This window comes from Barbus barbus (assembly GCF_936440315.1).
Source record: "Barbus barbus genome assembly, chromosome: 15".
Lineage (NCBI taxonomy): Eukaryota > Metazoa > Chordata > Actinopteri > Cypriniformes > Cyprinidae > Barbus > Barbus barbus.
Window position 1 is genome coordinate 4,675,821 of NC_136743.1, and position 142,733 is coordinate 4,818,553.

At 36.5% G+C, this 142,733-nt stretch overlaps 8 protein-coding genes and 1 pseudogene across 14 annotated transcripts; 2 read left to right on the top strand and 7 right to left on the bottom strand.

Moving 5' to 3' along the window:
• Positions 1 to 427: 427 nt before the first annotated feature.
• On the bottom strand, positions 428 to 12,999 carry LOC306881425 (interferon-induced very large GTPase 1-like). The gene is made up of 6 exons (XM_079435525.1): positions 12,808 to 12,999; positions 12,163 to 12,262; positions 11,014 to 11,619; positions 9,918 to 9,994; positions 2,937 to 8,360; positions 428 to 968 (listed from the first exon to the last, which is right to left on the bottom strand). Exons 1-5 carry the CDS (start codon positions 12,991 to 12,993, stop codon positions 3,561 to 3,563), a joined length of 5,769 nt encoding a protein of 1,922 aa, XP_079291651.1. The 5' UTR covers positions 12,994 to 12,999; the 3' UTR covers positions 428 to 968; positions 2,937 to 3,560.
• Positions 13,000 to 24,854: 11,855 nt separating this feature from the next.
• LOC306880939 lies at positions 24,855 to 26,209 on the bottom strand (annotated as a pseudogene). The gene is made up of 3 exons: positions 26,155 to 26,209; positions 25,383 to 25,614; positions 24,855 to 25,126 (listed from the first exon to the last, which is right to left on the bottom strand). The product of its transcript is annotated as an uncharacterized misc_RNA (transcript).
• Positions 26,210 to 27,147: 938 nt separating this feature from the next.
• Positions 27,148 to 29,927, bottom strand: LOC306880941 (CD48 antigen-like; the record flags this gene model as incomplete). Its single annotated transcript, XM_079434743.1, has 5 exons — positions 27,148 to 27,243; positions 27,330 to 27,370; positions 28,315 to 28,572; positions 28,684 to 28,986; positions 29,873 to 29,927. The coding sequence occupies 5 exons, from the start codon at positions 29,925 to 29,927 to the stop codon at positions 27,148 to 27,150; spliced, it is 753 nt and encodes a 250-aa protein (XP_079290869.1).
• A 1,878-nt stretch (positions 29,928 to 31,805) lies between these two features.
• LOC306881655 (splicing factor Cactin-like) lies at positions 31,806 to 40,749 on the top strand. Its single transcript, XM_079435838.1, has 10 exons — positions 31,806 to 32,314; positions 33,157 to 33,706; positions 33,810 to 33,905; positions 34,701 to 34,846; positions 34,928 to 35,090; positions 35,247 to 35,361; positions 37,225 to 37,417; positions 37,507 to 37,629; positions 38,423 to 38,772; positions 39,856 to 40,749. Exons 1-10 carry the CDS (start codon positions 31,998 to 32,000, stop codon positions 40,344 to 40,346), a joined length of 2,544 nt encoding a protein of 847 aa, XP_079291964.1. The 5' UTR covers positions 31,806 to 31,997; the 3' UTR covers positions 40,347 to 40,749.
• Positions 40,750 to 41,063: 314 nt separating this feature from the next.
• LOC306881656 (semaphorin-4E-like) lies at positions 41,064 to 51,947 on the bottom strand. Of its 2 annotated transcripts, XM_079435839.1 has the most exons (15): positions 51,702 to 51,947; positions 48,879 to 49,168; positions 48,218 to 48,363; positions 48,037 to 48,099; positions 47,345 to 47,443; positions 47,159 to 47,258; positions 46,826 to 46,936; positions 45,944 to 46,095; positions 45,665 to 45,837; positions 45,390 to 45,546; positions 45,077 to 45,299; positions 44,838 to 44,953; positions 44,032 to 44,189; positions 43,424 to 43,476; positions 41,064 to 43,341 (listed from the first exon to the last, which is right to left on the bottom strand). In XM_079435839.1, exons 2-15 carry the CDS (start codon positions 48,973 to 48,975, stop codon positions 42,761 to 42,763), a joined length of 2,229 nt encoding a protein of 742 aa, XP_079291965.1. In that variant the 5' UTR covers positions 48,976 to 49,168; positions 51,702 to 51,947; the 3' UTR covers positions 41,064 to 42,760. The 2 variants fall into 2 exon arrangements, with proteins under 2 accessions (XP_079291965.1, XP_079291966.1); XM_079435840.1 differs by lacking the exon at positions 51,702 to 51,947 and having other exon boundaries at positions 48,879 to 49,378.
• A 3,043-nt stretch (positions 51,948 to 54,990) lies between these two features.
• Positions 54,991 to 66,848, bottom strand: LOC306881426 (signal-transducing adaptor protein 2-like). The gene is made up of 11 exons (XM_079435526.1): positions 66,699 to 66,848; positions 65,003 to 65,074; positions 63,815 to 63,934; positions 62,766 to 62,822; positions 60,000 to 60,151; positions 59,232 to 59,363; positions 57,802 to 57,871; positions 57,612 to 57,714; positions 57,402 to 57,497; positions 56,731 to 56,862; positions 54,991 to 56,452 (listed from the first exon to the last, which is right to left on the bottom strand). Exons 1-11 carry the CDS (start codon positions 66,798 to 66,800, stop codon positions 56,397 to 56,399), a joined length of 1,092 nt encoding a protein of 363 aa, XP_079291652.1. The 5' UTR covers positions 66,801 to 66,848; the 3' UTR covers positions 54,991 to 56,396.
• Positions 66,849 to 69,138: 2,290 nt separating this feature from the next.
• Positions 69,139 to 93,133, bottom strand: LOC306881481 (endophilin-A2-like). 5 transcript variants are annotated; one of them, XM_079435606.1, is made up of 11 exons: positions 92,901 to 93,133; positions 84,203 to 84,292; positions 83,315 to 83,387; positions 82,636 to 82,779; positions 82,248 to 82,381; positions 81,418 to 81,576; positions 79,691 to 79,794; positions 79,203 to 79,336; positions 73,369 to 73,413; positions 71,673 to 71,902; positions 69,139 to 70,596 (listed from the first exon to the last, which is right to left on the bottom strand). In XM_079435606.1, exons 1-10 carry the CDS (start codon positions 92,943 to 92,945, stop codon positions 71,709 to 71,711), a joined length of 1,122 nt encoding a protein of 373 aa, XP_079291732.1. In that variant the 5' UTR covers positions 92,946 to 93,133; the 3' UTR covers positions 69,139 to 70,596; positions 71,673 to 71,708. The 5 variants fall into 5 exon arrangements, with proteins under 5 accessions (XP_079291732.1, XP_079291734.1, XP_079291733.1 ...); XM_079435608.1 differs by having other exon boundaries at positions 69,139 to 70,309; positions 84,203 to 84,271; positions 92,901 to 93,117; XM_079435607.1 differs by having other exon boundaries at positions 84,203 to 84,271; positions 92,901 to 93,105.
• Positions 93,134 to 93,594: 461 nt separating this feature from the next.
• Positions 93,595 to 109,752, bottom strand: LOC306881482 (nuclear receptor ROR-beta-like). The gene is made up of 10 exons (XM_079435611.1): positions 109,436 to 109,752; positions 103,498 to 103,583; positions 103,080 to 103,221; positions 101,552 to 102,040; positions 101,176 to 101,297; positions 100,922 to 101,054; positions 99,209 to 99,316; positions 98,185 to 98,295; positions 97,904 to 98,016; positions 93,595 to 97,228 (listed from the first exon to the last, which is right to left on the bottom strand). The coding sequence occupies exons 1-10, from the start codon at positions 109,440 to 109,442 to the stop codon at positions 97,067 to 97,069; spliced, it is 1,473 nt and encodes a 490-aa protein (XP_079291737.1). The 5' UTR covers positions 109,443 to 109,752; the 3' UTR covers positions 93,595 to 97,066.
• Positions 109,753 to 118,637: 8,885 nt separating this feature from the next.
• On the top strand, positions 118,638 to 134,750 carry LOC306880942 (G-protein coupled receptor 55-like; the record flags this gene model as incomplete). The annotated part of the gene is made up of 2 exons (XM_079434744.1): positions 118,638 to 118,736; positions 133,866 to 134,750. 2 exons carry the CDS (start codon positions 118,638 to 118,640, stop codon positions 134,748 to 134,750), a joined length of 984 nt encoding a protein of 327 aa, XP_079290870.1.
• Between the last annotated feature and the right edge of the window lie 7,983 nt (positions 134,751 to 142,733).

Below are 142,733 nucleotides of genomic sequence, written 5' to 3' on the forward strand. Positions count from 1 at the left end.
TTAAAAAAAATAATAAATAATAAAAAAAAGTGTGGGTCTGTTTATCTCTAGAGTTTTCAGCAATGCCTAAAAGAACATCTTTCCACTGTAAAGTAACATTTTCATCAACACTGTCAGCAATAAAATCAAGTACATTTTGACACATAAGGGCAGTGCCAAAATATATGAGCAGCTGTTTCTGGCTTGTTTGCAAAAGCTACATCTTACATCTATATCTTTTTTAAATTTAGTTCAAGTTTAGCAGGGTATATTCTGTGAAGGAGTTTAAACGATATCTCTTTAATCTAGTTTGTTAAGAGACAGCGATTGGGCAGCAGCCAGACATTTTTCCAATCAACATCACTCACAAATTGATTCTAAGCACATGTTCAAATAGCCTACTGTATACATTAAACAATGTGTGTATTATAACCATTTTTTTTTTCTTATAATTCAGTGGTTCTCCTTTGCAGACCTGAAATCCTGCAGGCGTGTCATAGGAGAGACATCAAAAATGTTGCTTTATCAAACCCCAGTAAAAATGCTTAATAAACAACACAGTAACTACATGCACAATATAGCCTAATCATGTGAACAAATCCTATTTAACCCTCCACTTCTATCCTAAATAGCATTTTCTGGTGTTTTTATCATTTGGAATCAATATTAGAAGAAAAAAAGGAAATGTTGCTAAAATGTTATCTTCCTATGCATGAATGTAGACGACTGCTTTAAGCACAGCTGACACGCAGAATGCATACAGAGCAGCAGGCAGCAGATATTTACCTGCTTGCTCTGTTTACATATTGTCTGTCTCTATTAAAGCTAAGGTGAACCCATTCACATTATATAAAAGTCTTCAGATACCTCTGTTATGCATTAGTAGCTATATGTAAGTTACTCACTAAAAAAATATATCAAACTTCAGTTCATTCACTGAGCTTTATTCAGAATTTACATCACACAATTTATTAAAACATGTAGAATATGTGTCACGTTCCCTCTCGGGACACAAGGAGCGAGGAGACGTAGGAGTTCCAACAATCACATTTATTGGAGAGACACACACAATGAGACGAGGAGCTTGGGGAGAGACGAACATCAATGACGTTTAGACCGGACACAGGGGCTAGGAAACACAGGGCTTATAAACACAGGGAAATAAGGAACAGGTGTGGACTAATCAAAACACAGGGCTAGGGACTAATTAAACTAATGAAGACAAACGAGGACAGGAACAGGAAGGCCAAATATGGGCACGGGAGGAGGGGAAACACAAGACAAGGACTGACATTACGCCCCCCTCCGGAAGGCGTGTCCTCACGCCTAACACCATCCAATGGGGAGGGGGGGGAGGGCGCTCTGGAGGCCTCCAGGGCGGTGCCCGTTCCAGGGGCCATGGCGGGTCAGGGGACTCGGGAGGCCAGGGCGGGTCAGGAGACTCGGGAGGCCAGGGCTTTTTTTTCGGGTCGTGTGGCCTTGGCCCTTGGCCCGGCCACACAGGCTGTGACCCTCTTACCCCCCCCCCCCCCCAAAAATTTTCTTGGGGAAGCTCCCCCCTGGGAGCCACAGAGGAGCTCTTGCAGCGCGGACTCTGTCGGGCGCTCTTGCAGCGCGGACTCTGTCGGGCGCTCTTGCAGCGCGGACTCTGTCGGGCGCTCTTGCAGCGCGGACTCTGTCGGGCGCTCTTGCAGCGCGGACTCTGTCGGGCGCTCTTGCAGCGCGGACTCTGTCGGGCGCTCTTGCAGCGCGGACTCTGTCGGGCGCTCTTGCAGCGCGGACTCTGTCGGGCGCTCTTGCAGCGCGGACTCTGTCGGGCGCTCTTGCAGCGCGGACTCTGTCGGGCGCTCTTGCAGCGCGGACTCTGTCGGGCGCTCTTGCAGCGCGGACTCTGTCGGGCGCTCTTGCAGCGCGGACTCTGTCGGGCGCTCTTGCAGCGCGGACTCTGTCGGGCGCTCTTGCAGCGCGGACTCTGTCGGGCGCTCTTGCAGCGCGGACTCTGTCGGGCGCTCTTGCAGCGCGGACTCTGTCGGGCGCTCTTGCAGCGCGGACTCTGTCGGGCGCTCTTGCAGCGCGGACTCTGTCGGGCGCTCTTGCAGCACGGGGCTGGACGGAACCAGCGGGAACTCAGGAGGGCTGGACGGAACCAGCGGGAACTCAGGAGGGCTGGACGGAACCAGCGGGAACTCAGGAGGGCTGGACGGAACCAGCGGGAACTCAGGAGGGCGCTCTTGAAGCGCGGGGTTGCGGGGGTGCTCTGGGCTGAGGACAGCAGCAGTGCTGGGAAGAGTTGGGTGGCCGGAACATTTGGCAGGGCATGTGGAGGGTCCTGGCGAGCGGTGAGCTGGTGAGGCCGGGTTGTTCTCGGGTTGGGTTGGACGAAGATCGGTTTGACATTCTTCGACTTCGAAATCAATGCCATGTACATTGAGGACATAATTTATCAGCCGATAAGGGAAAAACTGGACGTGGGGATATCGCAGCTGATGACATCTTTGTCCAACCCAAACCGAAAACACACACCGAGCGAGGCGTCAATCCAGCTCACCTCGTTGGAAAGCTCAAGAAACTCCTCTACCAACTCCCGACCATCCTGCCGCAGACACCAAAGCCTGTCTTCAGCCATAGTGTTGTTGTAGGTCCGGTCTTCTGTCACGTTCCCTCTCGGGAAACAAGGAGCGAGGAGACGTAGGAGTTCCAACAATCACATTTATTGGAGAGAGACACACAATGAGACGAGGCGCTTGGGGAGAGACGAACATCAATGACGTTTAGACCGGACACAGGGGCTAGGACACACAGGGCTTATAAACACAGGGAAATAAGGAACAGGTGTGGACTAATCAAAACACAGGGCTAGGGACTAATTAAACTAATGAAGACAAACGAGGACAGGAACAGGAAGGCCAAATATGGGCACGGGAGGAGGGGAAACACAAGACAAGGACTGACAATATGTATGTGGTAATCAAATAAAAATATATTTTACTATGTAGGTACTATAAGAGCTTTGTTAAGATTAAAGTAGTTAACAGTTAGGAAATCATAGTGCATTTTCACCTCTGGTAAGTGAAATAATGCAGTTGGCTTTTTTAATAAACCTGTTGATTCTTGGTTTTCATCCAGAGTAAGATACTATATATATAAGATACTAACAAAAAAACTTACAATTAAGTCTAATATGAAATAAAACAACAACAACAATATTGAATACAATTAGGATTGTATATCAGTCTAATTTCTTTATTGAATTCCAGTCAAAACCAGAGCATTACACTGCATCATCACATCTACCAATTTCTTAGAATAAGTCAGAATATCTAATAATCACAGAAAATCTAAAAAATCACAAAAATAAAAATACCTGTTCTCTATTTATTTTTATAAGCTGAGGTTACATTTCAAATGAGTAATTTATTAAACATTTTTAACCTTCACATTTCAGTCAACTCATCTATAGCACATCTAAATGAAAATCTCAGCAGTGTTTATAACAAAACATAACAGTATTCAGAAAAAAAAATCTGGATATCATGATGCACAAATATCATCTGACAGAGTGCCATTTGTTTACTTTCCCATTACAAGTATTTATCCAAACTCTCCAGAGCTTCATTTTTTGTGTACTTTCTCCATTCATCAGGAATCTCACCACTTCCTTGGAATGTCATGCTGTAGCATATTTCCAGATCTTTCTGGAATCTGCACACAAACCACTTCCAGTACGGCAGCTCAGAGTTGTCAGGCGTGATGCTCCAGTTATCATATTCAGGACCTCCTTTTCTGTATTCTTTCCAGGGGACTGTATCATCTGAAGAATTTGGGCAAAAGGATTGATCACTCGCTACTGCTGTTGTACAGATACTAATAGACAAGTTTGTTGTTTCATTGTAAAACCATCCATTCAGTCCAGTATTGCGGTGGAAAGGAACACAGTGATCTCCATGATGGTCTTCCATTGTGTTGGTGCAGATGGCTTTACAGAAAGGACACTGAACCCAACAGCACTGACAGAAGTGCTCAATCAAAATCTCATCTGGTCTTTTCCTGCAGTTTTCCAATTTCATGTCATTAATGTTTTTAAAACTGTTTTGTAGGTTTGTCATCCTCTCTTTTAGATGGCCACTCAAGAAGGTCTCAAGGAAATCCAAGTCTTTAATTTCACTGAGATCACCACATGACTTCTCTGTGAGTTTCAGCTCATCTGTCAGGGCTGTGGTGAAGCATCTGAACCACATGTTGCCGTCTCCACTCTGACTCTTGGCCTCCACTGTAGCTGCTTTCACTGCATTACATACAGTCTGCTCCTTTTGTTTTAGATTTCCTTTGAAAATATTTATAATCATTTTGTTTTGTTTGGTGAAGTATCTGTCCATTTCGTTCTTTATGAATTGTTTGAAGTGATTTCTGGGATTATGAATGTATTGTATGTATTGCTTAAAGTCCTCATTTTCTGCAAGGGATCTCAGAATGTGTTTCTCCAGATTTGGTCTGTTCTCACGTAATGCTATTATGTCAGACCTCATCTGTGTGGCCAAATCATTAGCAGTTTTGTTGTAAACTGCTTGTAGAATAGAGGGTTCAAGTTTGCTGCAGATGAATTCACTCAGTATGGTTGTTGTTGTTGCTCCTTTGTAGTATTTCTCGAAGATGTTCCAATATTGAGTTTTTTGCTTATTAAGATAGAGTCTTGGGTCATTTGCTTCTCTGAATTCTTTGTGGCGTTCAGTAAAAGTCAGTTTTGCAATGTCACACACATGGAGACTGAGATCTATGGTATACTCCCTTTTCAATTTGTATTTTTGGCTCATGGATTGATGTTTCTGTACTGATTTTTTAACACAATCTGTTATTTCCTGAACAAAACTGACATTGTAACCTCGTGTTGCAACTGGTGACTTCTTCATTTTAATTTCAGTTTCCTGAATAATTTTTTGAGTCAGATCCCTTACTGCGGAAAAATATTCAGCATTTGGGCCCATGTTCTCTTGTGGCTTTGGAGTCCCTATAAAATATTCTATGCCTGACATAATTGTTTGACCAAACAGACTAAATATTCCACTATTGCTTTTCTCAGAGCTCTCGGTAGCTTCTGCTGAAGATGCTGTTTCATCAGAATGCTCCAGATGCTTATTTAGTATCACGTAGTCACGATAATTACCCTGGGAGTCTATCAGTTTGAAGTCTTTTTGTTTTAAGCGCTCATTTACAAGAGTAAGTTCATGGTTTTCAGATAATATCCTTGTCACATCCTCCCAAAAGTTAATGTCTGAGACTGGAGGTGTGTCTTTGGTCATTTCAGTGACCCATTTACTCCACATTGTGTCAAACTCTTTCTTAAGCATATGTTCGTCTGTTCCTGTATTTTTCAGGCTTAAAGCTAGTTCCTTGCTCCGACTGAAAAGCTTGTTTTCATATTCTGTCCTTCTTTGATCCAGCTTCTCTCTGGCTTTTTTCTGTTCAATCGCTTCATCCAACTTTCGTTTTGTTCCCTTCACAAGGTCATCATGAAGAGCTATGATTCTGGTTTCAAATCTTCCTCGCCATTGACAAAGAATGTCTTTGTCTTTGTCCTCTTCAAAGTAAGACATGATTGATTTATCTACCTGCTCCTTTGTCATCCTCATGTCAGCCAACAAGTCATTTTCCTGGACCCCAATGTTTCCATTAGCAATTCTGTTGTAGAATTTGTCTTCAGTGCTGATCATGGCACTTCTGAGGCTCCACGTCCAGTCGCTGTACTTAGTTTCCAGTTTTCTGTATACCGCAATCTCAAGTGTGTTTTTGAAGCTGAACACAAAGTTTTCATTCAGCAGTGCATTCCACAGATCATTAATACGCATTCTGAACTGAGACAGCTTAATGCCGTTAGAGTTGGAAGCTTTTAAGAGAATGGTGTCCTTCAGCTCCTGAATATTTCTGCTGTAGTCTGGGTTTGGTGGTGCCATTGGTGGGCTGCCTTCCCAGAGCTGTGCAAAATACTTCACATCTTTCTGAATGTCAAATGCAATGATGTCACTGAAAAACTCTTTATCACAGTCTTCCTCTTTAGCAGCAAGTTTCGTCATCTCATCCAGTTTATCCTGCAGTCTCCGCCTTCCCTCCATGTTTTTCTCTCCGGCTGTAACATCTGAAACATTCTGATGCACAAACATGCAGCTTGGATACAGTTTGATCTTCTTCATCCTCATAAAGGCCTGAACAACAATTTGAAGAATGTCCTGCATCTCTGCTGTGTTTTCTCCAAAGATGTTGATCAATGTCATATTTCCGAGACCAACAACAAATGTGGCCATTTCATTGTCATGATTTCTTGTTGATCTTCCAGCCAGTTCTAGAGCACGAAGTCCTTCAGTATCCACAACTAGAATGTAGTCAAACTTCAGCTGTGCTTTCATCTCCTCTGACACTCTGACCAGCTGCATGAAAGCTCCTCTGGTGCACCTGCCAGCACTGACGGCAAACTGCAGTCCAAACATGGCGTTCAACATGGTGGATTTCCCAGAGCTTTGAATCCCTAAAACTGACAACACATAGACTCTCTTGTCTCCCAGTTTCTGGATGAGTGCATCAAGAACAGAGGTAACCCAGATCAGAGGAACATGGGCAGCATCGCCATCCATCAACTCCAGTGGAAATCCAGAAATCATCATCTCTGCTGCAAGACTTGGAAGAGAGGAGAAGTTAAACTTGAGGTCTTTTTTGTTTTTCTTCACAGATGAACATGATTCATATATCTGACCGATCTCTCTCAGTATGTGCTCCAAGCCAAAGGTTGCAGCTTGTAGTCTTTCAGATACTCTCTCAAGTTCAACTTGTGCAGCAGTCATTTGCCGTGATTTATCATGTTTCTTTTTAAGAGTTAGGACTGTTGACCATTTTTGATCATACTCATGAAGAAGGGCTGAAAGCCTTTCAGTAGTATAATTGTCTAGCAGGATGCCCAGCCATTTCAGAAAATATGCCACCTCATTTCCTACTGGTGAATTCAGTTTTTGGATGAAGATTTGGATAAAGTGACTTTGGACAGATGTTTGCTGCTGTTCACGGATTTTCAGCATTTCTGATTTTTTAGTACTTTTGTTCTTTTCTATGTTGTTTCCCTTATGTAGTTCTCCTAATGTCGGTCGATGAAGTTCTTTATTCTTCTGGCACCACTGATGCCACAGGTTTCCCTGACATGGCAGGAATGATTCTTTGATTTTAGTCAGATCTTTATCCTTTAGTAGACTCATCATCTGCTGTGCTGCCTCTTTTCCACTCCAGCAGTCATCAACTTCGACCTCATCCACTCTTATATCGTTGTCTTTGGACACATCTTCAAGCTTAAATAAGGAACTTGATTGAGTAGACAAGAGCCCATTATTTATAGCTTTTCTGATTTCTTTAAATACAACTGACTGATTTCTGCCTTTCAAACCAATTTTGTATTTCCCTTCCTGCATTTCTGTGAGAGCTGAATCACTGTTAGTAAGAAGGCAGATGAGTGGCTTTGAGTCCTTGTAGAAGGTTTGGATCTTGGTCATGCTTTTGTCTTTCTTGTCAAGTTGTGGTAAAATAGCAACATTTACAGAGGCAATTTCGGTCAGGATATCAAGCTGCTTCTCATGTTCTCCTGCATCACCATGAAGGTTACAGAACGCAACACAATGAGTAAATCTGTCTGTTTTCTCTCCAGATGGACAGTACCAGGCGATCTCCACCACTCCATCCATCAACACTCTGGTTCTGCTGCTGCCTGGGCAGTTCCTGTGGAAGAATGTGTTGTGTTTCTCATTGATCAGGCTGTTCATTAGTTGAGACTTGGATGAGGACACTTGGCCAAACCTGAAGAAAGCCACCATTGGGGTCTCTGCCTTGTAGACTGGTAGGAATTTGCTACAGACTTTACCTGTATCATCAGTTGTCTTCCAGCTCTTGTTGATTTGTCTAAATGTCCAGAGTGGGAACTCAATCTGTTGTGTGGATGGATTTGGTACAAGCAGAGGCAGTGCATACTGACACTGTGAGAGTTTAGTCACCATGAGCTGCTTTAGGAAGCTATCAGCACAATTAAACACAGCCATCTGAACATCCATCATATGGACTGCATCCGTTTCATCAGAGGGTTTAGAAGTTTCTCCAAAAATACTATCAAAGACATCACCATCATCTTCAGATGATTCATTGTTCCTTTTTTGTGAGTGATGTTCTTTATTCTCTATAATCTGAAGGTATCTTGCTCTGTAGTCCATCATCATCAATTTCTGTAGAAAAACTGAAGCCAGCTCCTCTTCTGCACAAGACTCTTGGGACTGTGATTGTACAATTGGCTTAAGGAAATCTACTGTTATCAGTTTGCCTTCAAGATGAAGCCTGGCAATGAGTTGCTCTGCACCTAGCTGAAAAATACAGTACCATAAAATAGTGCAGTTGAGAAGAATGTTAATTTGTACACTTTTAATACATTAAAATCATACAACAAAAACTCATTATTATACGTAACATTTGCGTAGCCTACATATTTGTACATTTAAACAGACGCTGACAGCATCTAAAACAAAAACATTATTATTTAGGCCTACAGTATATACAACTGTAGAAACATAAAATCTATAATATAATAAATATATTTGAGAAATATATTTTCCTAATGACAATTTTATGATTTGTTTATACACTACAAACACTTTTTCCATTTTGATCACAGAATATGGCAGAATAGTTTCTATACTGTAATAAATGCTATGCCAATTAGCACTGCATTATTCATATACTTTATTTATTACCAGGAGATGACTTGAAAAACACATATAAACCATATTGTTGCAATCGTGTGTTTTAATGTCTTCACGTTTCATCAGTCCAAACATTTCTGCTTTTTATTTAGCTTAGCTGCAGCGATTGCTGGATGCTTAGTTATTACTTCTATGGCCCTTGAAAACCTCTATATGAATACACTTGCCTGAAAAAAGTGCGGGGGACAAGTTTATGTGTTATTAAAAGTGTGAATGCATTGCTGTTTCTTCAGCAATACTATGGACATGTTAATTAGGCTATCACTGATTGTACAGTGATACCTGCCTACAGGTGTTGATCTTCCCATTTCCTAGACCTCTGTAAGTCAGGAAAGGGTTGTAACATAATCTCATTGATTATAAATACAACAGAATCAACTGGTTAATTACATTAATTGATAAATATTCAGTATTTATAGATTCAATTCAATTCATTTTTGTTCAAATTGTTTGCAAATATTTTTTTTAGATACTATGTGTCATGTCATGCATTCGTTTGTTATTCGTTTGTCGTGAGCTATTTTCTTAGTGGTTGATTTAGACCATGTTGGGTTAGAGGTTAACCAGGAAATAATCGCAGTGTTCCAGATTCTCTCCATGCGGTTGTCCAAGTTCTTTACTCTGTTTCCTTTGCGTTATGTGCCTTGGAAAGGCTTTGCCTGTAAGTCTATTACTTTTCTTCAGTGTTTGCAAGAATATACAGTATATGCAGGTATAAGTGTGAAATTCATAAGTTAGTTTAAAACTATTACTCTTTGGTGATAATACTAAGCAGAGCACAAATGTAGCCCTTTGTTATGTGTGTTCATTGTAAATAATGTAAATTCATTCACATTTATTTGTGAACTCTCTGTAACAAGACATTTGTAATCTTTGTATGTTTCAGTTTTACAAAAAAGAAAAGAATAAGAAACGGAAGAGGAAAGAACCTAACAGTAAAACATTCAACTTTACTCCTGCATCTGCCCTTTTTCTGAATTCTGACTGTTGGCTATCTGTTAGTGTTGTGTAGATGGAACACGCATCTAGGACGGAATATTATGCAAATTTTTGAAGTCCAACTGCATTCAAAAATAAAAATGCATCGAGTACTTTTGAGATCATGGTGCAACATGAATAATGCTCTGAAAAAATAGGCCTGTTAATATTGCAAGTTCTTACCTTTTCTTTATCTGCTTTATCAGTTTGGACCAGGCTCCCCAAAATCTGTGCATTAGTGTCCCCGGTGTTTACTGCACCTTGATTTTATGAAAACAGAGGAAAACTTTTATTAGCTGTTATTTTAAGAGAATTAACATTATTAGCAGTATGCCCAAATTTTTAAAGTACAAATGCATCTTGTGTGCAGATTCTTTTCAAGTAGGCTAATTCAGAAACATTCAGTGTGACTAACATTTATCAGTTCACTAACAAATGCCATAATAAAACTACGGAATATACTGTACATTCAGTCATGCCTTGCAACTTGACAAATGTGTTAAATATCATTAGGATACATAAAAATAAATAATGATCTTTTTGGGGGATCAAAGATTTCTTTACTGATTCAAATTGATTAAACTCAATTAAAACTAATGACCTTTTATACACTTTTTAATTTTTTTTTGTTTTATTACCAAAATCTATTTGCATGCATGATACCAGGGATAAGCAACTATTTTTCAGAATCAACCTCTGACTCCCTGAACTCAAGCTATCATTACTTCGTGATGTCTGTTTCGTAATTAAGTTTGTGTGTTTAAAGGGGTCATCCAATGCCCATTTTATATAAGTTGATATGATTCTTTAGGGCCTTAATGAAATGTCTATAACATACTTTGAATAAAATTTCTCAATGGTAGTGTAAAAAACACACTTTTTACCCTGTCAAAATCAGCTGTTTTTAGCAAGCCATTTTAGTCCATGTTGCTTTATATGCTAATGACCTCTGCTGACCCTGCCCCTGGTTTGATTTCAAAATTTTTTTTTTTTAACAATATATGAAGAGGGGGCTGGGCAGGATTGTGCATTGAACCACACTTACAAATGCTAATGAGATGAAAGTTAAAGTAAAAGAAAAGATCATGAAAGTGAAAAAATAGGATCATGTTAAAATTTTAAAAAAATGTTGAGGCAAATTTCCACAAACAGCTTTCATAATATTTAAAATATTTTAATCTATTGCAGTATTATTTTTGAATCTTGAATTAAAATTAAAAGTTGAAATGGAGTTGTGGTAAATGTAAGCCAAAAATGAACATACAGGCTGTGTTTCCACTTTGATATTCGCTGTCTTGCAGGTCTCCTAAAGTTGTGTACATCTCTCTGGTGTAGCACCGCTGATTATTGTCTGTGAACAGACGCTTGATTCTGTCCATCAATTCTCTCATCTCTGATTGGTTGTTCATGATCTTGCTGCAGGTGTGATATCTTCCTCCACATTTATTCAGCAGCTGCTCCAGAACAGAGTTGTTCTTCAGGTCATCCATTATAGTATCACACTCTTCCGCTCTCTCATAGGTGAAGACAATAATCACAAATGAAAGAACTCGATCAGAGAATATTCTCTCTAGCCATTCAATACTCATCTTATCAGCATCTGTTAACTGGCCCAATCGCACAACAAAGATGAAGGCATGGATTTCATTTTCATTCACTAGTTGACCAATAACATGATCGAGAGGTTTGAAATCAGTCTCATGTGAGCCAATCATGTTGATCACTGAGACGCAATGTTCTGATATCCTCCTCTCTTGAACGATCATTGGAAATTCTGCACTTTTATGACAGAGTTGTTTCTCTCCGAGTAGAACGTTGTCACATCCAAGCTGGACAGCATCAGAGCTTCCAAACACTGCAACGGTCAAATCAGGATCACCGCGATCTAAAGTAAAACAACACAGAGCTGTTCTCAAACTCAGAGAATATAAGAACACACCACAATGTTAATGAAATAGTGCTTCTTACTGATATATAGTTCTGTCATGGCAACTCTCTGAGAGTTTAGCATGGTAGTATACAAGGCAGTCTTAATGAATAGATCTGCTGCTGCTGCGGCGGCAGAGCAGGTACCGAGACTGGCTACTGCCAATACATCCACAACATGCTGCTGTGAGCATGTAGGAAATACTGCTGCTGCACATATAACATATATGACATAACCCCGCATATATAGCTATGTGAAATGATCCCGTAGCAGATCTAGGTGGAGCTGGGGAAGGTGGAGGGTTTCTGACACACACTGCAACTGCTACAGCAATTACTGGTTGAGTATTTGAATGTTGAGCAGCAAGCTCATTGGCTGCTGATGCAGCTAGAACCAATCAGCTACGCCGTGTGAATAATGATGTGATTATATCAGATTGAGGTATCAACCTGTGCAATCTAGAGTTTCATGACAGAACTTTGTACTAGTTGCATTTCTCACCCGTGTTGTTGTGAGATGAATCATTAAAGCCTGAACACACAGTTTTTGCATTACCATCAGGTTTCGGGTTACTCCTTTCCTCTACTGGTTTCACATTATCCTGGAGAGATAACAAGAAATGATCTGTTTCTTATTACCATGATTTTTAAAGTTTGTTAAATTGTGCGAGTGTAAAAGTGTGTATGCATGGATCTCTGAAGTATGAGGACATCTGAACATCACACTCCTATGTTTATTCTGCATCTCTACTTGTTACTACAAAGACTATGTGAAACAGCCAAACCTTTGAATTAGAAGGACAATTTCTAGAATATACATTGGACTATATATAGCGTATGTTAAAAATAAAGGTTATTTAAAGGCATTGACATCCATAGAATCTTTCCATTCCACAAAAGCTTCTTTATAGTCCAAAAAGGTTAAAGTAATCAAATATTCTTCACACTGAGAAAAATAGTTCTTCTATTGCATCACTGCAAAAAAACCTTTTTGGAACCTTTCTATTTAGAGATCTTCACACTAAGAAAATTAATGGTTATTTCAAGGACTGAAAGGTGTTTTTGAAGAGCTCAAAGTGGTGGTTCTATGCGATCACGGCGAAAACTTCCTTTTAAATCCTATTTTTAAGTGTATTATCACATTTACCTTGTATTCTCCATGTGGTTTATTTGAGGTTTCAAGAGTCTTAACACCTGCTTCTTGATCTGTTTCATGAGGTTTGTTCATGATGTCATCTGTATATTGATGTGTAACTGGAGGATTGACATCATTCGGATTTCTGTATGACACTGGAGAAGTATCCATGACATCATCATCTGTAACTTGATCCATAATTATATGACTGGAAAGAAAAATAAACGTTACCCAGGTTTGGTGGATCTGATACACCCCAGACAATAAATATCAAAAAGTATTTGATTACTTTTTCACACTTAAAAATTGCTTTCATTATATTAGATACAAAATATTTGCATGCAAATATCAATTATTATCAATCAAATATCAATTGCATGCAAATGATGCTTGGTGGGAAATAAAAATAGGCAGCGGCTATTTGAACTATAGCGATAGATGCTATTTACATTCAGTGCAAATAAAACAGCAAGATTTTATGCTACTTATTGCAAATAGTGGCAATTATCTGCACCTCATATTGTAGTACATACAAACAGTACGCAATAATAACGCATTGAGTGTAAATTATAGTTTTAATTCAAATGATTAAATGGATGCCACTTTATTGGGACAATAAAGCCCTCCCTACACCTATCCTAACCCTACCGGATATTTTTGTTTTCAACTTTTTGATTATTTCATTAATTTTTATTGATGCAATATGAGATTTGAAAAGGAAGAAAAAAAAGTTGGGCAAAAGGCTGACTCAAACTTAGGTCATCGCGTAAAATAAATCATGCACATTATTATCTGTGCCACTAAAACTGATGCTCAAGCAGCCTCTTTTATTAGTGTTGACTAACCCAATCACACGTTAGTGAGCAAAGTTATTGTAAATAGCCTTTACCAACAAGGCGGGCTATTTGCACTTAGTGTAAATAGACACTGCGATAAAAATATGACTTTTAAATGATGTTTGCATTAGTAAATAGCAGTTAATACACTAGAAACAAAATGGCTCCAACTCCACCTCCTAATATGCAACGTTATATATTTCATAGCTCTGACCCCCATGCAGGGAAATAGACTGTTTATTGACCAACTTTGCATAAAAGTTTGATTGGTTATTTGATGAAGTAAATAAAGATGAAAGATTACATTTTATGTGACATAAGCAAAAAACAAAAGGATATATCATGTGGATGCACATGATTCAATGTAAATCATCTAATAAAATGACTAAGGACATTATCAATATTATATACAACCCTTGCATCATGTCATTTAATACAACTATCAAAATAATTAAAATTAATAATAATAAATGAAAATCACCTGTTGATCAGCGACAGGAATCCAAGCTTGAAAGTCAAAAGGATTAAAAATACTGAAACAACTCTAAGACGAGAATCTCAGACAACTTTATATATCACACAGCTTCACTCTCTCGACTATAAAGCTCATACTGATTATCTCATTCTCAAAAGTTACTTGCTTTATATACTGATGGTCATTGGCCCGGATCAATTACAAATGAAAGTGTGAGCCATAGAGCATACAGGTTTCTTGGTCAGATAAGTCACATGATTTCTGGTCAAACGAAACTCAATAATGCACCAGTTTAGTCATGGTCGTTGGCCCGGATCAATTACAAATGAAAGTGTGAGCCAGAGCATACAGGTTTCTTAGTCAGATAAGTCACATGATTTCTGGTCAAGCTAAACTCAATACTGCACCAGTTTAGTCATGGTCATTGGCCCGGATCAATTACAAATGAAAGTGTGAGCCAGAGCATACAGGTTTCTTGGTCAGACAAGTCACATGATTTCTGGTCAAACTAAACTCAATACTGAGTATGCTGGCCATGCAAGAACTTGGATGTTTTCAGCTTCCAGGAATTGTGTACAGATCCTTGCAACATGGGTCCGTGCATTTTCATGCTGCAACATGAGGTGATGGTCGTGGATGAATGGCACAACAATGGGCCTCAGGATCTTGTCACGGTATCTCTGTGCATTCAAAATGGCATCAATAAAATGCACATTTTTTCGTTGTCCATAACATACGCCTGCCCATACCATAACCCCACCACCACCATGAGCCACTCGATCCACAACATTGACATCAGCAAACCACTCACCCAAACGACACCATACACGCTGTCTGCCATCTGCCCTGTATAGTGAAAACTGGGATTCATCCTTGAAAAGAACACCTCTCCAAAGTGCCAGACGCCATCGAATGTAAGCATTTGCCCACTCAAATCGGTTACGACAACGAACTGCAGTCAGGTCGAGACCCCGATGAGGACGACGAGCAGGTGAGCTTCCCTGAGACGGTTTCTGACAGTTTGTGCAGAAATTCTTTGGTTATGCAAACCGATTGTTGCAGCAGCTATCCGGGTGGCTGGTCTCAGACGATCTTGGAGGTGAAGATGCTGGATGTGGAGGTCCTGGGCTGATGTGGTTACACGTGGTCTGCGGTTGTGAGGCTGGATGGATGTACTGCCAAATTCTCTGAAACGCCTTTGGAGACGGCTTATGGTAGAGAAATGAACATTAAATTCCAGGACGCTACGCTCCATCTGACTAGAAAGCCAATTCTCAAATAACTACTATGATAACTTTTGTTCTACCCACTTAAAAGATAGAAGTACTTGCGTTGTCCAATCTATACAGACAGACTGTGTCTGTTCCTCGAATAGCGAGGTCAACATATAAATTTAATGCAGGATCTAGAAAAATCTGATCCTGATTAAACCAGAAAAACGCAAAATAAATGAACAAAAACAATTTTTAAAGCTTGGGCTCCTAAACATTAGATCACTCGCACCCAAAGCAGCTATTGTAAATGAAATGATCACAGATAATAATTTTGATGTACTCTGCCTGACTGAAACCTGACTTAAACCAAATGAATATTTTGGTCTAAATGAGTCTACTCCACCAAGCTACTGTTATAAACATGAGCCCCGTCAGACTGGTCGTGGCGGCGGTGTTGCAACAATATAGTGATATTCTCAATGTTACTCATGAAACAGGATACAGGAGGTTTAACTCATTCGAAATACTTCTGCTTAATGTTATACTGTTAGATATGCAAAATAAATCTCTCCTATCTTTTGCTCTGCTACTGTGTATAGACCGCCAGGGCCATATACAGATTTCCTAAAAGAATTAGCAGATTTCCTCTCAGATCTACTAGTTAATGTTGATAAACTGCTAATTGTTGGAGATTTTAACATTCACGTTGATAATACAAATGATGCGTTAGGACTTGCGTTTACTGACCTAATAAACTCTTTTGGAGTCAAGCAAAACGTCACCGGGCCCACTCATCGTTTTAATCATACGCTAGATTTAATTATATCGCCTGGAGTTGATCTTACTGATATAGATATCGTACCTCAAAGTGATGATGTTACTGATCATTTCCTTGTATCGTGCATGCTGCGTATTACTGATATTAGTTATATGGCTCCGCGTTATCGTCCAGGCAGAGCAATTGTTCCAGCCACCAAAGACAGATTCACAAATAGCCTGCCTGATTTATCTCAACTGCTCTGTGTACCCATAAATACACATGAACTAGACGAAATGACTAGCAACATGGGCACTATCTTCTCTAATACATTAGAAGCTGTTGCCCCCCTCAAATTGAAAAAGGTTAGAGAAAAACGTACTGCGCCATGGTACAACAGTGATACCCATTCTTTCAAGAAAGAAACTCGTATTCTTGAGCGCAAATGGAGAAAAACTAAATTAGAAGTTTTTAGAATTGCGTGGAAAAACAGTATGTCCAGCTATAGACAGGCTCTAAAAGCTGCCAGGGCAGAGCATATCTGCAAAATCATAAAACAATCCAAGGTTCTTATTTAGCACTGTGGCTAGATTAACAAATAAACAGACGCCACACGATCTAAATATAACCTCACAGTTTAATAGTAATGACTTTATGAATTTCTTTACTGATAAAATAGATAACATCAGAAATACAATATCAAATGTAGATTCTACTGCGTCTAATATTTCAGCTTCATTCATCGCACCCAAAGAAAAACTGCAGTGCTTTACAACTATAGGACAGGAAGAGCTAAATAAACTTATCACTGCATCTAAACCAACAACGTGTTTATTAGATCCTGTATCCTGTAAAGGGTCGTTACCTATAGCAGAAGAACCGCTTCTCAATATTATTAACTCATCGTTATCTTTAGGTCACGTCCCAAAACCATTCAAGGTGGCGGTTATTAAGCCTCTTATTAAGAAACCACAAATAGATTCAAATGAACTGGCAAATTACAGACCCATTTCAAATCTTCTGTTTATGTCTAAAATTTTAGAAAAAGTTGTGTCTGCTCAATTGTGCTCCTTCTTGCAAAAACAATTTCAGGTTTCAGGCCTCACCATAGCACAGAAACTGCACTTGTTAAAATTACAAATGACTTGCTTCTTGCTTCAGACCAAGGCTGCATCTCATTGCTAGTATTACTTGATCTTTGTGCTGCGTTCAACACTATAGACCATAGCACACTCATAGATCGATTACAAAACTATACTGGTATTCAAGGGCAGGCTTTAAGATGGTTTAGATCCTACCTGTCCGATCGCTACCACTTTGTTCATTTAAATGGGGAGTCATCTCAATTATCACCAGTAAAGTATGGAGTACCACAAGGATCTGTCCTAGGTCCTCTGCTATTTTCAATATACATGTTGCCCCTTGGTAATATTATTAGAAAATACGGGACTAGTTTGCATTGTTATGCTGATGATATATATGAGAACTATATACCTCAACAAGACCAGATTAAACTTCTCAACTATCTAAGCTAATAGATTGTGTAAAAAATGTAAAAGATTGGATGACCAATAATTTCCTCCTACTAAATTCAGATAAGACAGAGATATTACTTATTGGACCAAAAACAGTACACAGAATCTCTTGGATTACAATTTGCAACTAGACGGATGTACTGTTACGTCCTCTAAAGTCAAAAATCTGGGTGTTATATTAGACAGCAACTTGTCCTTTGAAATCATATTTCCCATGTTACAAAAATAGCATTCTTCAATCTTATAAACATTGCCAAGCTTCGAAACATGCTACCTGTTTCTGATATAGAAAACCTAGTTCATGCATTCATGACCTCTAGACTGGACTATTGTAATGCACTGCTAGCTGGTTGTCCTGCATCTTCAATAAACAAGCTACAGATAGTCCAAAATGCAGCGGCTAGAGTTCTTACCAGGTCAAGAAAATATGATCATATAACCCCAATTTTACAGTCTCTGCAATGGCTAACTATTAAGTTCTGTATCATTTACAAAATATTATTACTTGCCTATAAGGCCCTAAATGGTTTAGCTCCTGCGTACCTAACTCGTCTTCTACCACGCTACAATCCAACCCGCTCTCTAAGGTCGCAAAACTCTGGACTTTTGGTAGTACCTAGGATAGCAAAGTCCACTAAAGTAGGTAGAGCTTTTTCATATTTGGCTCCCAAACTCTGGAATAGCCTTCCTGATAACTTTCGGGGTTCAGACACATTCTCTCTGTTTAAATCTAGATTAAAGACATCTCTTTAGCCAAGCATTCACATAATGCATTTTATAATCTTGTACTGCAGTTATATCTGATCAAATGTACATTATTATTATTCTTTAGCTTGGGTTGAACAAATCATTTTTGCTTAGATGGAACAGCAGCTACGCTAATTATGTCTCTATTTGTTTCTCTATTTCTGATTAACATCCCGTGGTAACTAGGAATTACAGAAGCTTCGGTCTGGATCCAACCCTTAAATGATCTGAGATGACCGAACACCTGAGAAAAGATAATGCCAACCCCTCAGAGGACCTCAGAGGATACCAATGCTCAGACAACATACAGAATTCCCAAATTTTGCCAGAAGTTAAATATATTAAGGTTCTGCTATATATAAATATATTGTGGAAACTTAATTTCCTTTAGAGCTGCTTTGCAACGATTTGTATTGTAAAAAGCGCTATACAAATAAACTTGAACAGCTCTGGTGGACATCCCTGCAGTCAGCATGCCAATTGCACGCTCCCTCAAAACTTGCGACATCTGTGGCATTGTGCTGTGTGATAAAACTGCACATTTTAGAGTGGCCTTTTCTTGTGGCCAGCCTAAGGCACACCTGTGCAATAATCATGCTGTCTAATCAGCATCTTGATATGCCACACCTGTGAGGTGGATGGATAATCACGGCAAAGGAGAAGTGCTCACTAACACAGATTTAGACAGATTTGGGAACAATATTTGAGAGAAATAGGCCTTCTGTGTACATAGAAAAAGTCTTAGATCTTTGAGTTCAGCTCATGAAAAATGGGGGTAAAAACAAAAGTGTTGCGTTTATAATTTTGTTCAGTTTATCTCCCAGTCTTAATGCTGTAAAGCTGATATAAAGCCACTCAGCTTTATATCAAGCCGATGTAAAGCTGCTTTGACACAATTTGCATTGTTAAAAGTGCTATACAAATAATATTGACTTTACTTTTTTTCGCCGAGACACGTTTTTGGCACATTTCTTCATGTTGTCTTCATGAATGAAAAGTGAACCTTTTTACAGAAAACATCTTCTGACGCACGACTTCGGACACATCATCAGTGTTGTTTCCAGGAGTCACTGGGTGTTTCTGGTCTTACAACAGACACCCTCGTCTTGGCGATCCGACTGAGGCTGATCAGACCCCGGGCCTGTGTCCAAGTGGCATTCTACTGCCCCCACTGCTCTCCCCTCTTCAACCAGAGCCATCTGGAAGCTTTTTCTGCTGCCTCCACATTGTTACCTATGGCTCTTCTTCGGTTAGCACCTGTGGGGAAGTCGTGGTCTAATGGTTAGAGAGTCAGACTCGTAATCCAAAGGTTGCGCGTTCGAGTCTCAGGCCGTCAGGGATTGTAGGTGGGGGGAGTGAATGTCCGGCGCTCTCTCCACCCTCAATACCAGGACTGAGGTGCCCTTGAGCAAGGCACCGAACCCCCAACTGCTCCCAGGGCGCTGCAGCATAATTGGCTGCCCACTGCTCTGTGTGTGTGTTCACTGCTGTGTGTGTGTGCACGTTGGATGGGTTAAATGCAGAGCACGAATTCCGAGTATGGGTCACCATACTTGGCAGTACTTCACTTATGCCCAGCGTACCGTAGGCCTTGCTCAGGGAGTGGCTAGTAATATGAATTACACTGCACAGAGTTGAGAAATAATAAAGGCTATAAGATTTTAAAAATGTGTTCATGGCTCTGAAGGTAAGATATTGATTATCGAGAATACCATTACGACGTCATTTAAGAGATTAGCCTGACTGCCTAAACAGTTACGATAGTGTTTATTTGTCAGCATTTAAATGTACAGTTATGGGTTTTGGATTACAAGACTCTGCATATAAAATTATATGAAACTGTATGTTAATGCCGCTGTCATTATTTACGGTGTTGCAATTATTTTTTTTCTCGGATTCTGATAAGAATGAGGCAGGAGAGTTTCTATCTATATGTAGCACTGTGCTACTAGCACATATAAAATGAGCTTCACCGGAAGATCATGAGCTGGCTTATCTTTATTCGGAAGTTCTAAAAAGCGCTCTGTGCATATTACTACGGCTACAGGCAGGTGAGGTTTTTTTCAGGGTCAGAGCTAAACGCTGCAGGACATCTGCATTCCAGGACCGACGTTGCCTACCCCTGATGTAAACCAAGAACAGAGATTTGATTTGTGAGATAAAGACTAGTTATTGATGTTATTGATGACACTTTAACACCTCAACAAACTCCCGGCAGGTGTGGGATGGAATTAGGGCAATATCGGACTACAAGGGAAAAACATCTGCTTCTGTAAGTAGGGCTGCTACGCTATCAGAGGAATTAAATCTGTTTTATGCCCGTTTTGAGAGGGAGAACAAGGACACTTTGTTGCCCCAGCTGCCCTCCAACAACAACACTGCACCTGTCCTGAGGCTTCATGAATTGAGACTCTGCCTTAGTAACATCAACCCCACACTCTAAAAAAAAATCTGTCAAATTCACGGTAAAATACTGGCAGCTGTGGTTGCCAGAATTCTACCGTATAAAATACAGTAGCAACGTTTTAGGTTTTACGGTTTTAACTTATATTTACAGTTAAATACCGTAATTTCTTTAACTGATATAATATTAATATACCAACCTATTAAAGTACTGAAATCTGTTTTGTTCTTTTGAAATACACTGATAACCTCCAAATGCAGGTGATGATGAGAAACAGTTTTTTTTGAAAAACAAGAACAGTTTTTTCCCCCAGGCCGTATCCCACCTGAACAACACATAACACACCCCGGTACTGTACATCTGTAAATAACGCATCAAACCTTCATCTGTACATAGGACACATGCACATTCACAGTTCTGTCTATGGTCATGTCTCTTTTCTGTATATTTTTATTTTTATTACTATTGTTATCCTTAATTATTGTATATTCTCTTCATTAGTGTTCTTTATCACCTTAATTATATGTTGTCTGCAATATGTTTGTACTTTCTGTACTGGAAGCTCATAACACCAAGACAAATTCCTTGTGTGTGCAAACACACTTGGCAATAAAGCTCTTTCTGATTCTGATTCTGATTCTGAAAGTCACATGATGAACCAAAGCCCATCACAAGCAATTTTTAAACAATAGCATTTACAGAAAGTGCAGATGCAGTGTCATTCATACAAGCACTAAACACCATCATGGTGAGACTCCTTAAAATGAAATATGCTATAAACATTAATTTAACAACATTAGATGTAACATACAACCCTAATAAACATAACTGATAAGAAAAAACTAAGAAGAAACATAGTTATTTCAAAGAAAAAACGTCAAATTCAAACAGAATTTGAAATGGAACGCAGGGAATTCTGGGAACATCAGTTTACGGTTTTTCCCTGTACATTTTACAGGAAGTTTCCGTTAACCATGTAACAGGTTTTTACCGTAGCATTTTCACAGTTTTTTACCATTAAATCACGATCATTTTTTACAGTGCAGGAAGGCATCTGGTCCAGACGGAGTGCTGGGCCGGGTGCTAAAGGACTGTGCGGCCGAGCTGGCAGAGGTCTTCACAACCATATTCAACATGTTGCTGTCCAAGTCATGGGTCCCATGTCATGTTTCAAAGCAGCCACAATCGTTCCTATCCCCAAAATAGCTAATGTCACATGCTTAAATGACTACAGGCCTGTGGCACTCACACCTATCCCTGCCAAGTGTCTGGGACGGCAGGTCATGAAACACATAAAAAAGGCTTTACCACCTGCTCTAGGCCAGTACCAGTTTGCATACCGCGAGAGCAGATCAGCGGAGGATGCCATTGCTATTGTGCTTCACATACTTCTGGAACACCTGGAGCACAAAAACACCTACGCTAGGCTGCTTTTCATTGACTTCAAAGAATCAATAGAAGAAAATGCACTCTACAAAACTCATTTTAAAAACTATAGAATTAAAGAAATGAAGAAGATTATTATTTGTTTGAAAAAAAAAAAAAGTTTGTAGTTTTTTTTTTCTTTTTGACATCAGACACAAACCTATAGGAAATGCATGGTCATAACAGGTCACTAAAAACAGAAAAATCTTTTCAAAGATATATTTTTTTCTATTATTATTATTAATTGTATATATTGAACAATTAACATTCAAAAGTATAACAAAATGTTACAAAAGTGTATCACAATTTTTTTTTTTTTTTACAAACAAAAAATAAACAGATACAGATCAAAACAGATTATAACAACAAAACTAGATATAGCTTTGATATAAACAATATACAAAGATCTTGGAAAAATAACCAAAAAACTAAACATTAAGCCAGGGGAAATATATAAATTACAATAAATTAAATTTGAGAAAAAAAAAAAAAAAAAAACTAAATCCCACCTTCCCAACAGCTATTATAAAGAAGAATAAATATTATAATTTGAGCACAGCGTATGAGATTTTAAGGCTTTGACATTGCTGGAAGAGGAAATAGTATCCAGATAACATTTCAGGTCTTTACAAAAAATAGAAAATAGAGGTTTAACAAACAAAAATTGACATTTATGTATAAAAAATTTTGCTAGGAAAATAAATAGATTTATTAAAAAATATTTGTCTTTTACATTCTTAAAAGAATGTAAAAGACAAATATTGACATACAGACTCATCTTCCACTCCTCAAGGAGCAGAGGGGATCCATCGCAGGAAACATTTTTTTAAGATAAAGTTTTACAGGGTAAAAGATATCTCTTTAACTCTTTAATAATTAAATATTTGGACCACACTTACTTCATCTTCTTCTTCTTCTTTCTGGGGGTAGTCGTGGTCTAATGGATAGAGAGTCAGACTGGCTGCCCACTGCTCCGAGTGTGTGTTCACTGCTGTGTGTATGTTCATGGTGTGTGTGTGTTCACTACTGTTTGTGTGTGTGTGTGTGTGTGTGTTCACTGCTGTGTGTATGTTCATGGTGTGTGTGTGTTCACTACTGTTTGTGTGTGTGTGTGTGTGTGTGTGTTCACTGCTGTGTGTTTGTATGTTCACGGTGTGTGTGTTCACTGCTGTGTATGTGTGTGCTCATGGTGTGTGTGTGTTCAGTATTGTTTGTGTGTGTGTTCACGGTGTGTGTGTGTTCATGGTGTGTGTGTGTTCACTACTGTTTGTGTGTGTGTGTGTGTGTGTTCACGGTGTGTGTGTGTTCACTGCTGTGTGTGTGTTCACGGTGTGTGTGTTCACTGCTGTCTGTGTGTGTGTTCACGGTGTGTGTGTGTTCACTACTGTTTGTGTGTGTGTTCACGGTGTGTGTGTGTTCACTGCTGTCTGTGTGTGTGTTCACGGTGTGTGTGTGTTCACTACTGTTTGTGTGTGTGTTCACGGTGTGTGTGTGTTCACGGTGTGTGTGTGTTCACGGTGTGTGTGTGTTCACTGCTGTCTTTCCATTCCTGAGAGAGGGACTGGACAAAAAGCAAATATTTCCTATTGCTTTTTCACAGGGATGTGTTCAAGAAATACAAAAAGTTAAGTTAAATACAAGAATTAACTGAGTTTTTTAAAAAGTGCAATTACTCCACCGGGGACGGCATCAAATCACTTTGGCAAAGTCAGGAGGGGTGACATGTATACCATATTTAGTTAAGAATAGGAAAGCAAGAGACCATTTGAATTTAGAAGTTGAGAAACCAAAAGAATATTATTATTAAACCAATCTGAAAAAAATAAGTTTTATTTTTGTATCGAATGTCTTGATTATTCCAAATAAAATACCTGTGGGGACTAAAATTGTTTGTAAATTAAGTGCCAGGCCAAAAGCAAGTTTGATAATTTGATGGGCAATTTAGAAAAATTATAATTACATACCAACAGAAAGGGGAGACCACCAACTTTAGAAAAAATATAACTGGGAATAATGTTCAATATGGATTCAGAATCATTCAAAAATTGCCTCAACCAATTTATCTTAAATGTATTATTTAAAAAAGCAAAATGTAGAAAAATAAGACCCCCCAAGTGCATCATAATTTTAACAAAAGTTCAAATTAAAAAGACGAAGAAACAAGGCGTCAACATTTCGCCTCAAAAATACCCCCCCCCCCCCCCCCCCCCCATATAAATAATTATGGATTACAAAATTATAATAGCCTATTTAAAAAAAAAAAAGTTAGCTAATGCTTACTGGCTAGCTAACTAGCTACCTGATGCTAACTTAAAGTAATTTTTAAATATAAAGTCAAATATCAAATATTTTGATTCAACCAACTAGGTAGAATATGTCTGTTGGAAAAACAAAGGATTTGATGTTCAGAACAAAATAACTACAGTAATTGACCATTGCCCTCTGGGGGCGTTTTACTCCACCTGGCTGGGGGTGTTTTAATGTCATTCTGAAAATATTATCATATTTTTATTAAATAACACGTACTCCCTATCTACAGGAATTCTGCAGGAATTGCAGTAATAAGAGGAATCATAACACTTAGTCTAGTAAGTTTACAATCTCTTAATAAGTCATCAGAAAATGCAGCCTGTGTAAACCAAGAAGATAAAGTCTAGTTATTGATTTTAAAACAGATATTTACTGTCACAGAACTGTTTGATGTTTATTCTGTCTTGTTTCCAGCTGATATTGTTGCTATGGTTACAGATGATGGATTCCTCACTGCAGTCCAGTATGAGAGTGTTGATCTGTGATGTCACTTCCTCTGGAGAACATCTGTTGTTCTGATAGGTGGAGTTAATCATGAGCTCATGAGCTCTGCATGTGAAGTTCACAGTACAGGAGTCACTGCTGAACCAGTTTGAGTTCACAGTCAGGACAGGAGCCTCCACAGCATCTGAAACACACATTTACTCCAAGATCACAATCACATTCACAGCAGTGATACAGTAGACATTCACATCTACAGTAAACACAACAATTATGAACATACAGGAATATTAAATGAGCAACATTTTTGGGGGGCAGTTTTTGCAGAAGCGGATCCTGAAAATTAAGACAATGTTTTTAAATGTGCACATTATAAGTAAATCAAACAAACAAACAACAACAAAAAAAAAACATAAATCATGCTTATGTATTGTCTTTAATACAGGTCTTCTGCATGTTCTTCAGTGTCAGAGAGAAGGTTGCATCATTGAAATCCACTCTGTCCTTGTAGGAAGAGTGAAGTCTTACTTCTTTAGTTATATGAAAACATTTAACTATATTCTCTGATTTATCATTTCTCCAGGATAAAAGATCAAACTGGTAGTTGTTGTGTCTGTATATCCAGTTGAAGAGAAGCTCGTGTCTGAACAAACACAGAGATCTCAGCACTGAACCCTGAGGAGAGAGAAACACACAGTCAGTTCAGAACATTTTACACCTCAATCTTACTTTAGTTCATGTTAAGTAGACATGTTGAATAAGATACATAACTACAGCAGACTAAATGTTATGGCTTTTTACAAACGTCATAATAGATAAAACATTAGAAAATGACAAAACAGCATTACAAAATGTCAATTATTGTTTTTTTGTTTTTAACTGTGTTAGTGATAAGGAGAAGAATAAAGGATGCAAGCATATCTACTTCCATTGCAGCAAACATCAATACAGCTGATGTTGTATTTTTGAAACAGGAAGTTGAATATCTGTGCAAAGACATTCAAGTCTCTTCGTAAATGTCACAGAGTCAGAGGAGAATCACGGTTTCACTCTGACAAAGATTTCTCTGTTTCACTCTGACTCTATTTCTGTCAGAGCAAAAGCTTCCTGGACAGAATTCTTTTGCAGCCAGGCTTTATACAAACCTCATTATAGATAAAGCACTAGAAATGAACAAAACATAGGCTTAGAATTCAGAATTTCAATTTTCATTACTTTTGTTAATGATGAGGAGCAGAATGAATGATGCAAGATGATGATCTACTGCCATTTTAACAAACATCAAGATGGCTGATGTTGTATTCTTAAAACAGGAAGTTAAATATCTGTGTAATGACACTCAGACAGCCTCTTTATAGCTCTCCCACCACAACAAGCTCAGTTTAGTGTTCATCATGATCCTCTTCTGGACAATTATTAGTTTTCATGCTAACAAAACCATACATAATAAACAGGCGAATAAGTGAATGTGGTGTTTAGTGCTTCATATTAACAAGTTACATTGAGAAAGTCTTTTTATAACGATCAGATGAGAAAAATCACATGGTTCTTTGAGAAACTGCTCCTGCAGATAAGACTAGAAACAAAAAATAAAATAAAAAATACATTATTTGAAACAGTCAAAGAAAACATTCCAGCATCCAACAATAAACCAAACAGACTGGACAAACACAACATACAAGCATACTGTGAAAAGTACTGGTTATAGTAATGCTTGTAAAATAAAGATTTAGCACAGATGGGATTCATTTATTAAGGTCCACACCAATGGCTCTATAGCGTGACCTTGTTAGCCCCTGCTAGTAGATGTTGTAACTACACCATATAACTGCAAAAAAAAAAAAAAAAAAGTTGACGGCCATTCAAAGAGACCGGTTAACAAGAGAGTAAAGATTGCATGAATTCTTCAGGTATTATAGAGCTAATAAGAGAACAAGTTTATTAAAGTATTACAAAATATAACGTACTTATCCATGGGGGATAAGTTTTTAATAATACATTTAAGAAACACCTGGCCGAGTAAGGCAAATTCAAACATCATAAAAACAGTAGGATTACATAACAAAAGCAGTCTGCAGTAACTGACTGAAGAGTGCTTGTATATTTTTCAAAAGTGCCATAAAGACAGCTAGTTAAATTAAGACTGGGAGCTCTGTTGGTGAGTCCAGTTAATCATCAAGGTGTTTTTAACTTGGTTAAGTCTGATCTTCAGCAGTGATGGGCAGATGAAAGTGTTTGGTTTCGTCCTACTGTACAGTAAGTAACGGTGGTCCATGTATCTCCTGTCATCTTCTGAATCAGAGTCTGAAGAGAAATAAAACAAACCATCACAGAATGTCAAGTTATCTGATGTCTGCTGGAATAGAGATGAACGGTCATTTGAATCTCACCTCAACATCATCATAGTCTGTATCATCAGCCTGTTTGACATCTGAGAGATCAGAATATTAGTTTACTACCGGTCGTGTGGAAATGTGTTTGTTTGCATTTGATTCTTGTCAGATTTTAGGCTTAAAATGGGGAGATTTCTCTCATGTAACACAGAATGACAGCCTATAATTTTAATATTGATCAGTATTCTGGATGCACTAGACTGCTCTTACTAGTATAAACAAACAAATTAGACTGTGTTGATTTTGTTTTATCTGTAGAATTTCATATAGAGTTTAAAAAACCTATTTCTCTCAACATAAAGCATGTTATAAATAAAATATCTCTGAAATTTGAAGTAATGAGTTGAGTATTTATTGCTAACAACTAAGATTTATTGCAGTCAGAACAAGCAAATATTTGACAATAAATCTTTTTTAAAACAAGAATTTTGTGCTTTTTGTAGAATTGGAAGGAGTCTTTATGTTGTGCTCAGAAAGAAAATAGACATAATGATGTATCTGTATTTAATATCCCATTGACCAAACAAATTTAGGATGTGTTTTGTTATTGTTTATTCCTCAAAATAAACCTTGTAGCTAATTGTACCCTATAGTTTCATATTCCTACATCCTTTTGGCACCAAAGAAACTATTTCAGGTATAAATATGAGATCAGTTTTTCAGTATTTGTGAGATGGACATACCTGTTTTATTTTTACAGCAACAGTAAAGGATTAAACCAGCAAACACCATCACTCCCACAACAACACACACAATAAGAAGCACAAACATGTAGGAGTCTGCCGTTTGTTGGCTGACATTCTCTGGAAAGTAAAAGATAAATAACTCCAATAATCAAGTTTATTCATATTTAACTTTACAGTCACTATTACAAAAGTTAAACAATTATCATTAAAAAAATCATTAGAGAAAATGCAGCTTGTAATGTGTAAACTAAGAACAGATCTAAAGACTAGTTATTGATGTTGAAACAGACATTTACCTTCACAGAGCTGTGTGATGTTTATTCTGTCTTGTTTCCAGCTGACAGGGTTGCTATGGTTACAGATGATGGATTCCTCACTGCAGTCCAGGATGAGATTGTGGATCTCAAGTGATGCCACTTCCTCTGGAGAACATCTGTTGTTCTGATAGGTGGAGTTAATCATGAGCTCATGAGCTCTGCATGTGAAGTTCACAGTACAGGAGTCACTGCTGAACCAGTTTGAGTTCACAGTCAGGACAGGAGCCTCCACAGCATCTGAAACACACATTTACTCCAAGATCACAATCACATGCACATCTAAGCACAACACAAATGATAAACTTTTATGCAGGAACACATTCAATTTCACAAAGAAATCAGACTCACCTATAACAGATACTCTGTATGTGACAAAATCTTTGTTCGTTAATCCACTTATTCTTGCTGTGTAGAGTCCACTGTCTGTCTTCTGCATGTTCTTCAGTGTCAGAGAGAAGGTTTTAGCATTGAAATCCACTCTGTCCTTGTAGGAAGGGTGAAGTCTTACTTCTTTAGTTATATGAAAATATTTAACTATATTCTCTGACTTATCATTACTCCAGGATAAATCGTCAAACTCTGGTACTTGTTGTGTCTGTAGTTGAAGAGAAGCTCCTGTCTGAACAAACACAGAGATCTCAGCACTGAACCCTGAGGAGAGAGAAACACACAGTCAGTTCAGAACATTTTACACCTCCATCTTACTTACTTCATGTCATAAAACTTACCTGTATACACACCATTTGGAAAAAGTAAATAAATCATAGGGGTTCATAAGTAATAAAATCATTTTTCCTCTTAATAATCCTGGTGATATGTGAAAAATAATGTTCCCTTTTTCAGAAAAGCATGAAACTTGGTGCACTTGTATAGTTTGCGGCCCTACATATTTCAGAAATGGAACTGTTTAATGTTCTGCCATAACCAAATTATGTATTTTGCATAATTTCTCCTGAACATGATAAGACAGAAAAGGTGATGTCTAAACCTATGTTTTGATGGTCAAGGATTGCAATGATACAACAAGATAAACAGTGAACAGCTAATGGTGAAATCGGCAATGTGAGAAGGAAATCACAGCATCTCACAGTATCACAGCATTTACAATAGTCCATATTATGGCTATTCATTTTTTCTTTCTTTGATTACTATTTTATTCAATAATACAGTAAAATATTGTTTTCAAGAATACAATCATGTATTTCAGAGATATATAAAAAAGTCTCGGGTAAATGTATTTTTCCTTACCTCTCAGGCAGTCAGCTATAGGCGGTAGTATGTTTCCAAATACATTCTTGCTCTTTCTCAACAAGGCCCTAATATGCTGTGATAACACACTCTGATTTTCTTCTCACATTGCTGATTTCAACCATTAACTGTTCACCTGAACAGTTTATGTTGTTTTATATATCGTATCATTGTAATCCCTGACCTAATTGCTTTTTTCAGATATAACACAAATTATACATCACTAGAAAATGACAAAACATAATATTAGAAATTTCAATTATTGTGTAAATAGTTATTAATTTATTACCTGTGCTAGAGATAAGGAAAAGGATGAAGGATGCAAACAGATGATCTACATCCATCGTAGCAAACATCAAGATGGCAGATGCTGGATTCTTAAAACAGTCAAGTCACCTTTTTTTATATAGCGCTTTTTACAATGCAAATTGTGTCAAAGCACTGCACAATATCAAAAAAAGGAAAATAATGTTTAAATAAGTTTAAATAGTGTCTTTGCAATCAGGTCGACGATATCGCTGGAAATGAAGCGTCCCAAACTAAACAAGCCAGAGGCGACAGCGGCAAGGAACCAAAACTCCTTCGGTGACAGAATGGAGAAAAAAAACAACACAAAAACCAACAGGAAGTTGAATATGTGTGCAATAAAACAGAGGAGCCTCTTTATAACTCTCCCACCACTGAGAGCTCAGTTCAACATTTGTTTAACAGTAAGAAAAGGAGAGTCGCTGTTTTACTCTGTCCCTTGACAAACCTCATAAAATGTAATCCAGAAAACAGACCCTCAGAAGTATATAAACTTCCATTGGTTTATATGAAGCTAATTACTAAATATATTTTAATTGTTTATCCAAATTAGGACACACACACACACACACACACACAATGGTGTGTAATGACTGCTGACAAGACTGAAAGCAAATGAAAACAGAAGGGAGAACTGATCACCATGCAGTCTCATCACGTGTTTGTGGTTTGAAGTGCTGCAGTACGTCAAACATTATTTGCACACATCACCAAAGACATTATTTATGGGGAGGGATTTGTCTCAACAAAGTAATAGCATTAAAAGTACTATGGAAAAAAGTCACAATCATTCTTATACAGAGTTCTTTTGCAACAGTGAGTGATAATGAAGTAGCCTTCATAGAATATATTATAAAAACATTGTGTCAATCAATAAAAAAAAACTGTTAAAATATACAAAACTAAATAATAATAATAAAAAGTTAAATAAATAAATTATAACAAAACAAATCAATTACTATTTTGGCACGGCCATTACCCTAAATTATTGTGGAAAAATCTTTCCTTATTTGTTATTGAGAATATTGATAAAGATTTTTCTTTACTTTGGAAAAATATTTTCTTTGGTTTTATTAATTCAAAAAAAGTGCATTTACAGAAAAACTAATTGTACTTAATCTCCTTATTTTGTTAACAATATTTTATATACATAAGTGCATCATAATATTTTTTGTTTTCTTTTTTTATTAAAAAAAAAAAAAAAACACATTTACAGCTCAAAACAGATTATAACAAAACTAGATATAGCTTTGATATAAACAATACACAAAGATCTTGAAAAATAACCAAATAACAAAACATTAAGCCAGGGGAAGTATATAAATTAAATTTGAGAAAAAAACAAAACTAAATCCCACCTTCCCAACAGCTATTATAAAGAAGAATAAATATTATAATTTGAGCACAGCGTATGAGATTTTAAGGCTTTGACATTGCTGGAAGAGGAAATAATATCCAGATAACATTTCAGGTCTTTACAAAAAATAGAAAATAGAGGTTTAACAAACAAAAATTTACATTTATGTATAAACAATTTAGCTAGGAAAATAAATATATCGTGATTATTGCAAATAAAATACCTGCGGGGATTCAAATGTGTGTAAATTAAGCACCTGCTTAAGCAAGTTTGATAATTTGATGGGCAATTTAGAAAAATTATAATTACATACCAACAGAAAGAGGAGACCACCAACTTTAGAAAAAATATAACTGGGGATAATGTTAAATATGGATTCAGAATCATTCAAAAATTGCCTCAACCAATTTATCTTAAATGTATTATTTAAAAAAGCAAAATCTAGAAAAATAAGACCCCCCAAGTGCAATTTTGTATAATTTTACCAAAAGTTCAAATTAAAAAGACGAACATTTCGCCTCAAAAAGGACCTCAATGTGAAGCCCTATATTTTGCCTGTTAGAAATGATACGAATATTTGTGTAAAGCTCGAATACTAATGAACTGTGTATTTTCTCAATATAAATTTAAAATAGCCATATTTCTTCATCTTAAGTATCATCATATTTATGGCATGATGTGAGAGACGTAAATATTGCACACATTGTAAACTACCTATTTACGCGACGCAGCGCAGTCAGGACCTGAAAACATGGGATCGAAGAAGCATCGTAGGAGCCGATCGCGGTCCCCCTCTCCAGAAAGATCCCGTAGATTTGTCCGTTTGGGCTCGCCCGAGGACAGACACGGTCGGAACCGCTCGCCCGAGGACAGACACTGTCGGAACCGCTCTCCCGTGAAAGGTTCTCGCAGACGAGGGCGGTCTGACAGCGACGGCTCCAGGAGCAGCGGAGGATCCGCAGGCCCGAGCCGACACCGAGGGAGAGAGTCCGGCCACTCCAGCGACTCTGACCGCGACCACAGAGACAGAGGAGCACGATCACACCGAAGATCGAAAGACAGAGACAGGTACTTAAAACAACAATCTACTAAAAACCAGACAATCCTGTAGGAGGGGATCAGTGGGAAAGTTTAGAGAAAAACAGTAAAAAAAAAAAAAGGCCTATGTATGAACGACTGAATCAGATTGAAATCAATGATTGAATAAAAGTTATATTAAAATAAACAGGCAAATAGGTTTGTTGTTCTGTTTTACATAATCTGAACTGTACAATGCTTTATATTTGCCTTGTTCTGTTCGCACTGTATTTGACTTTGATTTAACTACAATAAATATAATAATTGATTTTAAATACAGTAGTACAATATAGTACTATAGTAAAAAATAATGTAATTTAATAAGCAACAGTGCAAGTTTATTTATGAGGTACATTTCATACACAGTGGTATTTCTAGTGCTTTACAGAAAAAAGTTTCATAATAATAAAAATTAATAATAAAACATTTAAGAATAGAATAAATTATTAATTGTTGACGGCTCATTTCTTCATTTTAATACTAATACGCTTATTAATTTGAATACACCTAGTATAATTTAAGAAATACCAAATAGTTCATTTATTAATATGGTTGTTAATTAAAAAATAAATATTTTTTAAATAATATTTTACTTTAATATTTTCAAAGTGTAAATTAAGCCTTTATATAAGAAACTATATATATATATATATATATATATATATATATATATATATATATATATATATATATATATATATATATATCTTTTACATTTTAGGATGGAGGTCATTTGCATAAGGATGATCATATTTGGGAATCTGTGGCATCTAAAAGATTGAAAACGGCTGATTGTAAAAAATAACTTTAAAAAAATGTCTTTGTTGCTTAAGCTCTTCAGGTGATAACCACAACAATCAGAAGAAACATAAGACAAAGAAGAAACACAAGGATGAAAAGGGCAGCAGAAGGAGGAGTAGAAGTTCCTCACGTTCCAGCTCAGAGTCCAGCGTGGAGCGAAACAGAGCCAGAGATGGCAGGAGCAGCGAGAGAGAGCTCAGGAGACGACAGAGCAGGAGCTCCAGCCGAGAGACACAGAGGGAGAAAGACCGAGAGGGGAGGAGCAGAGAGAGGGATCAAGACAGACATAGACGCTCTGAATCCAGATCCTCCAGTTCCTCGAGCTCCTCCGCTGACTCTGATCAGGGAGGCAAGACGACACAGGGATCCTCCTCCCCCAAAGAAGACAAGAAGAAACAGAAGGAGATGTTGAAGGCCCTGGAGACCCCGGAAGAGAAGAGAACCAGACGTCTGGCTAAGAAAGAGGCCAAAGAGAGGAAGAAGAGGGAGAAGATGGGCTGGAGTGAAGAGTATATGGGCTACACCAATGCCGACAATCCGTTTGGAGATAACAACCTGCTTGGCACCTTCAAATGGCAGAAGGTGAGAGGGATGTTTTGGAGAGCAGAGTTCAAATAAGTGTTGATGTTTGATGGCAAATTCTGGTTAGTATTTCTCTTACTGTGAGTGTTTGTGTGTTTCTCAGGCTCTGCAGAAGAAGGGCATCGGGCACTTGTCAGAAAAAAATCTGAAGGAGAGAAATAAACACATCCAGGTGGAAAACCGCAGGGAATTGCAAAAGGTACCGAACATTTTTGAATCATGAGATGTTTTACAATTAGGAATTTAAGTGGATTTTGAAATTTAATTAAGAATCACTACAGAAAGAGATATTATATTTTTGAATCGTCAAGTGTTATGTCTTAATATTTTTCATGTATCAAGTATATATTTTCTAAAATAAAAATAATCCCTTCAACATACAAATCCCCTTAAAAATGTCATATTCTATAAAGTTCTTAACTAGTTTCAAGTTTTAATAACTAGTGAAATATATTTTTAAATATTATAACTTTTACTGTGTGTTTTTAGTGATAATATTTAAAATAGTTTGAATAGTCATTATTTATACTAATTTACACCAAAACATTATTGAATTGGGAATTTTTAAGGGGATTGTGAAATTAAATTACGAAATACTACAAAATTCAGAAAAATAGTGTTGAGAATTTGTTTTTGTTTTTTTTAAGGATTTTTAAATTAAGAATAGCTAAATAACTTAATAAATTACAAAATAAAAAAAATCTTTAGTTAACAGGAGGCACCATAAACTAATGTGATATTTTAAAGAATTTAATTTGTCATTAAACATACAGTGATGCTTATAAGGTCAGTAGTTCATGAACTTTGACAAGAACAAGAATATGACAAGATATGATTCAAACTTTCATTCATAACTGTTGATTAGGTTCTCTAATCAAATGTTCTCTCATACTGTAAATTGTACTATTTAAAATGTTTTTATGTCTAAATGCTGCAAACAAATTGCTTTTGGACAAACTGAAGTGAAGTAAAGGTGTGAGATGTGTGTGTTCAGGTGAAGCAGCTGCGTCTGGAGCGAGAGCGGGAGAAGTCCATGCGCGAGCAGGAGCTGGAGATGCTGCAGAGAGAGAAAGAGGCTGAACATTTCAAAACATGGGCAGAACAGGAGGACAACTTTCACCTGCATCAGGCCAAACTGAGGTCACGCTCTTCAGATGTGTAGTGTTTTCATACATGCATGTGATTGGACCATTTGTAACGTGTTTCTGTGATATGATGCAGGTCTAAGATCCGGATCCGTGACGGCCGAGCGAAGCCCATCGACCTGCTGGCTAAATACATCAGCGCTGAAGACGACGATCTGTCTGTGGAGATGCATGAACCGTACACCTTCCTCAACGGACTCACCGCCACAGACATGGACGACCTGCTGGAGGACATCAAGGTGTGCGATGAGAGAGAGATGAAAAATCATTTTACCACTCGATTGGGCTGCCAGTTCAGACATTTGTACACTAAATCGGATTAAAATATGAAGTAACAGTCATTTTTGCACAAGTTCAATGATGATTTTGATCTGGTTGTTTGTTTCTGGCTGCAGGTGTACATGGAGCTGGAGCAGGGCAAGAATGTGGATTTCTGGAGGGATATGACCACCATTACTGAGGATGAAATCAGTAAATTGCGCAAACTGGAGGCGTCAGGCAAAGGACCAGGTGACGTGATGACCTGCACTAATACAGTTACACTATCTATAGTTTACAGTTGAATCATTTCAGAGTAAATATTAAATGTTTAATTTGTTATTTTAAATTGTTTAAGATTATATATACAGTGCTATACAAACATTTTAGATAATTTATTTAAAGAAATCAATACCTATTTTCAGAATAGATGCATTAAATTGACAAAATAAATAAATACGTTTATAATCTCACATAAGATTTCTATTTCAAATAAATGCAGTTCTTTCGAACTTTATACTGATCAAAGAATCCTGAAAAAAAAGATCAGTTTCCACAAAAATATTAAGCAGGACAACGGTTTTCAACATTGATATTAATAATTACTTTTTTGAGCAGCAACTTAAAATGATTTCTGAAGTAACATGCGTAATGATGCTGAAAATTCAGCTTTGCATCACAGGAATAAATTATATTTTACACTATATTCACATAGAAAACAGTTATTTTAAATTGTAATAATATTTCACAATATTACTGTTTTTACTTTATTTTTGATCAAATAAATGCAGCCATAAGGCTTTTTAACTGTGGTGTATATTTTTATTTATTATACAGCAGTTTATGTATTATTGTTAGATTCAATGCAAATGTAATCTCTGAAAATGTTATATGGGGAATATATGAATATTATGCAACCCTAATGCATTATGCTATTTAGTATATTGTTGTATTTGATATACCGGATTAAAGGGCTAAAGCCTCTGATTCCCATCTATCACACTCATGAATGGTTCATAATCAGCAGATATATAGTTACCTTTCAGCTGAGTAGATATTAGCAGGAGCTTCCCCTCCTGGCTCAGCCGAGTTCGGACCTCTTGGGGCTCGAAACAATGTTTTATTCAGGTTCTGATAACTAGTTATTATTTATCACTCAGAGACTTGTTTAAAAAGGTTAACGAATCACCAATATAATGGCTTCGTTTGATTAAAAAACAACTCGTAAGCAAATAAAGAATCTTCACCATGAACGCCGGCCCCTTACATCCGTTGTATCAGCATTTTATAGCCTTGCATATCATTTGCATTAATCACATAAAACCTCCCATCATTTTCTCCTCTTCTCCCCCTGTCTGTGTTTGCCTCCTCTGCTCGTGCAGGCAGGAAATGTAACCTTTGCCATAGAAGCTACACAAGACAGCAAGCGTGCCTATGAAGGAAAATTGCAACACCTTATAAAAGATATGTGAATCTTCTATACACTTGTCTGAACCACCATATCACACCTCTAGCAGGTGCGATTAACACCTTAAGTCTCAGCTTCGACTAGAAATTCCATTCTGCACACAGGTTGCCAAATGCATCTCCTAGTTTCGACCGCTCTTTTACAAAGTAAGCAAAATAACCACAAAGCAATACCCGAGCTCTTAAAATATACAGCACATACTTTTAATATAGCATTTGACATTTATATGTCTATGATGGGAGTTTGAAGTTCTATCGTTTCCAAATCATTTGTAATTCAGCTGAAAAATCATACAACTTAAGTATTTCCCTCATTAACTTCATTCTTTTATTCATCAATTCTGGTTTCCTCATTAACCTCAGGATTGCTCTCATTTTGAAGAAGATCTTTTGGTCCTCCAGTTCTCTTCTAGGTCCATTTCCTTCGTTCCTTCTCCTGCATCTTGGCCTTCTTATCCTGGAGTCGCTGAAGTCCCTGTGCTAAAAGATCATTAAAATCAATTTCTATCTTACCTGACCGTTTCTTACTGCTCCCGGCAGGGGATTGATCAGGAAATCGCGTATCAGTTATGGCAGGAAACACTTCAGTATTTAAAGAAAGTCTAGTGCACAATCCCTCATCCATCTCTGTTTTTGGTGTCATGTCAGGTGACCGTCGTGAGGGCATAAACACATCCGTCAGCACAGATGTGCAGAGCGTGTTTAAAGGGAAGACGTACAGTCAGCTTCAGGCTCTTTATATGAACATCGAGAATAAGATCCAGGCCGGAGGCTCCAATCTGGACATCGGTTACTGGGAGAGTCTCCTGCAGCAGGTGCGGGTCTACATGGCACGAGCCAGGTGCGTATCAGACCACAACTGTCACGGGACTCTGGGGGTTTTTAGAGTTCAGTGATGTCTTACCTTATGGGTCTGTGTGTGTTGTGAAGGCTGAGAGAGCGGCATCAGGACGTCCTGCGGCAGAAGCTGTATAAACTCAAGCAGGAACAGGGTGTGGAGAGTGAACCGCTTTTCCCCATCATCAAAGAAGAGCCGGAGAATGAGCGGCCCATGTGAGTGACTTCACTTCCATCTGACCATTCACTTATTTTTTCCATTTATTTATTTTTATAACTATAAATAACTATTTTTTTCTAAGATGGAAAAACAATTAACTGCACAGTCTAAATATAATTTAAATTAAATTTTAATATTTAATTTGAATTTATTTTTTTTTGTTCTAAAAGGTCTCAAATTCCTAGTTATTCTTGAAATGTAACTAAAATATTTTTTTACAAAATTAAATAAATTATAATTATAACTTTATAATTTCCGAATCTAAATGATAACTATCACTTCCGTTCCGAATCGAAATGTTGATTTAGCTCATAAATGCTAAATTACTATATTTCTGTGATCTAAATTAACTGAACACAACCTTAAACATGCAACTTGGTGTGGTTTTGTAACAAAGTAGTATACAACCATTTGAAATGATAATTGTTGCATTCAGGTTTTTTTTGTTTAAAGCATGCATATACAATACATATTTCCTACTAAGCAGTAATGCTAATATTTGAGTGATTCCATGGTGATAGGAAATCTGCAAGTATCAGAATATTTTATTATAGTATTTTTAATATGTATTTAGGCCTGGAAGCATCATGGAAATTTGATAATTGTATCTAGATACTCAGCTCTAATAACTCAAGACTTCTAAACTAATTATAAAATAGATTATTGCCTAAAACTGCACTATAAAATATATAATATTTCAAAATGACCTGATCACAAATTACTTGATTCAATTAAAAGAATTACATTTGAAACATGCCCAATTTGTGATTTGTCCATTTTGTTTTCCAGTATCCCTACAGATGAGGAGCCGGGCAGCTCTCAGCAAGGTGACGTTAGAGACAGACGGACCAAGAGGCTGGATGGAGAAGAGGGTGAGCGGTCTGGAAGGAGCAGTCCTCAGGAGAGGAAGGGAGGAGAGGGAGATGAAGGAGGAGGAGAGGAGGGAGGGAAAGATGAAGCACCGGAGGCCGTGTTAACAGAGGAGGATTTGATCCAGCAGAGTCAGGCGGAGTACGACTCCGGCCGCTACAGTCCCACGCTCCTCCAGCCCTCAGAGTTACCTCTGGACGCGCACCTCATCAACGTGGAGGAGGACCTGCAGAGACTCCTGCTGGCCCGGAGACAGCTGCAGGTGACCGGTGCGTATCGCTCTGCTGCTTCATATACCATAGTCAAATTACACACACCACATGCTTCAAGATTTCAGTAACAGAAGTGCAGCAGGAAAAAAGGTCAAATATGAACTTGGAAAGTTGAAAAGAATGTGCACTTTTCATTGTTTTAAATTTTTATAATGTATAGAAATATTTAGTTTTTAAATTGCCACCCTGTTCTGTCTCTATACTCCATTTCCTACTTGTGTACCAAAAAAAAAATTAATTAGTTTACCAATTTTTTTTTTTTTTACAATTTTCCTGCATACTTGGTGCAAATAAGGCAAAAATAGAATGTAATTTCAACATTGGCCATAGGGAGGCGCAATCATTTTTTCCCTCCCTTTTGTAACTCACCATGCTGCATCAAGGGGATGAAAGCTTAGGAAATAGACTCAGGCATGCACTTAAATTCATCTAAAGGGTAAAAGAGTTTGTGGATAGAAAAATGTTGAAAATGCGGGGGTTACAAACAGCAGAAATACAGGAAATTGACTCAAGGAGGCACTGAAATTCACCTTAAACACATTTAATGCTTCCATTCTAATGGACTGATGGTTACAAAATAACGTTTAACTTGAGATATTTTCAGGTTTCCATCTAAAGTTGTGAATTTAACTTGGAATATCGCAGAAAACATTTGCGAATAAAGCACTGTTTCCATCCCATGCAATATGATTGGTTCACTGGTTAGTCCAGTTATCCAATCACATAATCTATTGAGGCAAAATCAAGTCTTTTGTTGCGTATCAAGAACGTTTCCATTGTAGTTTATGCACTATAATTTAAATTCAATCCATCCATACATAGATGAAAACCAAGTTTTAAAAAATGCGGCAAAGTGAATATGTTCAACACCCCTAAAGTTGTTTCATAGACCTGTAATTACAGAAAACCAATCAACATCATGTCAGCCAACTGGAAATTAAGAATTCAGTAATCTTGAAGTATGTCAACTGTAAAAATTCTTTAGTGTTAGGAACATAAAACTATTTTATCGTTCACATTTGTAAACATCTGTAAAGTTTCACTCATGCTAATGCTAACTTGTACTGTCTTTTTGAACAGGTGATGCAAATGAAAGCGCTGAAGATGCATTCGTGCGTCTCGCTAAAGAGGGCATGGGCAACGACGAGGCCCAGTTTAGCGTTGAAATGCCTTTGACTGGAAAAATGTACCTGTGGGCCGACAAATACCGTCCACGTAAGCCACGCTTCTTCAACCGCGTCCACACCGGCTTCGAGTGGAACAAATACAACCAGACGCATTATGACTTCGACAACCCGCCGCCCAAAATCGTCCAGGGCTACAAGTTCAACATCTTCTACCCTGATCTCATCGACAAGCGCTCGACTCCGCAGTACTTCCTCGAGCCCTGTCCCGACAACAAAGACTTTGGAATACTGCGCTTCCACGCCGGCCCGCCGTACGAGGACATCGCATTTAAGATCGTGAACCGTGAATGGGAGTATTCCCATCGCCATGGCTTCCGCTGCCAGTTCGCCAATGGAATCTTTCAGCTGTGGTTCCACTTTAAACGATATCGATACAGGCGATGAAGAGGATGAGGTTTGTATTAGCAAAGTGTTGATTACCGGGAACACTGAACGTTTGTCTTCAAATGCTGTAAAATTGGTGTAAATCTAGAAAACGTAATACGATCTGTTTATTGATGACATTAGCGTCTTCCGTTAGTGGAAAAACAGGTTTTCAACAGAATAGACCAAAATATGTGATTTTGTCCTTGTTGAAAATCCTGTTTTGTACATTTTCCGATTTGCAGGCACTTGGCTTGCATTCGATTCCCTTTTTTTTTTTTTTTTTTTTACATGTTTGTTGGTTGAGCTTGAAAATGCTATTCTTGTACTATTTGTTTTTGAGATGATACATTAAAGGTTTACTCATTTTTAATTGTTTAACGTCGTCATTCGTGCAAATTAAAAAAATAAATTTTGCACCTTGACGTTTAGTTTGTTGTTCATTGGAAGAAGCTATTTAAAAAAGACAGCATTTTAGGTGCATTGATAGCATTACATTTAAAAAACACGTAACAAGCTGCATTAAACTTTGAGTCTAAGATGCAGTCATTCGACACTTGTCTTGGCATCCTGAAGATACAGGAAGTTCATTCTTGTCCATGTGGAATTGCCTTTAAAGGCAACATACTTGGATTGAAGCAACAACCACTGCAGGTTTTAACAAGACAGCACGTCTCATATTTGCCCCTAAACAGGAACACAACCATTGCAAATGTCCAAAGAAAGACTAAATAGTCTCTGCTTCAAACTTCAGGGCTCAGTTTTTTTTCTTTTTATTAGTCCAAGAAACAAAATCATGTTTACAGGATGCCAGGTTCATAAAATAATAACTTTTGAGCATGAACTTAAAACTGGTTTTGAGTCCGAGTTTGTTTGTGGAAAGAGTTTGTTTTGCAGCAAGTAAATGACATATTTACAAGGAAAACTGTATTTTCAGGCCATTCACCCCAAGGACGCTGTCTATAACTAAAGTTGTAATCATTCTAAGAGAAGAGGAAGTCACACCACAGCTATAAGGATAACACCAGAGAGGAATGATATTGTTAGAATCGTATTGTTGCCAATGAGAATCAACCTGAATTTAACGAGTGAGCCTTTAAAGCGCCAGATAATATAAATGCAATAATAAACAGAATATTACGCCTATTGCTGTGGACACTAACATGGATATTATTGTTATAGTTCTTGTTCTAGGTGTGAATATGACTTTAGGCCTATTCATATGGTGTAATGCATTTCATATGAACCACATAAAAACAAAATATGTGGTAAGTAACTTATATTGGTACATGATCAGACAGCCATTTCCTCTGTAAGTGGGTGGTTCTATAGAAGACTATATTGGGCCTTTCCTAATACCCACACTTGCGGTCTTTGCATTGAACCAGTTGCCTACTTCGATTATGATTACATTCTTATTTCCTGGAGTTTTCATAACCAGATTGAACACACGACTTAGCACTGTAAAACTGCAGTTGACATTTAAATTTCAATACTTTATTTAAAATAAACTTCTAAATGTGTAGTAGGTCCTATGTAACAGGTGACACGATTTAGTAATTGTGATGCTGCTAATTAAGTGATAAAAGGCAGTGATAAATAAATACACACTTATTTCAGCACCAAAAAATGTGCATCACTATGTTTTACCGCTAAAATTATTTGAACTTTTCAACCTCAAAATATAGGGCACATGAGTTCCTGAACATGATGAACGATGGGATACACCTCAAATACTGCTCCGAAGAGCTATTGGCACTGAACTTTGGCATTTTTCAGACCTGGGACAGTCTTGCCAACCTGTCATGTGCATCCACTCTCAAGTAGTCAGGATGGCAAGAAGAAGGCGCAAAACGCAATATGACGACACTAGTAAGTCATGGCTTATAAATAAAACAGCCAATTGCCAATTTTTTAAGTGGTTACATTAGAATGAAGAAACAGAATGAGAACACTCAGGGTTCTAAAACTCTCACATAGTATGTATGAAACAACATTTATGAGGCAGTTCATGTTAGAATGTTGAAATATTGCCAAGCAGTTTTTAAGATTCACTACTTCCCCATTCAAGTAGATAGGAGTTGGTTTTGCGTGACTGAAATAGCTGCCCGTTGACATTGCAAATATGACCACCAAGTGATTTGACTGTCCTTGAAAAGTACTTTTGCTATTCTTGGCCAAAGTAACCTGCAATGTAGACAGACCTTATGCAAAAAAGTCTGAATCAGTGTCTTTTTTTGGTCCACCGGACATGGAGTAGGATGGTTGAACGATGGCATTTAGAAGTGCAGGTATGGATTCATCAAGAACAAAACGAAGGTCAAAACAGCAGTTTAGTCAAGAGTTAACAGCTGCAAAAGAGGAGCCGGCCTCAGAGAGCTTGGTCTGGATGTAAATGACGATTAGCCGCATTAGCAAGTCTGTGCATAAAAATCTCAAATCTCAGATTCATCATCTATATATTTCAATGTGATCTGACCTGAAGAACCAACAGTAGTTGAGAGTCTGCCCGTTTCTCTAGAGCTGGAGTACCTCTGGTTGTTCACATGGTTGTTGTTGCTGTTTATGTTCACCGTTGATGATGCTATTTTATGTTCTGGAGGCTGGGTCTCATACAGACTTTGTTCGCCCCGGTTCTCCGTGTCCTTTACTCTCCTGTGGCAAAACTGCAAAGGAAAATGCCCTTTGTACACGTTCCAAATTACTAGCATAGCTAGAATTAGTGACAACACCACCACCGTGGTCACAAGTGTGTTTGCGGACCACATTTTTAGATCATATGCTACGTGCTGGGTTTTGTAATTCCCCTCTACAGAACTGCAGGCGTAGTGGCCGTTGGCGTCTGCGGAGGCGTTGAAGATCATCAGGCTGTCGGAGAGGATCTGGAAAGTGTTTGACGCTTTGATGGGTTGTCCATTTAGATGCCACTGAACCTGTGCCAGGTTGGAATAAGGCTGGCACCACAGCTTCACTGTATTGCCGTGCAAAAACGAGATGCTCACTGACTTACTGTTATCTGTAACACAAGTTCTAGATGTTACTTTTAGTGTTCCTACCAGAACATACAGTTTGAAGACTCTGGGATATAATACAAGTACCTGTTTTTGGACATTGGCTGGCATTACCATAACTCAAACTCTGAATCACAATGCTGTGGAATAAATAATATTACAGCAATCAGCAAAATGCCAATATCAATATTTATAATGGTGTGTGCAAACAATCAAAGTTTGAATTATAAACACATTTTTCCATTTTGCATATTTTCCTGTAAAATGTCCATTAATGTAACGTGTAATCATTTTATTTTTGACAATAAGATGAATTATAAAAAACTCATTATTATGCATGACCATATTTTAGATCCCTTAATCCTACCCCGTACCTAAACTTAACAACTACCTTACTAATTATTAATAAGCAGCAAATTAAGAGTTTACCAAGGAAAAAGTTGCAGTTTATGGTTAGTTAATACTGAAAAGTGGTCCTCAAATTAAAGTGTGACTGGTAATTCTCACTAATTTATGCTGTAAAGCTTGAGACATTGAGAATTTTACTGTATTACAGTAAAACAATGCTATTTTTTTGCATGATAATATTAATGGTCCCCAAACAAGGCTTAATTTTCTTCAAGCAAAATATAATTTCTCCTGAATTTGAGGTTTTATATTTATTTATTTGTAAATAGGTTTATTTGACTTTTTACCTGGTTCTGTGTGTGCTGGTTATGGTAGAGCATTGGTCAGCATTGAGGTCCCAGCCACAGTACGGATCCCTGGCCAGAACACAGTCCAGACACGTGTGGTACCGCCCACATTCATTGATGGACAGCTGAACCACGGCCACATCCGAACCCACGTACAGCTGTTGTTGGGATGACATCACAACATAATATAGCATCTCTATAGACAATAATAGAAATTACAATAATTTCAGTTGAACATAAACTGAACAGTGAAGATAAACTACTGTTACAAGCTTGGGTTAGGTTAGGGTTCAGTTTTTTCAAAGAAATTAATACTTTGATTAAGCAAAGATTCAAAAGATTAATTAAATTGAATACTTTAACTTTCTATGTATCAAACCACGACCACCAAAAAAAAAAAAAAAAAGGAATAGCATTTTCATGAAAATATTAAGCAGCACACCTGTTTTCAACATTAATAAGAAATGTTTCTTGAGCAGCAAAGCATATTGGAATGATTTCTGAAGGATTGTGTGACACTGAAGACTGGAGTAATGATGCTGAACATTCAGCTTGGATTTGATCACAGGAATAAAATACATTTTAAAATATATTCAAATAGAACACAGTTCCTTGAATGGTAATGTATGCAGAAAATTAATGTTAGCTGCTGTTTAAGCTTTGACCTATAAAGCCATTCACCATAACTTTGTTGTACCTGTTAAGTTATAGGAAAAAAAATAGCTTTGCTGAAAAGAAACAGACACACACAGCTCACGATGTTGCTAAGTGAGCAATAAACATCAATAAATGCATCTGCTTATTACTTTGGTGTTGGAAAGTCGCAGTATCTTCACTGGCTCTGAGGGTCCAAACAGCTGAATCTCTTCCATAATGACCATCTCGCCGTCATAATTCACAGCTTTCAGCACTGAACCGCTCTCTGAAACATAACGGAACACAACACAATGCAGAAGACAACTATTTTTTCAGGAAGAAAAAGTTGGATACTTTTGGAGGGTTTACTGATTATAAACACTACAGATTTGCATAAAGGCATCTTTACTTGTGCCAATGAACATGACTTGATGGCTGGTCCCGTCCAAGGCCGTGGCTGTGGCCACCACAATTCTAGTGAAAGCAGCGCCTCTCTTCACCAGCAGGGGTTTCTCTCCACTGGCCGTGACGGCCTGGTCCATCAGATGCTTGTCTTTAATAAACTGCAAGGTTTTATCTGGCAGCTCCAGAGATTTGTTGAAACCCATTTCTCTGGCATGATTATCAATGCACTATAATTGAAAACAAAGTGAAGGTTAGTGACCTCTGGCAATCAGTGTTATAGAACAAGTGCTGAACAGAGTTATTAACAGAAGACTTACTGCTCCGGGTCGGGGATCGGGGACATCACCTGAGTACTTCACCCACTTCACAAACGACGTCTCGACGGTAACAGGAGCCTTAAACTTGCCCTTTGAGAACACAGTCTTGATGTCTTCAATTTTGTATGCACATACCGCGGAGTACTGTGAGGAGTCTCTGTGGATCAGAAATAATGTTTCATAATTAATGAATTGTACAACATTGACACTATTATTGAACTGAATGGAATCAACAATGAACTGTCTTAGAAGAAACAAAAAGATCTCATACTTACAATTGTGGGGTAAAGACAGCGTAAAACACGCAGGTGGTCCAGTCACCGGGGCACAAGTGGAAAACATCCTGGACCAGAAGAGGCAGTTTGTTGTTTGGAACGGGACAGTCGAGCCTTGCTTTTAGAAAAGAAGTCCACTTCCTCTGCAGCGTCCTCTGCCCACCCACGTCTCCCTGAGAGAAGTTACATTTTGCATAGATGTAATATGTCTTATAGACAGAAAATGCTGTAATGTTTCTCAATGCGGCTCATATGACAAAATACACCAAGGGAGTTTACCTTGCACACGCGAGCTACTCGAGAGACGTCCATCTTGGCATAGGAGTCATATTCCTCTGCTGTCTCACTGAAGAACAGATAGACCTTGTCATCGTCCCCCTCTGGGTTCGAATCTCCCTCCCGTATGTGGGCCATGTGGATAAATTTTGGTTCTTAAATGACAAACAAAACCACATATTTCAGTTACTATCACCTTCCTGTCACTTCCTGTGTTAAGGAAACCCACAGTCACTGCTGTTTTTTTGTGTTTTTACACCATTCTTGGTAAATGACGGTCACACTCAAAACCACCCTGTCTAGCACAAACAATCACTCCGCAGTGAAAGTATGTTAGATTATACACTTGTTTTAATGACAACCGAACCGCTGTTATACACTGGCTTCCCATCAAATGATTGGTTGGTTAGATGGCATTAGCAAGCATTTGGACTTAAGTACTTAAGTAGTGATTAGTTAGCTAAGGTTAATCCCTGCTAGTAGGTGGCATAAATACACCATTATGTGTGAGTTTTACATTGGCTGGTCAATGAAAAGTACAATTCAAAAATCAATTTCTTTGCAAACAGCATATGATTAATTGCATGGCAAGCTGCAATTGAAATAAAACTGCAATTGAAACTAATGGAAATGCTACAAATAGTATATTAGTACTCCTTGGCTTACCTAAAAATAGTCATTACGTGCACAAAAATAAATAAATAGATAAAAATATATGAAAATAAAATAATTTCTTATAGTCATGTACTGAAAAATCCTTTGCCTGAGAAAAACAGTTGTGTTTCGTTTTAAGGGTACTACAATGAGTTTGCTAATACGTTCTGGCTGTTTTTAACCATATTGTGGTTGGAGGTTTGGTTAGGTATCACGATTCTTGTATCTCACCATTGAGCCAGTTGCTTGAAACCTCTGTCCGTATGGATTCCTCTGAGCTGCGCATCATAACCGGTTCTGAACCCCGAAAGTTCACTGAAGTGGCAGAGTACAATACTCCATCTGCAAGAGAGAAAAAACAAGAGAGCGATGATGTTGAAAACTACTGCTACTAAAGTAACACTCCATTATATGTTACGATTATACTTTTGAAACAGTGTGATTCAATATGACTGTCAATCCATTTACAATTATGCATTTTTGGCAGATGCTTTTATCCAAAGTGACACTGCAAAGTACACAAGTACTTATACTCAGCATCATAAATAAACAGTCAGTACATACCAACCATCTCTGATGTGTATCGGTGAGAAGGATCAAAGGGACATTTCCCCTTGCCATCTTCTTGTTTGCCCTCTAAAGTCAGACTGCCATCTGTATAGAACTAAAAGAATGACATGCAACAAACACATAAAGCACTATATACTGGACATTTTATGTTTGTGGCCACTAATACTTAATGAGACTCACCATATAGTCACAGGTTGGGATGAATGCTTTGGTTCCACAGACATACATTCTGTCATCGTTTCTTTTATGAAGAATTCTGATATAATTTTTGCAGTCATTCTAAAGAAAAAGCAAACAATGCATCCAAGGGGAACTAATAAGTGACGTGATGTGAAAAAAACCCCTCAGTTCTGACCAAGCAGAACCAAACACGTCCGTTTCCTGCATATTTGTAAAATCTTAATTTTTATTGGTATGTTTGACTTAGAATTTGATTTATATCTGTTGATATCTGCTGTAATTATAAATATGAAGAGACACTGTCTTGCATGTTACTTCGGTTAGAAAATTTTAAAACATCCTTAAACATCTAGTTACCTAGATATTTGAATAAAATATGAAATTCATGCATAACATTTTCTATGTAAAAAATAAATATAGTCCCATGAAGAGAGTGCATTTCCTATTTTGAAAAGATAATTTTTTAAGTACATTTTGCCAAGATCTTCAACATTTTATGTCTTAAAGCTTTAATTAACTGCATTCTGCCCACTCATGATAAATGAATACACTTATCAAAGTTATCAAAGTGTGCATATCTGCTAATAAAGCAAGACAAATGTCTATAATAAAAAACATTAAATGCTGGTGCCAGGAATGCATGGTTTAAAAGCATTAAACAATTAATGAGCACAAAAGATGTGAAAACTCACTGTAGCATCTTTTCCCTTACCGGAGCAGTCTGTTTGCTCCTTATCTGTGACTGCCCATTTCACCTGTGGAGAATCAATACAATTTACCATCATCCATATATACAAAAAACTCTTTGTGCAGAATAATATTAAATGGATTAGCAAACAATACGTTTTTGTAAATATGCATTTAAGACCTCACCATGGCCTTTTTGACTGTAATGTCATCAAGGTCAAGGGCAAAAATGGCCTCCCTGGCACCCAGGATGAGCATGTTGAGATCTTCCCTCAGAAGCATAGTGGTGTAGTTCCAAACACCCTCCTCACGAAACAAACGTCCCCCATTACCTAGCAACAAATGAAGGCCACAGTCAAGGGCAGGAGTAGCTAACGTTTGCCAAAAATGGAAAAGTCACACACAGAACAACTAAACATTTTTCGAAGAAAGAATTTTGGTCCATATCTTCTCTAAGTGATCAAAACACATTTAAACATAAAATAAATAAATATACAAAAATAAACTAAACTTATCTAATTATTCCTTTTTTATTAATGTTATTACCATGGATACTGGCCAAACCCCCCAAAAAACTTACTTTGGACACTAGCATGGTAGTGATACCATAATAGTCTTTAAAACACCTTTATATATGAATATGTAAATCAAACACCAAGCACCATGGCATACAGTGGCTTTAACACAAATTGTTTGCAGATTCCACCTGTTGATTTGATATTTTGTATCTAATACACATAATTCAAATATGTTTAGGTGCCCAAATATTTTCAGAGCCCACTTTACATCAAAGTACATTGGTATTTTGTAATGACGTCCAAACATAATTATCATAAATTCAACTTACCACTAATTGGCACTGTTTTGCGAGGTATGGTATTCGCTGTCGATCCCAATCCGCCGGTCCAGATGTAAAACACACAGAGCACAGCCAGCAGAAACATCTTTCAGCGCTCCAGTAAAAAAAAAAAAAATCAGTCAGTGATTTTGGTCTAAAGACGGTGCGAGTGCTAGATTCCTGTGTCTTCTGTCTGTCAGAGTTTCCTCATCTTTGCTTCAGTCCGGAACGCTTCCATACTGAGATATATGACTTTAGCAGCAAAGAACGCTCTTCAGCAAAGAACCCTGTGAGGCCATCTGAAAGAGAGAGAGAGAGAGAGAGAGAGAGAGAGAGAGAGAGAGAGAGAGAGAGAGAGAGAGTGAACAGGCAGGGGTGCTGGCAGCAGTATTTCTGTCACTGCTATAGTGATGCTAATGCAGAGGATGAAAGCTTTTACTCTAGGACCTTGACAGAGACACACGGTTCTGCTTTTTGAGCCGCAGAACAACACAAAGCCAGAATAGCTCAAAAAAAAAAAACCCTACCACATCCTGAGATGTCTTAGAAACCTGAAGAACAATTTTAACAAGTGACACGCAAAATCGGATGTAGAATCTGAAAAGTTAAACAGTTTTTAAAAAGTAATCTCTCCTTCCCATCTTGTTACGACAGGCTGATAAAAACTCCCAGGAAATATTTATTGTCCGAAAGCTGGTGTTACCTAACAGGCATGATGAAGAAACAGGAAGAACAAACATACCATCATTTTGTAACCTGTGTTTGCAAGGTGGTTGCTTTAAGTCTACTTCCATCCATTTAAGAAATTCCAAATACACACAAAAAAAAAAAAAAAAAAAAAATGCACAAACAAAATTATGGGTTTAAGATTAATACTTGCAACGTGCAACACTGTAATGAGAGAGAGAGGAACTGTTAATGCATGACAAATTGTGTTCAACCAGTCATATAAACCATATCCTGTCCTACTGAAACCAGTAACACTATCAGTAAAGTGCTGCTAATTTTGACAGAATTGCTGCTTTGCAACCAATGTACGAATGCACAGTCAATGCATGGCCTTTGGAAGCCTCCAACATATGGAAACAAGTTCTCAATGGTGCATTTATTATCTGTTTGCAGTGGCATATTTTTACAACATTGCTGCCTAAGAGTGTGATTATAGCATGTCAAGAGAGATGGGCTGTAGCATGAGCGTAGATCTGATCAGATACCACTCATATTTCACCAGTCACACACTTGCACGCACATGCTTACTTTTAAATCATCATGGGGGTTTTTTACCCTACTAGCTGCTAATATAGGCCAATTATAATAACCACAGCTTGACACACTGCTAGCCCTAAATGACACATTTTGGGATTTTTATACAGAATGAGTCAAACATTATTTAATCCCTTAAATTAATTATGCTATATTTGAGGACATATAAGGATGTCATTTTCAGAAATTGTGCAATTGTGTTAATTCAATCTACCCCCAAACAGGTGAAAACATTATGAGAATGCACATATGTAAATATACATACAAACAGATAATGATAATGTAAATTTTAATCTACATTATATATACCTATACAATGTGTTTTATCTATTTGACAAGTTGAAATATGACAAGTGACTAGAATTCTGAACAGCTTACTAGAAATACCATAAATAATAAGAGTAATAATGCTAGTATTAGTTGCTTATTCTGAAAAGAGTGCTGCAGGAATGAGTCCTAAAATCTGGAAACTGGATTTCTTTTTGACCGCCAGTTCCATCGTGTTTTTTGTTAAATGCCCGAAATAACGCAAGCAGAAGATACTTTCATGTTTCATTCCACGCTGTAAAATAAATCAGTAATACCCCTTTTGTGATTTTATTTTAAGCTTTTATATGTCTTGAAAAAGGCGGCTGCTGACAAGTGGCTAAATGGGACTGCAGAGGTTGTTGGGACTTTAAACGTAATTATGCTGAACAGGTAAACTCATTAGTCCACATTTACAACCTCTCTTTTTATACAATTATGCTTTTGCAAACTATTTTAGCTCAAACTTCACAACTTTAGCTTTTTACTGCGATTAGACTTGGCAATAAAAGTTGTGCTCATCTGTGGAGATTATCTTGATAAACAAAATGTTTAAGAATCATATAATTTTGGTTGTCACAGAACTTATTTTCTGCAATAAACTTGGCAAAACCCACTATGTTATTACAGTACAAATATAGCATTTTTGGACAATACATGATGGTAATCTTTAAAGTACTATACAGTGTTATTTACAATGTTGTTATTGATAATTAAAACTAGAAAATAAAAATTTACATAGATGTAAAACTTAAAAATGAAAATTTAAATGAAACTAAAATGACTATGAAAATAAAGCTAAATTTAATTACGAAAATAAAGCTAAATAGAAGAATATATATTTAAAAATAATACTGGCAAAAGTACATTATAACAAACTTCAATTCAAACTACATTTGAAAGAATAATAAAAAAAATCTAATTCAAAATAAATAAAAAAATGCTATAACAGTATATGCATAATACTAGAATAACGCTGGTGTTTAAGCACCTTAAGCATGAGTATCATAATCAGACAGGTTAAGGACATCGCAAATATCGATACCAAAATCTCATTTTCAATAAGTGATGTATAAGTCAACAAGTAAAATGCAATAAAAGAAAAGTACAGTGTGCGATCAGTGAACGCCCCTGTAAACCTCACACAAATGAAAACAGATCAGCTGTTTCCACAGAATGCATTTCAGTACTGGTCTCAGTTCCTTTGAAAATACGTTTTAAATGCAGCAATGGCTGAAAAATGTGGGTCAAGCAGCAACTCACCATGCAACCAAATTCTCAGTTAGTCTCTCAGTTCTCCTGTGCTTGCATGAGTGGTTCCTCTTTAAACACACACACACACACACACACACGCACGCACGCGCGCGCGCACGCACTGTTCCAGCCCTCCAGTGCAAAACAAATCAAAAGTGGTGTCTTTAAGGCAGCAGAGTGTATTGAGAGTCGTGCCTCTGCAGTGAATGGAGCTCATGGTGTCTTCTGCTTTGTGTGAGAGCGCATTAAACAAGAGGAAAAAAAGAGAGGGAAAAAAACATGCTTTTAGAAGCTCCTCAATCTCAAACAAGTCACTACAAGTGTCAGCAAGAGAGTGTGTGTTGAGGAGTGTGGGAGAGGCTGCATTGCATTTTCTGATCTGATTTCCAAGAAAGCCAAGTTTGCAGCTGTAGTAAACAAAAGAGAAAACTGATGTTGATTTTCTCTGTTACAACAGTTTCAAATCAAATTTTGCATTCACATTGAAGAAGAAGAAAAAAAAAAAGTGTTCTCACCTCAGCGTCTTTGCGAGGGTCATTGATACATTAATCAACATCATGTATCAAAGTCGAATGAATCACTGCTAAAGTTTGTTTTTTACTTTGCAAATCTTATCTATGTTGATAGTGAACAATAGGGTACAAAGAGGCTAAAAGCGCCCCGGGGTAAAAGGCGCCATCGATATTATTTTCATCTAAACCACTAGATGGCACAAAAACGTGGCGTAGCACTTTGCAAAACATTCGCTTTTCAACATGCACGTGTTTATTTGTCTGATCTTTGACGCGATCGCGAGCAGCAGTGCAAAGTTCATTCTGTGCTTACTTGATCTAATATTCTAGGTTTTTTAAAATGTTGTAGATTTAAGTAGCAAATGAGAATCGCTCAAATTAATGCATATATTTTGAGACAAATGTCTTCTTCATGATTTTCATCATGATAATTTTAGTTTTAAATTTTTAAATTTAGTTTTGCTTAAGATAATTAAAGCAACGTAAGACTATGTAAAAGTATTTGGGGTAAAAAGCGTCCCTGCTGTTGGGGCTAAACGCGCACAGTAATTAACATGATAATTAATTGACTTTTCCATTTGATCACATGACAGATTCAGATGTAAATATCGTCAGGGCCGTCGCTAGGAATTCTGGGCCCTGAGCACTGCATTTCCTATGGGGCCCCCTCTATGGGGTGTGTGTGTGTGTGTGTGTGTGTGTGGGGGGGGGGGGGGGGGGGGGGGGGGGGGGTCGTAAAATATCAAATAACATTCTGTTGGACTGGGGTTGCAATTTGGACCTAGACAAATCGAGTCCATCCGGCTCACAAATTCCACCTTGAATGCTTTGATGGGTCATAGGGCCTTCAATTGGAGTAAATAAATGAATAAATAAAACAGGACAGAAACCAATAGCCTACTGATAGATATTACTGAATTCATGACAAGTGCAACAGAAAATCACTTGACAGTAAAGCATTGATTTTTGAGCTAGACTGGAAAGTTACTGCTAATAAAAATCTGTCATAATTTCCTCACCCTCATGTCGTTCCAAACAACTTTCTTCCGTTGAACACAAAACAAGATTTTGTAAACCAAAACATTTTGGTTAAACTTGATTTCTACTGTATGGACAAAATTCTTGAATTTCTCAAATTATGTTCCACAGAAGAAAGAAATTCACACAGGTTTGGAATGACATGTTGAATAAATGATGCCAATTTTCATATTTGGGCAAATCTCCCTTCAAGAACTTTAGGTTTTTTTTTTTTTAGAAGACACTGATATTTATCTTTAAGATAAAGAAAGAAGTTCTTGCTTAGAATCCAGAGTTTAGTATTAGTAGGATAGTGGTCACAAGAAGTAAAACCAATACATATAGTACCATGGTTATATGGTTTTTAAAATAAATAAGTAATAATAAACTATCAAATTTGTAGTCAAAAAAACTAAACGTGAAGAAACTACAAAACATTTTCTAAAATTAAAATATTCCCCAATATGTACTAACAGTAACATCTATAATAAACCCATTTCTGCCAACACTTTGGCTATTTGTACAGTGTTAACTTCAAGTTAAATGAATATGGTGCTGAACTGACAAGCCTATTGTCGTGGCTGTTTTCATCCAGCATCACTACAGAACCTTTAATGTTCTCATATCACAGGACTGTATAATAATTCTGTGTCACATTTGAATGGCGCTGCTTCACACTGAGTATTTCCTTGTAATTTAAATACAGAGCTTAATATCGGGGAGGTCTCCCTTGTTTCAGCGAATGGCCCACTACTCGAATGGAATATCCTGGTGCTCCTGATGCCCAGGCGATCGCGGGCCTCCCAAGACCTATATGCACTCATTTACCCTTTTCCCCCCACTAGCGACGCCCCTGAATATCATATATTATGTTGTTATAAATATCATATATATTATGTATGTGTCCATATTAGAGATAATCACCATGTTTAGAATGAAACCATCATATTATATAATAAAATATAATTTGTTGTTACTACTGTAAATATATTTTCAATTATTAGTCGATCTCCTTCAATACTTTCAGAATCTTTACTTATTAAAAATATTTTATTTCTGTATTTTAAAATGTATTTTTTTTACATTAACATATTGTAATGACAGTAGGCCTATATTTATTGAAAAAAATTAAGCAGAAAACAGTAAAAACTTTACTAAAGTGATAGTTTTTAGTATTGACTTGGACAATGTTAAACAAAACGGAAGATACCCCATGCTGGTGGGCTCCTTGCATTTTTAAACAAAATAAACAACTTGATTTTCACACAAAATCTGTTGCTCCATGCACTGCCCGCTGGGTAGGCTCTAGGCATTTTAAAGTTAAATATAGACCTAGACTGTGTTTTATGAATCAAAATAACAATGAAATGTTGAAGTAAACGTTGAAGGTTACTGACACCCCCTGGTGGTCAATGTAAACACTGACAGGATTCCGATTCGCCTCTTGAAGGGGTTTATTTTGAATAAATAGTTAAAAATAAAATAAAGGTTTTGAGTGTTACTTGTATATTAGCTAAACCTCCTCTAAAACGGTCCAAAAAAAAAACATTCGTCCCCGCAAAAACGAGTCCCTTCTTTTTCAAATATTTTCTTCTTCTTTAACTTCTACACTCTCCTGAAATTCTTATCAAAAGGTTTATACTCACCACAAAATGGTGAAGATCTCTGGGTTTTAGTTACGTTTTCAGTCGCAAAATGGCAGCGATGAGCTGTTAGCATGAAAACAAGACAAACACTCAGTTCACAACAATAAAACTAGAAAACCGGGTGAATTCTACAAAATTTTCCCTTTAATTCCCATAAATATCACAGTTATAAATAACAAGAAATTATTTTTACATCACATGAAGACATACCTACAAAGTCACAGTAGCACCATGCATGTTCATAAAACTGATAAATGACAGCTGGTCGACCAGAAACACAAATGCAACCGTCTCTCAACCTAAACGCTTACAAATCTGAGAAAAACTCACCTCTAGAAGGCTGAATTCTCCTTTATGTTCAAATACCATTTTTATGAGCGCAAAACTTGCTTCATAAACATTTCTCCTGCAAATGTGTCCAAAAGCATCATACAAATTTTAAAACACAACAGATCTACTGAGATACTAGGAAGCAGGGTCAAAAATTAACTTTTGCCACACCTCTCAGTTTATGGCCACAAATAATTCCTAATGGTCATGAACTGCTTTAAAATTATTTGATCCAGTCATGAAAAAACCCCAGCTGAAACCAGCCTAAGATGGTTGGCTCATTTTAGCTAGTCTTCCAGCCTGTAATAGCTGGTTTAGAGGGGTTTTAATCTTTTCTTTAGCTGGTCAGGTTGGGAGACCAGCGTGACCAGTTTAGCCAGGATGGGAGAGCAGCTACGACCAGCCAACCTTGCTGGTTTTATAACCTTTTTATAGCAGGCTTGGTAGATGGTTTGTCTTTACAGCATGTCACTTTCAGCAGTGAGAGTCAACAATTCAATTTAAATCATGTATTAATTTCACGTTCCTAATAAAGTTACTGTTTTTATTCGCAATCATGTGGATCAAACAGCAGAGCATTGCCAAGGTCATGGGTTCGATTCCCAGGGAACGCACTGACCGATTAAAATACAATCAAAGTCACTTTGGATAAAAGTGTCTGCAAAATGTATTTGCTTTTTATCAACCCAATTTATATGCACATTTGGCGCTTGGCGAGTGTTAACTTTGGACCCTACCTTGAACCATACCAGATTCACAATCATCTGAACATTTAGATCACTTCTCTCCAGTTCACAGTTAGTGTTTGATTAAAACCAGTAATACAAGTCCTTCATTTTAAGACAAGTTTGATGTGCTTCTTTCTTAAATGTGTGGAAATGTCCTCTCGACTCATGCTTTGACAATAGAAACCTGAGTGTTAAGGTCTCATTAGTAGAAAAGAGAGATTTTTCCCATTTAAATTTCAATCTCAACAGAAACGGTATCATTCTGTGACGGTATTATTATGAGGCAGGATAAGCTGGTGGACCTCGGCTCTCATGTTATTAATAAAGCCAAATAAAGTGGCATTGTTTAAGTCACACCGAGGGAAGAATGTGGATTACAGGGAGTCCTTGTCCGTTTAACAGGACATCAGTCTTTATTGGAAGGCACTGGAAGAATGAGACGACGAAGGGTGGGCAGAAACGAGGAGGAAATCACTCTTGACTGGTCCGTCTCTTCTCCAGTTTCTGTTTGAGCTCGTCTGTGAGGCCTGATGGGAAGAAAACTTAGTCTTATAGTCATATTTAAATACACAGTCATATTTTCACCCTCGTGTTCTGTTAATATTGATTTTACTTTCAGTATGTCTGGGGTTTGTGAAAATGTAAAATTTAATAAATGCTTTTCAAAAGAAGTGTCTTCTGCTTACCAATGCTGCATTTATTTGATAAAGAACATTGTAAAAACAGTAATATTAAATATTACTACATTTTAAAATTACGGTGAAATTTTATAAAGAGTTTTGGAGCTGGAGCCCTGGGGTCTTACTCTGAGAGAGCGGTGAGGGAGACAGAACCAGCCTTCTCATGGAGTTGGATGGAGAGCCAGACGGGGAAAAGGATCTTGGTGAGGAACTGGGAGATCTCGTCTGTGACCGCAGCGACCATCTGTCTGTACCTACTGAACACACACATACAAACTCAGTCAGTCAGTCTAGAGAATCTGGGGTGAACAAAGCCTGTACTGTATATTGATCTGGATAAAAGCATTCACTAGTTCACATTGACAGTGTACAGCCCTACATCTGATGTTCACACATCGCCAGCATTTTCTCAGTGTTATGCAATTCCTACAAGCCACAAATTGCTCAAACACACAGACTGAGACTTGTTTCATACTTTTGCAACAAGAGTCATAACAGCATCCAAGTGCAACTGTTCCTGCATGTTGTTTAGTCGGAGCAGTGAAACTAGCATAACAGACTATTCATAAGTCAAATTTGTGCAAAAAAAAAAAAAAAAAGCATAAAAACCTGTGGGGTTTGAACCTTCGACCTTTCAGTCAGCAGCTCTTTTCTAGTACCATTTTAACCACTAGACTACACTATCATAGGAAGCTGCAGCAATACTGATATATTTTCTGGCATTTATCTCTCAGGATATAAACTAATGGCAGCAGATGTAGTTGTGTTGAGCTGTGGAGCATGAGATGTGCGGTACCTTGTTTAGGTGGCAGTGATGGAGCTCGAGAAAGAGGTCCAGTGGGAGCACAGTGCAAGGTTCGCTCTCCATTCTCATCATTGGATGACACAAACGCTACAGGAAAAGGACATTTAGATGCTGAATTCAGATTGTGTTCATTTATAGTCAAATTTAATGTAGATGTACAGATTGTGAGCATATTTGTGTATGAACGTGTTTTTTGCATACTGATGTTCTCCTCATAAGGTTCTTCTAGTATAAAGGGCTGAAGAGTCCCAGCGGTCTTCTCCACCAGTGCGTTGATAACGTCGTGCAGTGTGGGACAGGGGATCTGCAGGAAGGGACAAAATTAAAAGGAGGACTGAGATTTCCCCACGGTTGGGGTTTTCACGCAGATTCTATTTATTTAGAAACATACTGGGTTTTCCACGTCGATGATGTAACCACCCTGCTGCTTCTGTGTCACTCTGTAATGCCTGAACACTGATCTGAAACAGCAAAAAAAGAGATTGTTTATATATAAAGACACCAACATGACTCTATTCTGATCCAGTGCAGTACTGTTACGGTCAATTGAATCTTAAACGATTACAATTTTTTTCCGTTAGTTGAAATAAAATAGAAATAAAACAGAAATATTGCCCTGGCAATTATCAGAAATAAAATGTTTAATTTGTACTAAATTCACTGCAAAAAATGCTTTTCTTACTTAGATTTTATGTCTTGTTTCCAGCCAAAATATTGAAAAATTCTTACATCAAGAAAGATTTTCTAGACGAGTAAAAATGAACGTCTTGTTTTCAGAAAAAACATGTCAAAATTAAGCGCGCAAAATAATCTGCCAATGGGGTAAGATAAATATGATTGTTTTCTGTTTGAAATAAGATTCTTTTGTTTACCCCCATTAGCAAATTATTTAGCTTGTTCTAAGAAAAAACTAAATTTTAATTTGTTTTAAATTAAACTAAAAAAAATCTAAGAAAAGCATTTTTTGTGCAGTCTATAAAATAAAAAGAAATTAAGCTAAATAATAATAAATAAAAAAAAGACAAAAGCACACAAAATTACTTAAATCTAAACTAAGATTCAAATAATAATGTCATTATACAAGCTGATTTAAAAATAATACTGTAGTACTGCACCGATCCAGTAAAGACATCATAGTGAACTAATCCAGTGAAAGTATAAATCCAGTTCACTTCGAAATCTACTGATTATCACAATAGACTTATTATGACATCATAAAATCCAAAGATGATATAATAATGTATAAACCCAGGGAAAATTCAGTAACAATGTCCATTTATACGTTCACGTTGGAATCCGGTGATTGGATTTTATGATGTCATCATAAAGCCATTATGACAGTGAAATCCAATATGATGTCACAATGGGAACTTATATTTCATAGTGAATTAGTCTTAAGAATGAATTGCACAAAGCCCAGTGGAAGAAATTTAAAGATGCCAGATCAGTAAAACAAACAACGAAAAAAAGTCAACTATAATTATATTTAATAAAGATTATTATTTTCCACTAATATCTTTGCATGCTTTGTAAATGTTATGCTCTATATTGGTCTCCTGTGCACTACATTTCATGAGTATTATTTTATATAGTGTGCAGAGTTGGCATCTTTTACAAGCGTCTAATTAGTCATGAGGTTCAATGAAACCAATGAGGTTCTATTTGGTTTAGGATGCTGTTTTAGAAGTCAGCTGTCTAGGTACACAGTAGACAGCAAGGCATCTTACTAGGCTTTAGAACAGCTAAAGTGTATTGTTGGCAGTTAATGGAATGCTCTCAATGATAAATCACACAGAGAGAGAGATGTTTGCGTGTTTTTACCCGTTTAGGTCTTGTCGTGTTGTGACGGCGAGTGAAGTTCCATCCCGGCCTGGTCTGAGCAGCATGTTCCCGCAGTCTGGATGTCTTTCTAACAACACCTCGGCTTCAGTACGAGAGACAGGCCTGAAACACCTGCCAAATAACAGACAGAAGCACAACTACATAAACATTTGCCTCAAGCATCAACTAAGAATGAGATTATACACACCAGTTAAGCATGTAGTAGACTTTGGTAAAGAGAGCCTAAAAATGACTAGGATAATCTACAAAGAGAACAAAATAAAATGACCTAATCCCAGCCGAACACTGTTTTTATTGAGTAACGAGAAGTAAAACCTTAGTAAGGAGTGTCATTTTAACAAGAAAAAACGTGATAACAGTAGCAAATAGTGTGTCAATAGATAAGAAGTTATAAATAACACATCAACCACAGCGCATATACCTCATAAAACATACACCTTCGAAAAAAATCCAAATAAAGATATCATATATTCGAGTTTGGCTCCATTTTGTAGTTCTGCGAATTGACATGAAATTACATCTATATGGAAGAGGCTGTTTTTATTGATTATTTTTATTGCTGTGCAGGACGCAGAGTAAATCCATGAAATTTTTCATGCGTTTTATCAAGTAGGCAGAAATCCTTTAGAAAAGTAAATGCCCTACTCCTCGTATTAGATTACAAGTGATGCTTTAGCTATGTATAAACACTCAGAGGCTCAAGAATGTCTCCCACAAACACACTCGCTCACATAAACAGATACTCACGCAGGTATTTCCCCCACCAGCGGGAGCGAGAGGGGGGACGAGGGCGCTCTGGAAGAGGAACGTGCCTTTCGACGCATTTTTTCTTTCTCCACGACTTCCTTCAGCATGTGCAGCTGCCCGGGCAGGAGGGTGAGAGTCGTGGGCACAGCCAGCTGGAATCAAACGCAAAGCATGTGTCTTTCTGATTTGCACGGTTAAATATACAGTCCACAGTGAGGCTTTATGCACAGGGACTCTGATCTCTTTATCTATAAAAACATGAGCAAAATCAGAAGCGTGTGGGAGGGGTTTTGGAGGTGTTGAACTCCAGCCAGTGGATATGATGGTGATATGTTGTTTTTATAACACTTGCTCATGTATTATGATGGACGGGAAATTTACTTTACTACACGTCTAAAGTCCAACAAAAACATTCATATAAACTGATTTGATTATAAAATAGATTAAAAAAAGTTAATTAAATTTCTTGAGAAATCAAAAAAAAAAAAAAACATCTACAATATTATCAACAATAAGATTTAACAAAGTCTGCAATAGTCTAAAAAATAAAAAACAAGTAAATAATCTAAAATAATCCCACGTCCTGTTTTCCCAAAAAGCTTTTCTTACATTCACTCCATTGCATTTCAATTGTATTTCAAGTCCCAAAAAGCATCCATATAAAGTAATCAAATTATTAAACGCTTATAAAAACAGTGTGAAAGAACAATATATCAAGACAATCGATATTTGATTTAATTCAGCTGATAATGGTATCTGATAAAGAGAAAACTAATTTATCTAGTGTCAATTGCAAAGTCTACCATCAGAAGTGTCAATAAATGGTGCAACCGCAGTGTCATTTGGATATATTTAAGTAAATATTATGTACACAACAATTTAAATGTGTGTATACCTAATTTAATGTCATACAATTTTCAGAACAGTCATTTTTGGATATACACTAAACTGTCTGACATCAGCAAGATTTTTTGAATGTTTCTGAAAGTCCCTTATGCTCACCAAGACTGCATTTATTTGCAAAAATGCATTAAAAACAGTATTATTGCTAAATATTATAATTTCAAAACCACCATTTTCTATTAAAATACATTTTAAAATGTAATTTATGGAAGCAGAATAATGACAATAGTTTTTGAAACGAAGCATGCTGAATTCCACAAATCGAAAAAAAAGATGCATTGCAATTAACAGTGCTTGCATTTTAATGCCTTGTATTTCCAGGGCTTGCATTTTTAGGTCCTGAAATTTAACATAGTTGTTTTTTTTAAGCTGTGAATATTTCAATTCAAAATATTTCACACACATTTTCATAATTAAATATTCAATAATTCATATTCACCTTACAGAATTCACTTCCAAAATATTCAATAACACCTCAAGCTGAAGCGAACTTGAGTTCTGCAGCAGGACAATGATCCAAAACACACCAGCAAATCCACCTCTGAATGGCTGAAGAAAAACAAAATGAAGACTTTGGAGTGGCCTAGTCAAAGTCCTGACCTGAATCCTATTGAGATGCTGTGGCGTGACCTTAAAAAGGCGGTTCATGCTCGAAAACCCTCCAATGTGGCTGAATTACAACAATTCTGCCAAGATGAGTGGGCCAAAATTCCTCCACAGCGCTGTAACAGACTCATTGCAAGTTATCTCAAACGCTTGATTGCAATTGTTGCTGCTAAGGGTGGCCCAAGCAGTTATTAGGTTTAGGGGGCAAGCACTTTTTCACACAGAGCCATGTGGGTTTGGATTTTGTTTTCTTCAAAAACGGCATGTTGTGTTTACTTGTGTTATCTTTGATTAATATTTACATTTGTTTGATGATCTGAAATAGTAAAGTGTGACAAACATGCAAAAACATCAGGAAGGGGGCCAACACTTTTTCACACCACTATGTGTTAAATTTAGGGACCTAAAAATGCAAGCCCTGGAAATACAAGGTATTAAAATGCAAGCACTGTTAAATGCAATGCATTTTTTTTTCTCGATTTGTGGAATTCAGCATGCTTTGTTTCAAAAACTATTGTCATTATTCTGCTTCCATATAATTCATTCCTGTGATGCAAAGCTGATTTTTCAGCATCATTACTCTAGTCTTCAGTGTCACATGATCCTTCAGAAATCATTCTAATATGCAGAAGAAACATTTCATATATATATATATATATATATATATATATATATATACACACACATACACAATATATGTTCTTTTTTTCCAAGATATTTTTAAATTTCTTGTAAGATAAATGTCTTGATTGTCAAAATGGAACGTGTTCTTGTGGAATAAAAGAATTTACTTTTATTAACCAAAAAAAAAAATCATACTGATGCCATACATTTAACCAGTAGTGTATATCAAAATAATATCAGCTACCTTGCTCTCTAGATAAACATATCAGTCTCAAACAAATCATAAGTCGAACTAATTTTTTCTAAACCAAAAGAAACAAAGGTCTCTGCTGCATTGTTTGAACATGGTCATAAAACGCAAACTCTGCAGTTCAAAGGTCTCAGATCTCATTAACAAACACAGAACAACATTATTCAAGATGATATAAAGAATAAGCCTGACTGGACTTCATTGCTCTGTAAGCGTTTACTGACATACAGAACTTGATCTAGAGTTTCTAGGGTACAATAACAAAATTATAGCATTAAAGTAAGCTTTTACACAGTTTTTATTATCAGAGCATAAACTCATCTGTGAGACTAAAGAATGTGTCAACTTCTGTTAAAAGCATTTCCTCATTTGTTTGAACTTACATCTACGACAGAGTAGAGAAAACCTTTCCACAGCTCACGCCCCTCCAGATTTGGAGCCTGAGAAGAAAGAGAGAGACATTGACGTTAATTATATAACTAATAACTATAATTCAATGCAATATTTCCTTACACTACTGCATGACATTAGAGATATTTAGTATCTCACAGTCAATTAGATCTCCATTTACATTTATTGATTCAATCAATGCTTTTATTCAGCAAGGACGTATTAAATTGATCAAAAGCCACAGTAAAGAACTTACAATGTTACAAAATACTCCTATTTCAAATAAATGCTGTTCTTTTAAACTTTCTATTCAACAAAGAATCCTGAAAAAATGCATCCGTAGCATGCATTTAGATAGAAAAGGATGGGGATTACAGAAAAACGCATGTGAAAATTTCGGAGTCAACGTCATTGCGACTGAGTCCGAAATTTTTGCATGCGTTTTTTCGTAATCCCCATCCTTTCCTATCAAAATGCATGCTACGGATGCGAGGTATGGAAGGGCTGCTTATGGGGTTCATAAGGGGAAGTATTGTATAGTACAGTGTTTTTGTACCTCTTTGTGAAGGAAATATCTATACAATCTCTCTAGCAGACCTCCGATCGGCCCTAATTCTGAATGCAGAATAACCCAAGGGTTTCCTGAGCAATGTCTACAGCATATTCAACGGCTGCACTGTTTAGTCTTGACCTGACCATAATATGACCTGGAGTTGTCTGGAAATGTTCCTACTGGCATCAGATGTGGTGAGAATAAACAGGAGTAAAATAATGGCCTGTGAAAGCGAAACTCTCTACAGTGTGTCGAAGGTAAATTCCATTTGAAGAAGTTTGTGAAGACATGGATTTGCTCATACAGAAGTGAGTGAAGGTTGAGATGCACAATTGGACTGAACAAGCATACAAACTGGAGCTTATTGTTTCAAGAAAGCTCTTGCCATTTCGTGTGCCAAGCACATCAGATGGTCTGTGGGTGTGAGGCTGAGATGAAGGGCATGAGGGGAATGAGATGTATGCATACTGACAGATATCTGATACTCACAGTGAGTTTGATTTCTCCATCCTTCATGCGGAGGTTCAGTCTGGCTGCCTCCAGATTCCTATCACGACTTGGGTCATCGATCAAAGACACAAACCCACTCAGATCCAACTTCTCTACATACTAATCAGAAAACACATGCAGAGCAACATTTAAAGGAACAGGCTACCCCAAAACGCCTTTCTAATCATGACTGATTTTTCTGAAACACAAAAATGCTTTGGGCAGAATTTCTAATGCCTATCATTTCATTTTTTATTTTTTTGAAAAAACAAGTCCTATTAATAAATAATAATTAATAATAACGTACAAAAAATGAGTATATAAATATAAAAACAATACAATTATTATTATTATTATTAATACAGATCACAGTAAAATTACAATGCTTATATTTATGGCTGTCTTAATTTCTTTGCTTTCATATGTTACACCATAAGACCTTGTGCTTTGGAGGAAATTTCCATAAACCATTTAAATAATATTTTTCTCCATATCTCCAATTTCCATAATTCACATGGTTAATACTTTTTCTGGTTGGAAAAATTCAGAAATATATAGAAATATGAGAGAGAAAAAACAAACACATTTTTGTTTTTGTTCAGTGGAAAACCGTAGCTTGGAAATTCTGCCCAAGGTCTCATTTTGTGTTTCCAGGAAGAATGATAATCCAGGTTTGGAACAGCATGAAGGTGAGTAAAATGATAATACATTTTTTTTTTTTTTTTTTTTTTTTTGAGGTAAACTATTCTTGTAATAATTAAAAAAAAATAACTGAATAGCCACAACTCAGAATAACACACCAGAATAAACACTTTATAAGTGATCACATTCCGTGAATATCTATGTAAATATTAAGCTCCCACACAGTGTGATTTTCCAGCAAACTTTGCATGTTACTACTAATAGATAAACCTATCCATCCACAGCTGAGGTTATAGAGGTTGAAACGGCTATATCCATGGGTTCAGAATGAAAATCAACACTGAAAACACAATTAAGTAGAGTCTGATAAAACTCCTCTTTGCCATCTGCTCTCTCATGGCTAACTGCGTTTAATGAGTCGATAAGGTTACGATGGACTTCAGACTTGAAGGGGATTTGCAGAAGAATGTCCTTCTAGATCCTAATGCTCCTGATAGAGGATTGTATGTGGCAAACATCTGTACAGTCCCTGAATATATCACTTACATTTGTGTCCTTAGGGTTGTTGAAGAAGTACAGCGTGTTTCCACATAAACAGGTCCATAAACGCCGAGCTACCTGCATCCAAAGAGAACAAAAGCCAAAATTCCCATGTCTGGTCTTTAAGTAAATATAAGTTATGCATGTTATAACTCAATTTGCATAGTTGGACATTATTGGGGTATATAAAGACATTAAAGTGATAATAAATCATCTCTTTCTGAAGTCAGGGTGCTTAAATGTGTGTTCAGGGCTCTAACACATAATTTTGACATGCTAATGCGCTGCCAGTGCAGTAAATGGTAGTCGTCTCTGCATAGATTACGCCTCTTCTGTCTGTAATTCTCTGCTCTGTCTGGCTCAATCCTGATCTCAGTGGCAGCTCATGGCTCCCCGGGGCACAGCTTACACACACACACACACTGACCCGGAGCACAGCTGTCCTAAATCTGAGACCCACCCCCCTACACACCCCCATCACACACGGTGCACCTGAACCCCTCTCACTATTCCCTCCTGAATATGCAATCTGGGATTCATTTGTGTAAATGGTGCTTAGTCAACACCATTTTTTCTTTAGTTTTGAACTAAATATAATGTTTGTCTGTACATTGCATTGTTTAATAGCTATTGCATATTAAGAGTTTTACATACTAAAGAGTATAATACATATAAAATAGAAAATATAATGTAATATAATAAAACAATTAATATGGTCACTTAAAGGGAAGATTACATTTTATTCATTACTCACAAAAAGTAAGTAATAAAACATTTGTATATACATTGTATTGATTTGTAAATATTATTGTATATTACATTTTATAAAGTGTGTGTTTATATACTTAATATTTATGCATTATGGATCAAATATATATATAATTTAGTGACACCAAAAAAAAAAAAACCCACAAAATAGATATTACATGGGTCCAATAATATCTAGAAAGCATATTTTTATGGATGATATAATGCTGAAATAAAGTCAATGAAATTAAACACTTATTTTGCGTAGTATGTCAGTGCATAAAATGTGCATTATGCACTGACAGTAAGGTCGGTATAAATGATTTCTAAACTGCAGTATTTATTAACCAGATTAATAAATCCAAAAGGTCTCAAAGTTACATGAAAACAGAATTTGCAAATGTGCACTTTGGTAAAAGTCATGCACTACTTAAGACTTTCAAAAGCATGCAATATTCAGTCCTAATCTATCAATTGACATGATGCCACTGTCTGCAGCAAGAGATGCATCTCACTCTCGCGTCTATCAATGAATGCCTGATGATTAAAACACGTGATGGATCATATTAATCACACACTTCGGACTGCATGTGGTCTGCATTAAGGCGTGTCCACTACTAGAGCAGCTGAGAAGCAGCAGAGAATTTAAAACACCAAAAGACAAAAATAAGAGCTCACATATGAGTTATGGCATTTAAAGAGCTGTCAGACAGCTTCATAAGACATGGCACAGAGAAACGCCGGCTCATTCATCCATTTACGTTATAATAGAAATGCACAATCAATATTTGAGTGGTCACTTGGCAAACGAAATAACATTCAGACAGCTGATCCATGCAAACCTCGCCCATATCCACACAATGCGCGCGTGCGGCATATGCCATGCGTACCAGACGCCGCTGCGCGTATTGATATAATCAGATCAAGTGTTTGACATGTCATAATGTCCGCTTACCTTCTCTTTCGCTCCTCTTTTCTCCAGGTAGCCCTCGTAATAACAGGGCGGCAGCTGCGCTCTAGTGCTCCCGGTGCGAGGATTCGCGGGCGCTGCCGCCATGACTCGAGCAGCTCTGCTCGGTACTGACACACACACACACACGGACAAAGAGCCGCTGGATGATGCTACTATCCGGGAGGCGACACGCCTTCTTTGGGCGAGAGATGGATGGCACTGGGTCTGCCCGATTAATCTCCTCACTGACACGCATTCAGCTGCACAGCACGAGACTCAGTATGGCATCTGATTACATTATGACCCGCAGGCGCACGCACTCCGTTATTTGGTGGAAAGTTGTTTATAAGGTTATAATACTGCTCATTTATTAATGCCCATTTCGAAAATAACAGTTAATTTTACTGTAATTCAGTTAGAGCTGAAGATTATATTATAAACAATTACATAATATTAGAAATTATAATAAATAGCTATAATTAAAAAACTCTTATGATAAAACATTACGTAAATTATTTTTATTTTATGAATAACATAGTATTAATAACAAAATGTTTAAATGGATACACACAAAATTCTAAAATTTATAAATTATTAAAATAGTAGTATAAAATAGTGGTCCTGATATTATTAAAAACTATTATTAAAATATACTCTTTATTATTATATTTTAGTGTATATAATTTATACACCACTTTGGAAAGTATAATTGTAAGGTTATAATACTGCTCGTTTATTAATGCCTATTTCGAAAATAATAGTTCAGTCTACTGTAATTCAGTTAGAGCTGAAGGTTTTTAATGTATATTGTATTAAACAATATTATATTTATAAAACTCTTATGATAAAACATTACGTAAACAACTTATTTTTATATTATGAATAACATATTAATAAAATGTTTAAATGGATGCACACAAAATTCTAAAATATATAAAATACTATTAAAGCATTTTATTAAATAGTGATTTGTTATTTTAATATAATTATTAGGCCTGAATGTTTGAGTAAATCCTTTATAAGCTGTACCATTTTATAGCCCAAAGTCTCTCATATTCTATTATTTAACAATTCCATAAGAGTTCAGTAATTATTTTAATTGTTTTTTTTTATTAAAAAGGAAAATTGTGGAAATTTTTCTTGCCAAATTTCTCCGAAAAATGGTAAATGAGGCCACAAATAGTGCGATTATGAATGTAATATTGCTTTTACACAGTTCTATAAATAAGTAATATCAAATAATAGACATTTTAGATGAAAGGGGCATTTACAAAACTTAAAAATTAAAAACTTTTAAGGCATTTTGACTGTTCATTTACACGACAACAGTGTTTTGTAGGCCTGAGAATGCAAACTTTTGAAAACGAGTTTCTGCAAACCACATTGTCTCCGTGTAAACGCCAAACATGCATGCATATACGGCCGTTTCTCAAACGGAAGGCTCCATCCTCCGGAGGTCACATTTGTAGGCTGCATACACCATAAAGATCATCTTATTTTAGAATATTAACAGTTATAAATTTGACCATTATTCTTGTTGTTGTAATATGCTTTTGACTCGTGAATGTAATGCTCAGTTAACTGAAATAAACCAGGCTTGATGACGTATGCAGCCTACAAATGCGACCTCCGGAGGATGCAGCCTTGCATTTGAGAAATGGCCTATATGTTTAGTCCAGTTGTTCCTAACCCTGGTCCTGGAGGCACCCCAACACAGCATGTTTTGCATGTCTCCAGACACACCTGATTCAGCTCAGCTCATTGGTAGACTCCAAGACAGGGCTGTCCAAACTCGGTCCTGGAGGCCCGTGTCCTGCAGAGTTTAGCTCCAACCCTAATTAAACACACCTGAAGCAGCTAATCAAGCTCTAGGCATACTGGAAACTTCCATGCAGGTGTGTTGAGGCAAGTTGGAGCTAAACGCTGCAGGACACCGGCCCTCCAGGACTGAGTTTGTTGTGTCAGAGAAAGGAAAATGTGCAGTGTTGGGGTACCCAGAGATCGTTTTGACAACGTTGTCATACATGCAAAACTTTTCAAAAATGCAAAGGAAAAACGTAAATGTTTAGTACAACGTTGATGTGCAAATAAACCCTCAGTTTGTAAATTTATTAACCGCCGATTAAGTTTAACATGCCATCCAGCGACACAAAACCCCTGCTGAAAAAACAAACAAATAGCTGGTCATAGCTGGTCAGTAGGCTGGTTTTAGAGGGGCTTTGACCACTTAACTGGGAGTCCAGGTGGCCAACCAAATAAAAACAGCTTGGCCAGGCTAGGAGACCAGCTAAAACCAGCAAGTTCTATCTTAAAACAGCTAAGACCAGCCAACCAGTTTAGGCTGGTTTTAGCCGTTCTGTAATCACTCCACTCCAGTCCATGCTTTTCATTTCACATTCACACAACCGCTGACCAAGAGAAAACACAGACAGCTATTATTTTTCACCTTTATTTAAAATGAAAATATACAATGTTCTCTTAACCCTACACATTTTTATAATAAAATATAAAATCACAACTGGATTAGGCAGGAAATACTGATTCAAACAAGCATTCGTTCTAAAACACTTTCTGATTGTCATAAATCTCGATTTGAGGTCTAATAATATTTACCAGGGACAATAACAGGCACAAACAAAGTCTTCCATTACATATAATACATTATACCCATAATAAAATATTATTAGCCTACTGTTAAGTGTAGTGTAAGCAACATCAGAAGGCATGTAGGATGTTGAGAGTACAGTAGCTACTACACTAGGAAGCAGCTTAGAGGAAACAGCGCAAGGTAAAAAAAAAAGGTTACCAGAGCAAGACCTGAACCTGAAACCTTGAACCAGCATCCCTCACCCGAAACACAATGGCATAAACATTTATACTTTACAAAAGCTGGTCACACCGGTCCCTTTTGGGATTAAACAACTGAATTACATACAAATCTGTTGACTAATGTAAATGTAAAGACAAAAGGCACATCGAAAGAGGTGATGGCAGGATCTTAATTGCCGAAATCTCATTTTGGACATGCTGTGGTATATCATTACCTACATTGACCTAGTAGTGCTGACTATGATGCACAACACTGAACATTACACTTTCCGACAGCTCCGATTTTCTACTTTTACTACAGTACCTGATCCCAGTTTTCAAGATTTCCTTGTCAACATTCCAGGAACAGTTTGGGGTGAAAAAAAATCTGAAATATAATCCGATCCAAAACGCTAGATAATCTAAACCAGTCCAATCTCTCCTTTTGACATTTTGTTCAAAATACAATCTAAAACTACTGAGCACGACTATCTATCATGTGGAGGTATGTAATAGCATATGGAAGAGCTGCTGTTGACTTTTGTCATTTAACTATATTTGCAGTGATTCTAGACTGTATCTTCAAAATCAAAAAAGTACAAAGTGTTGAATAATATCATTATTGCAATGAAAAGACACACATACAAAAGAATAGGAACCATGTAAACATTTGTTTGGTACAGTTTATGCAACAAATTTCAATTGTCAGCACAAGGCAAAATTGTCTTTTTGTTGTTGTCCTGAATACGTTAGATATTACCAATGAGACTCTCTGTACAGTAGGACTACAGCAGACATACCTTTCCCTGAGAAATAGAAACCAAACCAGAATCAGTGATAGAGGAACTTCTGATTTCCCTTTTTTAGAAAGTCAAACAGATTAAAGCCGTAATAATCAAGACGACAAAAAAATCTGGGCTTAAAACAGAATCACAACAGTGGTTCACACACTTCATTTCCCTTTTCAAGAACTCAACATCCACGCGGAGCTCGAATATCTGTACGCTGAGGTTTTTAAATTGTGTGAGTTCCACTATACTTCTCAGAAACACAGGTACAGTGCCAGAAGTGGGTTTATAAAGGTTCCCTTTTCCTGAAAAGAGAACAAAGGATGGTATCATGTGGAAAAAGAAAAGTAATAATGACTGTTGTGCAAACTGGTACTTTCTGGTTCATCAAACAGCTGGATTTAACTCATTTACATGCTCATTTAAAAACAGAATTTGCAAGCAGGAAGTGATCATTTAAAGAAATAGTTTTATTTACTCACCCTCGTGTCATTCAAAACCATGACTCTTCAATATAATGAAACTGGATGAGTTTGGAACAACATGAGGGTGAGAAAATAAAACTTAATTTCTATTTTTGAGTATATTATCCCTGTTGATGCTCATGTAAAGACAGTTTATTTATCTGTTGACCTCCCTTTTTGTTTTGTTGCTAAAGTCAACACTTCACCTAATTATTAATGCAGCGCTAAAGTGCATTTAAAGAGATAGTTCACCCACATTTGTCATCATTTACTCACCCTCCACTTGCCCCAAACCTGTATGAGTTTCTTCTGTTCAAACACAAAAGATATTGTGAAGAATGATGGTAACCAAACAACTGCCGGTACCCATTGACTCCCACAGTATTTGTTTCCATAATATGGAATTAAATGGCTACTGTTACCAACATTCAAAATATCTAAAATAATTTCATAGATTTGAAACCATGTAAGGGTGAGTAAATGACGACTACATTTTTTGGGTGCATATCTCTTTAAGGAAAATGAAACAAACCCAATACAACTAAAGCTAATGGGAAAGGGTTAGTTAAACAGTCATGGGATTCAAATGAACAACTGCATTATGAAGTAAAATAAGTTATATTCAAACACATTGAGCTTTGCGCCATTCAGAAAGAGCTGAGCCACTAGGCAGCATTTTTAACTGTAAAACACAAATGCGGCCTTTAGAGGTCAGTATCTACCAACAGAAGACGCTTCTTGAACAGTAGTAATTTGTAAGCAAGTAACATCATTATAGGAAACTCATAGGAAAATAAAATCCATTTGACTCTAGAATGAACACTCTCAAAGCTGATTTATCCTTGACATACTTCTCAATGATGTTTATTGTACTTTGGGGAATGCTAGTGTTTCCTAAGATAACTAAAACACTGTACCTGCCATTGCACTTCCTCTTCCTGTTTTGTGTGGGATCAGTGCCGCAGCGGCACCATCACCTCTACGTAGTTACAGGGGAACAATCCGGTCTGGCCGTGCACGGTTCCCTCGAACCAGTTCTCGTCTATCTGATTGGTCAGCGTGATGACGTCGCCCTCGTTGAAGCAAAGCTCTCCGTCGTTCTCCGGTTCAAAGTCGTACAGAGCCTTGCAGCAGGGCTGATCTGTCGCTATGGAGACCAAAGAATGAATGAGAATAGAGCGGAGAAAAGGTGAAGATGCACAGAGAGAAAAAAAACTATTAGAAGAAAGAATATTAAAGTTCACATGAGGAACATCAAATGAAAAGGGGTTTTATTTAATGGCTACTTTGAACATATGGTAAAAAAAAAAAAAAAAAATTAAATACTAATAAAAAGTAATAACGTATGTCACCATATAAATTAAATAATACATGAAAATTATTTTTTTTAATAAATAATAAAAAACATTTTTAAAATGCTGATTTGTGTTGTTTTGATATTTCTAGCAGTGAACTGCCATAATTTCTGGAAGAAAAAAGGTTAAAAAAAAAGATAGGTTGTATTAAGAAAATAAATTTATCATATAAATTAAATAGTAATTTCATAAAATTCAAAATTATTAAAATAAATATTTTTGTCATTAATTTTTAAATGTATAAATAATATATTTTTATACATTTATTTTAAACTATTATATTTCATAATTATTTATACTAAAATAAAAATAAACTACAATGGGTAACAAGGTGTTAAGGTGTTGGTTTATAAAACATGAATTCTGGATTATTTTTCCTAAATAATCTTGGCAGTGGAGTTGAATGCCTGTTCAATGTAGTCGACACTAAAATTTGTGTAAAAATGGCATTTAAAACTAGCTTCTTTCCATACTTTTAGGTTAGACAATAGTTTAACATATCTGATACATCTCTTTCCAAACATCCTGGGATTGGTGCCTTTATTGAAGAAGAAAAAAGAGAGACAGCCATTTGTACTCAATATGTGGGAAGCGCTAATGAAATGAACATGCACTACAGCTTTCATGCAAAAGACATCAACCAAAGTAGGATTTACCAAAGAAAATGGACAGTTCTGCCACCTCCAAACATACAGGTCCCAAAACCATCTATATTAGCTTTTAAGCAATCCAAACTCTCCACACGCTAGACAACACTCACTGAACACTTCAAATCAAACCACATTAATGCTAGCAGAAATCATAACGTAACGTATATGCTGCCTATGTAGTGCGTTCCAAATCAGTCACTTAGAAAGTTGCATTTAAGTTAGGATGCTGTCTTAAAAGATACTCTATGTAGACAGCAGACAGCGACGCAGATCATTGGGTTTGAAAACAGCTTGTTTGTGTATGTGTGAGATGAGATGTTCTTAAACCGTTCATGCAGGGTTTAATAAATAACTAATTTTTGAGCTAAACGAGCTCCCCGGTGGATAATTGAACACGTGGCAGATCGAGCACGTGTTTGATTAATCTTATGAAGAGAAACTAAACGGGTCACACTCACAAAGCATCTCATACACGAGTGATCTGTCTGTGCTCATCATGGGTTTGTTAAATGTGTGAATGTATTTAGTGTTTTCAGTACGATTTGAAGCTGGAAATAATCAGGCGTAGAATAAAAGCCCTTCAGAGTGTCTGTGTGTGTGTGACTCACAATTGCGTTTTTGGCGTGAAGATGTCCTGTTAAAGGAGGGGGCCGCTGATGTAAAAGAAAGAAAAACAATAGTCAGTCTTTGCGTGGCTCCACACAGTCTTTCACAGTGAAAACCAGCTGGAACAGCCTTCAAAAGCACACATCCATCCACACAAACGTGCATGACAAGCTCATCTTCACACATACTATGCACATTTAGGAAAATGAATGAGCTATACACAACAAAGCACACAGCAACAGATACTATATCCCACAATGCAATGCACCAGTGTTGTTATTGTTAACTGGAGCAAATAAAAAAAATTAGAGCAAATTAGAAATGTTACCTTGGCAACTAACTGAAATAAATACAACTAAGATAAAGTGCTAAATTACAAAAATGACAAATTACAAAAGCAAAAGCATGTAACTAAAAAATAAAATGATTCAGAACTTGAATAAATACTATAATAGTGTATAACACTCAATTTAACCTATTAAAATGGAAATAAATAAAATAAGGTAGATTAAAAGCTTAAACCTAAAGAAACAAACTAAATTGAGTAATGCTGCCTTGGACAATAACTGAAATAAGTTGAGAAGCACTACAATTACTAAAACTATAAATAAATGAAAGCTAAGCAGAATAAAAAAAAAATAATGAAAAAGCCCACAAATTCTAAAACTTAAATTAAAAATCCAAATAATATTAATAGATATTATTATAATAGCATATAAATAACTCCTTCCTTTTTCAGCGATGCATGCATGATTTTAAACATCATTTATTCGACTCAATAATTGATCTGATTCCCAAAAGTGGGAAGATTTCTACACAAAATTTGCATTTTAATACAATTTTATTTCCAAAATGTTAACCAGATGCCACCTGAGATAATGTAGTTTCAAATGTTTAATGGTGCGCATTGCGTACAGAGTAGTGTCTGAGCTTGAAAACTGAAAAATGCTGAATGTAAGAAATATAAAAAGGCCATCCATGTTTGTCTGAATAACCCACAATTCAATGTGTGAATCAGCGAATGGCTGAATGAATCAAAATGCTGTCTGATTGAGCACTTGAAAGTAGTTCATTATCTTTTCAGCATATGAATGAACTTTTACGAGAAATAAGCATTGTAGTCAGTAAATATTGGCTTTGCTATGTCTAAAGCTCACTTCAATTTGTTCTAGATTATTAGACATGACTTTATTGTGCCTTGGAAGGCAGTTCGAAACCTCAGACAGTCTGTTTCCATTATACACCAAATCAAAACTCTGTTTAGTAAGTAGCTGAGTGTCTAGCCAGCCAGACTGGCATAGGTTTTGGAAAACCAATGTTTTAAAATACTAAGTATTATACAGTATACACCCTGTACAACATGCAGCGTTTCATTCGGAACACGTTTGTTAATCAAATGCGTTGTCTTGTCTCGTCTCTGTGGAAACTAGGGACTGTATGAGAATAAACTCTCAGTCTGTGGAAATCTGCGGAGCTTCTCATTACGTAAATCGGTGAATATGACCTATTAGACTGATTTCCGTTAACCCTTGCTTTTGATTAAAAAGATTTTCAGAAGAAAAAGCTGTAATGTGTGAGTCAAAGCATTATTCAGGAAGACTATTATATTAAATTGCATGATTAATCTTTCCTTAAGGTAGGTCTGTCATTTGCACACGTAATGGCTTTTGTGGTTTCATATCTTCCATTACCATTCAGATTGTGATTCCCTGATGAAATCAAATTACAATCACATCTAGGCCACCTCAAAAATGTTAAGTTACAGTAAAGTCTGCAGTAAAACACATTGTCTCTGCTGTTGATTCATTTTCACCTAGATGTCACACTATAGAGACTGTGTCTGTTCCCTGAACTAGAAAATACAGAAAACATCCAAACCAAATTAAGAGTAACAATCTAATTGATGTCCAACAAATAAAAAATTAAACAATTGATAAAGCTTGGCTTACTGAATATCGGGTCCCTTTCTACAAAAGCACTTTTTGTAAATGATTTGATCAATGATCATAACCTAGATTTGCTCTGTTTGACAGAAACATGGCTAAAATCAGATGAATACATTACTTTAAATGAGTCCACCCCCCCCCCCCCCCCCCCCCCCAAGATTACTGCTATAAAAATGAGCCACGTGACCCACGTCCAAAAGGTAAAGGGGGAGGTGTTGCTACAATTTATAGCAATATTCTCAGTATTTCTCAGAGGGCAGGCTTTAAGTATAACTAATTTGAAGTTATGGTGCTGCGTATAACATTATTTAGAGAAACACGTGTTAGTGATAAATCCCCTGTGATGTTTGTACTGGCTACTGTATACAGGCCACCAGGGCACCACACAGACTTTATTAAAGAATTTGCTGATTTTCAATCTGAGTTAGTACTGGCTGCAGATAAAGTCTTAATTGTTGGCGATTTTAATATCCATGTCGATAATGAAAAAGATGCATTAGGATCAGCATTCATAGACATTCTGAACTCTGAATTGGGGTCAGGACCTACTCATTGTCGAAATCATACTCTAGATGTAATACTCTCACATGGAATTGATGTTAGTGGTGTTGAAATTCTGCAGCAAAGCGATGATATCTCAGATCATTATCTAGTCTTGTGTAAACTCCATATAGCTAAAACTGTAAATTCTACTCCTTGTTACAAATATGGTAGAACCATCACTTCTACCACAAAAGACTGCTTTGTAAGTAATCTTCCTGATTTATCTCAATTCCTCAGCAGATCCAATAACTCAGAACAACTTGATGATGTAACAGAAACTATGGACTCTCTTTTCTAGCACTTTAGATACAGTTGCTTCTTTACGCTTAAGGAAGATCAAAGAAAACAGTCTGACTCCGTGGTATAATGAGCACACTCGCACCTTAAAGAGAGCAGCCCGGAAAATGGAGCACAGCTGGATGAAAACAAAACTAGAGGTATTTCGTATAGCCTGGCAGGAAATTACCCTATCCTACAGAAAAGCATTAAAAACTGCTAGATCTGATTACTTTTCGTCTCTTCTAGAAGAAAACAAACATAACCCACGGTATTTATTCAATATAGTGGCTAAATTAACAAAAAATAAAGCAACAGGTGTTGGCATTCCCCAAGAGCACAGCAGTAATGACTTTATGAACTACTTTACTTCCAAGATCGATACTATCAGAGATAAAATTGTAACCATGCAGCCGTCAGCTACAGTATCGCATCAGATGTGCACTATAGATCCCCTGAGGAACAATTCCACTCATTCTCTACTATAGGAGAGGAAGAATTGCATAAACTTGTTAAATCATCTAAACCAACAACATGTATGTTAGACCCTATTCCATCTAAACTACTAAAAGAGCTGCTTCCAGAAGTCATAGATCCTCTTTTGGCTATTATTAATTAGTCATTGTCATTAGGATATGTCCCCAAAACCTTCAAATTGGCTGTAATTAAGCCTCTCATTAAAAAACCACAACTTGACCCCAAAGATCTAGTTAATTACAGGCCGATCTCAAATCTCCCTTTTCTGTCAAAGATACTAGAATATATAACTAGTATATTCCTTCTTAGAGAAAAATGGTATCTGTGAGGAATTCCAGTCAGGATTTAGACAGTATCATAGTACTGAGATTGCGCTCATTAGAGTTACAAATGACCTGCCTCTATCATCTGATCGTGGTTGTATCGCTTTAGTAGTGCTACTGGATCTTAGCGCTGCGTTCGACACTATCGACCACAACATTCTTTTGAATATACTAGAACACTTTGTTGGCATTAGTGGAAGTGCCTTAGCATGGTTCAAATCGTACTTATCTGAATGCCATCAATTCGTAGCAGTGAATGAAGAGGTATCATATCGATCACAAGTGCAGTACGGAGTACCTCAAGGCTCAGTACTAGGGCCGTTAGGAGATATTATCAGGAGACATGGTGTTAGCTTTTACTGTTATGCTGATGATACTCAGCTCTATATTTCTTCGCGGCCCAGTGAAACACACCAAATTGAGAAACTAACGGAATGCATAGTCGATATAAAAAACTGGATGACGAGTAATTTCTTACTGCTAAATTCTGAAAAAACAGAAGTGTTAATTATCGGACCTAAAAACCCCACATGTAATAACCTAGAACACTATCTAACACTTGACGGCTGCTCTGTCGATTCTTCGTCATCAGTTAGGAACCTAGGTGTGCTGTTGGATAGCAATCTTTCATTTGAAAGCCATGTTTCTAGCATCTGTAAAACTGCATTTTTCCATCTCGAAAACATATCTAAATTGCGACCTATGCTCTCAACGTCAAATGCAGAAATGCTAATTCATGCGTTTATGACCTCAAGGTTAGACTATTGTAATGCTTTATTGGGTGGTTGTTCTGCACGCTTGATCAATAAACTACAGCTGGTCCAAAATGCAGCAGCTAGAGTTCTTACTAGAACCAGGAAGTACGACCATATTAGCCCGGTTCTGTCAACACTGCACTGGCTCCCTATCAAACATCGTATAGATTTTAAAATCTTGTTAATTACTTATAAAGCCCTGAATGGCTTAGCTCCTCAGTACCTGAGCGAGATCTTATCACATTATAGTCCTTCACGTCTGCTGCGATCTCAAAACTCTGGCCGTTTGATAATACCTAGAATATCAAAATCGACTGCGGGCAGCAGATCCTTTTCCTATTTAGCGCCCAAACTCTTGAACAATCTACCTAATACTGTTCGGGAGGCAGACACACTCTGTCAGTTAAAATCTAGATTAAAAGACACATTTCTTTAACCTGGCTTACACATAACACACTAATACGCTTCTATTATTCAAATCCATTAAAGGATTGTTAGGCTGCATTAATTAGATCAACCGGAACCGGAAACACTCCCCATAACATACGATGTACTCGTTACATTGTAAGAAGAATGGCATCTACGCTAATATTTGTCTGTTTCTTTCTTATTCTGTTTCTCAGTCCGTGTCCGGATCAGATGGTGGATCGGCGCCAGGAGATGATGTCTCCCTGATCGTCGGCGGAGGCCGGGACACCTGGATGAGCCCCGGGGACATATCCCCAGTGAAGACCTCGACTTAAATGCAGTAAAACTAAAACTAAAAATAAAAGAAAGATAACTAAAAATATAATAAAAATACCTTACTACATAATACTATTATTGTTAGAAATTGCAACAATATAAAATATAAATAAATACATTTATACATTTAAATAAATAAATGAAATAATTTAAACAATAAATAAACAATTATCTCCTGGCCAGAGGAGAACTGGCCCCCTGAGCCTGGTCTCTCCCAAGGTTTTTTTTTTCTCCATTCTGTCACAGAGGGAGTTTTGGTTCCTTGCCGCTGTCGCCTCTGGCTTGCTCAGTTGGGGACACTTAATTTCTAGTGATTATCGTCAATTTGATTTAGCAGATACTATTTGAACTAAACTGATCTAGACAATGACACCTCTGAACTCAATAATGAAATGCCTTAACTGAAAATTGAGTGTTCAATCTTATTTTTATACATTACTGACACTCTATCCTCCAATTTAATACTGTTAAGTGCTTTGACACAATCTGTATTGTTAAAAGCGCTATATAAATAAAGGTGACTTGACTTGACTTGTGGATTATTGTGATGTTTTTATCAGCCGTTTAGACTCTCATTCTGACGGCACACATTCTCTGCAGAGGATCCATTGGTGAGCAAGTGATGTAATGCTAAATTTCTCAAAATCTGTTCCAATGAAGAAACAAACTCTACATTTTGGATGGCCTGAGAGGGAGTAAAATTTCAGCACATTTTTTATTTTTGGGTGAACTGCTACTTGTAGCCTTATCTAAATGAACAGGGTGAGCTCACCTGTAGATGGATACGAGGTTGGTGCAGCTGACGGATTCCAGCCTCCGTCAGAGTCTTCCGGCTCTGAGCAATCAAAACTCGGTCTGGACACAGGCATCCGTTTCTGGCGCGGCTGAGACTGGGCCTTGTTTACTCTGTAGAGCACATACGCAAACATGAACACAAATGCATGTAAACACAAACAGGTAAACCATCTATCAGGAGAAAGAGCCTGAAAAAATGTTACCAAAAATGAATTTATTATATACAGAGCACTTGAAGAAAGTGCAGTGGCCATATAGACTTCTGTAATATTGTTGTTACGATGCTTTCGCATTCTACTTGTAGCGTGAAAGCTTTAGTCCACGTTCATTGTAACCACATGGAAAAAAAAAAGACCATCAATATCAATCAAAATTTCTCCTTATGTGTTCCAGAGAAGAATGTCAAACAGGTTTGGAATGACATGACAAATATTTATTTACAGACAATGGACTTTCATCTCTAACCTTTCTCTCATTCTCTGTGCTAGCTCCTCCAGGACCTCCATAGACTGTTTATGAAACTGCAGCTGAGATTCGACCAAAGCTGCGAGCTGACTCACCTGCTCCACCTACAAAGCATGCATAAACGCACAACCACACACACGTACAGAGCAGGAAAACATGTTATTGTCTCGGAATAAAGAGCTATAATCTGTAAGCTTCTTTTACGCTTCACTGTGCCTGATTTTGCATCTGTATTTCTGCTACATCACGAGGACTTTGGCATTCAGGAAACACATTTTCAGTAAGTAAACAGTTTTTTCTTGTTTTTAGCATAAACCTTATTATAAACCTTAAAACCCATTTATGAAATGACATACGGGACACACTACACTCCTGTGGCTTTCTACTAGGTTTATTATAGTAAACTAAAACTAAAATTTAACTAGTTTCAAGTTTTGTTATTTGAAATAAAATAAATGTTAAATGAAATAAAATAAAATAATAAAACTAACATTTTTTAAAATTCAGCTAGTTGCCAAGTCAACATTTTCATTTAATAAATAAATAAACTAGAACTTCAATAATAATGAATAGAAATTATAAAAAATAACAAAAATGCACAACAAAATTACTAAAACTTTAAAATGATAAATGGAAAAATAAAAACTGATTCAAAACAATATTAAAAGCTACTATAGTATCTCGATATTTAAACAGCACTGCTTTCCACAGCATAAACATCACAACCCAATTTTAAAACTAACATTGCATCAATAAATTAAAACTAGGGCTTAACCCTTTGATGAGTTTAAAATATGCTTCTCCTGAAAACAGCTGGAAGGAGTTTTATATCCAAATCATAAATCATAACACTAAGTTTTATAAAATGAAGTGACAGTGAATATTCCGATATTGACACAAAAGAGTCATACTTCAGTTTAATGTCATACATCATGTGCATTTTCGCAATATGCAAAATGCAGTAAATGTTTATGTAAATCCAAGGTACAGTCACACCATGTTACTTTGATATATACTGAACTGAAAGACTACTACAGTCTTGGCTTGTACCATGGTATTTGCAAGGTACATGCATAGCAAATTGAGGAACTTTTTGTTAGTATACATTAATGTGTTTAAGTTTAAGCCTGTGTTTAAGATCAATGTAGCAAATAATCTGAAACATCCCGAAGTTTTCACAGTCTCTGGCCTGCAGTTCAGCGTCGATAAAACAGACTGATAAATGGGTCGACTCCAGCAGACTGTCTGGAAAATATCCAGCCCTCACTGATGTGGATCACTGTAGCAACAGTACAGTTATATGACTCTCCCTGATCCTGAACTATAAAAACTTTCCAACAGGGGGCCATTTGATTTTAGTGCTGTTCTCTCAAGCAAGCATCACTGTTTCTATAGCTCATTACTTTAAGCAACCTGAAAGAATCTAAGCAATCTAAATAATTATACAGTATAATTTATTGTATTTTGTAATTGTAATTTTATTTTGATCGTTTTGATATTTTCAAGGTTTGTAATTGTAGTTAAATGGCAACCCCTCAACATTTTCATTGCTGTTTTGGCAGGTACTTTTTGCAAAAGCAATTTGTGACAAAGTCTGATTACCATTAAAAACAAACCACATCCTAAGTGTCAAGAATGAGACCAAAGCTCAAGATCCATATATCAATGCCTTTCAGCATCTTAAAAAGGAGGTGCACAGAGACACTAATAGGATGAAGCGAGCTTACGTCAGTATCCAGAAGGTTCTGCATGCTGGTTTCAGCTGTTTCTCTGGACTCTTCGAACTTCTCTGCTGCTTGCCTGAGCTCCTCATCTGGAATCTTCCCCTGGCGCTTCTTCTTGTAGTCGTAATCCAGTCGGCGGCCCTCCAGTTTCTTCAGATGATGCTGAGGAAGAACCAGAGCATATTATTATTATTAACAGCCCATGATTACATTATGAAACAAATGAGCCTACATTTAGCCCATGACATATTTAAAGAGGACATTGGATGCAAATATCACTTTTACATGGTGTTTGCATATAAATGTGTGCACACCTCCACCCTACAATGATAAAAACCCATTCACTCCTTTTTATGTAATCCCCAAAAAACGTAAACATTCTCAGTTATCAAGCCGTTTTGATTTTCTGAACAGTATGACGTCATACTGCTCAGGCCCCGCCCACGACCACTGACGAACTGTCCCATATTAGCATATTTCCGCCCCTCAGAAAGTTGTATGCTGTATGCTGAGGATGCAGTGGATTAATTGTGTTTTTGATGGTAACACACCATTGAATAAACAAAAAAACGAAAGAGAGGGGCGGGGTGAGCAGTAGCTCATTATCATTTAAAGAAACATGCACCGAAACGGCTCGCTGTGAACAGGGCTGTTTTTGACAAGGTAAAAATGGTGTTGTTTTTCACAACCATTGAGGAATTTTAACCAAAATGTGTTGTAAATATTTCAAGACGACGCTAAAAAATCATAACTTGTGGAAAATGGGCATCTCATGTCTTTAATGAATACATTTTTAGAGTGCAACTGATTGTAGTTTGATAGCAGTTTTCCACCTGTATGTCTTTCAGGTCCTTGTCGACTATAGTTTGGAAAGGGTCGATGAAGTTCTGTTTGACGTCAATGTCTAGACAGTCTTTAACCTCTGCCAGTCTCTTCATGGCCTCTCCCATCTCCAGTAAAGCACCACCTACAGATTGGGTGGAGAACATGCACACAAATCTTATGTAAAAAACAAATAAAAAGATCTTAGATTTGCCGTTTAAACAAAGAAAATATAATACACTTATATTATAAAGATTAATCACAGATATTAGACAGGTCTCTAATAATGAGATGCTGAGAATCTGAAGAATGATTTTTATACTTAGGGCAAATAAAATGAATGAAATAGTTTCCAATTACAGTTTTTGTAATTGCTTGTAAGAAAAACACTCCTCTCACCAAAGTTGGTGTCCTCTCCCATGTCTCGGCTGTATTTGAGCATACACTCTCCCAGAAGGCCTTCTGCCTGTGGGTAACCTGGGCTCTTCACCTGCCCGCGCATTTTAGACATGGTGTTCACCATGGTCAGCCTCGCTCTTGATGCTGCAGTACAAAACAGACAGACAGACAGATGAATAAAAAGAAATATACAATACAAAAAAATTATTCCTTATTCTTAATGCTTCTGTCTTGTTTTCCAGAATAAATCTCTAAACATAATTAAATCAAGATATATTCACTTAAGAAACAAAATGACTAAAATATTAAAGTCTACATTTTACAACTACAGTAATAGTTCATGAAAAAAAAATAATAATAATCACCCCATCCAAGATGTAGAGGAGTTTGAGAAATTTTGTATTGTATAACATGCTCAGCAATGAATCCTCTGCAATGAATGGGTGCCATCAGAAAACAATGGTTTAAAGTCAAAAACATCTTAATGATCGATTTTTTTACTTACAAACAGTTTTTCACTTAAGATGTTAATTGATGGACTGGAGTGGTGTGGATTACTGTGATGTTTTTATCAGCTGTTTGGACTCTTATTCTGACGGCACCCATTCACTGCAGAGGATCCATTGGTGAGCAAGTGATGTGATGCAATTATTTTTATTAATTTAGTCCCTGTTTTCACCTGGGTTAGGCTGCAGGTATTCGGTAGTTTTGCAGAGCACATCGGATATGGCTTTGCTGGTGACGTCAGCCTTCTGTGAAGCACAAAAGTCAGAGAACAGGTGTGTGTCTTTACATCACACTGTCAACAGAGGCGGCTCATTAATTGTTCATTTAAAGCTCTCACAGGCAGATCTGGAACAATCCGCACCGGTCACACCTACTAAAACAACAGCCATTCAGGAGGCTGACTGATACAAGTTAAAGTAATATTCTGGGTTCTTTACAACACACTCAAGAGACTGTGACCTGCTGTGGTTTACCACAGAAAATAATGCAAATAATAAACCAGAAATGTGAAGCTTGTATTAATGCAAAAGCTCTTACTGGAATTATGTAGAAAAATGTCAGTTATGAGCTGTAAAGTTTTATGACTAGTCATTCTGAGGTGGGGCTACTTCTCTACGTGGAGGAACTTCCAGTTATGCATAGCTGACGTACTTTGGGTGGAAGTGGTTTTAACCACTTTTTTATTCCAATCTATTCTCAAGAACTACTAAAGCCAGTCTTGTCAATATGACACAGCAAATAAACAAAAAAAAGATTGAATTAAAATGGGTTTTAATGGGCTTTTAACATTATATTTAAAAGGACATCATCAAAAAACATAACAAAAAAACTAATTATAAAGCCTTTGTGTTTGCTTATGATTTGTTCATTTATTACCGCCAATTATCTGAACATGAATGAGCGATTTTGTGACTGCATTTCAGTTTGTGCTAAGCAGACGCAGATATATTTCATATCCTACGCAATTATTTCTTTCAGTAAGTAGAAGAAAGGAAATTCAGATTGTATTTCGGAGAACTTGAACATTGACATTGGAAAATGAATGTTAAAAATGTGTTACCCTCTCAAGGTCTTTGAAGTCCTCATCCAGTTTGGTTCCTTCTGCGCCTCCCACCTTCTCACTCATCATCTGAAACACACACATATACTTCTATCAGTACAAGGACTTTCAATAGGCATAATGTTGTGATTTTTTTATTTTATTTTATTTGTTTTTAACAGAGCTAATCCCCAACCCTTACAGAAAACATTTTGCAACTTTCTTTAAGAACTGAAAGTCAATAAGAGTGATTGACACTCTTATTGACGCATGTGTAACAAGACTTATAAAAAATATTTTTGACACATTAGCGAATTTACATGATAAAGTACTAAAATACAAGAAACATTCACTGGTTTGCAAATGTAAAGTCAAAGAGACAGGCATCAGCTTTCATCATCTCTTCTGTTGAAGCCTCAGGCTTTTCATCTAATCACCTGCTGCATTTTCAGTTCACGTTAAAGAGCGAGCGGGAAAAAGCAATAGTGTTTGGCATGTAAAGAACTTAAAATGTGTTTTAATTTGTTGACTTTTGTGAGTGTGTTCACATAAGAATCATCTTTGTGCATTAAAATTTTACTTCTGTCAGGACCACTTTCGTCAAACATGATTGACAATTAGCATACAGTTTGGATTGGCGGTATGGTTCTGCTCTAGGCAAGAACTCCCTGCATCCATGCAGGCTAGCATGGATGAGAGAAGGCACAGCAGCGATAAGGGTAAACAGAATAAAACAACATTAATGCATTGCAGATATAATTAATGTTCAATAATTTAATGTACACATTTTTAGAAATTAGTCTGATTCAAAGGAGAATCAGAATGACAAATCCTGACTGGACGAGAGGAGGAGCTGGGGATGGAGGAGGGTCAGGAAGAGAGTCAGCTGATGCGAGCTTGACTGATGTGACCTGCCAGAACTAATGCTATGCTTGATTTTGTCACTCAAAAAAAAAAAAAAAAAACTACAAAAATGTTTAGAATGAAACCACATTCTCCTGTTATTGTTGTTTTAGTATCGTTGATATACTACTATAGGTTTTGTTAATATACTGAATTTGACTTTTTATATTTTCTGTTTTAATTTTAATTTTGTAGTGCTATTAATTGTATTAGTTTTTTTAAACTGTATTTTATTGATAGTTTTTAAAGCAGTTTTAATTTATTTACAGTTATTTTTGTACTTCAATTTTTTTTTTACTAAACTTGGTAACTAGGATAATTTTTTTAATATATAATTTTTCCGGTTAATGTTGTTTTAAGTGTATTTATTTTATTTTTTATTATTTTAGTTATATTGAATAACCCTGATATATTGTGAGACTTTGGTGCTCATGTGGGTGTTACAGATTCGTGCCTGTGCAACATTTCCCAAGTTAATTCCCCTTCTATTATTTCATTCACTCTCCACTATATTTGTTAATAAATAACATCTCTCCTCTTCTCCACAGATGTATCACATCCTACACTTCATCATCTGCAGAAAAAAATCGCCACTTAATCACACCAAAATGATGGACTTAAAGGCATCATAGAGGATTGTGATTGTTTCGCTTATGTTTTAATTTGTTATGTATTTATTCATGTTCAATGTCAATTGTCATTCATTAATCTATTCAGCTAATACATGTTATTAAAAGAGCAATGACAGTTTTGCATGTCAATAAAACATTCTTAATTCACACAATGAACATGCTGTTGTTGTTGTTTTAATGTAAAACCTTAACGGAGGCTGCACTCTAAGATGTCTCATTACTGATTTTCTGGAGCTCAGTCAAAACACTCTCAACAGGTAAATCATTTCTTTCTAAAAACGTCTATAAATTATAACTTTCAAATGCTAATTGGTTTTTCTATCTCTTTTCTATTTTTAGTTTAAGAAAACATATTCCAGCTCTATTCAGTTAAGGATACTACTCTCCTCTTCTTCACTAAGTAACAAAGATATTGAATTTCTGGTCCATTTTATTAGATTTGTTTATTACTAGGATTTATGCGTAAACATACCCAGCTATCCCATGACTTTCTTCCTTTTAACATTGTGAAGTGCTCACGGTTTTGGCATAAACGAATGAAAGGAGACACATATCTAAACTCAATTGTGCATTTCACATCCTACAACCTCATCATCTGCACAGAGAAACTGCCATTCAATCACAACAAAATACAGATAATAATTCACTTAAAGGCATCATAGAGGATTGTGAAGATATTTCACTGGAGCTTGGTCTTCAATACACTATTTTATGTTATATTTTGTTTTATTCTTTAAGCATTTATGTTCAAAGTCCATTGTCATTCATTAATATATTCTGCTAATAACTGTTGTTAGAACACTGTCATTTTTGCTACAATTTCACATGTCATTAAAAGTACCTAATTGACACTTGTGGTTGATTTTATGTACAACCCTAATAAACACTTCAAGATATTATAAGACTAGGCAGATAGAGGGGTAAAAAAACCCCAACATTAATAAACAATATTTACAAATAATACTAATATTAATGAAAAACTATCATTAAAAAGGTTATTTATAACACCATTAAGGTCCTATATAGCATTTTCAAAGCATGGTTCTATACAGAACCCTATAAAAAAGGTTATATTTAGCACTAAAAAGGTTCTGGCACTGTTTGGAACCATTTTTCTTAAGAGTGGTTGGCAAGGTGATTTTAACTCATTTCTTAGTGGTTGCTTCTTAGGCCACATCAAAAGAGTTTTATTGACCACCAGGTGAAAGTCCAATCACTTAGAGACCAAAAAGCACACTTCTCCTTAGCCCTAGCAATCACTACTCACAACCCTTGTGTGTAGATTAGAAAAAAAGAAATGAGAACAGCAAAGGAAAGAAATTCAGTCAGGAATGAACTCTAAGAGCCCCTGTAGAGTTCCCCATCAGAGCTCTTCCTGTTTTTCGTCAATGATACTTCCTGTATGGGCGGCACAAATGCTATTACTCAGTTTCACACAAAAGCATTCCTCCTTTATGAGCTGAACTCTCTTCAAACAAACACAGACAGCATGTATGGGGTATTGTATTCCAGTAAACAGGAAGCCTTTTGTGCATCAAGATCATCCCAAAGGAAAATATTCAAACAAACCACACAGCACAGCCTGGGTGGCACGATACATCAAGCTTATGATGACACTAAAATGTCTTAGGTCATCATTATCGTGGATTATTGTTACTGTTTAGTGTTAAAGGGGTCATATGATGCTATTTTAAAGATAATTATTTTGTGTATTTGGTGTAACAGAATATGTTGACATGCTCATAATGTTCAAAAAACATTATTTTTCAAATACTGTGCATTATTGTAGTTCCTCTATGCCCCGCCTCTCGTCGTTTTCTACAAAGCCAACAAGTGCAGTCTGCTCTGATTGGCCAGCTGAAACAGTGCATTGTGATTGGCCGAACACCACAAGCATGTGTCGGAAATATAACGCCCCTTACCATAATCACAAGCTTCAGCTTTCTAAGTAAATATAAACAGTTAATAATGTCCTTAGTTTTACCATAAGTGGCTAGATTGGGCTGGGTGATGGGTTTGGTCCCCCTCGGATATAGGGGTGGGCGGTATAGCAAAAATATATCACAATTTTTTTTTTTAGAAATATCACGATTTTATCACGATTCTTTATCATGTTGGTTTTTCTATTTTGCAAGCTGTTTGAGCATTACAGCCGAACTAATTTCCCTATTATAAAGCCATTTAAGGTAACAAAATATAAAAAAGGATGGTGGATATTTAGGCCAAGGTGGGTGAAGATAAAAATCTTTGTCATTATTTTATCTTTGTTATTAAAAAATGATACACATTACAAATACACACAATATACAAATAAAATAAACAGTGTTTTATTTTCAGGTAGGCTACAATAGGTGTCTTTAGCAGGAGCATTCAAGAAATTGAATGAACAAATATAAAAATAAAACACTATATAGACTGATTCCTATTAAAGCAACTGTATTTCTCTTTGTGTTTGGTGTTTTATTAACATTAAATGAATAATTCACCTAAAAATAAACATAGCATTAATTTTATACCATCATTTACTCACTCAAAAGTAGTTTTAAACCTCAATGAGTTTCATTCTTCTGCTGAATTTAAATGCTCTTTTGAAGAATGTGGAAAACCAAACAGGTGCTGGTCCACAGTGACATCATAGCATTTTTTAGCTACTGTCAAAGTCAATGTGGACTAGCAACTGTTTGGTTACCCAGATTCTCCAAAATATATTATTTTGTGTTCAGCACAAGAAAGAAATTAATACAGGTTTGGGACAACATGTGAGTGAGTAAATAATGACAGAAATACAATTTTAGGGTGAACTGTCCCTTTAATTTTCTCAACTTGTTGTTTTAAGTTTATACAACAAGTTGAGAATCTCATACAAAAATAAGTTGAGAGAACTCAAAAATCTGCTGAAGCTGGTTGCCTTAAAATTTTAAGTTGAGTTTTATAAAATTTTACAGTGTACTGCCCCTTTAAGACTTGCTTCCATCAAATATACAGGCACACATCCGTTTCTCTCAGCTGTTTACTTTCATTTTAGACATAACCAACTGAGTCTATACATAAACCTTGTGTGTTTTGACAGAATTAGCACAAAATATAACTTAGTTCAGTAATCAGGCACTGTTTGACGGGATTTTTCGTTCGCGCGCTTTGGGTGTATGTGCTCAGAAAAAAGCGCATGTCTGACCACTGCGTGAATGAAATATTTAACCGGCAAGGCTTTAAAGCAGATAATGTACTTTTGTGATTGTGAACAAGTGCAGTGTCCCGTGAGAGTAACTCTAATGCTGAGTTAACACTGTTGTGAATGAATGTCGCGTTGTACAGTAACGTTACATAGAGACGGCGGCGCCAGAACTGCAGCTGACAGAATGTGCGCTGTAGCACGATACTAAAAAAAAGCAGATCTTGGAGACATTTTTATCGTCCACGATCAAAAATAGTCATATCGAACACAAAACACACTAAAGAAAAGGAAAACAAGATATCGCATCATATGACCCCTTTAACTTTTAATGTATCGGGATGCGTTTATGTTTTCCGTGTCATACTGGTCATGCGTAAGCAGCAAAAACAACAAGTTGTGTTTGTGAGTTAATTTTAGCAGACAGCATTGGAAGCAAGATTACAAGTACTACGACTAAAAGCCGAGAGATAGCTAGAACAGTAAAACGTTCAAACTGTCAATTGCCGCTCTACAGATTTTCACAGCTCTCAGACTTTCACTCGTACTATCCATTCCGTTTGTGAAACACACACCCAATCTTCAGAGGAACACATGTACATGAGTGTTTGACTGACAGCACTTCATACAGTGGCTCTATTGTACTGCCCCAAGTCGCTAGCACACTAATATGATTCAGATGGAGGTGTGGACATAGATACTGATCACACAGATCACGTTTCTATCTGAGAAGTGAAATACAGTTACAGAAAGCAGTCCATCTCATTTGATGGCTCTCATCTTAAAACTGCATTCAAAGTAATCAGAAGTGAGATGTTTTTTGTCAAACACATTATAAATATACAAATTATAATAGTCAATTTTTGACCAATCCTGATTAATTACAATAATTCCATTTTTTTTTAATAATGGCTGGTAACTGATATTATAACAATATATATAGGATTCCAAACATACTACATTTTTCTGTGTTCTGTAGAATTTGTTTAATATCTGATTTTACTGATTTTGACATTTCAGAGCTTTAACGTGGACTTTGTTTTGTTTTAAATTTAAAACGACAAAAAATAACCAAAAAAGTCAGCATGCTGCACGATTCGATAAGAAAGGGAAGTCATATGCTTTTCAATTTGCATAATTATCTCTGCCCTACAGCAAATCTGACAACTTTGTTTCTGATGTACAGGAACAAAGGCATCACTTTTACACAATACGTAATACACAATATAAGAGCCTGCATAGAATCACAGTTCAGTCCAAAGATATTGTGATAGAATATGCAAGAGATATCGGGTACAGTATAACTTCTCAAAAAAGAAAACCTGCTTGTCAGCCCATAAGTGTAATTGCCACCTAAAGCCAAAAAAACAAAAGAGCAGGTGATAAGTAAAATAAGGCGAATCCAGGAATCCAGTCTGACGACTAAACAAACAGTGAATTCTTTACACACCTGTAAATCTTTTTGAGTGTTAACACACATACAAAGTTGGCCTTTGACAAGGCTAGCAGATGAACTCAAAGCAGGGATCTCTATTGCACAGATAATGCGATGACCAGATTGCTTCTAAAAACAGTTAGAAAGCGGGACAAATAGCTGTGCTCGTATTAGCAACAGGAGCAGCAAACACAAAGGACTGTCCAGTTTGTAAATATCTGTTGACGACGTCTTTGGCTGCTGCCTTGTATCTTGCCGTTATATATTTAAAGTAATATTTCACGCAAAAATGGATATGTTCTCACCCTCAGGACATCTAAATAGTAGATGAGTTTGTTTCTTCATCAAAACCGGTTCAGATCCTCTGCAGTGAATGGGTGCCGTCAGAATAAGAGTCAAAACATCACAATAATCCACAAGTAACCCACACCACTCCGGTCCATCAATTAACATCATGTGAAGTGAAAAGCTGTGTGTTTTTAAGTAAAAATTTAAAAAACTTTAAGCTGTTGCTTCTGGTCAAAACACGAGACAAATCCATAATAATGCTTCCTCCAGTGTTGTCCTCTCACATCAATATCCACTAACATATGTTTAGAACTGTTTTGGATGGTTTTCACTTGTAAATGGTGGTTGATCTTGATATTTCTTAATGATGGACTTGTTTCTCATAAATACGCAGCTTTTCACTTCACAAGACTGACTGGAGTCATGTGAATTTTTTTTTAATGTTTTTATCAACTGTTTGGACTCTCATTCTGACGGCACCCATTCACTGCTGAGGATCCATTAGCGAGGAAGTAATGGAATGCTAAATTTTTTTCCAAATCTGTTTTAAGAAACAAACTCATCTACATTGACCTAAGGGCGAGTAAATGTTCATCAAATTAACATTTTTGGGTGAACTATCTAAATGCTTTATAACTTTAAGTAAATAGACAATATAATCCTATTCAACTTCAAACAATGACATGAGATCAAGATGAAACATGCTCTCTGTAAAGACAGGCACAAGCCAAAAAGGAAAAATAGTTAACTAATGATTGTGCATTTTGACCCTGCAGGCTTTGGTTGTTTTTATTTTCTTTTTGTAATGAAGCTCATGGACTATAAGACCTCCCGTCTGACATTAAGATGCTTGGCCTGATTCTTCTGCAACATGTCCGTGCACGTCAAACTTGTTTTGCTTCAGCAGGTAAAGGAATTTTAGACTGGCTGTCTGATGCCAAAACCTTCCATTGAATGTCTGAAATTGCATGTGCAAAAGTCGATCTGTGCTGTGTTTGATAAACACGTCTCTTTCTGATTCAATGCATGACTATGTTGGAGTAGAAAACATGGATTAAAAACATAATCCATCTGAAAAAAAACATACCATCTAAGAATCTCATTATAAATCACTTTCTTGAGATTAAACCACTACACATGTCTATACATGACCACTACACATTGTTTATCAACAACACAATGAAATACAGCAGCATTATTCAGACTGTATAGAAAGTAACTCAACTTTCTACAACTCATTACATATTGCTTGCTAATGTTCAATAAAATTAAAAGGTAAAAATAATAATATTATTGTAAAATTAAGCATTATTAAGTATGAATGTTAAGTATAATTAAGTAAATCATTGTATTACAGTAATTTGTAACAAAAAAAACAAAAAGATGTCATGATGGAAATGAGATTTTTGCATTACAGTCAAGAGAATTTGAGAGGGAAATGTGCACAATCATCATGATAACAATATCACATTGCAAAACAATGCCCAAAAAAGTTTGTTTATGCAAAATAAAAATTCTTGACTGTGACCTGGACATGTTTTCTCCGCACATTACAAATAAACACCATGCATCATCTGCTGAATAAAGTGAGTATTCTGCCTTATATACTGTGGGTTTTGAGCAGGAAGCACCTACACATACATATAAGTTTAAATTTCATCTGTTAACCGCATTTTGGTCAGTGTGGTGTAAGCAATGTGTTGCTATGTTTAAGTCATGATTCTGCATTAAACAACCAGTTAACTCCTTGATAGTGTCATATGTGTACTTGACTATAAAATATTTACAGGAAACATTTATAGCTCTAACTTTACAGACTTAACTTCATTAGGAAATGCACGAGCTTGGTTTACTCAAAGTTCTTGTATTGATGCTCTAATGCAGCTCTATGGCTGGCAAAACAAACTACTGGGTGACACATCTGTGTTTTTATGCTGCAAAACAAAGCTTTCACTCTTATACATTAGATATAGATTTTAAATGTAAAAATATTGAACATAAACCAAATTTACAGGGATTGTGTCTCAAAATCTAATGAGATGCCTGCTTAAACGCGTTAAAAACGTGATGGCCGCATATGCTGTCTAGGTAGGGTGCTCACTACATTTTGAAACACAGCCATGTAAGTTATCAACTTTTACTTTATCAGAGCAGAGGAGACCCCGGATGAAATAAATCAAAACAAGTTGAACTGAGAAAATAAATGTGTATTTGTAACTTACGGTATATTATTTGTTTATTGTTGCATGTAAGTTTAGCTCGTGTACCAGCTGACGTGGAAACACTCACCTGGCTCGCTTTATAAAACTGTTTCTTTAATCCGGCAACAGACATCTTTGCGTCGGATCCTTCCGCTTTAACAAATTTAGATTTTATTTAATTCACCCAGTTTAAAAAAAAACCAAAACTATAGGCTTCCACGGAGCTGTGAAAAAGAAAAAAACTCTCGCAATTTCGTCTTCCTGATCGGCCAGAGTTTGAACCTGCAGTGCGCACGTCACACTGCGACGCGACGCGACTACAACGCTCCCATACACGCGTCGCGTATAATAAGAGAGTTCTGATTGGTCGACTGCTTGCCGACGTCAGGATTCCATCACTCGCATTGTAGCATGTTTCAAAAGCTTCCAGAACTGAACATGTGACGTTCTTTTAAGTTATTTTTGTAATGTATTTATGTTACGTAATTGACATTGTTGTAGGTATTTTGTTATGTATCTCTGGCGATATAATAAATAATAATGAGGCGTAACTATCGGATCTGATTGGCAGATTGAGTTGCTTTCAGAGATACACTCTCCAGCTTCCGGGTTAATCTTTAATCTATCTGTGTGTTAAGAACAGTTGCACTAAAAACAGCAGTCAGACAGCATTAATTCACTGAAATCCATACATTTCTTTAAAAATATATTTAAATATATATATACACATAAAAAATAAAAATAAATAAACATAAGCAAATCACAAGCGACAACATTTGTTTCAAGAATAAAATCCATCTTTACTTTTTGTTTATTTTATTTCATTTTCTTTCATTTAGTCATATTCTGTGTCTTATAACTCAGGCTAAAAGAACCTGTAATAGTACATTAGCAGGAGGAAAAGTCTTTGACACTTTGTGATTGACATTCACAAAAATATATATTTAAATATAGCTACAGGACACAGTGATCAAGAATACGGGTCTCCTATTCGGTGCAAAGTGTGTGTGTAGTCGGCAGAGGATACTGGTGAGACAGAGACCAGCCATCTCCCTGAGAATAAATCTTTTTTTTGTGTAAAACACACAAAGCAGAAACATTTCTTCTACAAAAACGAAATAAACATGAAACCACAGAAATTGCTTTACAGGGTGACTGAATGAGACCAACACAATTTCATCTTTACAGGAAGGCATGCATCAAAGGCCTAGAGGTGGGGATTGTCAAAACAACACATTTAAAAATACATTACACAGACAGACCTCCCATACTTCTCATTCTTAAACAAGGACAGGCTACACTCCTTGATGCGAGATGTTGTAATGTTGGGCACACAAAAAGACGACAGATTTTCTCTTGTTCGTTAAAAATCGAGATACACCACCACATTTGATCTCACATACAGAATACAAGTTCATTCATTCATCTGAATCGCTTTAACCAGTTGTGTAGTATATATAGTATAGTAGTACTATAAACAATACATTGAACCTTGATAGCGGAGAACTCTGTCAAATCTGTGTTTTGGTGCAAGAGTATGGAAAAATAGGATGGAAGGATGCGATCTGGGCCACAGAAATGGACAAAAGGAGATGCAATCAACAATTTACAAAATAATATAACAGAAACAACACTGGCCACAAGATGCATGTGGCGTATCTGTACCCGAAACCTGCTGGACTGAGCTTTTCAATCGGTTTCTCACATTCTTTTCTTCCGGTTTGTGAAAACCATGATTTATCATGTGAAGCCCACCAGACAGGTGATCCTATAGGAGGAAGGGTCTTATAACATCAGGCTGGGTCATCAGGATCGCCCCAGCTCTGTGTGCGTCCCAGAGAACAATGTGGAAAAGCCATCCAGCTTGGCTCGGAATAACGGTCCATCTCCTGTAAGTGTTCCGTCTGGATCACTCATAGAAGGCAGTTCCGGAACAAAATCCATGTCAGTTCATCTTTTGGGTTCGGTATTCCCATGCGCATGCTGGAGGAACTCAAAAGCCGGCTGAAGAAAGTCCTGGCTCTTTTGTTTTTTAAACATTTCTCTTCCTGCTCCACCTTTCTGTCTTTCTCTTTCTTGACTAAATATACTCATTTATTTACATTCCTATTCAAAATAATCTCTTAGAAATGTCCATATAAATTAAATGAACATTTAACTTTTTGAATTCTAAAGTGGCATTTACAAGGGAAGGGGATGTGGGACTGAGGTTTCTCATTGCATTAAAATGACAACAAAAAAAATAAGGTGCAGCACCAAACACTGTCAAAATGTGCCTGAGCAAACAAGAGCATGTGTGGGTGGAACAACGGTGTCAAATGTTGCATTTGCCTTTAGAGTGCAACAGTCTGGTTCCGGAAGTACAAACTTTGTTTTCTTTCTTCTTTAATAACATATGTTCAAACTGTTCTGAGGTTGTTAACTGATGATTTATACTTTGGTAAAGCAATTTTTTTCACATTGTGTTTACAATAATATTTAACAGTGGAACTTGTCATGAAAAACTACATTACCCATGATCCTGTGAGGACAATCTCACCAATCAGAGAGTTGCAAAGGCAAATCTCAGCAAAACAGCATGCAGGGAACGCAAATGACATAAGTCAGCCAAAGTACTTTTTATATTTGTATATATGTGCATACTTTGAAATATACTTAAAATGTATTGTTTGTTTTTTTTTAAATCCAAAACTTTTCAATACATTTCTGCTTCAACAAAAAATTTCTTCTTGCAGCAGGTTAGTCTGGTTCATGGCTGGTAAGGCTTTCACAAAACCTTTTTTAAAAACCCTATGGGGAAAAAACACTTCCGAAACCAACACTGCTGGAAAAGTGGACAGGCACTAATGCACTCTGTTCTTTACAGTCATGCCAAAGTTTGCAAACCCCTTAAGACCGTATTGAATATCTCTTTTGCATATAATAATGTCCTGTTAAGCGCTGTTGCACTCAGATGTTGTTTACTAGAGTTTAATACAGTACTAAATGTGTCAAATTCTGCTGAATATGAGGCATGCGATCATGTAAATAACTGTTAAAGTGAGAATTTTGTGGTTGCCGTTGCGTTATTGTAACAAAAGGAGTTCACAAACGTTTGGCCATGACTGCACACTTGTAGTGAAAAAAACTTGACTTCTATTGCACATTAGAAAAGAGTTTAGCACACTTATGATTTCTGGTTTGTTTAAATAGCTTTAAAGGAATATTCAAGGTTAAATACACAAACTAAAAATGCTTTTAGATACAGTTAAGCATTGTAAGGGCTAATTGTTTTAGAACTGTACAGCTGCCCCATAGACTTCCACTATAAGTGCATTTATGTAAATACTTAAACAGTTTGTGTTTGTTTTCACAAACTGAGATGATTTAAAATGATAATGTTTTCTAAAATGATTATTTTTTATTATTTTAAACTTAGAAATGAGCTTGACTTGTATTTAATGTGGAACGTTCCTTTAACGTAGCCCTGGTAGCATTGGTCCCATCATTTTTAACAAACAATCTGGGCACATCAGTTTTTTTTGTTGTTGTTCTTTTTGAGTGGATTGTCAAAGTCTCATAAAGCATAACGCAAGACCCAAAGTGCATTGTGTACATTCGGTCTCAAATCAAAATAAGTGCTTTTGGGATACATTCATGATTCGTCCGAGGGTGAAAAAACGAGGGGAGAGGGAGGAAAAAAGCCATAGTAATGCTTAAAGAGTGATTCAGCGCCAAAGGACGGGTGACATCATCTAGTTTGTTGTATTCGCTTCATTAAAAAGTGTTGTGCTCTCCTGAATGTTCATGAGGAAGAGAGTTTGATCCTGTAAAATTATTAAAAATGATAAAACTCCTTTAAATATCTCTGTGTACAGATGCAGAAGGAACAGTGGCATACTTGGATATCTGTTGGGACAAAGGGCCTTTGCAAGCATGCATCTGTACATAAAAGATCATTTCGGAGTGTTTCCATAAAATAAAAACCGATTTGAGAGCACAACTCCAGGAATAATCCCTATATGAGTATGTTTTGTGTGTTGTCGAATCTTGGCCTCTGTGTATGAACGTGTTTGCAGCAGGTTAAGTGTGTATGTTTGTAGTGTATTGTGTGCGTGTATGCTCAAAGTGCTGCAATAGACTGAGGATTCTCCCTGGAGGTTTTTAAAACGTGTTAGTTTGAAATGCTGTTTTGACACATAATGGCCTCTCTTGCTGTAACACTCACTCGTGATTTCATTCTCTCCCTCACTATCTCCCTCTTTCTCCCGCTCTCTAACTGTTGGTGGAGTCAGGGAAGTTGATCTCGCTGCCAAACACTTCCCTGTACAGAGGCGGGAAGCTGTAGGCTGTTTCCGGGTGAACCAGGCGGAAGAACTCCAGCTTGTCAACATGCAGGTTACAGATGGACTTCATCTGTGGTAGTTTGGACACCATCTGCAAACACAATAGATCAGATACTTCAGAACAACAAACTAAAACTACTGGATAATCTAAGCCTGACCTTTGCATTAGTGCACAAACGTGCTTTTTGCATGTTGTAACATAAGTTATACTACTGTTCAAAAGTTTGGGGTCAGTAAGAGAGTAAACAGTGATATTGGAAATATTATTACAAAGTATTTTAAAATGTAATTTATTCCTGTGAAGAAATAATAATTTTCTAATCTACAGTGTCACATGATCCTTCAGAAATCATTCTATTATGCTGATATTTTGACTGATTATACTGTCATTTTGTATCAATTTAATGTAACCTTGCTGAATAAAAGCATTCATTTCTTTAAAAGAGTATGTGTATTTTGCCAGTTGTGACAATTTGAATTCAATAGTTAATGTATAGATCCTCAATTATTTTCAGTTGTGTTAAATCCATTTGACCCTTAAATGATGAAAGAACTTTAATAAAAAATAAATTCAAATAAAATATACTGTAACTTGCTCATCTATGTAGTCTTAACCATTAAAATATGCAAATTATGATTTTTTTTTATGTATACATAACCTAATACGTATAATATTTTTCACTTTTCACTTTTTTTGTGTGTTTTCTCCGTCATAAGTTTGCGCAGAACCAGTTGTTGTAAAGATTCGGTCAAATAGATTCCTCACCTTGTCCAGTTTCTCAGTAGTGGCTCTGTTCATGTGCAGGCTGTGCTGAAGAGCCACGTAAACTTTCTCCTGGAGCTTCTGCACCTGCTGAGACGCTGTCAACCACGGCCGATCTGAACAAACCAGAGTAGAGGTTTCAAACTGTGAGAATGTCTCTCATTTTATTCTTGTGTGCAAGTCTGACCATGGCACATATTTCTTTTTTTCCAGCGCACATAAACCCAGCCTTATAAACCTTTGCTTCAGGAACTTGGCAGCAGACATGCGTGCAAGAGTCTCACCTGGAGCCAGCAGGACCGCGGCGCTGAATAAAGCCATTTCCTCATCACTCAGTTGAAGACGACTCAGACTTTTAGCCAATTCAAAGACTGCGTTCACCAGGTCATCACACCCTAGAAACACAGAAACATACAGTACACATGCTGGTTACCATGCTGAAGAAACAAATTACATTTCCGTTGAGAGCCATAATTTGCCCAGAACCAATCTCTTTTGATTTAGGATGAAATGCTTTAATGAATAATAATTCTAAAGGAAATTATAAGATGTTCTGGGTACAAAGCTTTAGGTTATTTGTGAGAATAATAGAGATTTAAGCAATAAAGCACAACAAGCTTTGCTTTATCATGAATATCACAGTTGACCGCTATGCTTGAATTGTGCATTTTATCATAACAGGAAAGCTGCATTTAAAGTTTTACAGATATTTTCTGCCATTATATTCCTTACGAATATACTGGATTATCAAAAAATAAAAACGGCAGGCACTTGATTCAGTGTATTGGCTGTTGATTGGATATTGAGATGCGTGTTGCATTAAAAAATGAAGGCAGATGACTGCAGAAGTCCTGCTAACATCAAAAGTTGTCTGTCATTTTCAGAAGACGCAGCAATGATATTTTAATTAAACATTAAACAAGTCTTTTAAATTTTTTTAATTAAATTAAACATGCATGGGTTAATTATTCACAATAAGAGCTGTAACGTGCATTCTGAAAACAGATAGTATGAATTTCATTTCATGCTTTAAAGCATACTCAATTAAAAAAAAAAAAAAATAGAAGTGGTACAATATGCAAATAATTCTACAAACTGATTCCAAGAACTTTATTTGATATATTATGTGCAAAGAGAGCTTTCCGCAATGCTTCCATTTAACTTTGATGAGCTATTACTCACCGAGCATCACTTGTATTCACTAACTGGGTTAAAAACCCATTAGCTTTTGCGGCTTATTGATTCATCACGCCTCTGCTCTTGCTCTTAAGAGACTACTGGTGTTTTGCATTATATTCAGGCACTCACCGAGAGCTTTGAAGAGCTGAGGACTGGCAAACTTTCCGTCAAAAAACATAGTATTGTTTGAAGAGTTGTAAGCACGGCACATTCGGATCAGCAGGATTTCTAGACAACCTGGAACAGCAATAGAGAAAGAGAGCGGCACAAAAACGTGATGGGGAGAAAAGCAGAAAAGACAGAGGACAGAGACAAAAATAAAGACAAACAAAGAAAGATAGAGAAAAAAAAGAGTGCAGGGGAGGGGGAAGGAAAAGAGGGAATATGCTCCACCGTGCAAAAATACAGACAGAAAATAAAAAAAAGGTTTAATAATTTTTCTCCAAATATGGGAACAACAAACACCATAAAAATGAAAATTCATTGTGTTTGTGATCATTTTAAATGACATTCAGAAAAAATTATTTAGGGAAGGTTTTTTTTTTTTTTTTCATACGGTAAGCACAAAGAGTAGTAGAATGTTGGAGAAATAAACACAAGAGGAGACAAACGTTAGTGCAAGTTTCAAGTTTAAGATTGAACACAGCAATAAATATGAACTGAATCCAGTGGGGCGGATTCACAAAACAGTTGCGCCCCTTTTGCACGTAATTTCTGACACAAAACCTCTTTATGTAACCACTCACAATCCAGTTTAACAAGCCACTAAATGTGCTGAAATATCACTTCTACATGAGCATTAAGTTGTTGTATTGTGTCTGTGTATATTTTTATTAACCCTGGAATCAGAAAATCATTGATTGATGGTAAAATAATGGAGAAAAAGATTCTATCTAGGCATATCTCCCAACACCGTGCAGTCAAGCACACAGGTATTTTAAAAAGAAGAATTTCAGGTCTTTGGTATATGGAAACTTATTTCCACAATGGAATGTAAAAAAAAAGAAAAGAAAAGAAAAAAGCTATTTTTATCTCAAAATTCTTACTTTTTCAAAATTCTTACTTTTACTTTCTTGATGTTAATTTACAATTCTGAGAAGAAAGTCTTAATTTGAGTTTACATCATGTATATAAACTATATACATGTTATATATATATATATATAAAAAAAAAGTAAAAAAAAAAATTGCAATTACCTTTACCTTTACCTTAACAGAAACAAGGTTGTTCTGAATTTTTTCTCCACAAATGAGTTCAATTCTGAATAAAGAAGTCAGGTTTGTGAGAAATAATCTCAGAATTTTAAGGAAAAATTTAGAATTGTGAGAAAAGTTGCAATTCTCTTTTTAACTTCCTTAGCAGAAATAGGCTTGTTCTTCATTTTTTTCTTGTTCTCGCAATTAAGAGTCCTTATTCCTTAGAGGAAAAAAAGCTTGTTCTTATTTGTTTTCTGCAATTGTGAGTTTACATCTCACAATTCTGAGTTTATATCCTGCAAATCTGAAAATGTTAGAAGGACTAAAAACTGCCCTGTGCAAATTGCACTCAACACTAAATTTGTGGGTGTGTTTGCGTTTGCCATTATCTGAACTGCCATTATCTGCTCTGAGTATTCTAGATGTAATATGAAAGACAACACTAAAGAAACCAAGTGTGTTCTGGAATGGTGTTAGGACATTACCAAATGTGATTAAACTAATAAAGAGATTGAACGGGCGCCCAGGGTCACATCAGAAATGCCACATCACGGCAGTGAGTGGATAAGGTGATGTGAGTGAGAAATCTGTTGTATAATCTGGGATTACTCATCTGTAATCCGTGTGAGACAAAGGTAGCACTGACCTGCTTTGAGCAGGATGATCTGGTCATTCTGGCAGAGGTCCATGAATCCAGAGATGCGCTTGGCGAACTCCACAACGTACTGGATGGCGTTTGTAATGTGCAGGGCGCACTGCTGCCACATCCATTCTGCAGACTGAATGCACAGAGATTGTTAATACATTCGTTGACAAAGAGACAAATCTGCAAGCACAGTCACATGATTGACCATCTATTTATGTATTTGTCATATGTCATGTGATATGATATTGTTGTACCTTGAGCTGAAAGCTGCGGGTTTCTTCAGGGGTGTAGATGTTCCAGGTAAATTTCTTCAGCTCCTCTGAGCTGTACTGACACGTCTCCATGTGAGACTTCACGACGTTTTGAGTGATTCGCTCTGAACAGAAATTCAACACATTTTCCCTTAGAATTTGCCTATTTAGACGCAAATAAATCCTTAGATAAATGGACTAATTATATGGACAAATTATAATTAAACAAACACCTACAGTATGATAGTTAAATTTAATTATGCATATTTGTATGAATAAATAATTCGACATATACTAAGCATAATGAAATAGATTTTATAGAAATTATTTATAAAAATTTTACATGTATTATACATGTAAAAATCTTCTGACAGCTCACCTATGTCGTGTTGAGAGCAGTTGTCCGGTAGAGATCCCAGGAAAAAGTGCGTAAGAAGACTGTTTTCAGGCAGGATATACTCATGCTTCACCCTCGCTGCTTCCGTCAAATCTACAACGCTGGGTTCTGGAGAGCTCTGATTGGACGAACTTCCGCTTCCGGCACTCCCGGACCCTCCGCCGCCCCCGAGCATCTCCAGAGTGCAGTACTCGCTCGCCTCCTCTGGGGTGAGCGGCAGGTCAAACAGCAAACCGTCGGGCAGCGTGGCGATGTCTTCCAGGTCGCTGAGGGTAGAGCTGGAGCTGGAGCTGGAGCCTCCGCTGCTGTATGGCCGGCTGTGCACGCTGTCTTCACCCGTCTCTTGACGGTCACGTGGTGCCAGACCTCCACCCAAACCCGCCAAGCATTCCTGAGACAGCTGCTGGTGCCGCTGCACCTCCGCGTACAGGCTGTCCCGCTGTTTCTTTGACATTCGGCCAAACTTCACCGCTACAGAAAGAAAAAGTGTTATATATTCACTTAGTGTTACATGTCATTTATATAATTTATTTATAGTATTTATTTACAGACGTTTGAGCTCAGATTTTTATTATTACTTTTATTCAGCAAGGATGCAAAAACGGATAAAAAAAGTAGCAGCAAAGGCATTTATGATTTTCATTCATAAAAAATTATATTTCAAATACAAGCTGTTTTTTTTATTTCTATTCATTAAATAATCATGAAAAATTGCATCCATAAAATTAAGCAGCACAACTGTTTTGAAAATATTTCTTGATCAGCAAATCAGCATATTAGAATGACTGCATATTAATAATGACTGCTGAAAATTCAGTTTTGCGTCACAGGAATAAATGACATTTTAAAATACAAAACATTTTAAATTGTATTAATTTTTGCAATATACATTTCACGGCATTTTTGATTAAATAAACAGCAGTAAAAATAGTAAATAGTAGTAATATTTATTACTGCATAAATGACTGTTTAATTATATGTATAAGAATATAATTTTTTTGTATTTGCAAAATTTTAATGCTATACATTAAAATGATATTTCATTTATATAAAAAAACTAAACAAATCACTTAAAAAAAATCATATAGCCCTAACTGCTTCTCCTGTTTTGTGCAAATTATAATTTCTAGAATAAATATCTAAGATTAATAGTAAACGTTTTTTTTTTTTTAAATGGTAAAAATAACTAGCTCTTAATTTATCTTTAAAATATAGGGTCTTAAATTCACTTCTAATTCAGGCTCATAAAAACAGGCTCATATGGTTCTAACGCAGGTATTTGAATTTGATGAAATCATGCACAAATTCTTCACATTTTCACATCACGATCATCCAATCAATTTAACTGTGACTGAATAAAACCAAATAGTTGCAAAAATCATATTTGTTGGCATGAAGTCTCCCTAAGCTGCCCTTTGACCCTGCCTCTCCCCATGTGTAGGACTTTTTTTTGAGTCCTGGTTTCTAAAATTCAGTTTTCTGTCAGCTGGTGGGCAAGACTTGCACTCACCATCACGGCTCATGCCGAGCGCCAGGCACTTCTGCAGGCGACAGTGTTGGCAGCGGTTCCTGTTGGTTCGGTCGATCAGGCAGTTCCTCTGCCGCGAACACGAGTACATGGCATTGTTCTGCTGGCTGCGTCGGAAAAAACCCTGCAAAACAGAAACATGGTTACATCAGCGTACAGGATGGCTAAGATCAGGTGCGGCTTTCATAGGTGTGCCCTGCCACCGCATGATGAACAGAGTAATATAACTGACCCAGAAAACAGAACAAAAACATCGGGATAAAAGATAAGGAGGGATAGAGCACAAAAGGATCATTTTGCTTGCGTGGGTTGAAATGAACTATACAAAGTGCACATCTAAGGTAAGAAAAGAAGAAAATATAATATAAAAATCAATAGGGTATTACACCAGAATCTTTACCTTGCACCCTTCACATGTTATAACGCCATAGTGAATCCCGGAGGATTTGTCGCCACAGATCTTGCATGGTATAACCTCAATTTGAGCTGGAATAAAAAAAATGATATATATATAGTTTTTAAGCATTAAAAGCACCACAAATAATATCTACCAATGAAGATCACAGTCAGATAGAGAGATCTCTCTCGCTCTGCATGGAATGAGGGACAGAAATAGCCAGAGGATTGATTTTCCAACTGAAGGGTGTATTATGTCTCAGATTTATGAGAGGCCTTGATACGACTCATGTGATCAGTGGAACAGTGTAGGCACTTTTAGAAACTAGACGCCTGGATTCCATATACAGACACACATTAAACTGATATTTCCTAATTAACAGTAAACATTATGTCAATAAGTATTAAATTATTGACAAAAATTAAATAAATAAATGAAAGGATGAATGAAAACAATTTGCTTTGAGAACAATTATTATGCAATAAAACACTTTCATATTTATATGCAAACAATTTATTAGTGAAAAACTAAATTACAAATAATGAATTTATTAAATAAAAGAACTAAATTATAAATAATACACAATAATTACACTATGCAATAAAATATATTTTAATATTTATATTTAATTATAGAAAAGTTTTCATATGTAAACAAGTTTTCAATTATTGACTAAAACACTAAATAAATAATAAGTGAATGCATTAATACATGAACGAACTAAATAAAAAATGTGTTTTTATATATTTAATTATGACTGTTTGATCAAAAATCTTCGACAGACAGACATAGATAGATAGAGTGCCTTGAATGTATTCATACCCCTTCATTTTTTCACATTTTGATGTTGCTGCCTTGTTAAACTGCTTTAAATAATTTTTTTCCCCCACATCAGTCTACACTCCATACACCATATTGACAAAGCAAAAACAGAATTGTCACAACGTAAATTTATTAAAAATAAAAAAACTCAAATAAGTACATTGCATAAGTATTCATACCCTTAACTAAATATTTAGCTGAAGCATGTTTACAGCCTCAAGTCTTTTTTGTTTGATGCGACAAGCTTTGCTCATCAACATTTGGCAATTATCTGCCATTCTTCTCCTCATCTCTTCACCTCTCAAGCTCTGTCAGGTTGTATGGGGGCAGATGCATATTTTTTGGTTTCTCCAGAAATATATGATTGGGTTTAATCCCAGGCTGTGGCTGGGCCACTCAAGGACATTCACAGAGTTGTCTATAAGCCACTCTTGCAGTGTGCTTAAGGTCACTGTCCTGTCGGAAGGTAAACATTCTGCCGCAAACCTGTTTCTGAGCTCCACAGACAGTTCTTTTGACTCCAGGGCTTGGTTTTTGCTCTGATATGCATTATCAACTATTGGACCTTTTATTAAGACGTGTGTGCCTTTTCAAATCATACCCATTCAATTGAATTTGCCACAGGTTACTTTCACTCAAAGTCTAGTAACACCTACAAGCAATGTGAATGCTCATGAGCTAAATTCCAACTGTCCCAGATAAGGGTATGATTACTTATGCAATGCAGTCATTTAAGTTTTTTATTTTTAATAAATTTGCACAGATGTTAAAAAAACACTTCTTTTTTTTTTTGCTTTACCATTATAGTGTATGAAATGCAGATTGATGTGGAAAAAAGTCATTTAAAGCAGTTTAACATAAGGCAGCAACATAAAACGTGAAAAAAATGAAGGGGTACGAATACTTTTGCAAGGCACTGTAGATAGATGACAGACAGACAGACAGATAGAATGAAATAAATGAAAAAAATAAATGTTTTGTGATAGTTACATTTATTATGCAATCATTTTCTTTATTTCATATTTGCCATATAGTGGTGGAATGGAAAAAACTAAGCTTGCAAAAACATCCTCAGTACATATAAAAACATCCTCCATTTTGTCTTCCTAGCGCTGTCAACTGAAAGCAATGACCAAGATACACTGTGGCATGCAATGGAAAAATCTGTGAGCCCTTTTGGGTGCCCCTCCCGTCCCGCTCTCTGTGTCGAGTTATATAACCTTCGTCTGCAAGCATTCCACAAACACGCCATTCAGGGCTGCTCAGTCTAATAATGCTGATGTTCCGCCTCCCTGCCACTTCTGACAGCCTATTGGTTAACATTTGGGCAGATGTGTCTGTGATTGGCCAGCTCTGAGTGTCGCTCTATTCGGCCTGGCTGTAAGCCCATGTGGACTCGCTGTCCTACTGACATACTTTCTCAGTGAAAAGGGGAGGGTGGCTGTGGGCGGATCCTCGGTGCAAGTCATTTGAATAGGCCTTTCCCTTCTCTCTGTTAAGGTGGAACTGGTCTCGATGGGAATTTTGACATGCAAGAACAGGGGCAAGACAAAAGAAATATACTGTATACATTTGTGTCTAGGTAATACTCTAGATATACTGTATAATCAATAAAATATTATATGAATATTGTGATTACTGTTATTACATTATTTTATATATTAAATAATAAATTTAACCTGAAATGTTGACAAAAAAGTGCATTAACACAATGTGCAAGTACTCTGTGTGTGTGTGTGTGTGTGTGTGTGTGTGTGTGTGTGTGTATGTATGTATGTATGTATGTATGTATATATATATATATATATATATATATATATATACACATACATACACACACACATATAATAGCATTTAATATTATTAAATATTTACAATTATAATATCTTATAAAATATATAGTTAAATTAAAAATTTAATTGCATCTATCTATCCATCTATTTGTCTAATACAAATTATCTATTAAAAAGGGCAATTCTTTCTTTTTTAACAGCTTTTATATTTAAACCTAAAATTAAAATAACATATATTTTGAACATATATTTTGAATTTTATAAATTCAATTAAAATATATATTTTTTTCTTTTCAATGGCCTATTTAAACCTTTAAAATAAACTTGCATATAAATCAATGTAATAATTTTGTTTGTATACAATAATTCTATAAATTAAATAATAAAAAAAAAAAGATTAAGAGGCCAGTCTTTTCTTTTTCTAATTGGCTTTTTTATTTAAACCTGATTTGCTGTTTAAAATAACAGTTAAACGTTTAAAAAACATTTAAAAGTGTTTCTAATGCATTTCATGAGGAATCCTGACCTAAAAACACCTAATGTACTCATGTGTTTCATATTAGCATCACTGTGGGACCATGATCCTTTAGTTTCCACAGTCTCTTGCGTTCTAAATGCCATGTGTGTGATATAATGGAGAATGAACAAAAAAAAATAAGGACAGACGAAGAATGGAATTATTTACGTGCATGGTGATTCAGGAAAATGGCTCAAATCTACTTTGAGTTGCAGCCGCTGTTATCTGCGTTTGCGTGCAGGTGCCGTAATGCAATCAGCTTTGAGCAGACAACACGGTGTTAACCAGTAAAGTCTAACTTGGTGACATCACACAAGATTGCAGATTAGATTAAGCAGAAGAGCACAATGGATTTTAACCATAAGCATTCAGGATAATGCTAAAGGATCCACTGACCCAACAAATATCACAAGAACAGCCTCAAAGTTCTATTTAAAAGCCTTGCAATGACAACGCATAAGCTTGAAAGTATAAACAATCATTTAAATGTAGGCAATTATGTATAATTTTTCAGTTTTGATTAAAGTGTGTGTAATGAGGTGTAGTCTTGTTTCTATTCGCAAATGAATTATCCCATAATGATGCGTCTGTCTTGTCACAGTGATGAGCAGAAGGTCTTCTGGTCACAAGGTTGGCATATGCAGGCCAGCGTAAAGAACAATGATTTAACACCTCGCCTATTTTACATAACACATTCCCTGGGTCTCACCCAAGCAAAGTGAAATCCTGACGCTTCATGCAGATAGAACAGAATTATGCCGTAGTTTCTGATAAGACAGACGGTCAGGGTGTCAGTAAGTCACTATTGGTTTCTGCTGTCTGGTCATCAAGAAACCAAGGTCATTCATGCCATGTTCACTGCAAAGACTGCACTGATGCCAACCAAACATAAAATAAGATCCAATCATCTAATGGCTCTAAATGGAAAAACAGCTGCTTTTATGCATGCAAAAAGTCCAGGATTTACATAAAAAAAAAAAAGAATTCCTGCAGATCTGCTGTTTTTCAATAGAGTATATATCACCCGCTACAGCCTTCCTGTCCTTAGATGCCCTGTGAACATGAGCCACGCTGTGTATATTTAAACACAGCCCCACCTCACGACAGTATGTCCAGACACGTACGCCTGCAACTGCCAACATTTGTCCAAAGAGCAAACAAAACGGGAGAGACAAAATCCTCACTTTGAGCTTACAGAGAAAGAGTCTGGACCACTAGCTGAATTAAAAAGTAAAATTATTATGATTTAATATTTGCTCAAACCAAGGTAAAGGGTAAGAAGAAGCCAAGAGGCCAAAGATAAAGAATTCTCTATTTCACTCTGTGTGAGGAAAGAAAGTACAGAGTGGAAATTGTTAGGAAAAGCCATGTATTTTGAATTGTATTATCATTATACATAATATCTGCTGCTGAGAAATATTCGGTCAGTTTTGGGGCTCTCACTAGTTATATTATATGTTTATTAAAAAATATTATACAATAGAATAAATGTTTCCATATCCAGTGGTGTGAAAAAGTGTTGGCCCCCTTCCTGATGTTGTTGTGTTTTTTTTGCATGTTTGTCACACTTTAATGTTTCAGATCATCAAACTAATTTAAATATTAATCACAGGGCCATATGGGTTTGGATTTAGTTTTCCCTTCATAAAAAACCCTCCATTTAAAAACTGCATGTTGTGTTTACTTGTGTTATCTTTGATTAATATTTAAATCTGTTTGATGATCTGAAACATTAACGTGTGACAAACATGCAAAAAAAATCAGGAAGGGGGCCAACACTTTTTCACACCACTGTAACAACTAAAAATGTAATAATTAATAACGTGATATTTTGGTATCATATATATATATATATACACACACATACAATTAAATTTCACAACAATGCGGGTTTTTTAAAATATATATATATATATTTTTTTTTTTTTTGCGCATAATTAAAACTCAGGTTTCTCGACAAAACTAATAGTAAGTCACCGTTACGCAAGTATTTGTTACATAAATAAGTAGGACTGTTGTAATAAACGCCGTTTCTTGTCTATCTCAAGATCGAAGTTCAAGTTCAAACTCAAGTTCATGATGGAAGGTAAAGACACGGCGGTGTCAATCATCACCAGCAGACCGCATGGGTCTGCACGACTCCAGCGACGCGCCTCCCTCGCTCGCGCTCTCTCTCTCTCCTTCATTCCCTCCTGTGATTGTGAATGCTGTGTAATACTCAAGTGACATAACTAGGTCAGTAGACCATAAGGTTTGAGCGCTGCTCACACAGCCGGCCATGCTGCCCTCAGAAAACAACAACACGCCACAAAGACAAACCTCCATCTCAACAAAATCACCAGGATTTAACTCACAACAAGTCTCGTTTAGAGAAATATATAGCTTTAGGAGACTGTACCGCGTCACCACAGAGACATTTTAATCCACCAAATACATGAATATCTATATTTCCAGGGAACATGTTATTGCTTGAAACAGAAAACACTCCATTACGTAATAAAACAAACCTGTCAAACATGCCAAAATCACGACCTGCGGCTTCTGTGTCAGAATTCCATGAATTTGATACATTTTAACATCTTACTATGAATCACTGTAACATTTGAGAAAGAATGGAACGCCAAGCAACATTAAAACGCGTTACAAAGTAACAAGTGGCCGCGCTGCAAATGTGACAGGAAAGCTGTGAGAAAACAGACGTGCAGACGGTTCTACAGCTAAATGTTTAAAAACTGTTTAAAGAGCTTGTTAAAAGCAACATGCAACTTCTGCGTAAGTTACATGCCATGCACTGCTCCAAACATCTTACCTCTCATTTTGATGGCTGTTTCTTGATTCTCCAAAGTTCACTGGGTGCGGAGCAATATTGTTTGGACTAAGTAGCTAACATAAGACAGCTACCCGAATGAAACTTTTCAGCTCCGACTGTGAGCATTATTAGGAAAATAAAATAGAAGAAAGATCCTCAAAGTAAATTCGCGTCTCTAAAGGTCTTCTGTTGCGCTTCGGCTACACAAAAATGAAAGTCGCTTCCGTCGAGTGTTATGGCGCGGAACGAAACGTCGTCGTCCTCCCTCTCCTCTCACTCTACCCTGCTAACCTACTTTCAGACGCGTGGACTCTCACATGATCTCACTGCCGCGCACTGCTCACGGGGACGCGCATCCAGTCAGCGCTTAAGGTGGGACTACAATTCAGTCATTCAGAATGCTTTTCATTGGAACACAGTCAAATCAATTAAATTAATTAAAAGTAAATAAGGATACACTAGAGGACAACGTAAAAAAAAAAAACTACAAAAAAAGCCACATTTGAGTCATTTTTAATTTTTCAAATCAAAAGTGTTGATAAAAAGATCATAAATTCATTAGGCCTACAGTTTTTCAACTACTACTTTGAAAAGCATCTAAAGGGTTAGTTCATCCAAAATGGAAATTCTGTCATTAATTCAATGTCCGTCAACACTATGGTTCAGAATATCTTCTTTTATGTTCATATAGAAGAAAGAAATTCATACAAGTTTGGAACAAATAAAGGGTGGATAAATTATGTCAAGTCATCATTGATTCTGTTACGTTTCTGTTTAATACTGTGAAGCTGCTTTGAAACAATCTCTATTGCATAAAGCAAGCGCTACAAAAATAAAGGTGACTTGGCTTGACTACACTCGGCTAACTCACTGAGTCATTTTACAGTGTCCAGCTCACTGGAAACATTCAAAATGCCACATAAATATAATCAATGCCAGTTCTTTCCTATGTGCACACCACCAGACAGCCATTAACGAAACATTCAAGGATTGCTCTGCAAAATGGTTCTTTTATTAATCAAACCAGGCAGAAGAAATCCCTCAGTCATAAAGCATAAATAAGAGCTGGTCCTATAATAGTTATGGCAGATGGTTACATAATCCTTGGAGGCCTGCTGGAGGCTTGAACAGGCTAATTATTCATTATTCATTTAATTTTGAGAGAGCCATCAACCCTTAAATGAGTCTATATTAGGAGAGCTTCTTAAATGACAATTGTCAATCTATTATGTAGTTGAAAATGAGATGTATTAATCACATTGTACCATTTCAGACAACCAAAAAAAACATGTTTCACATTTCATCAACACAATCCAAGCACATGGGCACCAAATGATAAGCCAATATGGGAGCCAAAAACACAAATCCGCATGTGCATTTGATTTGTGCAAATCCTAAATGGCAATGACGAGAAGAGCAGCGACTGTGTGTGGAAAAGCTTGATGATGCAATTCCATGGCAGGGGCTCTTATGAAACACAGAGAGAAGATTACAGTAAGTAGGTTAGTGGAACAAGCAGAGAGCACACAGAGTGGTGTGCTCAAAGCGGCTCCCTGTTCGACCCCCCCCCCCCCCCCCCCCCTCCCTCCATCCATAGCTCCATCACCGTTTCATCCCTGTCCGCTTCTCATGTCCTTCTCGTCTCCAGGTTTGAGGTCCTGGGGCATCTGCTTTTTTTCTTGTTGCCTCTTTTCTGATTCAGTCTGTTTATTTCTATTCGTTTAGCAGACTGGCCTGCTGCGCCCCCCGCTACTCTCTGTCTTTCATCTCTCCTCTCATCCGCTCATCTGTCTGTCTCTCTCTCTCTCATACAATAAACATCACGGCTTCAGAAGAAAGTAATCCACCCATCACATAACAGAGTTTTATTCCTGATTACACACGTATGAATGATAACAGCGATATAAAAGAGGTCTATTGCTACATCTTTTGCCTTCTTGTTAAGTTCTTTTGATTTTCTACATTCAACCTTTTCTGTGTTCCCTCATGCGTGTTCGGTAACTAACGGCAACAGCCGTGACATTCTGACCCTAAACTACACAAATACAGTTAGCGAAGGGGTGGGGGCAGGGCTGAGCGAATCCAATCGCTACAACAGGTTTGAGCTGTAGAAACAGTCAGAGAGAATATAAAAGAACACTTATGATTCATGATAGGTGGATGTGTAAAATAATAAAATATGTATAGAATGGCATCTACAACTGACATGTTACAAAAACAGATGTGAGGCTGCGAATAAATGATGCATTAAGATATATTTCAGGTACAAAAGGTCAATGAACGCAGGAGTTGCACAGTTGGACGCCTTACAGAAATAGAGTACTGTATGTTTATTTTGAAGATATAGTTAGTGGTGTTTAAACAAATCCTTAGTTAAAGTATTAAACTAAAAACTTAGTGTAAGTTATTTTTCAGCTCTTCAATACAAGGATAAGGTACATGAGACATGAGAAAAAAATCACGCTGGAAATCACACAATAGATAACCCTGTAGAGCCTGACATATGAAATAATAGTCTGAAAAATGTATTTTTTCCCCCTATTTTTCTGTCTTTCTTTGAAATGGAGCAGTTTATTGAATTTTAGAAAAAAAAAAAAATCGAAAACTTTCTAAAAACAAAAAAGCTCAACTTTTTGTTGTTTATCGTAATTGATACATCAGGCTTCAATGGCTCATATAGTATTTATATAGCCAAAAAGTAAGATCAGTAAATCAGTAAGATCTTTAGAACTTTATAGCAGACAACTTGCATAAAATGCATATAAATATCAGTCATCACTCTCTGTCAACAATCTCCTAATAATATGTCTTAGTAAGATGACATTTGTTTTATTGTTTTTTTTTTAACTTTCTTTATTGGAACAGATTTGGACAAATTTAGCATTACAGTGCTGGGTATAAATTGTAGTCTGTTTTTTTTTTTTATTTAATTTTTTTTTTATTATGCAAGTAAAGAATGTGACAATGTTTACATGTACCAAATACAGAACCCCATATGATCAAACATATAAGAGAAGAAAAAACAAAACAAAACACTAAGTAAAGAAGGTGACAATATTTACATGTGCCAAAATGCAGAAACACAGACAAATAAGCATATACACTGATGGCCAACATGACAAGTCCATTCTGATTAACTCCTGTATTTGCATTCATATGTCTGTGAGCATACGTGTGTGTGTGTGTGTGTGTGTGTGTGCGCGCGCGTGCGTGCGTGTGTGTGTGTGTGTGTGTGTGTCTAGGGTTGGGGAAGGAAGCATACAACTGAAATAGCATCATAATAGATTGATAACAGATATAAATAGTGTAAAAAAATAAATAAATAAATAAATATGAATAATAATAACAATAGTAATAATAAAGACAACAAATGTTATTAGCAACAATAATAACCATAATAATATTAATCATAATGACAATAATAATAATTTTAATAATAATAATAATAATGATGATTTCATCAACACTGGGTGAGGGTGGAGGACAATGAAGAGGGCAAGTAAAAATAATAATATTAGTTGTGAATTATAAATTGATGTTTAATAATCGTGGGGGGCCCCCCGTGGCTACGACATATCAGAACTTAACGCCCCGTGTCACGGGCCAGGGAAGGATGCTGCTGGGCAACAGGGTGATTTTTGTCATGTTTGTCACACTTTAATGTTTCAGTTCATCAAACAAATTTAATTATTAATCAAAGATAACACAAGTAAACACAACATGCAGTTTTTGAATGAAGTTTATTATGAAGGGAAAACAAAATCCAAACCCACATGGGTCTGTGTGAAAAAGTGATTGCCCTCTAAACCTAATAACTGCTTGGGCCACCCTTAGCAGCAACAACTGCAATCAAGCGTTTGCGATAACTTGCAATGAGTCTGTTACAGCGCTGTGGAGGAATTTTGGCCCACTCATCTTGGCAGAATTGTTGTAATTCAGCCACATTGGAGGGTTTTCGAGTATGAACCGCATTTTTAAGGTCATGCCACAGCATCTCAATAGGATTCAGGTCAGGACTTTGACTAGGCCAATCCAAAGTCTTCATTTTGTTTTTCTTCAGCCATTCAGAGGTGGATTTGCTGGTGTGTTTTGGATCATTGTCCTGCTGCAGAACCCAAGTTCGCTTCAGCCTGAGGTCACGAGCAGATGGCCGGACATTGTCCTTCAGGATTTTTTGCTAGACAGCTGAATTCATGATTCCATTTATCACACCGTTCATTTAAAAGTTGCATGTTGTGTTTTTATCTTTGATTAATATTTAAATTTGTTTGATAACTCATCAAACCTTCATCTGTACATAGGACACATGCACATTCACAGTGCTGTCTATGGTCATGTCTCTTTTCTGTATATTTTTATTTTTTTATTACTATTGTTATTCTTAATTATTGTCTATTCTCTTCATTATTAGTGTTCTTTATCACCTTAATTATATGTTGTCTGCATTATGTTTGTACTTTCTGTACTGGAAGCTCCTAACACCAAGACAAATTCCTTGTGTGTGCAAACACACTTGGCAATAAAGCTCTTTCTGATTCTGAAACATTAAAGTGTGACAAACATGCAAAAAAATAAAAAATCAGGAAGGGGGCCAACACTTTTTCACACCACTGTATATACACATGCACAGGTTCGTAACAGGTGTGCATGTATTTCAGCTGATATGTGATGCATTAAAAAAAAAGTGAGGCATGCAAGTCAGAACCAGCCTGAGCAAGTGGCAGTGGAAGCGATAGCTCAGGGAGACGGTGGGGACACAAGCCACACCTCACAGACACCCACCCATATTGCAACTCCACCACACACATACAGATCTGGATGTCATAGCCTACTGGGGACCGGAGGCCAAACAAAAAAGATGATGAAGAAGAAGAGGAGAAAAGAAAAAAATAAATCTTATCGATGTTATCCTCCACCCCTTCCCAAAACTCAAAGATTAATATTCAAATTAAATTCAAATAGTAGTTTAGGTGGGGATGTGTTGTTGTGATTGGTCTCAGACAAAGAAGGTCAACAGATTTATGACATTTATTCTACATTTATTCATTTAGCTGACGCTTTTATCCAAAGCGACTTACAATTGCTATATATGTCAGAGGTCGCACGCCTCTGGAGCAACTAGGGGTTAAGTGTCTTGCTCAGGGACACATTGGTGTCTCACAGTGGATTCGAACCCGGGTCTCTCACACCAAAGGCATGTGTCTTATCCACTGCGCCATCACCACCCCCTCATGAACTGCTGGAGGGTAATGAGAGCTGACCAGAAGGGGTGTAATTCTACTGTATTATGAGATGAACTGGATAGATTTTCCATTGAGATATAATCAATTAGTAGGTTTTTCCAGGATGCAATATGTATGGATTTTCTTGATTTCCAGTTCATGAGGATAGTTTTCTTGGCGATAGCTAGCGCTACCAGGAGTAACTGACTGTTTGTATTGTCTAAATTGATTATAGATATATCGCCTAGTAAACAAACTGATGGAGAATTTGGGATGTGACATCCCATAGTGACGGATAAGGATTCAGTGACTTTTTCCCAAAAAGGTGTAATTGGGGTACAATACCAAAGGGCGTTAACATAAGTATCTGTTTCATTTTGGGTGCAATGTGAACATGTTTCTTGAATCCCATTTTAAACAATTTCTGTCCGGTTAAGTGAATTCTGTGAAGTACCTTATACTGTATAAATTGGCATTTTTTGTCATAAAGTAGATATTTTTGCAGATTTGTGTCCAGAAAACGGCATCCGGAGCAATAGATAGGTCTGATTCCCATTTTGCATGTGGTAAACTTAATGTGTTGTCTGATTTTAATATTATTCTGTATATTTTGGAGAGTAGTTTTTTTGAGGACATATATTAATACTTTGAGATTAAAGGTGAAAGTTCTAGATTAACGGTTCGAATGTTGCATTTTGAATTTAGATGATTTGATTTGTAAATATTCCGAAAAACTATTACTCCCGATGCCGTATTACTGGACCAAATATGAAAATGAGGCCAGATTATTCCTATGAAAGATGTGTTGGAGTTGTATTATGTCCTTTTCTGCCCATGTGTGTAAATTAAGTGTCTTTTTATTAACTGTATAATATGGATTATTCCAAATGGAGGTGTGTTTAGATGGTACAAGAGGAGTGATTGTGATTTGGTGAAATTTCCACCAGGCTGTCAGAGCTGCTGCTATAGTTGGTGCTTTAAAACAGGAGTGTTTTTTGATTGTCTGACTATAGAATGGTAAATCTGAAATTAGAATATCCTTACAAATTGTTTACTCAATATCTAGCCATATGTTTTCTGATGAGTTTGGGTGAATCCATTTGTATATCTGTTGAAGCTGATTAGCCAGAGAGTAGTGGTAGAAATGTGGTGCTTCCAATCCTCCTTGTGTTTTTGGTTTCTGTAACCAGCTAGTTTAATTCTTGGGGTCTAGTAAAATTTGATAATAATTGAGTCTAAAGATTTAAACCAGGTGAGGGTGGGTTGTGTTGGGATCATTGAGAATAAATAGTTTAGTTTAGGGAGTATAGTCATTTTGATTACTGATAGCCTGCCCATAATGGATAATGGTAAATTCATCCAGCGTTGGAGATCATCATTTATTGTTTTGAGTAATGGGGTAAAATTAAGACTAACCAGCTCTGACAGCCTGGGGGAAATATTAATGCCTAAATATGTGATGTGATTGGTGCATAGAGGGATAGGTGATGTCTGGGATGTCACATCCAAGCTATTGTGATTTAATGAAAGAATGGAAGATTTACTCCAGTTGACTTAGTATTCAGAAATGTTTGAAAGTTGAAGTTTAATTGTTTAATGTAATGATGATGAGGGATCTTGTAAATATAGTAATATGTCATCTGCGGAAAAAGACAGATTTTGTGCTGTATGTTTAATGTTTAAACTCCTTTAATGTAGCTGTTTTGGCGGATGGCTGCTGCTAACGGTTGGATAAAAATGGTGAATAATGAGGGAGAGAGTGGGCATCCTTGTCTAGTCCCACGGTGCAGTGTGAAGCTAGTCCATTAGTGATGACAGTGGCTGAAGGTGATGTATATAGAATTTTAGTCCAATTAATGAATGACTCCCCAAAACCAAACCTCTCTAATGTGGAAAACAGGAATTTCCAGCTGACCCTGTCAAAAGCTTTTTCTGCATCCAGAGTGACTATGATGGCTTTTGCTTTTTGAATAGAAAAATAGTACATTAAGTTGAATAGTCTGCGTGTATTGGTGGATGCTAGTCTACCTTTAATGAAACCGGTTTGATCTGGGTGTATTATAGATGGTGTGACCTTTTCTATTCTATGGGATAATACTTTGGTGATGATTTTAATGTCAGCATTGTTTAGAGAAATGGGATGGTAGCTTGTTGGTAATTTTGGATCTTTATTGGGTTTGAAAAGAAGTGAAATTGTGGCAGTATTCATATTAGCAGGGAGTTTTAATTTTTGTTGTGACTCACTTAACATTCTGATGAAGAGTGGTGATAGAGTGGACCAAAAGTGTTTGTAGAACTTAGCGGGGAATCCATCAGGACCTGGTGCTTTATTATTAGGCATGTGTTGTAGTGCTGTAAGAAGTTCGGGTTGTGTGATGGGTGATTCTAGGCTATTTCTTTGGAGTTCAATCAGTTGTGGCAGATTGATACTGTTAAGAAATGAGTTGATGTCATTTTGATTTGGGTCTTTTTCTGATGAGTATAATTTGCTATAGAAATTGTGAAAAATTTGGTTAATTTCTTCCGGTGAGTTGGTAGATTTTCCTTCTGGGTCTGTAATAACTGAAATTGTTGCTTTTTCCTTGTTTCGTTTGATTTGATTTGCCAAGTATTTACCAGATTTATTACTATGATGAAATTATTCTTGTATGAGCCTATGAATCAGGAATTGAGTATGTTTATTGATTATTGTATTTAATTGAAATTTATATTCTCTTAATTTATGTTGTGTTTCTTCTGTTGGGTTATTTATATTGATGTCTTGAAGTTGTTTAATTTTCTGCATATGTCCGATTGTAGTTTATTTAAATGGTTCAAGACTTTGACCTTCTTTGCATGAGAACCAATTCCAGGAACATTCCAGGTTAGAAAATTGATAGAAGACATGTTATGGAAAGGAAATTAATATTACTGTATGAATGTATGAGTGCCGTGCATGTATAGGTGTGAGTGTATATATTTATGGAGTTATGACTGTATGTACATGTGTGTGCATAACATGTTAATGTTGTTGGCAGACGAACAAAACTGAAGAAACAAAAATGACAGTGTGTATGAAGCAAAACAACAATAACAACAGCAGCAACAACAGCAATACAAGGAACATTAAATACTGACATAGTGTGAAACAATGATATTATGTTGGGGGGGGGGGGGGGGGGCAAGACCAAGGTGCAACATGAGAGCTAATTTCATGACTTAAAATGTGGTAAAGAGAGAGAGAGAGAGAGAGAGAGAGAGAGAGAGACTGGTAGCAAGGTAAAGGTGATCTATTTTTAAATTCATGAACAACAGGAATTGAGAGTGAAGAGTTCAGAAGAACCAGGGGGTAATGTCTTTATCACTGTATAACTGTCCTTTTATGTAAAGTTTGTCCACAGAGATAGTTGCCTTTTTTCCTTCATTCATCATTTTTTTTTCGGATTGGAAAGAGATGTTTTCCACTCTCGAGAATGTGCTTTGGATATTGATCGTGGAGTCCGTAGCTTGTGCCTTTGAGTTGTCTGCCTTGCCTCTGAACCAGTTCTTTTTGTTTATAATGTTCGAATTTTGTGATGATTGGACGTAGGCGATTGCTGTTGTTTTGGGATCTGATCCGATGCACGTGGTGGAAAGTGATATCCTGTACAGTTTCAGATGGTAATTTCAGCTGTTTTTTCATGAAGTCCTTAAGTGATTTTTTGGGGTCGTCTGGGGTTTGTTCCAGAATGCCTGTGAAGACTAGATTGTCCCTCATGATTCGCGATTGTAAGTCCAGAATGCTCTATTTCATGGTTTTGTTTTGTGTGACAACGGAGGTGAGTTGAGCAGTAAGAGAGTGAACGGAGTCCTTTAAAAAATTATTTTCTTTGGTGAGAGTGTCTATCTGTTCTTGACTGAATTCTAAGCTGTGCTGTAGTTCTTGAATGTCCTTGTGTATTACTTCTATTAGCACGATCCTTGCATCCAGTCCGGACAGTTTGTTTTCAATGGAGAGTAGAATGTCGCTTATCTCTGTGCAGCATGGCGGTTTAGGTGATGTGGATGGTGTTGTACCTGTGCTGGATAGTGAGTCTGGAGGGGGTCTTTTGGAGCTTGGAGTGAGATTGCATTTACTTTTTTTGTAGTTGTCTGGTTTGTCCTTGTTCATGGTGCTGTAGAGTCTGTTGTAATGTGTGTCGATGTATTCCTCAAGGTAATCCAGGTTGCAAAGCGTTATAGTCTAGTTTTGAAACGGAAGAAAAAATGCAAAACAAGAGAGAAGAAAAAGAGATAGAGAAAAAATAAATAAATAAATAAATGAATGAAGTTGTTTAAGGTTGTAGTCTAGCAGTGGGGAGCCGCCATCTTAGATCATGCACCTGATCTCGCCCGAGCTCTCGCGCTACGCAGCTAAGATGATATTTTAATACTTAGTTTTATGATCAAGGCTCTTTAGTTTTTATTATGGGGAAAAACATAATGCAGTGCATCACAATGATCAAAAGATGAACAAATAAGCGTTGCTTAAAAGCCTTATGGATCATATTTGATACCCATATTACGACAATCTTTCCTAAAAATCATGTACGTTAAGTTTCTTGATTCCAGTATGTTTTCATCTTGAAATATTACTAACAATATAAAAGTTATAATAAAAATAAGTACAGATTTCACAGCAAAAGACACATGAACCACAAGCTGAAGGTGGACATTTGTACAATTATACAACCTGAATTCCGGAAATGTTGGGACGTTTTTTAAATTTGAATAAAATGAAGCCAATGTTATAGTCACAATAGAACATAGAGAACATAACAAATGTTTAAACGGAGAAATGTTACACTTTTATCCACTAAATGAGCTAATTTCAAATTTGATGCCTGCTACAGGTCTCAAAAAAGTTGCCACGGGGGCAAGTAAGGGCTGAAAAAGCAAGACATTTTGAAAAGATTCAACTGGGAGAACATCAAGCAACTAATTAAGTTAATTGACATCAGGTCTGTAACACGATTAGCTATAAAAGGGATGTCTTGGAGAGGCAGAGTCTCTCAGAAATAAAGATGGGTAGAGGCTCTCCAATCTGTGAAAGAGTGTGTAAAAAGATTGTGGAATACTTTTAAAACAACTTTCCTCAATGTCAAATTGCAAAGGCTTTGCAAATCTCATCATCTACAGTGCATAACATCATCAAAAGATTCAGAGAAACTGGAGAAATCTCTGTGAGTAAGGGACAAGGCCGAAGACCTTTGTTGGATGCCCGTTGTCTTCGGGTCCTCAGATGACACTGCATCACTCATCGGCATGATTCTGTCATTGACATTACTAAAGAGGAGAGAGACCTTACACCGTGTTATTACCGTTCAGTTCAAAAGCCAGCATCTCTGATGGTATGGGGGTGCATAAGTGCATTCGGTATGGGCAGCTTGCATGTTTTGGAAGGCACTATAAATGCTGAAAGGTATATAAAGGTTTTAGAGCAACATATGCTCCCCTCCAGACGACGTGTATTTCAGCAGGACAATGCAAAACCACATACTGCAGCTATTACAACAGCGTGGCTTCGTAGTAGAAGAGTCCAGGTGCTGAACTGGCCTGCCTGCTGTCCAGATCTTTCACCTATAGAGAACATTTGGCACATCATTAAACGAAAAATACGTCAAAGACGACCACAAACTCTTCAGCAGCTGGAAACCTATATCAGGCAAGAATGGGACTAAATTCCAACACCAAAACTCCAGAAACTCACAACCTCGATGACAAGACGTCTTCAAACTGTTTTGAAAAGAAGAGGAGATGCTACACCATGGTAAACATGCCCCCATCCCAACTATTTTGAGACCTGTAGCGGGCATCAAATTTGAAATGAGCTTATTTTGTGCATAAAATTGTACAATTTCTCAGTTTAAACATGTTTGTCCCCTATGTTCTATTGTGAATAAAATATTGGCTCATGTGATTTGAAATTTTCATTTTATTCAAATAAAAAAAAAAAACATCCCAACATTTCCGGAATTGGGGTTATACTATAAGGCCTGAAAAACTAAAAAAATTAACTATCAATCGGAAAACAGATCTAACGTAGAAGATCATGTAAAACAGGTTTTCCAGCAAAGTTTTGATCTTGTTGATAATTTAATGCCTTAGAAATTTGCATATCAAATATGATACTGTACATTTGAGGGTTAATTATTAAATGTTTTTAAAAATATATTTTTTTAAAAGCCTACAATCAACATTTATCATCTACCCAAAAAAGCTGTTTGATCAAGTTTGATACCAACGGGAATGGTAGCTTTTCTAAAACAATTTGTCCCTGTCTCGTTTAAAATCATGTTTTCTTTCTGAAGACACAGACCGGCTCTTTCAGTTCTGGTGGGTGGAAGCAGACCGCCAAATGAATGATTTGTTTGTATTAAACTTGTTGAGCACCATTTGTGATATGAATGAAACCTCAAAACATAGCTTACGTGTGCCATTACTTTTCTAAGCATTCAGACTTCCTATTTCTGCCTGAACTAAAACTGCACTTACACTGAGGAAGGAACCTTACATTTAGGAATCAAAATGTGGAGGTGGGCTGTTTTGACTTGAGCTTGTAATCACCTCATAAAAAGCTGTCATTGGCAAATACACCTTTTTACCTTATTTACCCCAGATTAGTACCTAGTGTACATATACATAGTGTACATATTCTAAATGGTAGGCCTACATATTCACACCTTTTAAAAGGGTACCACAAGGGCTAAATTAATTACAAAGGTGTACAGAGAATGTTTGAGAAATATTACTAATGCGTTAAAAAAAATTGCACATTGCAACCGAGCCGTTGATGAATAGAGTGAACGGACTGGTCATAAATTCATTGTACTGGGGAACGATGGACTGATGAGGTGACTGATGGGTAAATCCTCACTCTCGCTCTCCCTGTAACCAAGATGGAGGTTTGAGCGTTCACAGGGATTATGTTTGATCCCGTCTTCGCATGGCGCCATAATCCCGCTCCCTCCTGCCCCCCTCTATTCCTCCCTCTAATCCCTTGCTTTTCTACGATATCAAAAGCTCTCTAATCTCCGCTGGCTTGAGCCTGTTTATCTGATGGGACTCCAGGCAACACGCTGCCGGGTCAGTGTGTCAGTGAAAACACAGTCCCTCATCTCATGTTCTCTCCTCCCTCCTCCTTCTTACCTTCCATTATCTCTTGTACTGTTCTCCTCTCTCCTTTTCTTTATTCCTGTCTTCCTCCTCCTCCCTCATCGCTCATCCTCTTTGTGTCTTGGGCCACATGCAATGTACAATTTTAGTTATCTCTATCAAAATCTATTCTTTATTTAACGCTATTCTTTGGATGTTAAAATATTTATTCTTTGGATGTTAAAATATTTGATCTTTCATAATATTTGCCAGGAATCCCAATTATTTGCATTTAGTAGGTTTATATGAATTTATTTAATGGTTAGAATCCTTACTCTGATACTTTGAGCTGTGCTCATATAAATTTAAGTCATGGTTTCCTAATCCTAATTACTTTGATCAGTTCCACTTTATATTAGGTGGCCTTAGCTATGTACTTACATTTAATTAATCATTTAATACAATGCACTTATTCTGTACAGACATGTTTTTATATTGTATATTTTAAGAAATACCTGCATGTAGTTACATCTGTAATTAATTTCTGTAATTACATTTATAATAACACTGTTGACCCATCCCTTACACCTTAACCCACACTTAAAGGGATACTCCACCCCAAAATGAAAATTTTGTCATTAATCACTTACCCCCATGTCGTTCCAAACCCGCAAAGGCTTCGTTCGTCCTCGGAACACAATTTAAGAAATTTTGGATGAAAACTGGGAGGCTTGTCAAGGTCCTGTCAAGGTCCATAAATGTATGAAAAGCATCCTTCAGAATAGTCCATCTGCCATCAGTGGTTCAATATGAATTTTATGAATTTTATGAAGCGACGAGAATACTTTTTGCGTTACTGATGGCACTACGGTGACGCAGAGGAGACGAATTGTTGAATAAATGTTGTTATTTTTATTTTCTTTGCGTACAAAAGGTAATCTCGTCGCTTCATAAAATTCAGACTGAACCACTGATGACAGATGGACTATTCTGACAATGCTTTTCATATATTTATGGGTTTGGAACGACATGGGGGTAAGTGATTAATGACAAAATTTTATCCCTTTAAACCTACCCATACCACCAAACTTGACCCTAACCTTACCCGTATCCCACCTCAATAGCAGCCAAAGTGTTTCGCAATACAATATGAACACAATACATTGTACTTTGTACTTTTTTTTACATGTACAATAAAGTACAAGGCCACCTAATATAAAGTGGGACCCTTTGATCAGACTTACAATTTTTGCCAAGTGGGTATAAAAAAGGTTACACTTTATTTTAAGGTGTCCTTTTTACAGTGTAATTATACATTTAAGTACTGAGTAATATTGATTAACTACATGTACTTACTTAGGATTAGGGTTTGGTTTAGGGTTACTTGCATGTAATTATGAATGATTTATTGTTATTATAATAGTAAGTACATGTAAAATCTAACCTTAAGGACACCTTAATATAAAGTATTACCATTAAAAATAAATAAATAAATACAAACCTTGATCTATAACACCTGAGCCATTACAGGTCGGAAAGGAAAAATGGTATAAGAAATCTTATTTTGATAGCAGAAATGGCTATTTCTGTCCATACAGTGATATTTTGATATTATTTATATATTATTATAGTAATTAGTGTAAGTTTTAGTAACATTATTGCGCTTTTTATCTCTATTCTACTCTATTTAACCTTTTTAAACCTAATTTAAGATTTTTAAATTGTTTTTAACCTTATATTTATATTTTATTTGAGCTTTTTTCAATAGATGAACAATATTTTTAATCATTTTAGTTTAGCCAACAATAACACTAGTCCATAAAGTCACAGCAATGCAGCTTCGACACACCTTTGTGGAAAAGCTTTTAAACATAACCGCGCCTATTGATTCAGACTTCATACTTGTTAAATATCAGAAACATGTAATTGTAATCTGCGGGCATGAACCAACCTGCCAACTACAGCCAAACCTGTTTCGCAACAGCTAGTTTGACCATCAAAGAACAACCTGTCCTTTACCTCAAGAACCGAACAGTGAGAAAACATCCAGATCTGCAGTTTTAAAGTGATATGAGGGGAAAAAACACATTTCTGTCTTCATCAGGCTACTGCAATCTTCAACAGAACTTTATATAATATATAAGGGAAACTTGCAATTGAGATATCTATAGAATGAGCGGCATGTGTGGGTTTGGTCAACAAAGGTATATCTGACAACAACATCTGCACTTCTTCCTCCACCTTTCAAAGAGAACAATGTGCATGCTTTAAAAATTGACAGGGATATGAACGTCAGCGATGACAGTCACACCCATCTAGAGAAAATGAAAGAGAAAAACAAACAGAATGATAGCGTTTTGACCCATTTGGAAAAGAACACGTATGTCACCAACAAGGTGGCATCACCACAAGTGATGTGTCTCTGATTTGTGAGGCAAATTTCCCTGCAAATGTTCCGGCAGTGAGAGGAAGCAGATGCTTGCGGAGGCATTGAGAACACGTAGAAAGGGCAGGGACGGTGTTGCTGTGGAAACGGGTGAGCAAGCAAGCCTGTTTACCAGCGTTGAGTCAGCCAGCGTGCCATGCCATATGAGGCTGACCCATATAGCTGCAGGGATAGGCTGATTAGCACCCACCCGCCTTCTTGTTAGTGCACATGCTATAGCACACTTGCCTGCAGCTCTCGTATTCTTCCATTTTCTAAAGAGCTCAAAGATACGGATAATAGAGCTGACTAACACCAAAACTCTACTGAGAGCAAATCACAGCTGTATATTAACTTCCATGCTTTGTTGTGATGTAAAACAAAAATTGTCATTTCAAATTAACCTATTATTTTCTCTTCATAGTCATATTTATGTTCTTTTGAACTAATCAAAACCAGCAGATATTGTTGAAGCTCTAATATTCTGTTGTGACACAAAATAGGTGTATTTCTTGTTATTGAACTGAACTGAATCAGCACTGAACTTGACTTATGCTGGATAATGACACTATTTACTTCTGTTGCACTGCTTGAATTGATTGTTTTTCATAATTGATGAACTTTGCAACACTGACACAGTTATTGAATCAAACTGAAACACCTCAATACAGTATTATCTTCTTTGGAGCTGCATTACAGCTGAAATAGAATTGGTTTCATTTTTTAATTAACACTGTTATTTTCATGTTGATTAATGTGAAGCAGCTTTAAAACAATCTATATTGTATAAAGTGACAGTGATGGTAAAGGCTGCTTCAGTTTTGAGTCAGTTTTATCCCACCAAAACATTGGAAAATACAATACAAGTGTTTTGTGGTGTGCAAAACAGAATATCTTAACATTTGAAAATATATTGCATTTATTCATGTTTTATGTGAAAAATGTGTTGTGGTTGGTCAAAAGAGCCCATCACCAAGTCTCTATGATATCTATCTTAAGTTATGGTTTACATCTGATGCCTTTGTTTTTTTTAATTGTGAAGAACATTTTAAATAACTTTTTTTGTAAAGAACCTTTGGAATGGAAAGATTCCATTGATGTTAAATGATTTCCATGGAACATCAATACCAATACAGAACTTTTATTAAGATTGTGCTAGATAAAAACTGTTGTTTGGCCACTAACACAAGTAATAGCATGATTTCCTCAACAATTTCAGGTATAATTTACAGGTATGTCTGTATACCATATATATATTATTATTAGAGCATGTTTTACAAGAAAATACTATTTCAGTCTCTCTACTTCAAATTTCACATCAATTTCATGCAAATTTCTTTATAATTATTTCTGAGTCTACTACTACTCCTAACTACTAATTACTACTAATTTCTGAGATTTTTTCACCACTTTTTCTTTCCAGTGTAGCACAAAATAGTATAGGATGAGTTAACTAAAAATACATATATTTCAATGCTTTTGCATTTATTTATTAATTTATTAATATATTTTTTTACAAAATGTTGTTGAAGTAAACAAAAGCATTGAAGTATAATTAATCTTTAATCTGCTTATAGATCTGCTTATAGTCTGCTTATAGACTCTATAAATTACTAATAAATTGGAAAGAAAGAAAGAAAGAAAGAAAGAAAGGAAGCAGCTGAATCTAATTTCAGCCATATAGGAAGAAATAAAAGCCAAGGAAACAACACCCATGTACAGCTGAACTAGACAGAAGACAAAACTCTCTGTTTGACCTAATTTTACTATAACACCCCATCCCGATCTCACCCCTACAAAAACCACCGTGAGCTCGAAACACCCCACACTCTCTTCCTGTTTAACTCAGTTAAACACATCTAGTTTCTGTCACTCTGATACTATATTTTATATATATTTTCCAGCTCTCTCTTTCACCTTTTGTTCCCTCCTGTCCTTCTTTCACACAATAGCACACCATCCTTCAAAAATCATAATCTTTCCATTGAGCTGGTCTCCATGGCTACAGCTGTTCTACTTCCTTTTAATACCATCAATCTCACTTTCAGTTAAACAAGACGCTCTCACTTTCAGTGTTTCCTCTTTCTCGCTTGCTCGCGTCTTGAGACTTCTCAAACTTCTAGGGTCATTCAGAAGTTGCACAGTTTCATTTCATTCTCCTCCCACTATCAGATTCCAGGTAATTGGTGAATTCTATAAAAGAGAGAGAGAAGAATTGCTGAGAAACAGAGAGATCTAATGAGTCCCGGTGGTCAGAGCTTATGTAACAGCTCTCTGCTGCGTTAGTGCTGGCTTAGCATTCGCATCGCACTTGAGCTGATGCAAGAGTCCAAATCAGTATTCACAGCGAGCGGTGCATGCAGCAGGGCCACACCAGCACACATCATATATGGAAATCTCCCAACACTTTCTGACAGCGAGCACACTGCGCTTAACACCAGAGAGAGAGACAGAGAGAAACATTTACAGCATATTAGCAGGAAATAACACCACATATGACCATATGAGGGTGAGCAGAATGGATAGACAGAAAGACATAGATATGCATAGATACAGTACATAGAACAATATTTGGAACGATAGATAGAAAGATAGAATGAGATAGATAGACAGACAGATAGATAGATAGATAGATAGACAGGTGAATCATCATGCAGTCAAAAAAATAAAATAAAATGATGTGCATTTTCATAAACTATTAATTGATCTATTTTTGGTGATAAGCATGATGAATGGCAGCTAATATTCACAGCTTCATTAGCACAATACGTGTGAATGTAGAGCGCTTTGAGAAGTCATGATAAATTGTGTTTGTCAAAACACTACAAGCAGCTTAAAATGTGTACAAGTGAGGGTCCCCTGAAGGGATAAAATGGTTTCAGTTACTTGTTTAATATACTCCAAATACATGTCATTACTGTTTTCTCACAAGCATTTTCAATGTTTTTATCAATCCAGGAAAATATTTCCAGAAATTTATAAAAATAGGCTATCACAATCATTTTTTCCATACAATATTTATCATGATATTAATTTACCATTAATGGGGAAGAGTTATCTTTTAGGGACTTGACTTGAGAATTGAATGCAAAGACTCGAGACTTACTTGTGACTTGCAAAACAATGACTTGGTCCCACCTCTGCAAATTTGTATCTCGTAATAAACGGTAAAAAGTCAAAGTCTTCTTGCACTGGATGTGCTGGTTTTAGCCTCATTACCAGCTGCAGTCATATAAAACACCTGTGATTCACAACTACTTGCTAAGGAGCTCACATTCACGTAAAGTAGCCTTGTTGACAAGTTTGGATGGGTAAGGGCAAAATGCACAAAATATAGTACTTCCAGTACCCTGTAGTTGGCGATATCACATCTTTTGTAGCAGAAATAAATTGCTGCAGAAAAGCTAGGTGCCATGCAAAATGCAATGTGTAACTGCAACACTCATTTCAAATGTAGTTGAGTAAAGAGTACAGATATTCAAAAATGTAGTGAAGTCGAGAGTAAAAGTTGCTAATATCTTTGATACTCATTAAAACTACAAAGTATCCGAAAATATACTCAAGTACAATTATTAGTTACATTTACTCCAAAACTTTACACCTCTGAACACTATATATTATAAATAATAAAATGATGAGTGCAGAAAAGTGCAGGAGGTGTGATATGATGCTATAACATGCTAATGTTTGGGGTTGGTAAGATTTTTTAATGTTCTTGAAATAAGTCTCTCATGCTTACCAAGGAGCATTTAAATGATCACAAAAAAACAGTAATATTGTGAAATGTAATTGTAGCCAAAATAACTGTTTATATAAATCAGTATATTTTTCTATTTTAATATAATCTATATTTAATATATTTTTAAATGTAATTTATTCCTGTGATGCAGCGCATACACAGACACATACACTTGTTCATGTATATAAACATATGATAAATAAATAAAGGAATATTGTGGGATTAGTACCAGGAAGAGGCCAAAAATAACAACAACAAAAAAAGCAATAAAAAAATAAAGTTAAATAAAAAAGTTAAAAAAAATCGGCTTTGGTGGGTTGAGTGAGTGCAAAATTAATGCGTATATTAATGCTTATATATGTCTGCAAAATGCCTCAAAAAGTAGTAAAGTTTGATTGAATATTTTGATTTATTTGATATAGGCAGGGTTATGTACCTGATTTTCCATCAGAAGTGTTCAGTTGACCTACTTAAGATGTTCCATCAAGAAAAAAAGATGCCGTTCAGTACAGACCATTCCTGAAAGAGAGAAATCGGTCATCCATTTTCTCCCTCTTTCAAATCACAGAGACCCCAGACTCTGACCCTGGGCTGTGTTGTAATTAATGGCTGTTTTTTTACCCCCAAGCACTTTTCTAAAGATGCGAAGAAAAGCAATTTTGGGAAAGAATAAAAAGAATGGTTTGAAAAAAAACTGCTCTGATTCAGGACATTCAAACTAGAATGTGGCACACGGACAAAGAAAGAAAGAAAACAAAGAGAGAAAGACCAGAGAAAGAAGCAATTTACAGTAGAAAAGAAAGACGCAAAGTTGTATTGTGTATGAGGTTGACGCGAATGAACCTGACCTGACCGGCCAGCAGGCGCCAGTGTCCTGATTCTCAACAGTGTTATTTTAGTATTATTGAGATACTGTTAAAGGGGTCATCGGATGCCCATTTTCCACAAGTTGATAGGATTCTTTAGGGTTGTTGGGGAATAACAGTTAAACCCATGGACCAGGTATGATGAACAAAGACCAGGAGTCAGATTGCGATTAATTAAAGAAATTTACTGAAGAAATAGTATGCAGTTTTTTAGGTGGGGGAGGGATTGTAGGTGGGGGGAGTGAATAACCAACACTCTCTCCACCCTCAATACCACGACTGAGGTGAGACCCTTGAACCCCCAACTGCTCCCCAGGCGCCGCAGCATTTGCTGCCCACTGCTCCGGGTGTATGTTCACTACTGTGTGTACACTTGGATGGGTTAAATGCAGAGCACAAATTCCGAGTATGTGTCACCATACTTGGCCACACACCCCCTTTCCCTTTCCTTTAAATGAGCAATCACCACTCATTTTGTTTTTCCATGTATGCACATTTCACAATAGCATTTTGTTCAGTAAACATTATAACATATATAAGAATAGCACATTACAGAAATCTGTAAACAGCAGTGAGGATCTGGTTAATCTGTTATGACACCTTATTGCACCTTCAGTGTCAAAAGTTCAATCAGAATCTACATCAATGATGTGACATCATTCAGCATCAGCAGAGGAAAGATGCAGATTAGAAGGTCATGCAACAGACAGCCTACGCATTTCAGTTCTTTAAACGCAGTATCGAGAACTGCACTGCTGACAGACTCACAGGATTCTTTTTGAGAGAAGAACAAGCTATAAATCATGGTGAGTTGTTCTTGTTGTCAATCAGGGAAATGAAGGAATAACTGGAAGAAAACAAATATTATTCAAGTAGCAGTCAAGCTTGTTTTATTAACATGACGAGTTATGGTTTTTAAGTGAAAGAGTTTAAATGCAAGGGATTATGGAAGAGTTTACAGAGGTTATGCTGATTCACTTCACTGTAATTATTTAAAACATCTAACTGGTATTATTGTTAATAACATATAATTCATATTCATGGTAATTTCAATGACAAATTAATTTATATATCACCTTTAGAAACAAATTTAAATTGATTAAAGTGCTTTACAACAATACAAATGAGCTAAATACGTTAATAACAAAATAAAATCATAATAAATAGAAAGAGTAAATACTAAAATAATAACAAATTCTCTACAAATGTAATATTTGCAATCATACATCCTGTAATATACTGGCACTTTTTTTGTGAGAAGCATCAAAAACTGTACGTTTTACTTTACTTTACTTACTTTACTTTTGTCATTTAGCAGACGCTTTTGTCCAAAGCGACTTACAAATAAGAAAAAGTAACTAAAACTAAAAAGTTACAACTCTATAAATACTATCTACCCACATATTTAAGAAAATAAAGAAATTAAATAAAATTGACACATGCATATAACAACATTTCAATAATAAACATATCAATGAAAAAATTAAATAAAAAGCGATACTACTATCCCTTGCCGGTGTCCCTGCCCGGTGGAGTCTTGTATTTAGAGCTTTAAAGCATGTATCTAAAGTGCATTTATATTTTACGTCACAATCAACTTCTTATTGGTTGCAAACCTATTGCTTGTTAAAGCATTGTCTATCACCTCAAACTGCTACACTTCCTGTCCTCATCTATATTTAAAGACACATGACTGATTTCAAACCACAGAATGTTTTTTTACAACAAGCAGCAAGTTTCACTATGCTTAACTGCACGTACACTCTCTATAATCTACATACAGTACAGTGGCCAAGAACACTTAAGCTACATTTAAAAATGTGTCAATATCATTGCATTAGATAACAAAATATAAAACCATGTGGTTTTTATTCTGCACAAAGCACCCTGTTGAAAAAAACCCCAGCATATGCTGGTTAGGTATGTTTTGAAACATGGCTGCTGGTTTGAGCTGGTTGAAGCTGGTCCTTTGCTGGCAGTGGTGTACCTGAAAGCGATACTCAAGTAAAAGTACAGATACCTTACCAGAAAATGACTTTGGTAGAAGTTGAAGTCACCATTTAGAATATTGAGTAAAATTCTTAAAGTATGTGATCTTTATTGTACTTAAGTACGAAAAGTATATTTTAAATCTTAAACGTACTTAAGTATTGAAAGTAAAAGTACAAGTAAATGCAAAATGGAAAAGAAGCAAACGCTCATTCAAAAATATTTAAAAACGGATAGCGGCTCACTGATGCGCCAAAATTATATACGATATTAGACTGTTTAAAGGAGTGGACTGTAAAAGCGAAAGCCGGAGCGAAACACATGTTGCGGGAGCAGGCGGAAAAGGTCAGAAATTCAGCTGAGCGGGCTTAAGAAAACAGCCGAATCCTGGACATTTTGTGCGATTAAGAAATTTGCCGGACACATTTTTGTAGGCCCAAAAAGAGGACATGTCCGGGGAAAAGAGGACGTATGGTCACCCTACTTACGCTGGTCCTTAGCTGGTCATGAACTGGTTTAAGCTGGTTCTTTGCTGGTCATGAGCTGGTTTAAGATGGTCCTTTGCTGGTTATGAGCTGGTTTAAGCTGGTTCTTAGCTGGTCATGAGCTGGTTTAAGATGGTCCTTTGCTGGTTATGAGCTGGTTTAAGCTGGTTCTTAGCTGGTCCTTTGCTGGTCATAAGCTGGTTCTTAGCTGGTCATGAGCTGGTTTAAGATGGTCCTTTGCTGGTCATGAGCTGGTTTAAGCTGGTTCTTAGCTGGTCCTTTGCTGGTCATAAGCTGGTTCTTAGCTGGTCATGAGCTGGTTTAAGATGGTCCTTTGCTGGTCATGAGCTGGTTTAAGCTGGTTCTTAGCTGGTCATGTGCTGGTCCTAAGCAACTACAGTTGTGGTCAGAATTATTGGAACCCTTGGTAAATATGATCAAAGAAGACTGTGAAAATTAACGTGCTTTGTTAATCCTTTTGATCTTTTATTAAAAAAATTCACAAAAAGCTAACCTTTTATTGGATAATAAGAATTTAAAATGGGGGGGGGGGGGTATCATTATGAAATAAATGTTTTTCTCAAACACACGTTGGACACAATTATTGGCACCCCTAGAAATTCTTAAGAGTAAAATATCTCTGAAGTATACTCCCATTCATATTCACAATTTTGAGCACTCTAGGGTGATTATGAACATGAAATTATCCAGCCATGGCTTCCTGTTTCACAGAAATATAAATAGGAGGGAAAACAAAGCCCAAATTCCCTTAATCATCCATCACAATGAGAAAAAACAAAGAATATATTTCTGATGTGCAGCAAAAGATAATTGAGCTTCACAAATTAGTGAAGTGGCTTTAAGAAAAGAGCTAGAGCAGTGAAAATCCCCATTTCCACCATCAGGGCAATAATTAAGAATTTCCAATCAACATAAAATGTAATGAAACTGCCTGGAAGAGGACGTGTGTCTATATCGTCCTAATGCACGGTGAGAAGGAGCGTTTGAGTGGCTAAAGACTCTTCAAGGATCACAGCTGGAGAATTGCAGAAAATAGTTGAGTCTCGGGGTCAGAAAACCTTAAAAAAAATTGTCAAACAGCCCCTACATCACCACATGTTGTTTGGGAGGATTTCAAGAAAAATTCTCCTCACTCATCCAAAAACAATCTCCAGCATATTCAGTTATCAGACAGGACTGGCACTTCAAATGGGACTGGCTTCTATGGTCAGATGAAACTAAAAAATTAGCTTTTTAGCAGCAAACACTCAAGATGGGTTTGGTGAACACAGGGATAAAAAGTAACCCATGTGTACAATGAAATATACTGCTGTATTTGTGATGTTGTGGGCCTATATTTCTGCTGGAGGTCCTGGACATCTTGTTCAGACACATGGCATCATGGATTCTATCAAATACCAACAGATAAAAAATCAATAAGTGACTGATTCTATTAGAAATCTTATAATGGGCCATGTTTGGATCTTCCAACCGTACAATAATCCAAACACAAACCTCAAAAACAACACAAAAATGGGTCACTGAGCACAAAACCAAGCTTCTGCTGGCCATTCCAGTCCTCTGACCTGAACTCTGTAGAAAATGAGTGAGGTGAACTGAAGAGAAGAAGCACCAACATGGAGCTGTGAATCTAAAGGATCTGGAGAGATTCTGGATGAAGGAATGGTCTCTGATCTCTTGTCAGGTGTTCTCTAACCTCATCAGGCATTATAGGAGAAGATTTAGAGCTGTTAAACTGACAAACGGAGGTTTCAAAAAGTATTGAATAAAAAGGTGTCGTTAATTGTGACCAATGTGTATCAGAGAAAAACATTTATTTCATAATGATATTTCCCCCCATTTTAAATTCTTATTATCCAATGAAAGGTTAGCTTTTTGTGAATTTTTTAAATAAAAGATCAAAAGGATTAACAAAGCAGGTTAATTTTCACAGTCTTCTTTGATCATATTTACCAAGGGTTCCAATAATTCTGACCACAACTGTAGCTCCTGATCAGGACTAGCTTAGGACCAGCACATAACCAGCTTAAACCAGCTAATGACCAGTTAAGGACCAGCTTAAACCAGCTCCAACCAGCAGCCATGCTTCAAAACATGCCTAAACTGCATATGCTGAATTTTTTGAAAGGTAAATAACTGACAAAAAAGTAGTATGTTCTTTAAATTATAAAACACCAGACTATCAAAATGTTTACAAAATGTATTTGCACACTTTCCTGGTTGTGAAACATCAGTGAAACTTGCTCATGATGAAATACAACCCACTTCTAACCTCATAAGAACTGACTTCATACAGCCACCAAAAACCTCCACGACTAAAAGATATAGCATAGTCTGACACTTGGTTTGATATTTTGCTATTTAATTCAAAAACGAGCAAAAATAGCTCCAGAAAAGTGAAGTTAGTGTAGAAAAAACAGGCTATCCTGCAGAATCTGAGGTCATGCATTTGAATAATTTGCATGCTATGATGACATTCAGATATTTTAAGTGCTCAAACCTTGTTGTGACGTCTTCAAAATTGTGAAACAAGCAGCTTTCTCATTTAAACAACCACTAACCCTTTGTACACTATCATTGCTCTCATCTAGGTTGAATATAACTGCAGTCCAGTGTTGAACCACACAGAAAGAGCGCTCAGTCTGTTTGAGCGTGTGGCCTACATGCCTGTCTTCATAGTGGGCCTTTTATTCAACGTCACAGCTCTGTGTATCTTCTGCCGCCTCAAGCGCTGGACAGACACGCACATCTACATGTTCAGTCTACTGGTGGCCGATTTCCTAGCCATTATTTTTCTACCTTTCAGGATACTGGAAACCTTTTGCCCGATTAAACCCAGTGAATTGTGTACATTCCTGCTGTGCACCCAATACTCCAACATGTACAGCAGCATCTTCACCATTACAGCCATCAGCATTCACCGATTTATAGCCGTCAGGTTTCCGTTTCTAACCAAAACACTGGCCTCCAAAAGTAAGATGATCGCCACTTCAAAGTGCATCTTCATCTGGACGATCATAATGGTCATCTGTGCTAGTAACTATGAAGACCTTCTCCCAGACAAATTACAGACCTGCTATGACCGAATACTAACAAAAAAGCTTGATAAAACCTTTTTCTTGCTTTTAGAGATTTTAGGTTATCTTATTCCAGTGCTCATCGTCATACTTTGCTCCACACAAACCATCTACATCCTGATCAGATCCCTTAAGCATGTCCAAGGCAGGGATAAAGTGGAAAGGAAAAACATAGCCGCTATCATCACCGCGAACATGTTCACATTCATAGTTTGCTTCACGCCTGTTCATATTGGTCTTTTGTTGCAATATGTAAAATCAGATGATTCAAGTAAAGACTTTGTGCACGTGTTTCTTGATGTCGCCGAGTGGATCGCTACCACCAACTGCTGTCTGGATTCGATTGGCTATTACTTTCTACTGAAAAGAGTTGATAAAAGGGAAAATCGTTCATACTGAATGCAAAAAGTTAGTTTGAGTAAATTAGATTGAGGCAGATCCCCATCATATGTGATGAACACAGTATAACAAAGCTTGGTCTACAACTGACAACATTGGTGTTATCATGGTTACAACATTTGATGGAAATACCATAATATTCTTTAAAGTTGCCTACAATTTAAATACTATGTTGCACGAATAAGATAATCGCATAAGTAGGCTACTATGGCACCACCAGAGTATGATCTTGTTGTGATTGTTATTTTCAGAAAAAAAATTATTTATTTTTTGTATGCAATATAGTCCAATAAAATGTCTAAATGATTATCATTATTTTTATGAAGTAATATGCCTATATGAACGAATTCAATAATATAGTTTAAATAAGTAGATTATATTATATTATATCATATAGCTTACTATATAAGCTTAGCTATGCTTTTATTCAGTGACTTTGATCACATGCAATTTTTTATCTGAGCAACATTATATACTAGTAATAGTAGCTAATAAATCATATAATTTATATACATTTTTATATAGATTTATACATTGTATTATTTTTATATTATTTTATGTTTAAGTAATCAGATTCCAAAAATTAAGTACTTTTAATAAGATTCCATTTTTAAATAGTTGTAACCAGACTACAGTTACTTACATGTTATTCACACAATAGCAATAAATTATTCATAATTTAATTAATTCTAATTTGTAATTCTAAAATAGCCCACTGTTTCTATGCATTCAGAAAGTCTTACAGTTTTGTGGACATTCACACAAAGAATGGACGATTTTAAGATACACAAATTCACGTTATTTCTTATAATGCAGGAATTCTCCAACTTTTTTGTTGTTTGAATATCTTTCACATAATATATTTACTTGAAGTACCTTGAGATTACCTTGAGAAGTATCACATTTGCATGTTCACGGTTCTCTGTTGGTTAATGGTCACATTACAGTACATGCAGGTAAACAAATTAAACATTTTATTTTGATTGATGTTATTCTAAAATGTTAGAATATTTTTTTAAATTTTCAATTTTTATTATTTAATTAATTATTATATTTTCATTAAACTCATGAAGCCCCTGCAGTTAATTTACAACCCCCAGTTTGGGAAAACCTGAAATAACCTAATGTTAAATGCACTTCATGTTATTAATTACAACGAATGGAATATATTTACTCTTTGTATTTTTATATCAATACGGTATGAGGTTAGCCTATTTAAATCAATGTGATAAACAAATCAAAAGTAATCAAAAAGTAGTCTGATTACATTACCTAAAATTACATTACTAACTACAAATCATAAATTAAAATAGATAAAATGGTCAATAATAAATCATAAATTAAAATAGATAGATAGATAGACAGACAGAAAAATAATTTAAAATAAACTGCTTACACAGCAGACCTTCGGCTCTGAGTAGTTTGCACGGTGTGTCATGTAAGGTTAAACTGTCCTCTAGTGGTCATGCAGTGTATTTGTCACATGCGTTATCTCTGCAGTCTCGTGCACATACAGTAGACAGCAAAAGCATTTGGCACGTGGCAGTATGTATAGCGATTATATATTATCACATGAAGTAAAAATCGCAAGTGTTAAATACCTCATCAGGTCTAGGGAGTACTAAAAACATCATCCATATAATTAGTAAGACGTTTTTCTTTGTCATGTTACCATACAATGTACTTTATTGTTTTGTTCATACAGTATCATAGTAAATCCATAGTATGAAGAATCTTCATCAAAGCATAAATCAAAGTAGTTTGGTATTACTATCTGATGATAGCATCTCTGCAGGTTTTGCGACCGCTTTAGATCTGTCTGTCCAGTCATGATGAGAGAAAAAGTTGCACTACTTTGATGTTTTTCTCATTTTATCACCTTGTTGAAAAAAAAACAGCATATGCTGGTTAGGTAGGTTTTGAAGCATGTTAAGCTGGTCCTTAGCTTGTCATGTGCTGGTCCTATGCTGGTCCTAAGCAACTAGCTCCTGTTCAGGCACATGACCAGTTTAAACCAGCTCAAACCAGCATCCATGCTTCAAAACCTACCTAACCAGCATATGCTGTTTTTTTAAACAGGGAAAACTGCAGCATTAAAAAAATGATGGATAATTAGAAAAAAAACAAAACAAAACTACACATCAGGTTGTACACATTTGGCTTATTTTTGTTTTTAAAAGCCATTAAGAAGCAAAGGATATGAATGAGTCGAATTAAACTGCATTGATGCTAAATTCCTGATGTAATTGATGTGTTGATGTGTCTAATTAACTTCCAAGTAATGATCCTTCAAAACAACATCACTCTAGTCTTCAGATTGCACAGAAGTTGCCATGGTGACAAGGTTCTCCATAGCAACAGAGAGATGCTGTGTGAAATTTCAATGTGCCTTCAGTGAAACGCCATCTACTGGACGGTGCCGTGCAAATGAAGGAAACAACAACCTTTCCACTGGATGAACATGTATAGAAAATATTAATTAGATATATGCCCTAGTCATACTCCGATATTCTCACGTTTTAATAACAACGACTAACAAACAGTTAAAGGTAGCTAGTAGGCCTAATGATCTCAAAAATATTTTTTTATATACTTTGATACCAAATTTAATAGTTTTATCAGCAGAATGGAATAAGACAAACAAACTAAAACCACAAAGCATAACTGAATGCAGTCAAATCCATGGCTAATACTTACTAGTGTTTGTGCTGTTGTTTTTCCTCCAAAATGATGTCACTTCCTGCTTTTTTGTTAAAGTGATTATACAAAAGACTAACAGGCTGGACCATGATAATATGGATTATCCTAATAATCCTAAAAATCATATTACCAATTAAAACAACCTTCTAACCAGCTGCCATATCACCCTGTAGCCCAAGACTGGTTGCCCACTGAAGGTAAGCAGGGTTGAGCCTGGTCAGTACCTGGATGGGGGACCTCCTGGGAAAACTAGGTTGCTGCTGGAAGAGGTGTTAGTGAGGCCAGCAGGGGGTGCTCAATCTGCGGTCTGTGTGGGTCCTAACACCCCAGTATAGTGACGGGGACACTATACTGTAAAAAGCATCCTGGCCAAATTTCCCCATTGGCCTCTGACCATCACGGCCTCCTAATCATCCCCATACATTGATAAGCTTCATCACTCTCCAAAGGTGCATGAATAAAATAATGACAAAATGTTTGTATGCAATATTTCGGAGTGCAATAATTTTCAATGTTTTGATTCAGAAATGGAGCATCTGCTCAGACTAGTGAAATTATTAAATGTTTGCTCCTATGTTCAGTTCATTCTGATGTAGTGAAAAATTCAAATGAACTAATATGATTTCCATCTTTTAAAATTGTCAATTAAATATTTTATTTAAATTGAGACATATATTATGAGTACAATAAAAATGTATTTTATTTTGCATGGCTTAAAGTGATGTACTATGATTAAACAGTTATTAATATAGGCTCTTATTTTATTAAAATGTTATTTAAAAAAAGATAATTCATTACTTGCTAACTTTCTGCTGGTAGAAATAGTATCTGATGTAAGGTTAAGTTTAATAGCTGTTCTTTATGTATATTGCATAGTGACTTACGTTAGCTACAGCAGTACAGTAGTTTTATAATTAACTATATAATATTATGGGAAACTGGCACTTAATTAACTCTTTATAGTGAGCCTTAGTGCAAAATGGGAGCACACCCAGAAAAAAAAGGTACAAAAGCTGTCACTAGGTTTGTACCCTTTCAAAAAGTAGGCCAATGATTTATTAATATGTAGACCTATATTAATAAGGCACTAAATTGCACCCTTTAGGGGAAAATAAGGTACAAAAAAGGTACCGCCCCAGTGACAGCGTTTGTACCTTTTTTACTTATAGAGTGTTGCATCATATCTTTAATACGGATGACACATTTAACAGAGACAAAGGTGTTTAACAATCAAATGTGTTTATTAGAATGATAAAATCTCCATGTTGATTTACATCTGAAAATACGTGTGTGCTCCAGTACAGTCGTGTGTGTTCATGTGTGAAACTGGGTGTATATGTGTGTACTTCTATACATGTGAGATTATTTAAAAACCAACAAACGAACAAAACAATTTTCACTGGATACCACCCCTGGAGTTCTATACACAGGGACATTACATCATCGCCAGCGGAGGGGTGGAAAACAGGATTTGAGCTATGTACAGAGCAGCTGAGTCTACGTAAACAACTCAACATAACACTGATTCAGTCCCTTCACGTCGAAGGCAAATCTGTGTCGCCATATACACTTTCGTACAAAATGCCAGCTATCAAGAGATAAAGAATCCTGCTTCAACATTTGCAAAGTCAGTGACAGCCAGTAAATGCGATAATTTGGAACAAAAAAGCAATGAAACATTGTGGAAAAAGTCAAACACACAGTATTGGCCTTGATTATTGTACAATATTGTGCTTGTTGCTGCATGATCGGAGAAAAAGACACTTGGTTATGACAGCAAGTGCTTATGGGAAAAATCATTTGAATACATTCACAGCACATTCAACACTTTGCTTTGACAATAATAGATCAGAATTTACACAGATGGCGCTGTTTGAAAAAGTCAATGTCACTCAACATCACTTTGAGCAGTTCGGCATTAAAACACCAGAAATCATCCGAACAAAAGTAAAATATCGCGAAGGGCAAAATCATGGACGTTTAAAGCCATTTTAATTTACTGCTAGTTGGAAAATTGGCTTTAGGCACTGAATTTTCAAAATGATGTGTGGACACTTGTATCTTTTTATTGAAGGCAGTTTGTGTGCGTGTGTTTCTTGAGGTTTGAAATAAATAATCAGGAATTATACTGGGAACTAATTAGCCTACTATTTTCTCAAGAAAATACAAGCAGTGGTTTTCCAGGCAAAACACGCTTCTACAGTACTAGCATGTTGCTATGTGGTAGCTTACTAGCTTTTCTCTTTCAGGATAAAAAATCCCTGTTTTATCCACCAGGCAAGAAACTAAACTCTGATCACTTAGAAAAGTAAAAGCACACCTCAATAAGCTGCTCAATTTGAGGTATCAATAGCACAAACAGCGTGCGACAAGTCACACTTTGAAGAAACACTTGTTTTGGCATCTTTGTAGCTTATTAGCAAACTTAGCGATTCTGTTTTCTGTTGGCAAACACTTATGAAGATGGATATGGCACAGTTTCTTTTGAAGATTGTGAATTTGAACACTTGAAAACTTTGAGATGTTTGCTGAAAGTATATGATATCTTCCCGACGTGCTTCTTTTTTCACATGTGGTTAGTATATTATCATATATCCATTTGCTACTTCCTGCATTTGATTACTTGCTAGTGTCCTTGACCTACAGGTAAGCGGCTATATCCTTGCATTCCCTGCCTACCGGGATCTATTTCCTGTGTTCTGGATCCTATTTCCTGCCTGATGTATCTTCAATGCTGAAGAGAGGAGACCTAAATACATACACACAGTAATTTAAACTCATAAACACACACAGGCACACACACATGATGCAATCAACCATGACTCTCCTTTCAGCTGGATTTATGAGCTAATCAATGTTCAACCGACCGTTGCACACAACCGCAGGAGTGTGTGTTTTCTGAGAGCATCATCAATGGCGTGATTGTGATCTCTAGGATAGAGCAGTATGCTTAAGTGATGTGTGTAGCACGTGCTTTTAATAAGAGACATCTTGCAGGTGCATGAGAACCATTATTAAGTGCATTCCTGTGTACTCGTGTGTGTGGCAACTCATCTAATCAGACATCTGCTTTCAATATCTCACAGACTGATGCTATTAGACGTTTAATAACAAAGCTAGCCTATGTGGAGATGGACAATTGTGTGCGGGTCATGCAGAAAGAGGAAGTTGGTGAAAAAGAGGTTCTTTTCCAAACCCTAGAGAGCCAACTTGTTGTCTACTGTCTTTTAAGGCAGAATCCAAACCAAAATTAACTTGACTTTTTTGAAACAATCTTTTTGGACAGCAACTCCATTAACAGTGTTTAAGGAGACAGAAACTTGATTCATTCTCAAAATAAAGTTAATTCCACTAGTCTGACGATGGCATGTTGCTTGGCTAACTTTAATAAGATAAAAATTGTACATTTTTGGTTTTCATTACTTGATTTGAAATAAGATGGAGCTATTTTCTGTCAGTTACCTTTCCAAACTGTTGCAAGCTGTTAAAGGTGGGGCATGCCTTTTTTCAAAAACGCTTTAGAAAACTGAGTCGGGTCCACCAAAACAAACTTGTAGCAAATCAGCAGTAAGGGGCATGTCTACTCATGATGCAGAGGAGAGAGCGCTCAACAGTGTACATGACGGACATTAGAATTCATAAACTCTGTCTGCCATCTTGAATGAAACTGCCTTAGAAATTGCTGGCAAGGTTGGCAGCTCACTAGGGTTTGGAACAGAGCCAGAGAGTGTTTCTCTGTACATCTGATTATGATATCTTTAGATAATTACCCTTTTAATTTTCTGATATAAGGTCACAATGACTTAAGGACACGACTGAAAACTTGCAATCCACGATCCCTGTTGATGATTAATAACTTTCAAATACAAAGCAAATAAATACAAAAAAGAGAGGAATTGTATATTATGATGGATATGACAAGCAAAATTATTGGTTACTTCACAGACAAACACACACCCAATAACGTAACTGGCTTCAAGTCACATGACATCTCTTGACTTTGTAGTCCTTTTAGTTCTCGCATAGTGATTCCTTTTCTCTGGGTTTCCATTCTCGTTTGCTCTCCTTCAGAGTCCAGGAGAAACAAAAGGTCAAATGGTATCTTTAAGAAGAAGAGTCCAAAGGTCCTCAAGACAGAGTCTGTCTTTCTCGGTCTCTAATTGTATCTCTTTAGAAAACAGCTGGGTGTTTTACTTCAGTTCTCTGTTCCATGTTACATTTTACGTATTGTGTAAAAAAATTCACTGTACAAAAAAAGAAAAAAGAAAACAAAAAGACAAAAAACACTTGGAATCCAGCGTGTCCAGAAGTTTTCAGAGAGCTTTGTTTCTCTGATAAAACTCACAGAGCTACACAGAACACAGATATTCACTTGGCTAAGGCCATGAAACTCATCCAACCAAAATTTTCTCTCTCTGTGTCTCTCTCTTGTAAAGTCTGAATTCAAGGCTTAGGTAATACTGAGGTAAAGACCTCAGCTCACTCGACAGAGAACAAAGTCATAAAACACAAAAGATTTCCAAGCATACAACAGAAAAATCTTGTGTTTTCTATTCGTACATTTTGGTCAAATAATGCATCAATGCAACTGGCGTACTGTGAATCTTGCAAAGCGAACCATGAGACGGGGCCCCGCCCACATGTATTCATGTCACACACAAATGTTTATAATGGAAAAAGTGCCGCTAATGGAGACAGACAGTGTTGTTATTTTGGCTAATGTGGCCCTTTCTAAAATTTGCTTCTCATTATTCTCCCAATTAATATGCTGAAATAGTATCTTTCTATGAATCATGGGTGTATTAATTAAGTCCGTCTTAAGCCAAGACCATATATTCAGGAGCACTTGGACTCAGGCTTGAATGAGCTGGTCTCGATCAGTCGTAGAAAATATGCTCATGGACCTTAGTCTGAGTCCAGTCATGTAGGACTCAAGTACTATAACACTGCTACATATGTTATGTAGAAAATGTAAATTTTAATGGGCTACAAGAAGTTAGAGCCAATCAATAATCACTGTGATGTGAAAGGGAGAGGAAGTGATTCCGTAGTACAAGTTCATTCAAAATCTTTCCTTTCGACCAGTTAACCTGTCCAAATATGCACCTACAGCATTTACACTGATGTAAATGGGGTGTCCTGTACGCCGGTAATCACAGCACTTTGTTCAGAGTTTGGTATCGACCAGAAACAACAACCACTGTTGACCACTAAGTCATTACTCCAAGAAACTGTTGGGTTCTTCCTCTTATTTGGAGTTAACAATTGTTCCAAATGAAATGC

What these genes read in the sequence shown, in the direction of transcription:
- LOC306881425 (XM_079435525.1), bottom strand. Translation starts at nt 12,993, where the DNA reads ATGGATCAAGTTACAGATGATGATGTCATGGATACTTCTCCAGTGTCA. An exon ending in AACCACATGGAGAATACAAG is followed by an intron (nt 12,263 to 12,807) that starts GTAAATGTGATA and finishes TTATCTCTCCAG; the next exon opens with GATAATGTGAAACCAGTAGA. An exon ending in ATAAAGCAGATAAAGAAAAG is followed by an intron (nt 8,361 to 9,917) that starts GTAAGAACTTGC and finishes TGTATTTTTCAG; the next exon opens with CTAGGTGCAGAGCAACTCAT.
- LOC306881655 (XM_079435838.1), top strand. Translation starts at nt 31,998, where the DNA reads ATGGGATCGAAGAAGCATCGTAGGAGCCGATCGCGGTCCCCCTCTCCA. An exon ending in ACCTGCTGGAGGACATCAAG is followed by an intron (nt 35,091 to 35,246) that starts GTGTGCGATGAG and finishes TTCTGGCTGCAG; the next exon opens with GTGTACATGGAGCTGGAGCA. An exon ending in CCGGAGAATGAGCGGCCCAT is followed by an intron (nt 37,630 to 38,422) that starts GTGAGTGACTTC and finishes TTTGTTTTCCAG; the next exon opens with TATCCCTACAGATGAGGAGC.
- LOC306881656 (XM_079435839.1), bottom strand. Translation starts at nt 48,975, where the DNA reads ATGTTTCTGCTGGCTGTGCTCTGTGTGTTTTACATCTGGACCGGCGGA. An exon ending in TGCGACTTTCCAACACCAAA is followed by an intron (nt 44,190 to 44,837) that starts GTAATAAGCAGA and finishes TCCCAACAACAG; the next exon opens with CTGTACGTGGGTTCGGATGT. An exon ending in CAGCCAATGTCCAAAAACAG is followed by an intron (nt 43,342 to 43,423) that starts GTACTTGTATTA and finishes CTTGTGTTACAG; the next exon opens with ATAACAGTAAGTCAGTGAGC.
- LOC306881426 (XM_079435526.1), bottom strand. Translation starts at nt 66,800, where the DNA reads ATGGCGGCAGCGCCCGCGAATCCTCGCACCGGGAGCACTAGAGCGCAG. An exon ending in AAAGAGGAGCGAAAGAGAAG is followed by an intron (nt 65,075 to 66,698) that starts GTAAGCGGACAT and finishes CTTTGGATGCAG; the next exon opens with GTAGCTCGGCGTTTATGGAC. An exon ending in CTGGTGGGGGAAATACCTGC is followed by an intron (nt 59,364 to 59,999) that starts GTGAGTATCTGT and finishes GTTATTTGGCAG; the next exon opens with GTGTTTCAGGCCTGTCTCTC.
- LOC306881481 (XM_079435606.1), bottom strand. Translation starts at nt 92,945, where the DNA reads ATGTCTGTTGCCGGATTAAAGAAACAGTTTTATAAAGCGAGCCAG. An exon ending in ATACCTGCAGCCTAACCCAG is followed by an intron (nt 82,780 to 83,314) that starts GTGAAAACAGGG and finishes TTTGTACTGCAG; the next exon opens with CATCAAGAGCGAGGCTGACC. An exon ending in GCACAGAGAATGAGAGAAAG is followed by an intron (nt 79,337 to 79,690) that starts GTTAGAGATGAA and finishes TGTGCTCTACAG; the next exon opens with AGTAAACAAGGCCCAGTCTC.
- LOC306881482 (XM_079435611.1), bottom strand. An exon ending in GCTCGGCATGAGCCGTGATG is followed by an intron (nt 102,041 to 103,079) that starts GTGAGTGCAAGT and finishes TTCTTTCTGTAG; the next exon opens with CGGTGAAGTTTGGCCGAATG. An exon ending in CGCGGTCCTGCTGGCTCCAG is followed by an intron (nt 98,017 to 98,184) that starts GTGAGACTCTTG and finishes TGGTTTGTTCAG; the next exon opens with ATCGGCCGTGGTTGACAGCG.